The sequence below is a fragment of the Triticum urartu genome, chromosome 6, assembly GCF_003073215.2.
Source record: "Triticum urartu cultivar G1812 chromosome 6, Tu2.1, whole genome shotgun sequence".
NCBI classification, from domain to species: Eukaryota; Viridiplantae; Streptophyta; class Magnoliopsida; order Poales; family Poaceae; genus Triticum; species Triticum urartu.
This window is the reverse complement of record NC_053027.1, coordinates 570,321,234-570,465,412: the sequence shown is the minus strand read 5'-3', so window position 1 is coordinate 570,465,412 and position 144,179 is coordinate 570,321,234. Positions and strand designations below refer to the sequence as shown.

The window sequence follows — 144,179 nt, the reverse complement described above, 5'->3', positions numbered from 1 at the left end:
TCATGTTTTAAATTATTCTTTTTATTTGTACAGTTAACTGTCATAACTTTTGAATGGCTTGCTGCAAATAATTATAATCCTTAATATATTTCTCTTTCCTAAAATGTATTTTGATTCACTTTTCAGGTGAAGGTTCTCGTCTCATTTTGCTAAGTCTTTGCTGCAAGTTAAATGATCTTCCATGTGCCTAGCGAACATTCCTCTTGATTTTCGAACTCCTGTTGTGGTCTGTATAACGTCCGTCACCTTATACGCTATGTGCCACTTATGCTGAGATGTTAACGACTCTATGCTATGCCACTTGTGCTGAGATGCCACTTACGCTGAGATGTTAACTACTATGCTATGCCACTTCACTCGTTTATATGTCTTGTTATCCGAATGTGATGGAACAAAATGCTTTTTGTTTATGATAAAATCGTGGTTGAAAAGTAAGTGCTTATTTCCCTTGTTTTGCTTTTTGAAGTGCTGGAGTAGTGCAGCATACTGGTAAGGAGTAGATTGCAGTAGCTGTTTGTTTATTTGAGGCTTCACTTGAGCTATCATTTTGCTTCCGTTGGAATCTCACTTTTAGTATGGTCAATGTTTGTGGTGTTGGTGGATGAATGGGTAGATATGCTGTAGTCGGTAAGCTGAATTCTCTTTCTTAGTTAGTTTTTTGAAATCAGACGATGGTCGCGCCAACTGCGTTCTGTTTCCTCGGTTTGTTGCAAACAGAATATACTTTAGGGCTACAAAATGGGGATTGAAGTGGATTAAATTCTATACAAGTCAAAACCTCACTCCATCCCCTCCAAACCTCTTAAATCCCCTCCAGGAGAGGTTTAACCGATTAAGGCTTTAGTTGCCCCATCTGTGATGTTGCTTGCTCGGTTCATCACAAACACCAAACACAGGATAGTAAGGTTGAACTGTTCGCAATCAGCAAATGCCAACGCAAACAAATGTTTTTTTAATACATTGAGATTGGAAAGCTCCACTTTCCATGCAACGGGTGAACTATTCCAAGAAACAAACAGTGATCTATCATCTTGCACACCAAATAAGAAATTAAAAATGGACTTCAACCAGAGTTAGGACCATAAACAGATTGTGTTGTACAAGATTTTGCTATGAGCCATCAACGACCTGACTTGGTGCATTAAATCTTTTATTTTGCAGGAAAAAATATATTTAAATCTGATAATTTGTTTCAACGGCTTCCTACTTCATTTTACTAATCTTATGTTTTACAATGTTAGGAAGCTTAGTGGTGGAGATACATGTCTGATGAGTTCAAAGGCCTCTTTGCCCCCTACGCCATGAGATAACTACTGTAATTCTTGCAACCTTTTGTGGTGGTTAGAGAGAAAGAACAAATCACCAGCAAAACAGGGCGTCCGCACTGGCAGAGTTCATGTTGATTTACATGCCGAAGCATGTCGAAAACAACCTGCCGCACCCATGTTGGAACCTGCGTGTGCATGTAGGATGTTTTCTGGTTTGAAGTAAAAGAACGGATGGCAGTGGTATTTTGTTCGAGCTAGTCGTGTGGAAGTCCATTTATGTTGTTACTCAGATTTGACTGAGCAAAAGCCTTTATATGCATAGCTGTTTCTGAAGCACAAAGTAAAGTGCACATAAGCAGCTTTTGAAGAAAAGAAATGCAATCTACAATGATTTCCACCGGGCAAGACATGAACGTTCCAGATATACTAGATACACAACTAATACATTTGAACAAAAAATGCAATCTACAATGATTTCCATTGGGCAAGACATGAACGTTCCAGATATACTAGATACACAACTAATACATTTGAACAAAAAATGCAATCTACAATGATTTCCACTGGGCAAGACATGAACGTTCCAGATATACTAGATACACAACTAATACATTTGAACAAAAAATGCAATGTGATCTGACGGCCAAGATACGGCTTCCCAACGCTTTATCGCTTTTGATTTATCCAATTTATTTATTTGTTACTATCCTTCACCTACCAGTAACTCTCGTATTACCAATTACTAAAATTAATGTTACCACAATCAGAGAGAACTCGTATAATTTCTCTCGCTGGATTTGATAGAGAACACGATTATCTTGTCCTGACATCATAGGACTCCTTATGTTAATTTTTTGTCTGGCACATTACAAAGTAGCATCATCTGCCCCATTTCTTAGAAATCATAGTACGACAAAGAATGGTTAATGATAGATTTTCACATGAGTAACAGGTAGACGCAAATGTCATAATCCTGGAACCTTGCAAATTATCACCTAAATCGACAATCTGTGCATTGTAAATAAGACTGCAATGGAAACAGTATTTATAGTAACCTGACCTGAAATCAAAGTTTTTAAACCAATCCATTTTTCCAAGTGGTGTATCTAAACTTAGGAAAGTTTTACGGTTGAGGAACGAATGGATCCATAGCTGTTCTTCGAGCGAAAATTATTCTGGATAGATGAGCTAGTGCCTTGTATAAAACGCTCCTTCATGAACCCTGTTATCAAAGGTGTGCGTTCATCTTAAAAGAATTTATCATCAGTACAAAAAAAAGTGCAGCACCTAAATATATAAAACGAAATATGTAAGTGGCAATCGTGTGGCAGATTGCAAAACTGCCACACGCATCCAGCACCGTCAGTTCCGGTTGCCCTCCCGATCTCCTTCCTTTCAATCATCAGTTACGGCCCCACGCGCCTTCCCGATTTATGGGCAAAAATAATGCTTGGATTGAGATTTGATCTCTGGTCTGCATCAGCACCGTCAGTTCCGGTTGCCCTCCCGATCTCCTTCCTTTCAATCATCAGTTACGGCCCCACGCGCCTTCCCGATTTATGGGCAAAAATAATGCTTGAATTGAGATTTGATCTCTGGTCTGCAGGTAATCAACGAAGAGAGCTAACCACCTTGCCTATGACACTCGTTGTTGAACAAGCTAAGGAAAATACTGTTTTTGACATGTTTTGTATTTAATATTTTAGCACCGGAAAACTTTTGCTTCACTTATCAAATCTGGCACATAAACTTTTCCCGTGGTAAATTCTCCATCACCACCATGATAAATGACGCACCACCAATATGATAACTTTTGTATACCACGTGGTACATTATGTGTAAGTAGCACGGTCATAAGCATTGAAGGCGTGATAACTTTGGTGAAAACATCGTGGTAACTTTGATCATTGGGAAGAAATTTGTTGAACCCCGGCCCCCAGTAATTTCTGTAAATAACACGATAACATTCACACCATAGACCTGATAATTTAGATACAAACATTATGGTAACTTTAACCATTGGGGAAGAAAAATGTGAAAAGATACCAGATAATTTATATGTAAATAGATGGTAATATACGCAACGCACATATGATAACTGAGGTAGAAACACCATGGTAACTTTGACCATAAGGATTTTTTTTTGAAAAAGATACTCCGGTAAATAGCACGGTACTATACATCCCTCCCCTGATATTTTTATGTGTAAATAGCATGAAAACATATGCACCGCGATAACTAAACACCATTATAAGTTTTTGACCCGTGGGGGGAATTTTTTGCTGAAACATACCCCTGATAAATTTTGTGTAAATAGCACGATATTTTAAGCACTGCGGGCTTGATAGGTTACCTAGAACCACCATGATAGCCTTTTGTCCCGGGAAAAAGTTTTTCAAAACATTCCCTATATTTTTTGTGTGAATAACATGATAATATAAGCACCGCATAACCAATAACTTACAATATAAACATGATGGTAACTTTTTACCAAAGGAAAACAAGTTGTTAAAAACATACATTCGCTTCGCGGGGCCTCTTAGATGAACACACCACATATGTGCCACGGAAAAGCCACATAATGTTTAGTGTCATGAGGGGCACACGTGCTCGTGGGTTGGCCAAGAAAAACAGCCCACTTTGACCCGCTATAGGCGTGATAAATTACGCAAAAACATCATGGTAATTTTTGACCTACGAAAAAAGTTACCGAAACAGACCCAGGTTTTTAGGTATAAGTACCATGATAATATATGAACTGTAGACCCGATAACTCATGTACAATCCCCCATGGTAACTTTGACCAGGGGCGAGGTTGCTGTACACATATCTTGATAACTTATGTGTAAGTACCATGGCATTTTACACATGGAAGACCTTATAACTTGTGTACAAATATAGTGGTAACTTTAAAAGGGGTGTAGTTGTTGAAACATAGTACCTGGTAAGTTCTATGTAAATAGCACGGTAACTTACGCAACACAGGCTTGATAACTTGCATGCGAATACCATGGTGACTTTGTCCTGAGGGGAAATCGTGGTAATTTTCTGTACTTTTTTGTAGCAACACAATTGGAAAGAAAAGGGGTCAAAACGATTAGTTTCTTTAGTTTAACCAACAAACACCTAAGGGTGAGTTGGTTGTGGTGGCGCGCTTTGGTGCCAAGGAGGTGTGGGTTCGAATCCCACATGCACAATATTTTTTTTATCATGTGATAGACGTGAAGAAATGACAGTTTCTCGGGGGTGGACGCACGAGATGTGTAGGAGAAGCAGGTTTCTCGGGCGAGCCTGTGGGGTCGAAGGAAGGGGGGTCGTGTGGTACTTTAAAGTGAAAGAAGTAGAAGTGTGGCAATTTTGCTTATATAGCACACATATACCAAATATCACAGTCTTATATAAAAAACTGAAACTGGAAAAGGCACATCACAGAGACGCTTTGTCTTTCTTTTCAGTTTTTTTTCCTAGAGAAGCCAATCAACTAAAGAACCACTTATGTGAATCACCGATTTCTTGAATTGGGTTATCAACTTACTCACAGATTTAAATACCGAGTTTCCAAATTCTCTCGAGCCTGGACTCTGCAGTAAACATGTGGGAAAATGTTGTTAAATATAATGAAGAATGTGCTACCGTCAGCATTTATATGTTGATGATCGCAGGGCAACTCAACAATATGTTGGAATAAATTTAAGAAACTTAGCCAAAAAAGGTAAGCAGAGGGTGCTTTATGGCTGACATGAACACACATTATGCAACAAAACAGAGAAAGATATCATGTGAAGTGAATCGAGAGGAAAGGTCATCTCAGTGATGGCAATGGTCTGTCCATGGAAAGCAAATGTGCAGACTCTGTTAATTTGTGCTCTCTTATGTGCGGAAATCTAAATTTTGTAAGAAAGGTCGACGTTGTATCCACCGCTGAAAGTTGCAGTGTGTCGAATCCTGCTTCGCTTACTTTTGCTATGATACCCAGTAGGTGTCCTTGTGTCTTGCTGAGTTCTAGCCATACAGGTGAGTTCTGACAGATTGTTCGTTATAGGGTTGTTCGTTATAGCGTTTTGGTGGCTTGGAAAACAAATGAAAACTCTGCTTTCGCTTGCTGTATGAGTGATTGGTTGAACCCAAGCCCCCAAAATGACTTGTATATAAATTATAAAATGAGCTGAATGGAAGGCACATAGAGTGTTTAGTCTGCTGGTTAATAGTTCTTGTCTTGTATTTCAATATCCGACCTGGTTAATTTCATAGCAGAGAGAAAAGTACATGGACTGTTTAGCCTTCTGGTTTCTAAAGTAACAGATCAGCTGTTGATTTGATCATAAAGATCGGTCATAAGACATTCATACAGCTAGCTTTCTGAATAGAAGAATGTTTGATGGGCAAATGCTCTATATATATGCATGCCGTTCAAATTCAGTTGTGGCAAACAATTTTAGGCAGTTGGTATCTATGCGTGAAACTTGTATGATGACAGTATAACAATGCTGAGATGTTATTTTCTTTTCATGCATGAGCTGTCATTTAATTAGTACGAGTATAGTCTACAAATTTGTGGCATATATAGTATTTGTTGGAGTCAACCTGTTTCATTTAGAGTATCTGTCAAATTTGTGACTTGTACTACAAAACCATACAATTCGTGTAAGACCATGCCAGCAATTCAAAGTGCAGGTTCAGAAATAATCATCAGCCATATTTTCCATAGGTAATCATCAAACTTAAGTAGCATTTAATAAAAAAGAGTTTCACTAACAATTTTATAGCTTGAAAATCACCACCTAAATTAGAAACAGAATAAAATTCTGGCTGCAGGAAGAGGCTTGGCACGCAGAAATCCAGGTGAACACATGATCTGCTTTCTATCTATGACGTTCTACTTGAGAGACAATGTCCCAATATCCATTGGACATGCTGTTAGTCATGCCATGGCGACACACATGGTCGAGAATGCCGAATTCACTGTTAGGACAGCGAAGGATCGCATCACTGAAATCCACGCCGTCGGCCTGGGCCTGGAGCTTGTGCTGCTGGAAGAGCTACTGCAGCGTGTAACGGCGGTCGCGCTGCTGCTGCTGCTGGAGGGTGCAGGTGGAAGCGGAGCTGGAGTGCTGGACCACGGAGTCCATGGCGAACTCGACGGCGTCCACATGCGGGGGCAAGCGGAGGCCGGCGCCGGCGAGCAGCGAGTGGAGCACGTCGACGGAGCCGTGGTGGAGCACAGAGCTGGCGGCGAGCAGGAGCACGCATCGAACATCTTGACGATGCGCGCGCCGGGCTGGTGGATGCTGAGCACCACGGTGCGCCCGCGCGTCTCGGCCATGGCCCGGAGCGCGCCCACGATCTTGAGCGCGGACGCACTGTCGAGGCCCGAGCACCAGCACGGCGGGGTCGCGCACGGCCTCGACGCCGATGGACAAGCGCCGGCGCTCGCCGCCGGAGAGGTCCTTGACCCTGGCATCGGCGACGTGGGGCGAGCACAAGGTCGTCGACGAGCGCGTCAACCGTGGCGCGCGCTGAAGTGGAGCGTCTCGCGCACCGTCAGCAGCGGGAAGAGGATGTCGCGCTGGGTGACGTAGCCGCAGAGTCCGCGCAGGGCTGCGGCGTCCACAGGCGAGCCATTGACGCGGAGTTCAGTAGGAGGAGAGGAGCTGGGCTCAAGGTGGGCGGAGAGGATCTCGAGCAGCGTGGACTTGCCGGCGCCGACGATGGCGAGCAGCTCGCCGGGGGCGCGCGCGTCAGCTCACGTTGCGGAGCACTAGGCTGCTGCGGCTCACCGGCGGAGGTGTAGGCGCAGCAGGGTCGCCAGCGGCGTCGAGGAGGAGGTCGACTCGTCGGGCCTGCTCCATATCTTGAGCGGTTGAGGCCGGGCAGAGACAGTGATGTGGTAGTTGATGCCCGCGGCCTCCACCTCGCACCTGCTGCTTTCTACTCCTCCGCTCTTCATTTATTCGCTCGCTAGCTCGTCGTCTTCCTGGATGGTTGCTAGCTAGTTTAGCCTAGTGAAGGGGGTGCTTCACCTGCCGGATGCATGGTGGAAGACGATGAGCTTCGTGGTTGCTAGCTTTATCGTTTGCGTTGGCTGAAGCTCAGTGAAGCGTGGATGATTGGGCTTGGGTGAGCTTAGTTTGGCTTGCTCGGTGGGTGTACATGCATGGCCATGGGAGAGTGAGCTTGGAGTGGAGTGGCACATGATGATACCATGTAGTACGTGCTGGTCTTCTTGGAAGGTGGCGGGCGCCGTTGGGGCCGACGATGGCGGGCAGAGAGGTCCTTACCCTGGTGCCCACGATGCGGGTCAGGGCGAGGTCGTCGACCGCGGCGGAGGCGTGCGCTGAAGTGGAGCTCATCGTCTCGCGCACGGTGAGGAGCGGGAAGAGAAGGTGGCGCTGCCGCTGGGTCTGGGTGACGTAGCCGTAGAGGCTGTTAGGAATAAACGGTGTGTGCGGATGTGCGTCGCGTGTGTGTGTGCACGTTCGTGTCCGTGGTCACCAGCTAGCGTAGGTGTGCGCGTGTGTTTGGGTCGAGTCTAGCCGGTTTGTGGCGATCGAGATAGCGTACAGCAGGTGTAACAGGAGGAACCTGGCGTCCAGGTCGGGCGGACGAGCAAGCCGGGCTCACGATCGATGGAAGACCGGATCGTTAGAAGGCTCCGTTAGCGCTGCGTTTCTGTTAGCTACAAACCGATCTGAGTTTGGCAGAGCGTCCAGGTTGTTGTTATACGTAGGTTGTTAGGCCAGATACGATCTGGTGTGTCCGGCTTTATATAACAGGAGAAAGAGGGCGTTTGGCGCCGTGGCGTACGTTGCCAGAAACATGCGAGTCCCTGTTTGCTTTCATCTACCTCCGTCCTTGAAAACTAGTTCAAGCTAGCTAGGGTTAGACCCAACAGGGCGTCGACAGGGGAGCCATTAACGCGGAGGTCAGCAGGAGGGGAGGAGCTCGGCGGGAGACGGCCGGAGAGGATCTCGAGCAACGCCGACGATGGCCGGGGCGAGCGTGGCACGAGGCGGCACCGGCGGAGGTGCACGAGGCGTCGAGGAGAAAACGTGAACGCCGGCTGTTTGGCATGGTCGCCCGCTCCTCGTCCTGGACCGCGCCCGCCTTGCTGCACCCCCGCATCGTCGTGCTCCTGCTCCTACGCGCCGTACCGCTCTTGTACGTCTCCGCAGGTTGCAGCGTTGCGCCGCCCCGCCCCGCTGGCACAAACAGCTGGTCCGTTGCGTCCTCTTCTCTTCTCTTCTCTTCTCTTCTCTTCTCTTCTTCAGAGGACAGCGACAGCGAGGGGGAGCGGCGCGGTTCGACCAGGTCAGGTGCGACTGACGATTTTGAAAAGAAAAAAAAACCGTGCTTCACTGCATATTGAAGCAGCTGTGATCCGAGTTGACCTTCTCTTTTGTTTATTATTAAGGATAGTTTACCAGTACGATTGTTCAGAGTTCAAAATGTGCCATGGGTGCACAGGTTCATCCAGTTATGTATGGTTTCCTCTCACTTCTCTTTATTAGAAGATTATAGAGGCTCAACTAGGAGAGGGGCCCAGACGTGCCACTCTCGACATACTTGATGTACTCCCTTCATTTCTAAATATAAGTCTTTTTTAGACATTTCAAATGGACTATAACATAAGGAGAATGCTTGTAGATATATTTTAGAGTATAGATTCACTCATTTTGCTTCGTATGTAGTCACTTCTTGTAATATCTAAAAAGACTTGTATTTGGCGGAGGGAGTACAATATCGGAAGCAACATGTACCTCATCCTAGGATGTTGCAGCATTTGTAATCATAGAAATAACATCATATTTGATGGAGACACTATTGGTAATGAACTTGTTTCATGCTATTCAAGCTATTGTTTGATGTAGACGACAGAACCTTATCTTTTGATGTACAGAAATAAAATGATGATTTGAAGCTTATTTTTCATTGCTACGGACTGTTCTGCTTCAATGGGAGCTGCTCCCGATTTGCATTTTCATTGTAAATACACTTAGCTTACCAAAACAAGGCATGCTTATTCATGTTCCTTCTTTTGGAACAATTGACGACACATTAGCCAACATGTCACTTAAATTTATGCGAATAATAGTTCAGTATTCATCATCCTTCCATCATCATAAAATAAGAATACAGTTCATAAGGTCAAAACAAAATTAGAAGAACTCTTAGGGGTTGTTTGGATAGCGAGGATTAGTGGTGGGGTTGTAGAAAACAAGTTTTTAGCTCATTTTATGAATAACGTGTTTACAGGAATCTTTGTTTGGGTAGAGAATTAATAAACTAAGGTCCTTAAGAGTTTTTTGTTTGGATAACAAACATTAGCTTTATCCTACCTCGTCCATGACCTTCATCCTTGCTTTCCCATTGACGAGACATACAAGCTCGACAACATGCCGTACGAATCCCATGCTGCTGCCGTACTTCGTTCCGGCCTCCATGACTCTGCATGCGGCCTCCTGCTCGCACTTCCCATGGTCTCCGAGGTAGTCGCCCCAGGCTAATTCTCGCATCCCCTCCGACCTCCACTGACTCCGCGCGCGGCAGACGGCGAGGGCATCCGTTGGCCCCTGGGTGGTCGCCCCCCTGCACTGACTCTTCCTCAGGTTGCTTCTCGCTTCCCCTCAACCTCCGTTGATTCCACACTCGGCCGCAGGCGAGGGCATCTGCTGGTTCCCGAGGTCGTCGTCCGGTCGTCCCCACGCACTGACTCTGCCGTCAGCTGCTTCTCGCGTCCCCTCCGGCCTGCACGACTCCACACACAGCCGCCGGCGAGCGATTGCTCTGCTCCCCGAGGTCGTCGGACCAACCGCCTCGTCGCGTCCCCTCCATCTTGCACGACCCGGCGTGCAGCTGCCGGCAAACACTTGCTCTGCTCTCAGTTGGGATCCAGTTTATGTAAATCTCATTTATGAAAAAACGACTATTAGTCGTTTTTCTATATACCTGAAATCTGGGTTTTTGGAAAGCCAAGTTTTCTATATTCACGGATTGGTTAGAGTTGCCAAACAAGATTTTAGTTTGTTACACCGTTTCCCTGGTTTGTGGAGATCCGGTTTTGCATATACTGCCTATCCAAACAACACCTTAACAAAAGTAACCAACACTTCCAACAATGTTAAATCAAGGAGTTGAGGTGTTGGAAATCAGCTTGTCCTCACTATATGATTCTTTTTTCCTCTTCTCCTCATCCATCTCCATTGAGGAGTAACTAACACTTCCAACAGCTTCAATGTTAAATCAGCAACTTGTGTCAAACCGTGAGCACTCCGGGTACAGAATTTTTGCTTGATGATCATCCCTTACCATCTTGTTGGAGTGAATTATGGCAAAGGACTCAATCCCCACAGTTATTCTCTTCTTCAATGAAATCCTCTGCCTTTTAGTCCAGGGGAACCTGACCTGCTTTTCGTCTTTGCAGTTAGCACACAACAACCTACTATACAGGAACACATCCTCTAGATTCACGGCCGCTGCCATAACACGTCTGACATAATTCACAAAGTAATCTTCAGATTCAAAGCCACAGATGACAAGTGTAACCAAACTGCGGTGTTGGAAATCAGCTGTGGCCGAGTCCCACTCTACACCCTTGTCCTCACTATATAATTTTTTTTTCCTCTTCTCATCCATCTCCATTGAACACGCATGATCCCATACCTGCATGACATAAAAACAACAAAGATGAAAATAAATTCAATAGAGCAGACATTTGTACTCATATTAAGCCCATGTAGCAAAAAGAGATGTATAGGTAAGCACATACTGTGATGTATAGATCCTTCAGTAAGGGTGCAGCTTCAAGAATAAACATTGTCCAGGTGAGATCATACCCTTCAGGAAGATTAACCAGATTCACAAATCTTAGCTGGCAAAAGACAGATGCCAGACTTTGAGTTGGACATTCTGGCTGAACCCAAATCTGCAAGGAATAAAAACGCATGATGAGATGAGCAGAGTAAGTGAAGTACGGCTCACAAAGCTACAATCTCGACTTACCTTTTCGGATCTAAATCCCAACTTCAGATTTTGTACAGAGGTACTGCTAAGAAACTCACTTAACTTGAACATTTTGTTGAAACTAAGGGCAACGTTTGTGAGGCTTACAGACGTGAGCAATGGGACATGACCAATAAATAGTGGATCATCAAAATCTATCCAACCATCAAAGACCAACAGTGTGAGTTGAGGGAGCCAGCTCAGCTTAACATGTGTGAGACGACACTGGGTGATACAAAGCTCATTGAGATGAGCATGTTCAACTTGGAGTGTGCTGTGTTCACCAGAGTCACAATTGTACAAGTGCAGATGCTTCAACCGCTTGCAGGAGACTAGGATGCTGGATATGTCCGATTCACCAAATCTCAAATTCTGTAGTTCAAGGCTAGTGAGACCAACAAATGCATTTGAACAAGCATCAAAGAACACCATGAATTTTCTCCCACAGGTTACAAGTTCATCATTGTCTATTTCAGCAATGTCATCCGTCCCTGTCCTAACACTGAATTTGGCAACCTCAACCAAGTGCGTCGCCATGGCATGACCAACAGCACGTCCGATGGATAGGGGGGCATCATCTCTCAAGTAGAATGTCGTAGATAGTAGGCGGATGGTGTGTTCACCTGGATTTCTGCGTGCCAGTATGCTCTCTGTCGCTTGGACCACAGCCGCATTGGTCCGGACCAATTCATCAACAGAGACGTTGCTGTGTAACACACCCTCGGGGAGGAAGTCCTGCACGCTTATTATAAGCCGAGACAGCTTGCCGCAAAGCTGACCCCACCGTCTGGCCAGGATGCTGGTTCTTGCAGCCTCAGGGACATTGAGTCGGTCAAGAATGTTGACCAGAATGTCGTCAGGCAATGCGCTGAGCATATCATCTCTACTGCCTTTCTGCATTTGGCATGGAAACAAATAAGAGTTAATTTCACAAGTCGCAAATATTCTCAGATATGCAATTACAATCACAAAGACATAACTTTGATTTAGTATAAATATTACAAACTTGGCATATTTTTCTTGCAATATTAAAAAAGCAACTTTTATACAATCGCAAAGTTGCAAGTTTCTTAGAATAACAGGATGCTCCATTGCATAATTTTTAACTCCCACTAAAGGGTTCTCTCTGAAAACAAAATATCTTATGTAAAGGAAGGGCAATTCCAATGTAGTACAAGCCACACAGACTTGCATATTTTTTGGCACGCAAAAATTGCAATTATCAAATTTTGATTCAGTTTCGAAGATGTTAAATTTTATACAATTGCAGAGATGCGATTTGATGTAGTCCAAGAGCAAAAAAAAAAAACTACTCCCTGTAATAAGACTTCAAATAGATGCAATTTGGAGTACAATTTTTAGACAGAAGACCGAGAGGAGAAGAGGACAGTGAACTCACCCCCATGGCTCCTGCGTAGATCCGTCGAGGCCCGAGAAGAATTGGTCACCGTGAATTGGCTCACGAGTTGCCGTCTCCTCCGAAGATTGGCTGCGAGAAGCGCGGTGTCCGCCCGGCCAGATATGTATATATCTGCTGGGTTGCCGCCACCAATGGAGACTCGGAGACTGAATTCGAAAGAGGGCCTGTTTCTGATTGTAATCCGGAAAGGACTGCTTTGATTCCGGATTAGCCACTAAAGAAGGGAGCTGCTTCGATTGCGGACTGCGGCTCGGAGAGGAGCCGCTTGATTGCTTCGATTGCCGGTCGCAGCTCGGAAAGAGCCGCTTGATTGCGGACCGCCGCTCCCAAAAGAGCTGCTGCTCTTGCTGATTCGATTGGGGGCTGCAGCTCCCAAAGGGGGAGCTGCTTATTTGGTCGCCTGTTCGCAAGCAGCAGTGGATCCTCATTCGAGGCATCCGACGGCGATTGCGACGGCGAGAGGGGGGAGATCGGCGCAGGGCAGGCGGTGGCGCATAACTGACACCCGATCCCCTTTGCTCTCTGGTGGAACCCTAGTTTTTTTTCTTTTTCTTTTGACAAGATGGTGGAACCCTAGGTGGGAGGGGGCGGCGTGGAAAGGAGGATCGCCATTTATATACTGCGGCCTGCGATGGAGGAATGATGGGCTAAGGCCCATTGTTCCTGACGTGAGGCCGAGCTGGGCCGAGCGGTGGATGGCGGTGGGGGAGATGAGTAGTCCAGTCCAATGTTACTGACTTTGTATGTGTATGTAAAAGCTCATAGATTAGCCAGATTTGCTCTTAAATGTGAACGTTATCCCACTCTATGTGGTCTTTAATCAATAAAGATTAGGCCTTACCCCCAAAAAAATGCATCACACTTTGTTGATGCCAGCTTTTTGGCTGATTCTAATGAAGGTGCAACTGGGCCGATTCTAATCTACTCCTCCGTTCCTAAATATTTGTCTTTCTAGAGGTTTCAACAAGTGACTACATACGGAGCAAAATGAGTGAATCTACACTTTAAAATATGTCTATATACATCCGTATGTGGTAACCATTTGAAATCTCTAAAAAGACAAATATTTAGGAACAGAGGGAGTAATTGCGAGTATTAATAAAAAGAATCCTCATCTTACCCGCCTGAGATCAGAGAATCCATTGCATTCCGTAGAGTTGCATAGTGCGTAGCCATTCACTTTCATCTGCACACACAATCCAAGACTCAGAAATAGAGCTGAAATATTATTTCAGCATCATTGGAAAACAACGGTTCCTAAAATTCTGAATTCATCCAGGGCAGGAACTAGTTTAGCATGCCCACTCCATAAACAAGAAACAACATAGTAGTATTTAAACATATCAACAGCCTGTCACTGCCTAAGAGACAAATGACCACAGACAGAAAGGTTCGCTCGCAATTAATGCAAGAACAGCTAATTGGAAAGCAATAGTCATATTTCTAATCCTCCAAGCTACCATCAAATAAAGTTGACTACATATTTGATCCCTCACTTAACCAAAATTGTAAAAATATACAAGTTCTTTATTTATCAAGGAAATGGTTTCCTTGGGGCAAAATGCTGACTTACCAGAAGAATGATCGATCCACAAACTTCCTTGCTTGATCCTGCAAAAGAATATCATGTAGCTGACAGAGATCAAGAGGTATTACACTAGGAAAACTAAATTAGATCATAAACAGTGCTCACAGAAGTGGGAAGATTAGCAGTGTGAGAGTGCCCATCTCCTGATATCATTTCAACAGCTATTTGATGGCCATCTGGTGATTCAGACTCAAGAAGGCAAATTATGTAGTGGGATTGATCAACTATACCTGCCATGTGTGAAGTTTTAGAACAAGAGTTAGAACTAAGAGCATAATAAGATTATTATGCGTGCACAAGAAGAAACAAACCCACCTCTACAGAAATACTGCACGGTGAAAAACAAGTCTTCTAATGTTTCGACTATTTTTTGCATCCTCCTAGTCGAATAGCCTGTTCAAGGCCACTGTCACTATCTTCAGTCTCACAAGTCTAGCCACTGACACTATCTTCAAGGCCGCTGCCGAATCCCACTTTACAAAAATCAAACTTTACATCTTACCTAAGTCATCACCTAAACCACGTTCCTCCTACTCCGGCATGTGCACTACTCCGCACGAGCTTCACATTCTCCTCCGTGCGGCGGGAGCTGTTCATCAGGTCATCAGCGCTAATCTACCTCCTCCAATGAGTTTAGTTTGCAGACGCAAAATAAAGGTCATTCTCCTACTCTTCTAAAACTTGAAGTCCATCTTCTTGCTCTTCTTCTTCCAAGAAAACCGCGACGGCCAGCTCCCTTCCCTGCCGATCTCCCCCCTCCTCTTCCTCTTGCCCGCACCTCTCTCCCTCCTCCCATAACTCCCTGCACCTGTCAACCGAAACACATAGGTAGGTAACCAAAACATGTCGCACCATGCATAATATCCCTGCACTCTGCAGCAGAAAATGGCCGGTGAGACGGTCTTACTTTGCCACCAGAGTGTCGTGCACGGCGTCAAGCTGGTCCAGGTAGATGGTGACGTCCACTCTCTCCAGCCCCTGGTTCTTAAGCAGCAAAGACTCAATATCAGGCAAGGAACATGTTTAAATAACACGTGACAACAACTACACTGCACGTTTATCGTTTATCTTGTGCTCCCACCAGCACGTACCTGTGATTAACGCGAGAATGCGCATGCGGCAGCTTGTGAGTTGTGACTTTATGGCTGACAAGCTAAGCGTGAATCGAGGGAGGCGGCAGTGTACAGTGCCCCCGGCAGAGGCGGTCCTTTCTTCCTTCTGTTCAAGAACCTACAGAGGGAGGAAAGAGCAAACTGACGGCTATCAGCACCGACTAGCAAACTTAACAGGGAGCACTATGTTAATTACCAACAACTTGATGATCAATAGCACTTTTCTTTCTTGGACACAGAGAGCACATTACATCACCTGGTATAATGGCCTTTCTGCCTGGTTATTATCTGCTTCCTTCATCGATGGCTTCCGAAGGTCAATGACATCAGGTGTTTCCACGCCAGCTGGAGTGCTGTCACAGTAACAAGGACAAGTGAATACCTAGTATCTACTGCACTATTAAATTGGAAAATAAAATGGCAACTGACAGTAGAAGAACACACGTATAGATAATTACCTTAAGATGGTGTCAACAGAGTGAATGCCTTCTACCATTTCCCCATCTTCCAGCTCCTCCTCCTCTTCTTCCTTTTGCCTATGCCTTCCACTATTTCCCCAACTTCCAGTCCACCCCCCCCCCCCCCCCCCCCCCCCCCCCCCTCCTCTTCTTGCCAAAATACCTTGTACTATTTCCCATCTTCCGGCTCCTCTTCTTCCTCTTGCTGAGTAGCTTCTTCTATTTCCCCGTCTTCCTCCAGTTCCTCCTCCTCTTCTACGTCTTCCCGAATAGCTTCTTCTATTTAACCATCTTCCAGTTCATCCTCCTCATCTTCCTCTTCCTGAGTGCCTTCTTCTTCTTCTATTTCCCCATCTTCCAGTACCTCTTCCTCTTTTAGAATGCTTTTTTCTATTTTCCCATCTTCCGGCTTCGTCCAATTCCTCTCCCTACATAATTGCAGAAAGCAAATGTTAGTTCTGCTCAAGAGAAACCATACTGCAATGCGACTAACTTAATTTACAAGGTTCATCGTGATGCAGGAATCCAAAAACATTTTCATATACTGGGTTGGGTGCCTATGCGGTTGGGAAGAAACGATAGCAGGTTTACAAAGGAAATGTAGCAATTATTAGATGGTGTAAAACGAAACTTTTTAATAGGTAAGTTACCTGTCACTTGGAGGCTTTCCCAATTCCCCAGGTCCATCACCAATACTGCCGCCTGATGACACGGTTTATCTTGAGCTGCCACCAGCACGTACCTGCAAAGTGAGGCCATGCGGCGTGTGACTTTTATGGTTGACAAACTATATGGGAATCGAGGGAGAACTACGCGATAGGTTTGGCTAGGGAAGCATATGGGTGGCTCGACGCGAACAGCGCCCGTGGGGTGATCATTTCTTCTTTGTGTTCAAGAACTTTCAGAGGGAAGAAACAGCGTGTTGATGATTAACAGCAATGACTAGCCAAGCCAAGCGGTGCCATAACAGAATGATTTGTCAACCATCAAGACATTGATGATTAACACCACTTTGCTTTCTCGTACACAGAGAGCAGTTTACTAACCTGGCTGGTTATCTGGATCCTTCCTCTGCAGCTTTGAAGGTCGATAACATCAGGTGTTTCCACAGCAGCTGGAGTACTGTTACAGCAACAACGAAAATTAGAAACTAAGTGTCTACTGCACTATTTAATTGATATAAGAAAACTGGTAGCTGGAACTTAAAATAACTGGCAACAAAAGAACAGGAGTATAGAGAATTACCTTGAGATGGTGTCAACAGACCGAATGCCTTCTTCTATTTCCGAGTATTTGACAAAAAACTACCACATTAGGGGTTACCGTCCCACAGAACTACCACATTCAAAAAAGTGACTGATAACTACCAAAAATTTCTAATTTTGTGACTAAAAACTACCACTTTTGAAAAATGGTCAGTTTAGACGATTTAAGCACGTTTATGACATGCGGGACCCACCTGTCAGGGCTGATGTGGCGGCAAAGTCAACTCCATTTATTTTGACCGTTAAGCTGACCATTATGACAGGTGGGGCCCATACATCGGTCCCTTTAAAAAAATAAAAACAACCAGGTCCCTATAACTTTTAAAAAAGCAATCAGATCCTTGCAAGTTTTATAAAAAAGCAATCAAGTCCTTTTCAGTTTTTTAGTAAAAGCAATCGGGTCCCTGCGGACGAGCTCGTCGCCGGAGCCGGCTGTCGGTGTCGCGAGCTACTGCTCGATGGTAGATGCGGGCCTGGCCGACCGCCGAGCGTGGCCGTGTGTGGGCTGCAGGGGGCGGTGCGGCACTGGGAGGAGGAGGCGGGGCGAGTCGTGAGCGCGGGTCGGGGAGGGTTCGCACGGCGGCGGCAGAGGCGGGAGCCAAGCAGCAGCGGGGCTGCGGCGGGGCACGCAGGCCGGCGGGCAGCGCGGGCAGTTTGCGGTGGCCGGGCCGGCAAGCCGCAATGGCAGCAAGCCAGCAGGGGGCGCGGGGCAGGAGCTCCGCGGCAGCAAGCAGGGGAGGCCAAGGGCTCGCCGGCGCGGGAAGCAGAGGGCAACAGCAGGGACAACGGCGGTAGCGGCGGCGCCTAGGAGCAGGAGAGCAGCCGTAGGGCCGCGGCCACAGCGGCGAGACGAACGGCAGCGACTAGCTTCGGCAGCGAGATAGAGAGAGGAAGAAGAAGAATGACGTGTGGGCCCACCTGTCATAACGGTCAGCTCAATGGTCAAAATGAACGGAGTTGACTTTGCCGCCACGTCAGCCTTGACAGATGGGTCCCGCATGTCATAAACGTGCTCAAATCGTCTAAACTGACCATTTTTCAAAAGTGGTAGTTTTTAGTCACAAAATTAAAATTTTTTGGTAGTTATCAGTCACTTTTTTGAATGTGGTAGTTCTGTGGGATGGCAACCCCTAATGTGGTAGTTTTTTGTCAAATACTCTCTATTTCCGCATGAATAATTAGTTCCTCCTCTTCTTCCTCTTCATCCTCTTCGTCGTCTGAATCTACCCAGTGTTTGCTGCGACTGAGAGGTTCTTCCTAGATAATCGCAGAAAGCAAATGTTAGTGCTGCTCACGAAAACCACAATACACTGCAACTAACTTTATTGACAAGATTTGACTTGCTGCAGGAATCCAAAAAACATGTTCATATACTGGGATATGGTACAAAGAAATAATAGATTAATAGCAGGTTTGGTTTAGGTAAGGTACCATCCTCAAAACTACCTCCAGGAGAGATCGGGGCATTTAAACCTGGGATCTTCAGATAAGGATAAAAGGGTGGAGGACCGACGAACTGGCAAAATGAAGCGGGGTCAACTGGCTAATGATGAAAGCATTGCCAATAAGAAAACCTGATGAACATAGGTTAGTTAATACATACCTGCATCCTGGTAAGCCATGGGGGCAGGGCACCATCAGGCATACCAAGAGCTTTCTTAAGCTCCTGGGACAGCATACCTGGTTTCATTATCTTAAGCTTCAGCTGTAGAATGTGCAAGTAGAACTTAGCATCAGACCCATAAATGGACTCATGGATGGTCTCTGCCTTTTTTGCTGTGTAAATATTGTAGAGTACGTACCTCAAACTCTTTCCCTTCATAATGCAGATCACCATGACTAGTCAACTTGGGTTTTGTTGATATTTGAAGAATGCATCATGAAAAACCTGTGGAAAACAAAACATTATTAGCCTTGAATGACAACCATGGTACAAACTGATAACTGGGCAGATATAATATATTAAAGTTACATCAAATATCAATTACACACCAGAACTAGCATTATTAGTTGTGTAAGTTCCCTAAACATTAGAATGGCACTCAGGAAGTTACTCTCATGGGTTCATATTTGCAGATAACTCAGGGAGAATTTAGGTTTGCATCAAAAAGAGGGCCTAAAATACAAACACAGCAAGAAAACTAGAGAGGGCACTAAAAAGTAGCAATATATGTACTCATGGTTGTATGGAAGAAAGCAGAGGAAGCAAGACCCACAATCTGCTTCATATAGCTTTGGCAACATAACTAAACTAATATGATATGCAGGTGGAGATGTTGACCTGATAATCCATATTCATATTCCCCATCTTGGGCTGCATACGGTCGCGCTGCTTCTGTTCCAATGTCTTGCTGTTCTCATTCTCAATGTATGCTTGCATAAACATTTATCAATTAGGCTTTCCTTTTTGTGCAGGAAAGTTTATGAAATTTATCAGCTTGCGAATATAACACTAGATTTACCAGCCAGTGAACCAATAAACCCAAATAGTAGCTTCATTGACACCAACATAAACAGGTCATGTATGTTCCTCAGCTCCAAGAAAGTATGTTACCTGTCTTATTTTTTCAATTCCAGTTGCAGCAATGAAGTCAGGAAGCTGGAACGGTTGTTTTTCAATATCCATCTTTCCCTGAAAACGAATATAATGCATAAATCCAAACATATGAACAGAGCAATATGTTAAAATATGGCAGTGCCAGATGCTATCTTGAGTTTAGAATTTTTTTTAGTCTTCAAGGAAAAGATAACAGTTCAAGAAGTGCGATCTGATTCTAATGCATGGAATATCAAAAGCCATGGACTCTAGTTGGACTCTAATTTGTACAGCAGAACAGGCATCAAATGATACACAGTAGATTCACTATCCTATATACCCCTGCCAAAAAAAAAAACTATCCTATATACACTACAGAAACCATTCAAGTAGCGCAACACCATTTTCAGCTTCCTCGATTGTAACAGCAGTCTCTGCAAGAATTAAACATCCATATAAGAAGGGTGAAACATGTTGGACATTATGGGCATGTTTGGTTTGTTGCCCCAAATAGCCAAGCCACAATTTTTTGTAAAGCATAATCAAGAGTTCAATATGTCTCCAAAATGACAGTAAAGTTGAGATAATTGGAGTACAGACAATGACAACTCTAGTTGTTGCTGTGGCAAATGTGTCCCACATGTCATATATTAGTACTTTCCATCAAAATATAGTTAATGTAGGTCTTGGTTTACTGATTAAATCACAAGGTATATAGCTGTTCAAACGGATCGCAAATTGGATTGACATTTCAGAAGAATTAATGTTTAAAGTATGTTACTCAAATAAATAACTATTTAGTACAGCCAGCTATCTCTAGCCATGTCAGCAAACGGGGGCCTCAAATAAATAACTAATCAGTATAGCCAACTATCTCTATCCATGTCAGCAAAAAGGGCACAAGCAACAGGCGTGCCAATGAGTTGAGTTTTCCTACTTTGCACCAACAAAAGCCTTGGCACAACCAAAATATTGCAAAGCACACTAAATATTGGAATTAGGCCAAGCGACCAAATCTTAGGGACTCCCTGGCTGACTTGGAAGAAAATGCAACCATCTTCTGCATACCGACTTACCGAGCAACTAATTTGTTACCATACTAAAAAAATAGATGTTTCAAAACTCACCAACCTGCAAGAAATTCCGTTCCTGGCACCAGTGTCTTGGAACAGGGACGGTGTTCCAGTAGGACTTCGGATAAACCAGCAACTTCAGATCTAGCAAGGGAAACAAACAACAAGGCACATGTGAGATGATGCATCCATGTAAACATGCCATATGGATATCCAACAGCATCAATATGTCCAACAGCGTGGCAGTTCGACAAGTTTAGACATTGCACTGTTATGCACGAGTGATCCACGAGGAAAAGCACCTCAACAAGATCAGGCTTGTCGCACATCTGCTTCACCTCTGCAATCTTCATCCTCCGCAACTGCATCTGACCCCTTTCTTCTTCGTGGCATTTGGGGTGCGCCTGCATTCTCCTTCTCCTCGCCCTACCAGCAACAAAAGTTTAGTCCTTCAAGTCCCGATTCCAGTTCAACCAGAAAGCACATTTGCTGTTACCACGCACCAAACCCTCACGCCCAAATTAAATCACCGAAACCCCTTCATAAACCCTACACTATTTCTTAGAAATGAGCAAAAAGGGAGGAGGAAGACTGGGATACCTCGGCGGGAGGAGAGGAGGACCCGGAAACCGCGGGAGGTGCGGCGGCGGGGGCTCCTTGAAGCCGAATTTCTCGAAGACGGCAGCGGAGGGCGGAGGCGCCGAGGAGGGGGGGTCGCCGGCGTCGAGGCCGGGCTTCTCCGGCACGTACTCCGCCCCCATCTGCGGGAAACACAGGCGTTAGGCGCGGTCCAAGCAGACTATGGAGTGGCGGAGCCGGAACTGGCCTGGGGGCAGGGTCGGGGCCGGGGCTCTCCTTGGAGCCCTCGCCCGCCGCGGCATTGGCACCCGCGGCCCTGCTCTTCCCGGCCCTTCCGCGGCAGCGGCGGAGTTGGCGGCCGCTCCCGGCGTCCCTCGGCTTGGGGCGCGCGGCATCGGCCGCCGCGGCGACGGTGACGGCGGTGGCTGTTTGCTGTCGACGTCGGCAGAAGCAAGGCGACGAGAGCGAGAGGAGAGACGGCCTTTGCCAGTGGGCGCGACGAGTTGAGCTATGTGCCGCCCGCTGCACGAGTTGAGCCGGCCCGATAACCGCGGGCCATCTGACGTCATGTTCTTTTTGGTTTCTCTTCCTTTTTTACTAACATTTTCCCCCCTTTTTTGTTTTCTATTGCAAAATGTATATTTACAAATATTCTAAGTAGATATATTACAAAAATACTTCACATAAAATATTGAAAAATGTTAATCATCTGTACAAAAATGTTTGTGACGTTTTAAAAATGTGACATTGTTAAAAAACATGTACATGACATTTTAAGAAATGTTTATATCATGTACCAAAAATGTTTGCATAATTCAAAACCATGTTTTGAACATTCCAAAAAAATCACAACTTTCAAAATTGTATTTGTGACATTAAAAAAACTGTATGCAATATAAAAAATTGTGTTCAAATGTTACAAAATGTTTCATCCCATTAAAAAAATATACATGATATTTTAAGGAAAAATTCTACCGTGTCCAAAAAAGTTCATGACTTTTCTAAAAAAATGTTTATACAATGTAAAAAATTCTCCCCGTAGGTTCAAAAAATTGTTTATGTCCCTTAAAAAAAGGTAGGTAACATTTGAAAGAAAGATACACATGTTTCCAAAAAATGTCAATGGAAATTTCAAAAAACTTTATACATTGTAAAAAAGTTTGATGTAAAACGTGTATTTGGGAAATGTTACAGTGTATTCAGAAAAGTGTTCAAAACATGGCTGTCAACTGTTTGGAAAATGTTCGAAGTGTATTAACAAAATGTTTCGCATGTGCGCTATAAATGTACATTGTTTAATGAGAAAAAGAAGACATGTGTTAAAAAACAAGAAGAAATCCAAATAATACGAATAAAACCATGGAAAAAATTAAAAGTAAAGAAAAAACCATTGATAAAACACATGAAAGTAACGTATGACAAATGAAAAGAAAAAACCCGAAGAAAACCAGTGAAAAGAAAAAAAAAAGAAACCAAAGCACATCGAGCGACCTACAGTGACACGCGAGCAACAGCGGCCCTGCTCTTCCTAGACGTTCCACGGCAGTGGTGGAGGTGGTGGTCGTGCGAGACGTCCCGTGGCTTGGGGCTCGCGGCATCAGTTGCAACAGCGACGGTGACGCTGGTGGCAGTGGGCATGATCCTCGTCGGCTTATTTGCAATGGGCATTGTGAGTTTCCTTTTCTCAGTTTTTCCCCTCAATCTTTTCAATAGTTGTGTTGACCAGTATGCATATGGTTGACGTTTTCTCACATCTTCTTTCAGATACTTATCTTGACAGGTTTGGGTTTGACAATTGGTCTGAAACCAACCACGCAGTTCTTCGCAAAGCCTAAGAATTACTCTCTCCGTCTCATAATATAAGAACGTTATTGACACTAGTGTAGTGTCAAAAACGTTCTTATATTATGGGACGGAGGGAGTACAAGGTTAGGCAACCACAAAATCGCTACAGCTGTTCCGATTTTTAACATTTGTATTGCATAATAAACTGGCGCTGGCTTTTTCCTAGTTCTGATGGGGTGGCCTTTCTTCCGTATGCTCTTAGAGGCATATGGCTTTGTCACACTATTCAGGCTTGGTTTCTTTATTGTTTCTCTCTTGCCCATTTTATGTTTTGAGAAAACCTAGAAAATGTTGCTACGATTTTATCTCAAAAAAGAAAAACCAATGTGTTGATTAGAAAGAAGAATCTGTATGAACAACCATTTCACATCGGTATGGACATCACATCACAGGACAAAACATTCTCCTTTTTTGATCTCCCGGTTTCATATTCTGACTAGTCTTGTCACTAGGGCCCGAGTGTCATGATTTCATATCTGAACCTATTATATTTTCATCAATATATGAGTGTTCTTGATCCTATCTTGCAAGTCTATAGTCACCTATTATGTGTTATGATCCGTTAATCCCGAAGTGACAATAATCGGGATACTTACCGGTGATGACCGTAGTTTGAGGAGTTCATGTATTCACTATGTGTTAATGCTTTGTTCCGGTTCTCTATTAAAAGGAGGCCTTAATATCCCTTAGTTTCCATAAGGACCCCGCTGCCACGGGAGGGTAGGACAAAAGATGTCATGCAAGTTCTTTTCCATAAGCACGTATAACTATGTTCGGAATACATGCCTACATTATATCAATGAACTGGACCTAGTTCTGTGTCACCCTAGGTTATGACTGTTACATGATGAACCGCATCCGGCATAATTCTTCATCACCGATCCATTGCCTACGAGCTTTCCATATATTGTTCTTCGCTTATTTACTTTTCCGTTGCTATTGCTATCATCACTACAAAATACCAAAAACATTGCTTTTACTACTGTTACCTTTTGCTACCGTTACCACTACTATCATATTACTTTGCTACTAAACACTTTGCTGCAGATATTAAGTTTCCAGGTGTGGTTGAATTAACAACTCAATTGCTAATACTTGAGAATATTCTTTGGCTCCCCTTGTGTCGAATCAATAAATTTGGGTTGAATACTCTACTCTCGAAAACTGTTGCGATCCCCTATACTTGTGGGTTATCAATACCTCCTCTTATTGATCCTATATTGGAACAAAAAAGAGTATCCCACACCTATTTCCCGAGAGGTGACCCTGGATTATCGAACCCATGAGAAGAAGATTCCCTTGAAGTGGTGGTCTCTAGCAAGCTTTTGTCAAAGTGTCAAATCCAGCAGCACCATAATATAAGTACCACATGTACTGTAGCACCTTAATGTAAGTACCACAATAGTTATCATCCCAACAAAGAGAGGAGAGTTTAAATAAGTGGCGTTTCATTCACACACAAGTTGTCACAAATCACATGTGAAGTAACTGTTTGAGAACCTGCAAACGGTACTATTGTCCCAATATACCATAGTGGTAATAAGGATTGATTGTTGGAGTGAGCGTAATGATAACTTTAAAGTAAAGAATATAAATTAAAAGAATGGAAATGGCTTCCTACAGGAGAGAGATTAGGCGCGGAGAAACTTCGGATCATGGTATACATCAAGTGTGTCAGTGCGACGGTAATGCCAACTATCTTGTATCATGATTCTAATGTGTTGATTGTTTGTTCGGTAGGCGGGTCATCCTTGAGTTGTAGAACTCCTCCACGCGAGATTCCATTCTCCTCAATAGTCCTGTTTTGATGTTGTCACATCGTGGTCGTCTCCGCAATTGAGGTTGTTAGATCAGAACAATGCGTTAGGTTTGGTGGATCACCGTTATATCATACTATCTTAGATCCACGTAGATGTCTCCACCTATCAGCTGGATGTCATGAATTCGCTTTTTAACAGAGTACGAATGAAGTTGCTCACATACACGAATTCACTAAACAATATGTGTTACCTGTATAGGTCTTTGGATCATGTTGTCCGGGCCCTTAAATTGGACAATACGCATATGTTCATCACATATAAACAACACAAAACTGTAACCACGAATGACAACATATAGGATAGGCACTAATGAATCTTGCCGACCACCTAAATCTCCCATGCCTAGGGGAACTACTCACGCATTGGGGAAGAATCACCAAACGACATAGAGAATAATTCAAGAGAAATCATATCGATAATATTGTGGAGAGGTACAACGGTTATGTCAGACGAGGAGTGTGCATATGCAAAGCAAAGAGGGAGAAGGGCCGAAGTGAAAGAAAAGTGGACCAAAAAGAGATTTGAGTGGGTCGGGGTGTCAGAGTCCTATGTGTTGGTGGCCTGACCTTCCATAAAGCCTTCCTCTCTGTCCACCTCCGATTTGTGAGAAAACGAACTTCCGAACCGTTATCATGTTAGATCGCAAATTGCGTACAAACAACTTGGTTAGACGGGGCGTGCTTTTAGGGTTGGAGATGCCTTTAATTATTGCCAGAGTGTGTGTTGCCTATTGCCTAGTCTATCTTGCCATAGTTCAGCTTTCAGACTACCCGAGCATTTCTATCGGGACAAGAAAAATAGTATGAGACGAGGGTGACAGGCACGTGAGAGCACGAGGTCACGAGGCCCGGTTCTGTGCCCCATACTACTAGAAAAGTCGTCGACTCGCTCAAGACGAATCTAACCCCCTCAGGGCATCTTCAATAGATTGTATGTTAGTCTTGTTGGTAAAATGTCCATGTCATCAATCAACAAGCTATCATACAACTATTCCAATGGGTTGTATCTAAGGTATCCAATAAATGATGAGAAAATAAATGTGATTGCTCTCTATTTCACCTTTGAGCTTATGCAAAGGTTGTTGGTTATTCTACATACAACTTTGCTCTCTCTTCATATTTATTACATGCCACATCAACACTATGTCCTAGGTGGCAAATTTACCAACACCTATCTTACAGCTGTTGAAGATGCCCTGAGAGAGCTGGGCATCACTGTGGGCCTGGCTACGCCCACTGTTTTCTCGCAGGGCACCAGGGCATGCATGCACGCCTCTCCAACGCGTGGCTCGGTGCATGTTTGGCGCACGCACATACGCATGCATTTTGGCCATCGCCTCTCCAACCCGTGACACAAAATTTTATTCTTAACACGAACAAATCTCCTCTCCGATTAATAAAGGGTTAGAAGGTCCACGTATTTTCAACAGGCTCATGAAAAACCAAGCCTTCATAGAGAAGATATGGACCTGTCACCCACACCCGTGGCCAAATGCAGCTCGACACGTTAGCAAGCGTAACATGAGTGGCCATGTCAACACTAGCCGTGTATCCGCCATGTGTCCTCAACACCGGTCATCGAACCCTCAGGGGCTGGCCACCCGCCACCATGACCATCCATAAGCGGCCCGAGACCATCGGTAGAAGCGTGTAAATGGTCGACGACTATATCCTAACAAATATCCGCAAACGAAGGACAACAAGCCTTGAACATGGTCATCACGAGCGAAATATCCAATAAAACCCGTGAAAAGAATGAAAAAGAGATAGTGAAAAAAGAAAAACAGAAAACCAAAGGAAATTATGAAGAAGAAAAAATGAAAAAAAATATAAAAAGGAGAAGAAAACAAGCAAATAACTAGAATAAAATAAAGTACAGCAAGCGAGCGAGGAAAACTGGACCGAGCCATTAAAACACGATGCAAGAACACCTTCAGGAGAGTGAAACATAGGGCTTGCTATAAGCGAGATATAGTGGATGGATTTCTTATACACACTTTAAACATTTTCGAATGCTTGATTCAAAAAATTTAAATACAGGACTAAAAAAATTAACAAACGATCAACTTTTCTCCTATATATATTTTAAATACTTCCAAATGCTTTATTAACATTTTTCAAATAAAAGATTAATATTTTTCTAATATGTGGTCAACATTGTTTTCTATGCACATTTAACATTTTTTAAATTGCTTTGATGAACGTTTTTTATATGTAAAATTACCTTTTTTTAAAACATGATCAACATTTTTTATACACATTTATTTTTTTAAAATTGTTTTATAAACATTTTTGAAATTATGGTTCCACTTTTTTCAATTGCATTCAAATTTAACATTTTCAAATGCTTAATTAATATATATGATAAAAATTTCCATATTTTTAATACATTGTCAACACGTTTTATACATATTTAACATTTTCAAATGCTTAATTAATATTTTTCAAAAAAAAAAGGTCGAATGCCCACCGTCCCCACTGGCTTGGCTTGATGCAAGCGCTCGCTTCATCTCGCATGAAGCGAGACGGGACCTCCTATATTGCACTGTATGCATCGGAAGCCACGGTAGCGCGCATCCTTTGTGCTCCCATAATAATGCAAAAACAAAAACAAAAAAATTACCGAGGATGAATAAAGGACATGGTATTACCTAAAAGGAGATTTTTTAGAAATAAAATTTAAAGTAAATCATGAAAAAAATATGCATTCATATTTCACGAAACTTGCACTGTTCCGTAATATGAAAAGCATGCATATATTAGTGTAGATCTCTCCGTCGTGCCCTATTTTCAGTAAACGAAAACAAAAAATAAAAACACAAACAAAAAATAGAATTTGTTTTTCTAAAGAGTGAACTAAGTACATTGGTACTTCCCTGAAAAAAATGAATTTAAAAGAAATAATGACAAAATACTCTCACAAAAAATGAATATAACTTGTACTGTCCACAGTATGCAAAAACAATAATATAATAATATAAATCGCATATATACTTCCATGTTGTACTCTGTGTTCAAACAACAAAATAAGAATGTGTGAGATTAATCGTCTCTCGACCCATTAAAATTGGTTTACATCTCATGTCAATGGTGTCGCCTCTCCTATCTCTATCTGATCAACATGAACTGGATCCTCTAACATTAAGAAGGAAAGTTAGAGAAGTTACAATCCCCTAACTTACCTTCTTGCAATCCATATGATTAAAGCTAAAATGATTTAAATTAATATGCAAATAACAGATTTAATGTGTACATTCATAATTATTACATACAAACAATTTGATGGTGCAATAAAATTAATTTTGGATTATTTATATCAGCAGTAAATATCAATAGTAAGTAATCTGCTAAACGTCTCTAACATTACTTCTTCATTTTACACTAGGATTACACTGTAGCACTGTGACTTTGCTTCTCTAAGTTAGAGGATCCGGCTCCCAACACATGCACACACACACACACACTAACAACCACACACGTGCTTACGCGCGCATGCACACACACACACTTCTTAATACTCTCTCCGTTCCAAATTACTTGTCGCAGAAATGGTTGTATGTAGAACTAAAAATACGTCTAGATACATTCATTTCCATGAAAAGTAATTTGGGGAGGAGGGAGTATTTCCTTGTTCCAAAATAATTGAAGTTCTACTATTGTCATAAGTCAAACTTCGTAAAGTTTGACCAAGTATATATAGAAATATATTAACAGAGTACCAGTATCAAGGACCGGGGTGAAAACCCGGTCTGACCCCAATTGGCTCCCCCTCCCCCCTCGCGTCGCCCCTCTCGGGCGGCTCGAGGGCGACAACCCTAGCCCCCGCCGCCTCCCCCCTTCCTCCCCTCCCTCCTCGCCGCCGCCAGAGGCATCCGCCGGGCAAGCCCGGGGCGTGGCCAAGGAAGGTGGCGGCGGGGCCTCTGCTGCTCCGTTTCTCCAGCGGGGGGCGTCGGAATCCGGGGCGGCGGCCTCGTTCGGTGAGGCGCCACCGTCCCCTTGGCTGGTGGTGGTGCGGGTGTGGTCCGTTGGGCTTGGCTGCGCGGGCAGCAAGCTCTCCGGCGGACGAGATCTGCGACGCCGGCGGTGGGGCTTCTGGCCTCTTGCGGCTCCAGATCTGGTCGCCCCTTTCCTCTTCTGCTGCCCTGCGTGCTCCACCACGTCAGATCTAGACCGGATCCCTGCGTGCCAGTATGCTCTTTGTCACTTTGGCCACAGCTGTATTGGCCACAACTTTGGCTACAGCTGCTGCATCGGCCAAGGCTTTGGCCGCAGCTGCATTGATCCTCCGAACCAATTCAGCATTGGACACTGCTGCATTGGCCAAATCTTTGGCCACAGCTGCAGCGGTCGTCCGAACCAATTCAGCATTGCAAAAGCTGGTTTTATTTTCTGAAGGCAGGAGGTCCCAAGCACTGATTGTAAGCCGTGAGAGCATGGCAGGAAGCTGACTCCACCGTCTCGAGAGGACACTGGTTCTGGCAGCAGCACAGACATCGAGTCGGTCGAGAATGTTGACAAGGATGCCATTGGGCAAGCTGCTGATCCTATCATCTGGATTGCCTTTCTGCATTTGACACCAAAACAAATCAGAGTTGATATCACGGTACAGTCAAATATGCAATATTGATAAGTCTCAAAAAACTGCAAGTTTGATTGTCTCAGAGATACAATTTGGCCACTGTCGCAAAGATGCAGCTTTGATCTACTCAAAATGACACAGGTTTTATTTTATCTGCACCGAAAAAGGTAGGTTTTGATGCTGTCTGAAAGACTGAAATTTGACCCTGGTTGCTAAGATAAAATAAGACATTCAGAGGAAGGGGCCCATGGTCGAACCGGATGGCTTGGCCATCAATTTGGCAGCCCGTCGCCGGCGACAAGTCCTCGCCATCGCCCGAGCTGCCGCCGGTCAGTCTGAAAACTGATTGCCTAGAGTTTTTGTGCGTCTCCTCCGAAGATTGGCGGGTGCCGCGGTGCCGCCAATGGAAACTCGGAGACTGAACTCGAAAGAGTTGCTTCGATTGCCGGTTGCAACTCGGAAATGAGCAGCTTCGAAATGGAGCTGCCGCTGTCTCGATTGGGGAGTGCGGCTCCCAAAGGAGGAACTTATTCCCGATCCCCTTTGCTCTTTTTTTTTGAGACAACCCTTTGCTCTTTTTTTTGAGACAACCCTTTGCTCTCTGGTGAAACCCTAGGTGGGAGGGGCGGAAAACCCTATACGACCCTTACTGTGTCTAGTTGTCGTTCAAACGCACGGATAGAGCGAGGCGACCGATTAAATGGGCCGGCCCGTTGCGCGTTTCACTTATTTTTTCGGTTTTCTTCAGGTTTTCATTAATTTCTTTATTACTTTTGTTTTTCCTATCTGTTTATTTTCATTTTTATAAATAGAAATTTTAAAAAAATGTTCAAATGTTGAAAACATGTTGATAATATCAAAAATAATTCCTCTCCATTATAAAAATACACGAGAATTTCAAATTTTGTTGTGTTTCAAAAAATAGGATTCAAAAAATAATTTTCCAAAAAGTGTTCGGGAATTTTAAATTTTGTTCTTTCTATAAAGAATATTCGGAATTTTGAAAATTACTCACTTATTCAGAAATTGTTCGGGAATTTCAAATTTTGTTCGCGTTTTGAAACAATTATGGAATTTTGTTCTTTTTATTTTTTAAAAATGTCAAATCTTCAAATTTTGTTTAAACATTTTAAAATTTTATTTGGTTCAAATATTTGTTTCACTCTTTTTAAAAACATTCAGTATTTCAAAATTTGTTCACTTTTCTCAAAAAATGTTCAGATTTCAAAATTTGTTCGAAAAATGTTTGGAATTTAAAAATGTTCACGTTTACAACATTTGTTCTTTTTTTAGAAACTTTTTCTAATTCTAAATTATGTTTGTATAATTCAAAAACTATTTCGAAAAAATTGTTCCTGTTTTCTAAAATGTGTTTAGACAATTCAAAAATCTATACGCTACAGTATTTATGGTCCTGTAGTTAATATCCCGCTATATTGAGTTTTTAAATAACTTGCATGCTCTAAACTCATGAGCACCCATTTGGTGTGGTGGCTAGCAGTGCTCGTAGTGACCGCGTTTGTGCGAGTTTGATTCCTAGCGCTTCACATCTCTTTTACGATTTTTCTGCACTATACATGGGCCAAACCAGTCGGGGCACTCCGAGACCGATTGTTTGCCGCAATGTGCGGCGTATAGGAGTTCCCAGAGGGGCGGCCTGCTATGGAGAAATGATGGCACGGGTGGGCTAAGAGCAAACCTGGCCAGATAGGCCGACACGACATGGCCCGGCCCGAACTGGAGCCTTCAGCGATGCATTTGCTAGAGTCGGATCTCTATATCAGCAAGGGACATGTTGACGGTGCAAAAATTGGCAGATACCTGCATAAGGTTACTCATGGGGCGGAGCGCCCATTGAGGATTAGAATAAGATACACACGGGACCTGGATTTTACCCAGGTTCATGCCCTCGTGGTGAAGTAATACCCTACATCCAGCATGCCTTATTGTATTGATGTGTTTGTCTCGTGGAGAGATTGGAACTATTGGAGATCTATTGGCAGGGGCGGAGCTAGGATTTGGACATAGGGGGGGCCAAGCCAAGTTGACAGAAAAAATCTAGCGCAATTTTTTTCATAGTACTATAACAAGGTCGTGCTTTGATGCTATATAAACATGTACATTTGTTTTGGTTTAAATTTGACTCCATGATTCATAGTAAAAAGGAAGATATTGATAATTTCATCAGGAGGGATCTTAGCTGTTAATTTTCAATTTTTCTTTTTCAAAAAAGGGTTTCCCCACCACATTCTATTAGAAAAAGAGGCATCTGTTAATTATCTTTTAATGTAGATTATCAAGCAATAACAAAGCAAGCCGTCTCACATTTTACTTCTAATACATGTGTTCATAATTTTAAAATAAAAAAAGGTTTGCATTTGCCGTTGAGATAGCGAGAGTTATATATAACTAATTGCAGCAACATGCTTTGAAATGAATTAATCCTGATGATATTTGGTACTAGCGCTTTTCTCTTCATAGCGGCTGAACTGAAGTTTCAAAATTCACTATATTGTCTATAAGCTTGTCATATGAAAATTTTGCACCACATATAGAAACTAGTATATACGATAATTTCCATTACGGTGATTTCTAGAACAAATACAATATTGAGACTCTGACGGCATCACAGATCACCCAAACAAAATAAATAAATTCTGTTGTATAAGTTCAACACATACAAAATAAAGAATTGAGAAAGAATTGATACATACAAAATAAATCACAGATCACTAATAAGCTTAGAAAATATACTGCAGGGCCTTAACCTTGGCAAGTTTAGTACGTTGGCTCGAGCCTAAAGAATCGACGAGTGAGGCACCTGCATCGCCGTTTGAATCCAATCTGTTCCTGAGTTGAGCAGGGAGAGCAGAGGCAGAAAGGGGAAAGCAGATGGCGGCGCCGAAAGGGCTAATCCCACGCACTCACTAATCACGGGAGAGCGCAATCACCTAGGAAACTACTAGCGGACAAGGCCATCTGGCCGTTAGCGGGCTTTCTCATGGGCCCTTTGCCTTTCCCAGAATTTACGTTCACGTGATAGGGGGGCAGGTACAAGTGTTCACCGCTTGTTATCGCTAATTACCTTGAAGCTGATAACTGCCTGCTCGATCATTAGGGGGGGCCAGGCCCCTGCTCGCCCCCCCCCCCCCCCCCCCCCCCCCCCCCCCCCCCCCCCCCTCTGGCTCCGCCACTGGGAAGAAGATCAACTGGACCGGCTCAGTAATTTGCCTGATCGCGTGTTGCTCGATCTTGTAGGACGACTTGACATCGCAGGTGCTGCCAGAACCAGAATCCTCGCAGACGGTGGAAGGAGATTCCCACTATGCTCTCTAAAATTTTATTAACAGTTGGTCCCTTTGACGATGTGCGCAATAGAGGGTTGACCTCTGATGATGTAGCTCGGGCCAATGCCACCGTGCTTGGAGCGACCAGGAGCATGCTGGAAAGCAGGACTACAAGTCTATGCACCATTAACCTCCTGTGTGTGTGATTCTTCTTGGGCGATGGAACTCTCAGTATTGGCCAGACTGTTGCCAACACCATGGCGACGGAGAAGGTTGGGTCAGCGGAGCTAACTCTTTTTACAATGAGAGAAGGCAAACGATGCACAGATGATGATGTTCTCACTTAGGGGAAGCAGTTCAAGTCATTTCTTGACGCCTGTCCAAACGCATTCAGTGGTCTTGCACGACTCCAGCTAGAAAATTTGAGGCTAGTTGAATCACCGGGCATCCCTGAAATTTTCAGCATATGCAAGCGACTGGAGTGCACCGTCCCTTCAGGAGCTATGCATCAAGGTAAAGTTTTGTACAGCTAATCTCCAAACAATTTCCCTTTCTGCCGCCCGTTCAACTTGTAGTGGAAAATTCCCATCTCATGCTTCCTGAGCGCATTAAAATGTTTGAGTGATCACATAAGTTTTTTTCCCTTCATTTGTAAATTTTGCTTCCAAAATGCAGGTGTGGGATCATCTATGTGAAATGATAGTGGATGGGGAGCAGAGGAGGCAGTATGGGTTCAGCAAGGACAAGAAGGATGCGCACGTATTATGGAGAGCACCTGCATCTGATTTCAAGCACCGCAATTTGTCAGTGCTCGGGGTCTTTGGGTTTCAGTTGGAGGCGAAGATTGTGAATTGCGTCGAAAGTGTCATGAAAGCATCGGTCGCCCTGGAGGACATATACTTGTATGAGAAGCCTGTGTGCGAGTACTGTAAGCAGACGGCATGGAAGCGCATATTTCTGCGGAGAAACAGTCAGCCGGCCACGCCTGCGAACATATTGGACATGGGAATCAGCTTGCGTGTAAGGGTTCATTTGCCGGGTTTGCATTACTTTGGCTGAATTTGAGTATACACCTGGACAGTTTGTGTTTGCTGTGTAACTCCTATGTTATCAAGTGTGTTCTAGTATTTGGCAGTAGAGAAATGCCCTGCACACTCTTTTATATGGTCAACTGGGAATGTATCTATGGACCTTTGTTTGATGAACCTACTTTATTTAGTTGCTACTATCTGGCTGGTTGGAGTTGGTTTGCAAAATGATATTTGTTTTGCGTGTAATGTTTTAATCGCCTCTCATAAAATGGTTCCTTGTTTCACAAAATGATTTATGTTTTGTGTTAATTAGTTCGTCTCATGTACTGCTTTGGAAACTTGGATGTTTTTAAGCTAACACTGTAATCTTTGTGGCCGAAAGTAAAGCAAGAAATATCGCGGCAAAGCAGACTGCAAGTTTACTGTAGTCCATGAATAATCAAGTGTTATTGTAAACTGAAGAAACTGTAAGCGCTTGAACAGAAGTACAAATTGATGAAGATACTGCAGTAAAACTGCAAAAAAGCTGTGAGCAATTCACACAAGCAGATTGCACTTGCAGGCCAGATTGATGAACGTAAATTCCGCACAAAAATGCACTAGGCTAAAGTGAACATAAGAAAATGCACTACAACCTGCGACCACCCCTTAGCATAGGAGAAGAGCACAGCTGAGAACAGAGTTTCTTCCAGCAAAGATGAACATGCAGGCGGACACTAAAATAAGAGTCATACATCCCTACAATTAGAGTGGCTCCTGCAATTTGACATCCACTGTGAAGTCCTCAAACTGTATGAAGCCCCCAGATCGATGCAGCACAATGAAGGAAATAGACCCACTCAAATCTATTTCATAGCTCCTCTATAATAAGTCTGTGCGCTTCTTTCTCCATAACAGGTGCTGTAGAAGCAGAGTAACCAACCAAGGGACCCTACCTGCTTTAGTGTGGGTTTTCAGTGAATAACCCAACATATAGGACTATCGTGTGTTGCCACTAACATGTTTTCTGCTTAAAGGGCAACAGCGCCAAGCCAGCAGCCTGCTCGGTCAGCTATTTCTATCTTCGCATGACACGGAATTTTTCTCGCTTGCGGAAACGCTCGAGCAACAATTCATCTGTAGCAGCTTCTCTACGTCCTGCAGGTGGACCGCCTGGATTGTTACTATCTGTTGGTTCGCCTCCAGTTTCATTAGCTTGTGAATCTTGACCTTTGTACAACTCAGGATGTTCTGCATTGTAAACAATGGTTTAGTACCCTCAATGACAAGAAACATAGCAAAGATGTGATATCAATAACATGACAACATAATTGCATTAAAATGGCATCACTGCCACTAGACTTTCCATGGTATGTCAATTTACAGAAGCACAGATTGTTACGCAGGCAGATTTAACAAGTAGTGCATTTTTAAGGACAGTCACAGGTGGGGTCTGGGGAGGGGTTTAGGAACCTAGTCTTACCCTGTGAAGTGCAATGCAGAGTGGCTGGCTCGGACCCAGGACCTCTTGACACAAGTGGGTTCACCACTGCGCCAGGCCTGCCCTCAAGCTCCCACAAAAGGTGGGGTCTGAGGAGGGAAATACTCCCTCCGTCCCAAAATAAGTGTCTCAACTTTGTACTAACTTTAGTACAAAGTTATACTAGAGTTGAGACACTTATTTTGGGACGGACTAAAGTTAGTACAAAGTTGAGACACTTATTTTGGGACGGAGGGAGTATAAATTAAATCTTACATTCGACTTTCTAAACTAATCCTACCAGACTCAAAATACCAATAGCAGATACTCTCTGAAGAGTTCTGCTACAGGAACAAAACTGTCTTCTTGACACATAGCATGCCGAACAATATCATATAAATATTTCATGACAGTGATACATGTCCTCAATAAGAAAATAAAACCAAGGAAATGACCGTAAGTGTATACAAACCTCTTCGCAATTTTTCAGCATAATCTCTCCCACGATGGAAATAATCAGCACTGTAACTTGATGGAATGTTTGCATCTGATTTTGTTTTACCCGCAAGCCTTCTCTCTTGCAACAATTTTTTAGCTGCCTCGGTTTCTTCAATATTTCTCAATTTGTACCTATCATGTGACGATTGTTTCTGTTAGTGATGATATTCACAGAAAAATCTTTTGAGATCACCAAGACTAATTTTAGAAAGCAAGAAATATAATATTATCACCAATATCGAATTATTGTAAGCACGAAACCTTGTTATATGACTGAAAATCCTATATCCATGAGAAATTGTCATGGAGCAATTTATTACATTAAGCACACTACACTGTTAGGCCCCGAATATCAACAATAGCATTAGTGCAGCAGAGATATGTCTGTAGGTTTTCTGCATCCTTACACAACTTAATAGGTTCAGTTCCTATTTAGCATGCATCAATGACAAAGAAGATCAATAAACTAGCCATGATAGACCGAACTCATTGTAAAGCAATCTTGAATTGGCATTGTAGATATTACAGGGATAAAATGCATAGCACACTTAATAACACCGAACAAGATCCATATGCTTTCCTAGACTTCCGGCCGCGAGGATTTTGCTGATCATGAAAAACAAAAAAAGAAAACTCTAAATGAACTCTAAAATATAGGATGCTTGGAGTTCACACAAAATTAAACCTATCTAGCTGATTAAATGCCGCAAAACTGGAAGTAGAACTGCCAGCACCCAGCAAAGAAACTTTGTCGACAATGGACCATTGGACCGAATAGTTGGCACAGGTTATAACTGATCTGCACAAATGGGAATTAACCAGTAGGTTTCATGCACTTATGTAGAGATTTCTGAACAGTAGTAAATTGCTCTCCCTCACCGATCGATATAGCAACAATAACAAGTACACAACACTTGAGGCTTCTTTTAGGCACCTTCCCCTCTCGATCCAACATAATGATATAACTTTAGCAAGTTTTACTGTAAATAAAGACAGAAAAAGGGGGTGCAAGCACACACTCGATGGGCAGCTGAACTTCAGCTATGCCAGTGGTCCACTGGGTTGAGCTCTCCTCCATGTTCTTCTTCCTGACCTACAAGCAAACAATACAACACCAATATCATTGCAGTCCCACAACAATCTCACCCTGAGGAGTGAATCACAGAGCTGTTCAGCCACAAACAAACCTTCAGGTGGTCCGGCACGACATAGAGCTCATCCACCTCGTCCTTATCGTCCTTGTCGTTGACCTCGATCGTCTTGCCCCTCTTCTTCAACAGCTCGTTCTCCACATACCTCAACCTTGAACGATCAGACCCAGGTTTATGTCAGTTCTGGAAATCGGATTGGCAAGAATAAGCAGATGCAGATGCAACAACGCACATATTGGGGTCTTCGATGGTAACAGCGGTCTCCTGCGCAAAGGTGTCCTGAAGCACGAGGTCCTCTTCGCCCGCTGCCCCTGCCCCGCTGCCACCTCGGCCCCGAGCGGAGGACGCGTCAGTGGTGGCGGAGGCGGCGGCGCCGGTGGCCACGGACGCCGCGGGGATGCCGAGCTTCCTCTCCCGGAGCTTCTGCGTGTACCTGATCTCCTCCAGAGCAACGCTGCGAGGGGTGAAGGGCAGGAGGCATCAGCAAGAAACCCTAACGAGGCAAGAGAGGGGGAGCGGGAGAAGGGTACCGGCGGGTGTCCTCGTCGTCGGAGTTGTCGGCGGCGTCCGACTCGAGGCTTCGCTTGCGGAAGTTCTTCACCATGGTGAACCCGCGCTGTGCTCGGGCCGGTGCCGGAGGGATTTGTGAGGATTCCTTTGCCGGAGCGGGAGTCGCCGGCGGCGAGCGGTGGATATTTGGAATGCTGAAGCGAATTAGGTCGTCGTGTCGGAGTTTTTTTTTTTTGAGGGGTCGTCGTGTCGGAGTGAACAGTGAACCGGTGGATAGAAGGAAGTTGAGGCCCGTTCCTCCGCTGCTACCCAAAGCCCATAGACCAGGGTGGGCTTCCTCATTGTTGACAGTTTTCTAAAAGAAAAAGAGAGACAGTTTCTCTTCCGTGCACACGTCTAACAACCCAAGTTCATTTTTATCAAAAAAAAAACACAACCCAAGTTCATAGCTTAAAAAATAAACCCAAGTTCATGAAAGGAATGGACTTCCGAGATATTAGAATTGTTCAATCTGACGCCTCCTCCAGAAACCTGACTCTTTGAGTGCTTGCATTTTAAAGTCGTCAAAATAGAGGATAATTCGTACAAGATGCACACCCACTACGACCGAACAGGACGAGTCACGAAGGACTGTACCAGTAGTGTGGCTTTCTAGTGTTTTTTCTCGTGGCCGGTTTATTTTTTAAAATTCTTTTTTGGCTGTTTTTATGTTGATTTCTCTTTAGTTTTTCTTTTATACTTTATTTTCATTTTTATTTCATTTTAATTTCATGAAAAATTCTTTTTTACATATTTGCGGAAATTGCTAGTTCACAACCTTTTTAAAGAATGAACCTATTCAAAATTTTAACCTTTTAAAATACATGAATGCTGTCAAATTCATGTTTTTTAAATCTCTTGATGTTTTCAAAATCCATGGACTTTTTGAAAATGATGATTTTTTAAAAATCCATGATATTTTTTGAAATTTGTGAGCTTTTTTCAAATCCATGTAATTTTTAAAATTCTCGATTTTTTTTCAAATACACGATTACCTTTATCGAATTCATGAATTTTTTTGAATTTATAGTTTTTTTCCTCAAATTCATGTACATCGTTATGGCATTTCCTGTTTTTTTTCAAAAAATTGCAAATGTTTACATAAAAAATCAATGGTCGGCGGTTAGATATGAAAGGTTAAGCTATTAGCAGCCAGCGGGTCAAAAACAAATCCTTGCTCATGTGAGAGTCGGTTTGTTGGGCCGACCCACAAATCCTCTCATGTTAGCGATGGCTGCGTTACTTGCCGCAACAAGCGCTAACGAGGAGCTCTCCTTAAAGGCTTAAAGTCTGTGTATGACCATATACGAGATCTATTTTGGAAGCGAGCCTCGAGAAGCATACTGTCGGAATCGAGGCTCCGCGGACCCAAACAAGGTTTGAACTCTGGGGCGTGAACGAAGGATCCTGCCTTGCTACAGTCTGAAGGAAATATGCCCTAGAGGCAATAATAAAGTTATTATTTATTTCCTTATATCATGATAAAAGTTTATTATTCATGCTAGAATTGTATTAACCGGAAACATAATACATGTGTGAATACATAGACAAACTAAGTGTCACTAGTATACCTCTACTTGACTAGCTCGTTAATCAAAGATGGTTATGTTTCCTAACCATGGACAAAGAGTTGTCATTTGATTAAACGGGATCACATCATTAGTTGAATGATCTGATTGACATGACCCATTCCATTAGCTTAGCACCCGATCGTTTAGTATGTTGCTATTGCTTTCTTCATGACTTATACATGTTCCTATGACTATGAGATTATGTAACTCCCGTGTGCCGGAGGAACACTTTGTGTGCTACCAAACGTCACAACGTAACTGGGTGATTATAAAGGTGCTCTATAGGTGTCTCCAAAGGTACATGTTGGGTTGACGTATTCCGAGATTAGGATTTGTCACTCCGATCGTCGGAGAGGTATCTCTGGGCCCTCTCGGTAATGCACATCACTTAAGCCTTGCAAGCAATACAACTAATGAGTTAGTTGCGAGATGATGTATTATGGAACGAGTAAAGAGACTTGCCGGTAATGAGACTGAACTAGGTATTGGATACCGACGATCGAATCTCGGGCAAGTAACATACCGATGACAAAGGGAACAACGTATGTTGTTATGCGGTCTGACCGATAAAGATCTTCGTAGAATATGTAGGAGCCAATATGGGCATCCAGGTCCCTCTATTGGTTATTGACCGGAGACATGTCTCGGTCATGTCTACATTGTTCTCGAACCCGTAGGGTCCGCACGCTTAAGGTTTCGATGACAGTTATATTATGAGTTTATACGTTTTGATGTACCGAAGGTTGTTCGGAGTCCCAGATGTGATCACGGACATGACGAGGAGTCTCGAAATGGTCGAGACATAAAGATTGATATATTGGAAGCCTATGTTTGGATATCGGAAGTGTTCCGGGTGAAATCGGGATTTTATCAAAGTACCGGGAGGTTACCGGAACCCCCCGGGAGATATATGGGCCTTAGTGGGCCTTAGTGGAAAAGAGAAGAGGCAGCCAGAGATGGGCCGCGCGCCCCTCCCCTCCCTTGGTCCGAATAGGACAAGGAGAGGGGGCCGGCCCCCCTTCCTCTTTTCCCCCCTCCGCGAATCCTATTCCAACTAGGATTGGGGGGGGGGAATCCTACTCCCGGAGGGAGTAGGACTCCTCCTGGCGCGCCTCTCCTAGGCCGGCCGCACCCCCCCCCCTTGAGCCTTTATATACGGAGGCAGGGGCACCCCAGAGGAACACAAGTTGATCCACGTGATCATATTCTTAGCCGTGTGCGGCGCCCCCTGCCACCATAGTCCTCGATAATATTGTAGCGGTGCTTAGGCGAAGCCCTGCGACAGTAGTACATCAAGATCGTCACCACGCCGTCGTGCTGACGGTACTCTTCCCCGACACTTTGCTGGATCGGAGTCCGGGGATCGTCATCGAGCTGAACGTGTGCTAGAACTCGGAGGTGCCGTAGTTTCGGTGCTTGATCGGTCGGGCCGTGGAGACGTACGACTACATCAACCAAACGCTTCCGTTGTCGATCTACAAGGGTACGTAGATCACACTCTCCCCTCTCGTTGCTATGCATCACCATGATCTTGCGTGTGCGTAGGAATTTTTTTGAAATTACTACGTTCCCCAACAGTGGCATCCGAGCGTAGGTTTTATGTGTTGATGTTATATGCACGAGTAGAACACAAGTGAGTTGTGGGCGATATAAATCATACTGCTTACCAGCATGTCATACTTTGGTTCGGCGGTATTGTTGGATGAAGCGGCCCGGACCGACATTACGCGTACGCTTACGCGAGACCGGTTCTCCCGACGTGCTTTGCACATAGGTGGCTTGCGGGTGACAGTTTCTCCAACTTTAGTTGAACCGAGTGTGGCTACGCCCGGTCCTTGCGAAGGTTAAAACAGCACCAACTTGACAAACTATCATTGTGGTTTTGATGCGTAGGTAAGATTGGTTCTTGCTTAAGCCCGTAGCAGCCACGTAAAACTTGCAACAACAAAGTAGAGGACGTCTAACTTGTTTTTGCAGGGCATGTTGTGATGTGATATGGTCAAGACATGATGCTAAATTTTATTATATGAGATGATCATGTTTTGTAACCGAGTTATCGGCAACTGGCAGGAGCCATATGGTTGTCGCTTTATTGTATGCAATGCAATCGCGTTGTAATGCTTTACTTTATCACTAAGCGGTAGCGATAGTCGTGGAAGCATAAGATTGGCGAGACGACAACGATGCTATGATGGAGATCAAGGTGTCGCGCCGGTAATGATGGTGATCATGACGGTGCTTCGGAGATGGAGATCACAAGCACAAGATGATGATGGCCATATCATATCACTTATATTGATTGCATGTGATGTTTATCTTTTATGCATCTTATCTTGCTTTGATTGACGGTAGCATTATAAGATGATCTCTCACTAAATTATCAAGATAAAAGTGCTCTCCCTGAGCATGCACCGTTGCCAAAGTTCGTCGTGCCCAGACACCACGTGATGATCGGGTGTGATAAGCTCTACGTCCATCTACAACGGGTGCAAGCCAGTTTTGCACACGCAGAATACTCAGGTTAAACTTGACGAGCCTAGCATATGCAGATATGGCCTCGGAACACTGAGATCGAAAGATCGAGCGTGAGTCATATAGTAGATATAATCAACATAGTGATGTTCACCATTGAAAAGTACTCCATTTCACGTGATGATCGGTTATGGTTTAGTTGATTTGGATCACGTGATCACTTAGAGGATTAGAGGGATGTCTATCTAAGTGGGAGTTCTTAAGTAATATGATTAATTGAACTTAAATTTATCATGAACTTAGTACCTGATAGTATCTTGCTTATGTATGTTTGATTGTAGATAGATGGCCCGTGCTGTTGTTCCATTGAATTTTAATGCGTTCCTTGAGAAAGCAAAGTTGAAAGATGATGGTAGCAATTACACGGACTGGGTCCGTAACTTGAGGATTATCCTCATTGCTGCACAGAAGAATTACGTCCTGGAAGCACCGCTGGGTGCCAGGCCTGCTGCTGGAGCAACACCAGATGTTATGAACGTCCGGCAGAGCAAAGCTGATGACTACTCGATAGTTCAGTGTGCCATGCTTTACGGCTTAGAATCGGGACTTCAACGATGTTTTGAACGTCATGGAGCATATGAGATGTTCCAGGAGTTGAAGTTAATATTTCAAGCAAATGCCCGGATTGAGAGATATGAAGTCTCCAATAAGTTCTATAGCTGCAAGATGGAGGAGAACAATTCTGTCAGTGAGCATATACTCAAAATGTCTGGGTATAATAATCACTTGATTCAATTGGGAGTTAATGTTCCAGATGATTGCGTCATTGACAGAATTCTCCAATCACTGCCACCAAGCTACAAGAGCTTCGTGATGAACTATAATATGCAAGGGATGAATAAGACTATTCCCGAGCTCTTCGCAATGCTGAAAGCTGCGGAGGTAGAGATCAAAAAGGAGCATCAAGTGTTGATGGTCAACAAGACCACTAGTTTCAAGAAAAAAGGGCAAAGGGAAGAAGAAGGGGAACTTCAAGAAGAATAGCAAGCAAGTTGCTGCTCAAGAGAAGAAACCCAAGTCTGGACCTAAGCCTGAAACTGAGTGCTTCTACTGCAAGCAGACTGGTCACTGGAAGCGGAACTGCCCCAAGTATTTGGCGGATAAGAAGGATGGCAAGGTGAACAAAGGTATATGTGATATACATGTTATTGATGTGTACCTTACTAGAGCTCGCAGTAGCACCTGGGTATTTGATACTGGTTCTGTTGCTAATATTTGCAACTCGAAACAGGGACTACGGATTAAGAGAACACTGGGAAAGGACGAGGTGACGATGCGCGTGGGAAACGGTTCCAAAGTCGATGTGATCGCGGTCGGCACGCTACCTCTACATCTACCTTCGGGATTAATATTAGACCTAAATAATTGTTATTTGGTGCCAGCGTTGAGCATGAACATTATATATGGATCTTGTTTAATGCGAGACGGTTATTCATTTAAATCAGAGAATAATGGTTGTTCTATTTATATGAGTAATATCTTTTATGGTCATGAACCTTTAAAGAGTGGTCTATTTTTGATGAATCTCGATAATAGTAACACACATATTCATAATGTTGAAGCCAAAAGATGCAGAGTTGATAATGATAGTGCAACTTATTTGTGGCACTGCCGTTTAGGTCATATCGGTATAAAGCGCATGAAGAAACTACATACTGATGGACTTTTGGAACCACTTGATTATGAATCACTTGGTACTTGCGAACCGTGCCTCATGGGAAAGATGACTAAAACACCGTTCTCTGGCACTATGGAGAGAGCAACAAATCTGTTGGAAATCATACATATAGATGTATGTGGTCCGATGAATATTGAGGCTCGTGGCGGATATCGTTATTTTCTCACCTTCACAGATGACTTAAGCAAATATGGGTATATCTACTTAATGAAACATAAGTCTGAAACATTTGAAAAGTTCAAAGAATTTCAGAGTGAAGTTGAAAATCATCGTAACAAGAAAATAAAGTTTCTATGATCTGATCGTGGAGGAGAATATTTGAGTTACGAGTTTGGTATACATTTGAAGCAATGCGGAATAGTTTCGCAACTCACGCCACCCGGAACACCACAGCGTAATGGTGTGTCCGAACGTCGTAATCGTACTTTACTAGATATGGTGCGATCCATGATGACTCTTACTGAATTACCGCTATCGTTTTGGGGTTATGCTTTAGAGACGGCCGCATTCACGTTAAATAGGGCACCATCAAAATCCGTTGAGACGACGCCTTATGAACTATGGTTTGGTAAGAAACCAAAGTTGTCGTTTCTGAAAGTTTGGGGTTGCGATGCTTATGTGAAAAAGCTTCAACCTGATAAGCTCGAATCCAAATCGGAGAAATGTGTCTTCATAGGATACCCAAAGGAGACTGTTGGATACACCTTCTATCACAGATCTGAAGGTAAGATATTCGTTGCTAAGAATGGATCCTTTCTAGAGAAGGAGTTTCTCTCGAAAGAAGTGAGTGGGAGGAAAGTAGAACTTGACGAGGTAACTGTACCTGCTCCATTATTGGAAAGTAGTACATCACAGAAACCTGTTTCTGCGACACCTACACCAATTAGTGAGGAAGCTAATGATAATGATCATGAAACTTCAGAACAAGATACTACTGAACCTCGTAGATCAACCAGAGTAAGATCCGCGCCAGAGTGGTACGATAATCCTGTTCTGGAAATCATGCTACTAGATCATGATGAACCTACGAACTATGAAGAAGCGATGGTGAGCCCAGATTCCGAAAAATGGCTTGAAGCCATGAAATCTGAGATGGGATCCATGTATGAGAACAAAGTATGGACTTTGGTTGACTTGCCCGATGATCGGCAAGCAATTGAGAATAAATGGATCTTCAAGAAGAAGACTGACGCTGACGGTAATATTACTGTCTACAAATCTCGACTTGTCGCAAAAGGTTTTTGACAAGTTCAAGGGGTTGACTACGATGAGACCTTCTCACCCGTAGCGATGCTTAAGTCTGCCCGAATCATGTTAGCAATTGCCGCATTTTATAATTATGAAATTTGGCAGATGGATGTCAAAACTGCATTCCTGAATGGATTTCTGGAAGAAGAGTTGTATATGATGCAACCGGAAGGTTTTATCGATCCAAAGGGAGCTAACAAAGTGTGCAAGCTCCAGCGATCCATTTATGGACTGGTGCAAGCCTCTCGGAGTTGGAATAAACACTTTGATAGTGTGATCAAAGCATTTGGTTTTATACAGACTTTCGAAGAAGCCTGTATTTACAACAAAGTGAGTGGGAGCTCTGTAGCATTTCTGATATTATATGTGGATGACATATTACTGATTGGAAATGATATAGAATTTCTGGATAGCATAAAGGGATACTTGAATAAGAGTTTTTCAATGAAAGACCTCGGTGAAGCTATTTACATATTAGGCATAAAGATCTATAGAGATAGATCAAGACGCTTAATTGGACTTTCACAAAGCACATACCTTGACAAGATTTTGAAGAAGTTCAAAATGGATCAAGCAAAGAAAGGGTTCTTTCCTGTGTTACAAGGTGTGAAGTTGAGTCAGACTCAATGCCCGACCACTGCAGAAGATAGAGAGAAAATGAAAGATGTTCCCTATGCTTCAGCCATAGGCTCTATCATGTATGCAATGCTATGTACCAGACCTGATGTGTGCCTTGCTATAAGTTTAGCAGGGAGGTACCAAAGTAATCCAGGAGTGGATCACTGGACAGCGGTCAAGAACATCCTGAAATACCTGAAAAGGACTAAGGATATGTTTCTCGTATATGGAGGTGACAAAGAGCTCATCGTAAACGGTTACGTTGATGCAAGCTTTGACACTGATCCGGACGATTCTAAATCGCAAACCGGATACGTGTTTACATTAAACGGTGGAGCTGTCAGTTGGTGCAGTTCTAAACAAAGCGTCGTGGCGGGATCTACATGTGAAGCGGAGTACATAGCTGCTTCGGAAGCAGCAAATGAAGGAGTCTGGATGACGGAGTTCATATCCGATCTAGGTGTCATACCTAGTGCATCGGGTCTAATAAAAATCTTTTGTGACAATACTGGTGCAATTGCCTTGGCAAAGGAATCCAGATTTCACAAGAGGACCAAACACATCAAGACACGCTTCAATTTCATCCGGGATCTAGTCCAGGTGGGAGACATAGAGATTTGCAAGATACATACGGAGCTGAATGTAGCAGACCCGTTGACTAAGCCTCTTCCACGAGCAAAACATGATCAACACCAAAGCTCCATGGGTGTTAGAATCATTACTGTGTAATCTAGATTATTGACTCTAGTGCAAGTGGGAGACTGAAGGAAATATGCCCTAGAGGCAATAATAAAGTTATTATTTATTTCCTTATATCATGATAAATGTTTATTATTCATGCTAGAATTGTATTAACCGGAAACATAATACATGTGTGAATACATAGACAAACAGAGTGTCACTAGTATGCCTCTACTTGACTAGCTCGTTAATCAAAGATGGTTATGTTTCCTAACCATGGACAAAGAGTTGTTATTTGATTAACGGGATCACATCATTAGTTGAATGATCTGATTGACATGACCCATTCCATTAGCTTAGCACCCGATCGTTTAGTATGTTGCTATTGCTTTCTTCATGACTTATACATGTTCCTATGACTATGAGATTATGCAACTCCCGTTGCCGGAGGAACACTTTGTGTGCTACCAAACGTCACAACGTAACTGGGTGATTATAAAGGTGCTCTACAGGTGTCTCCAAAGGTACATGTTGGGTTGACGTATTTCGAGATTAGGATTTGTCACTCCGATCGTCGGAGAGGTATCTCTGGGCCCTCTCGGTAATGCACATCACTTAAGCCTTGCAAGCATTGCAACTAATGAGTTAGTTGCGGGATGATGTATTACGGAACGAGTAAAGAGACTTGCCGGTAACGAGATTGAACTAGGTATTGGATACCGACGATCGAATCTCGGGCAAGTAACATACCGATGACAAAGGGAACAACGTATGTTGTTATGCGGTCTGACCGATAAAGATCTTCGTAGAATATGTAGGAGCCAATATGGGCATCCAGGTCCCGCTATTGGTTATTGACCTGAGACGTGTCTCGTCATGTCTACATTGTTCTTCGAACCCGTGGTCCGCACGCTTAAGGTTACGATGACAGTTATATTATTGAGTTTAATACGTTTTTGATGTACTGAAGGTTGTTCGGAGTTCTCGGATGTGATCACGGACATGACGAGGAGTCTCGAAATGGTCGAGACATAAAGATTGATATATTGAAGCCTTATGTTTGGATATCGGAAAGTGTTCCCGTGTGAAATCGGGATTTTACCGGAGTACCGGGAAGTTACCGGAACCCCCCGGGAGATATATGGCCTTAGTGGGCCCTTAGTGGAAAAGGAGAAGAGGCAGCCAGAGATGGGCCGCGCCCCCCTCCTCCCTCCCTTGGTCCGAATAGGACAAGGAGAGGGGGCCGGCCCCCCTTCTCTTTTCCCCCCTCCGTGATCCTATTCCAAGGATTGGGGGGGGGAATCTACTCCCAGAGGAGTAGGGACTCTCCTGGCGCGTCTCTCCTAGGCCGGCCGCACCCCCCCTTGAGCCTTTATATACGGAGGCAGGGGCACCCCACAGAGGAACACAAGTTGATCCACGGTGATCATATTCTTAGTGCGTGTGCGGCACCCCTGCCACCATAGTCCTCGTATTGTAGCGGTGCTTAGGCGAAGCCCTGCAATAGTAGTACATCAAGATCGTCACCACGCCATCGTGCTGACGGAACTCTTCCCCGACACTTTGTTGGATCGGAGTTCGGGGAACGTCATCGAGCTGAACGTGTGCTAGAACTCGGAGGTGCCGTAGGTTCGGTGCTTGATCGGTCGGGCCATGAAGACGTACGACTACATCAACCAAACGCTTCCGTTGTCGATCTACAAGGGTACGTAGATCACACTCTCCCCTCTCGTTGCTATGCATCACCATGATCTTGCGTGTGCGTAGGAATTTTTTTGAAATTACTACGTTCCCCAACAGGGAGATTACAAACGGAATGCACAAACCATCATTTGCATCCCTAACGGTACTCCATTATTTTGCAGGGATCAGTCATCCCCCGATCAAAATAAGATCGCCGATCCTGGATGTGCATTTGCATCCGCGATTCGGTCTAACCTGGAACCTTGTAGATGACTTTGGCATATTGGGATCAACTATCTTAGCAGTCATTACCCATGGTACCACTGATGTGCAACATGGTCACATAATCTACCACGATCGGACCGTCACCATCTACCCAGGTATTCCATTTTTTTAACCCTCTCGCCTTCTCTTTCATTGTTGTACTAGTAGTATACTTTGTAGTACTAGTAGGAGTACTTTTTACCTTGGAGGACGCGTATAGCTAGCTAGGCCCTTGAAGACTTGAACCCACTAGCTGCCACCATTTTTGTTTTTCCATGTCTTACTATCTCATTAATGCAGCCAAGAGTGGCTATATATAATAAGCCGGTTATTTTACTTCCTCTATACTGGAGTAGTACAATTTGTTGCACAGTATTACTGACCGCCACATTTGAGCACAACATTATTATGCATGGACCTTGACTATGTACGTCACCATGTGTCCAGATCTGGGATGCCGCGTGTACCAGATGAACGGCGCTGAGTTCGACCCCCGTGATGCTACGTGGGTGCCGAGGAACACTCTTGGAGAGTACTCACTTTTCATCGGGGACAGCTACCCCATTGTGAAGCGGATGCCACCTTCCGTGCACGACATGGAAGGCCTGCCGTTCATGAAGCATGGTTGTGTCTTCAGTGCGCACCGCCGGATGAACGACATGCTGGGACACGCTATCCCTGATTTATGCCGCTTCAGCTTGGATGAGTCTCCATCGTGTGGAACCGGACTAGAAAGCTGCGACAATGATTCCCGTTGCCCACCGCTATGGATCGTGCCATCCACGAAGAACACCTGGGACTGGAACCTAGAGGAGGACATGTAGCCCATCTATAACGTGTAAGTGGAGTACGGTAATTGTGAATGGTAGCGCTGTGAATATATGTAGACTAGTCGTGCACAAATTTATCACATGAGTTGGAGATGAACTTGTGTGGCATACTGGCATTTGTCCTTTAGAATTTATTACTAGTAAATGTGTTATGTGTATGTGCAACTTGTGTGGTTGTTGCACGGGCTCCAACACGCTCTTTGAGAAAAAAGGTGGCACAGCTTTGGATATACGTGACGTGGCGGCATCATACAGTAGCATCGTTCGCTATAGTTGTACTAGTACACTCCTACTAGGACGACAACTCCTATAAAACCTTGCGCTTGGCTCTTTGCCTCTTCGGGAGGTTCAACAGTTCGTACTCATGTGAACCTTGCACTTGGCTCTTCGCCTCTTCGGAAGGTCCAACAATGATGATACTACAGTACAATATGCTTCTGGCAATCTGACACCGATTGAACTGCTGCACGTCCACCACGAGGGCGAGGGTGAGGGAGAGGAGAGGGAGAGGGCGCTATAGTCAAAACCCTCTCCTCGTCCTGCGAACCACCGCGCGTGTGGGCGAGGGAGAGGCATAGAAAGCAAGCTTCTCCTCGTTCGGCGAGTTGACGGGACACATCAAAGCAGTACTAGTACTAGTAGTAGTAGTCCATACTGTGTCCTTTCCGATTAATATGGCTTAATTTGAAATGAGAAAAATACACTCGCGGTCAACATATGTAACAGTACGCTCTTTACGGTCACTATATATAGTTTTGCGGCGATTATGCGATCACTAGCTCATCGTAGAGCACCGTATTGCACCCTACTGACCGGCCACATAGTCACGTGGCACTTTGTTGACTGGTTAAATTATTCATCATGTCCACAAATTGAATTGACGTGACAACACGCTGCGCGTGAGGTGACACAAGAATCCCGACGGCTTGTTTGGGTATTCTGGACTTCAGATTTGGAGTACCACTTATCTGTTGAAATCTTTCATCATTCACTTAAAACAGTCGATTGATCATACATTGAGTACCATATAACTGGAATTACCGATGCAAGTCGAAGAAGGATTGGTCCGTGCTGCCGGCTAGCGTCAAGTTTGATCCCACGGATCAGGAGCTGATCGAGCACCTTGAGGCCAAAGTGAGTGCTGACAGCGCGAGATTTCAGTCTCTCATCGATTTGTTCATACCAACCATCGACAGCGAGCACGGCATATGTTACACCCAACCTGAGAAACTTCCAGGTAAGACACCGATCGGCCGTCTACTTGCACAAACATATTCCTTTGTTTATAGCTCTATTTTTTTAGACGCAGACCTGGTGAAGCAATTACAATTTGACAGTTAATAAAAAGTGAAACAAGTGACTGCAACATGCCAAAGATGTTATGAAAATGCCAACTAGGCACACTAAAACCTGTATTCCACAATACTGCAGGTATCACACTGAGTGGCCTAAGGAAGCATTTCTTCCAGCGCAATTCCAGGGCGATCAAAAGGGGCGCATGGACGCGTCGCAAGATACAGTCGGAGTGTGGCATGCACGCGATGTGGCACAAGACCGGCAATACCTTGCCGGTGATGGTCAACGGCCGGCAGACGGGCAGCAAAAAAGGTTCTGGTGCTGCACACCAACAAGAACTTCGACCAGCATAGGACCAACTGGGTGATGCACCAGTACCACCTCGGGGACCTGGAGCAAGAGAAGGAGCGGGAGCTGGTCCTCTGCAAGATTTTCTACCAGAAGAACACTAGGGCCAGGAGTAAAAAGATTATAAGTTAGTTTGGTATTGGTAGTTGTACTACCTTGTCATCCGCAAGTTGGTATTGTTGTTAATGATCTTTTGGTATGAACTTGCATTTGCTTCCAACCATCATGCCGAGGGTCGACGTGGATATAAAACTGAATCATTTGTTTCGAAACGAATTTTCAGGCACCTGATTTTTATTTGATGGGTAGCATAAGCACCCGCCGTTCGAATTCCCAGTTCTCCAATTTTTTTGAAACAAGTGCATGCACTTATTATCACGATAAAAAAACAATATCCGTGCTGCATCCCAGTTATCAGTCTGTACTTGCAGAATTCTCTCGTTTATTGAGCACGTATATTGTTTTTTCAGGTCGAGCAAGTTTCAACTAGGCTGTAGATTGCCCAGGGTTGTTTTGTTTTTAACAGGCCCAGCCCATGACGACAACGTGGCACAAAGATCCAGCAGGTATCTACTGGCCTCTGGCCTGCCAGCGTTGGTTATATTTTGTCTTACAACATCTGTAGGCAATTTTTTTACCAAATCAAACACACAGCCCAGTTCTATTTTCCTCTTGAAATGCATGTCCTACATCCGTTTTCTAATCTCTACCTATAGTTTTACTAGTTCATATACACGTATCATTATATTGAAAACACATAAAATTCCCTTTTCATATTTACATCCTTATTTTTGTTGTTTTTCCCACCCAGCGCTGATTTTTTTACCACTGGTTTTCCCTTAAACCAACTAAATTGTCCCACGTCTTATTTGCTTACAAAAACAAAACGATTTTTTTGGCAAATCAATAAGTTCTTAAAAAATGTTTATCATTTCGGGATTACAACAGTTCGGACTCCACCGAAATATGCAAAATAAGGTTGGACTTTTTGACCGTGGTCCTGGGCAGAAAATGGGTTGTAATAAATTACTTCAGAATTAGCAAATGGGCTGCAAATTATAAAAAATAGCAAATGGGCTTTATGTTGTCTGCCACAGATTTGGTGGCTGACTTGTGGGCCTACTAAGTTCATGCGTACACAAGGTTTCACAAAAAAGAAACTTAGTCAACAATCGACTCTACCAGCGTCAGACCGTTAGATGTCAATCTAACGACAATCGTGCTTCTTCAGTCTCTGATCTTCCTGCCCCAGCCACCCAAACCAGCACCATCGGAACCGCCTGCTCCCGCCTCCCGTGGCCGGCAGTGCTACCGGGAAGGCCTCACGACCCCATCATACTCGCATCCCTGGCCTGTCTATCCCTCTACTCATCCACACCTCCTGTTATTTTCCGGCGACGACAGCCGAACTAGTCAACCCTCGTACTCTCCACCGCGTGGGCAGCCACTGCCGTGTCTTCCCCAGCTCCGTGTCGTTCCCTTCGTAGGCCTCACCGTCGTCCACCGCCCTGGTGCTCTCGGCGCGGCGTGGTCAACGATGTCCATCCAACGGCCGTAGTGCTTCTTCAACCTCTGGTCTTCTTGCCCCAGCCGCTCAAAGTAGCGCCGGTCGTGCCGCATGCTCCTGCCTCCCGTGGCCGGCTGTGCTGCCGCGGAGGCCTCACCGTCCCCATACTACTCCCACCGCTGGCCAGACCATCCCTCCACTCACCCACTCCCCCTGTTATTCTGCGGCGACGGTAGCCTCACATCACAGCCAAACCAGTGAACCCTCATACCCCTCTCCGCGTGGGCATCCACTGTCGCGTCTTCCCCCGGCTCCGCGTCGTCCCCTTCCTAGGCCTCGCTGTCGTCCACCGCCATGGTGTTCTCGGCACGGCGTGGTTAATGTGGTCAACGACCGACTTCCATTGGAAGAGTACTGTACGTGGAGAGGCTGACAGCTTGGTCCACGACAGCCGCAAGGAAGTGCCTCCTTATTATGCGTAAAATAATTATTTCTCCACCTGACAGCAGGGACCCACCGGACGGGCCACCAGTATTTCGCGGAAAAAACGTTTCCCCCTGACTGCTGGGACCCACCGGACGGGCCACCGTATTTCGTGAAAAAACGTTTGCCCCTAACTGCTGGGACCCACCGGACGGACCAGCGTATTTTGCGAAAAACGTTCCCCCCCGCAGTCAGTTCGAACCCACCGAAAGTGCCTCCTTATTACGCACAGTAAAATGAATACTCCTCCTGATAGCTGGGACCCAACCTGGTGGGAGGCTAACTTGTGGGCCTACTAAGTTGACGAGCATGGAGGGCTTTGTCAACTTAGTCAATATGAACGATTCTAGCTCCAGTGACCGTATGATGTCCATCCAACGGCCGTAGTGCTTCTTCAACCTCTGGTCTTCTTGCTCCAGCCGCCCAAAGCTGCGCCGGTCGTGCCGCGTGCCCCTGCCTCTCGTGGCCGGCTGTGATGCCGCGGAGGCCTCACCGCACCCTACTACTCCCACCGCTGGCCCATGCTATCCCTCTACTCACCCACACCCCCTGTTATTCTGCGGCGACGGCAGCCTCACGCCGCAGCCGAACCAGTGAACCATCGTACTCCTCTCCGTGTGGGCATCCACTGTCGCGTCTTCCCCGGCTCCGCGTTGTCCCCTTCCTAGGCCTCGCCGTCGTCCACCGCCTTGGTGCTCTCGGCGCGGCGTGGTCAATGTGGTCAATGACCGACTTTCATCGGAAGAGTACTGTACGTGGAGAGGCTGACGGCTGGGTCCACGGCCACAGCCCAATTTTTTGTGATTTGCCAAGTAAGTCGCTTTGTCAGGCCTGTTGGGCTGCAAATCTTTCAAGACGAGAGAGCTTCATTCGGCTGGCCAAGAAAATGGCCCATCAGTAATGAGAAATGAGCTGTACATTTCTAAAACACATCAAACCGGCAATTAGTTTAAAATATCTTTTTTTGTCATTTCGAGATTTTAAATTACATTAATTTTTATGCATGGAGAATTTGTTGGATTTTATATTGATATACATTTATTTTTAAAATCTGTTTGAATGTGAGTTGAAATTTCGGGATTAAAAACAGTTCGGACCACACCGAAATATGCAAAATTTCGTTAATTTTTTAACCGTGGCCACAATATGGGCTGTAATGCTAACAAAAAGAATATGAGATCCAAAAAAAACCTTAAGAATTAGCAAATGCGCTGTAAATTATTAGAAATAATGGCAGATGGGATGTATGCTATTTTCCACAGATTTTAGGCTTTCCTAAAAAAAGGTTGACACACAAGCAGTGATTGTTGGATGTCCATTGAACAGCCGTCGTGCTTCTTCAATCTATGCTCTTCCTGCTCCAGCCGCTCAAACAAGCGCCGGCGGGACTGCCTGCTCCCTCCTCCCCGCGGCCGGCTGTGCTGCCACGCAGGCCTCACCGCCCCACCGTACTCCCATCACTGGCCTAGCCATCCCTCTACTCACCCACACCTGCTGTTATTCTCCGGCGATGGCAGATGAACCAGTAAACCCTCGTACAGTCGTACTCCCCTCCACGTGGGAAACAACTGCCGAGTCTTCCCTGCCTCCGTGTCATTCCCTTCCTAGGCCTCGCCGTCGTCCACCGTCCTGGTGCTCTCGGCGTGGCCTGGTCAACGTGGTCAACGACCGACATGCATCTGAAGTGGACTGTACGTGGAGAGGCCGACAGCTAGGTCCACGGCCGCACGCAAGGAAATGCCTCCTTATTACGCGAAAAATAATGATTTCTCCACCTGACATCAGGGACCCACCGAAAGGGCCTCTGTATTTCGCGAAAAAAACGTTACCGCCGCTGACAGCTCAGACCCACCAGCTATATCTTCGCACGCAAGGAAGTGCCTCCTTATTACGCTCAAAAAAATGAATACCCCCCTGCTAGCTGGGACCCACCTTGGTGGGAGGCTAACTTGTGGGCCTACTAAGTTGACGGGGACGGAGGGCTTTATCAACTTAGTCAATATGCACGATTCTAGCTCCAGTGATCGAACGATGTCCATCCAACGGCCGTAGTGCTTCTTCAACCTCTGGTCTTCTTGCTCTAGCCGCCCAAACCAGCGCCGGTCATGCCTCGTGCTCCTGCCTCCCGTGGCCGGCTGCGATGCGGCGGAGGCCGCACCGCCCCCTACCACTCTCACCGCTGGCCAGGCCATCCCTCTACTCACCCACACCCCCTGTTATTCTGCGGCAACGACAACCTCACACCGCAGTGAACCAGTGAACCCTTGTACTCCTCTACGCATGGGCATCCACTGCCGCATCTTCCCTGGCTCCGCGTCGTCCCCTTCCTAGGCCTCGCCGTCCTCCACCGCCCTGGTGCTCTCGGCGCGGCGTGGTTAACGTGGTCAAGGAACGGCTTCCATCGGACAAGGACTGTACGTGGATAGGCTGACAGCTAGGTCCACGGCCGCAGCAAGGAAGTGCCTCCTTATTACGTGCAAAATAATTATTCCTCCACATGACAGCGGGGACCCACCGGACGGGCCACCGTATTTCGTCCCCCTGACTGCTGGGACCCACCAGCTACATCTTCGCACGCAAGGAAGTGCCTGACAGTCGGGACCCACCTGGTCAAAGCGTACGTAGCGTTGTCATTCTGGTCGCGAACGTGTACGTACATATATACTGGTCGATGTAGAGGCGCGCACGTGTCGTAGTAGAGGCGTGCACGTAGCATGTACACGTACGTACAGCGGCCAGGGTGCAAGAAAGAAAATACGGCCACGTATGTGTACATACGGGCGGGGTCTCGAACGTCTACTCGCGCATACGTACAGCCAGGGCTCGTGTACATGACTGGGTCGGAACGGAGAAACAGCGTTGTCGTCGTGTTCATGGGGAGGCAACGGAATGCGTCGTGTTCATGGGGAGGCAACGGAATGCGTCGTGTTCATCGGGAGGGCTTGGACGGAACAGGCGATGGAAACGAGGCCTGGCGTACCGCAGAACGGAGGAAACAGCCTTGTGTTCGACCGGCCACGTTCGAAACGGGATCCTGTTCATCGGGAGGGGTCTGGCATACCGCAAATGGAGGAAACGGACCTCCTACGGTCGAAACTGGGGTCCTGTTGATCAGGAGGGGTGTGGCGTACCACAAAACGGACGAAACGGACTTGTGTTGGAGCGCTACGGTCGAAATGGGGGTCCTGTTCATCGGAAGAGGTGTGGCGTACCGCAAAACAGGACTCCACGGGATACTGTTCATCTCCACCGTCGACCTCCTCCAGCCTCCACGGGCTCCTGTTCATCCAGCCTCCACCACGCGCTACTCCACCGGCTACTGTTCAACCACCCCTCCACCGTCTACTGTTCATCCAGCCCTCCACACCACAGGGTCCTGTTCAACCACCCCTCCACGGGCACTCCTCCACCGTCTACTGTTCATCCAGCCCTCCACACCACGGGGTCCTGTTAAACCACCCCTCCACCGTCTACTGTTCATCCAACCCTCCACACCACGGGGTCCTGTTCATCCACCCCTCCACGGGCACCCATCCACCGTCTACTGTTCATCCAGCCCTCCACCACACCACGGGGTCCTGTTCATCCAGAGGCAACGCCACCACTCACTGTTCATCCCCCCCCCCCCCCCCACCCCACCCCCCCGCAACGCTCACTGTTCATCCCATCGATCGGCTTCAGTTAGCAGCAGTAGCGAAGGAATCGCTCGATCGGGTTCAGTTAATAGCCATCGATCGATCGCTCGGGTTCAGTAATGCTTAACCTGCAGTGAAATCGCTCGGGTTCAGTTAGAGCCCAACGCCTCGCTCGGGTTCAGTTAGAGCCAACGCCTCGCACACACGCGCGTACGTGTACGAGAGAAACGCGCATCGCTCGCCCCCCGACCTCCCACCGTAACCGGGAACTCCCCGAAATTTTCCTCCCCCTCGCTTCTACCACGGTTTTTTCCGTCATGGACGGCCCAAAGAATGTCATGCAGCTGCGTCTCCGGCCCGCCCAGGACGAAAAGCCCATTTTCTGTCATGATTTTTGTCATAGAAGTAGGAGCCCACCACATCTATGATGATACCAGGTTTTGTCACAATTATCGTCATAGAAGTGTCATATGTATGACAGAAAAAAATTCGTTCGGCCCAAAATGTCACGGATGTGTCTTTTTTTGTAGTGTATGAAGTCTCCAACAAGTTCTATAGCTAAAAGATGGAGGAGAATAGCTCATGCAGTGAGTATGTGCTTAGATTGTCTGGGTACTACAATCGCTTGAATCAAGTGGGAGTTAATCTTCCAGATAAAATAGTGATTGACAGAATTCTCTAGTCACCATCACCAAGTTAGTAAAACTTCATGATGAACTATAATATGCAAGGGATAACAGAAACGATTCCCAAGCTCTTCATGATGCTGAAATCGACGAAGGTAGAAATCAAGAAAAACATCAAGTGTTGATGGTAAACAAAACCACTAGTTTCGAGTAAAGGGACAAAGGGAAGAAAGGGGAACTTCAAGAAGAACGGCAAGCAAGTTGCTGCTCAAGTGAAAAAACCCAAGTCTGGACCTAAGCCTGAAACTGAGTGCTTCTACTACAAAGGAACTGGTCACTGGAAGCGGAACTACCCAAGTAATTGGCGGATAAGAAGGATGGCAAAGTGAACATAGGTATATTTGATATACATGTTATTGATGTGTACTTCACTAGTGTTTATAGCAACCCCTCAGTATTTGATACTAGTTCAGTTGCTAAGAGTAGTAACTCGAAACGGGAGTTGCAGAATGAACAGAGACTAGTTAAGGGTGAAGTGACGATGTGTGTTGGAAGTGGTTCCAAGATTGATATGATCATCATCGCACACTCCTTATACTTTCGGGATTAGTGTTAAACCAAAATAAATGTTATTTGGTGTTTGCGTTGAGCATGAATATGATTTGATCATGTTTATTGCAAAACGGTTATTTAATTAAGTTAGAGAATAATTGTTGTTCTATTTACATGAATAAAACCTTCTATGGTCATGCACCCAATGAAAATGGTTCATTGGATCTCGATCGTAGTGATACACATATTCATAATATTGAAGCCAAAAGATGCAAAGTTAATAATGATAGTGCAACTTATTTGTGGCACTGCCGTTTAGGTCATATTGGTGTAAAGTGCACGAAGAAACTCCATGCTAATGGGCTTTTGGAATCACTTGATTATGAATCAATTGATGCTTGCGAACCATGCCTTATGGGCAAGATGACTAAGACTCCATTCTCCGGAACAATGGAGCGAGCAACTAACTTATTGGAAATAATACATACTGATGTATGCAGTCTAATGAGTGTTGAGGCTCGCGGCGGGTATCGTTATTTTCTGACCTTTACAGATGATTTGAGCAGATATGGGTACATCTACTTGATGAAACACAAGTCTGAAACATTTGAAAAGTTCAAAGAATTTCAGAGTGAAGTGGAGAATCATCGTAACAAAAATAAAAGTTTCTATGATATAATCGCAGAAGTAAAATATTTGAGTTACGAGTTTGGCCTTCAGTTAAAACAATGTGAAATAGTTTCACTACTCATGCCACCTGGAACACCACAGCATAATGGTGTGCCTGAATGTCATAACCGTACTATTATTGGATATAGTGCAATCTATGATGTTTCTTACCGATTAACCACTATATTTTTGGGGTTATGCATTAGAGACAGCTGCATTCACGTTAAAAGGGCACCATCTAAATCCGTTGAGACGACACCGTAGTGGTTTGGCAAGAAACCAAAGTTGTCGTTTCTCAAAATTTGGGGTTACGATGCTTATAAGAAAAAGTTTCATCCTGATAAGTTCAAACCCAAATCGGAGAAATGTGTCTTCATAGGATACCCAAAGGAGACAGTTGGGTACACCTTCTATCATAGATCCGAAGACAAGACATTCGTTGCTGAGGATGGATCCTTTCTAGAGAAGGAGTTTCTCTCGAAAGAAGTGAGTGGGAGGAAAGTAGAACTTGATGAGGTAACTATACCTGCTCCCTTATTGGAAAGTAGATCATCACAGAAATCTGTTTTTGTGACTCCTACACCAATTAGTGAGGAAGCTAATGATGATGATCATGTAACTTCAGATCAAGTTACTACCGAACCTCGTAGGTCAACCAGAGTAAGATCCGCGCTAGAGTGGTACGGTAATCCTGTTCTGGAGGTCATGTTAATTGACCATGACGAACCTACGAACTATGAGGAAACGATGATGAGCCCAGATTCTGTGAAATGGCTTGAGGCCATGAAATCTGAGATTGGATCCATGTATAAGAACAAAGTATGGACTTTGATTGACTTGTCCGATGATCGGTGAGTCATTAAGAATAAATGGATCTTCAAGAGGAAGACGGACGCTGATAGTAGTGTTACTATCTACAAAGCTAGAATTGTCGCAAAAGGTTTTTCGACAAGTTCAAGGTGTTGACTACGATGAGAGTTTCTCACTCATATCTATGCTTAAGTCTGTCCGAATCATGTTAGCAATTGTCGCATTTTATGAAATCTGGCAAATGGATAAACAAAACTACATTCCTTAATGGATTTATTTAAGTAGAGTTGTATATGATGCAACCAGAAGGTTTTTTCAATCCTAAAGGTGCTAACAAAATATGCAAGCTCCAGCGATCCATCTATGGACTAGTGCAAGCATCTCGAAGTTGGAATATACGCTTTGATAAGTTGATCAAAGCATATAGTTTTATATAGACTTGCGGTGAAGGCTGTATTTACAAAAAGGTGAGTGGGAGCACTACAACATTTCTGATAAGTATATGTGAATGACATATTGTTGATCGGAGATAATGTAGAATTATTCTACAAAGCATAAAGGAGTGTTTGAAAGGATTTTTTCAAAGAAATACCTCGATGAAGCTGCTTACACATTGAGCATCAAGATCTATAGAGATAGATCAAGACGCTTGATAAGTTATTTCAATGAATACATACCTTTACAAGATTTTGAAGTAGTTCAAAATGGAACAGTCAAAGAAGGAGTTCTTGCCTGTGTTGCCAGGTGTGAAGTTGAGTAAAGACTCAAAACCCGACCACAGCAGAAAATAGAAAGAGAATGATAAGTCATTCCCTATGCCTCAGTCATAGGTTCTATAAAGTATGCTATGTAGTTTACCAGTCCTATTGTATACCTTAGCATTGCTACGTCTTGAGCTTGCGTTGGTTTTCCCCGAAGAGGAAGGGATGATGCAGCAGAGTAGCGTAAGTATTTCCCTCAGTTTTTGAGAACCAAGGTATCAATCCAGTAGGAGGCCATGCTCAAGTCCCTCGTACCTGCACAAAACGATAGCTACTCGCAACCAACGCGATTAGGGGTTGTCAATCCCTTCATGGTCACTTACGAGAGTGAGATCTGATAGATATAATATTTTTGGTATTTTTGATATAAAGATGCAAAGTAAAAAAGTAAAGGCAAAGTAAAAAAGCAAAACAAGATTAAAGTGATGGAGATTGATATGATGAGAATAGACCCGGGGGCCATAGGTTTCACTAGTGGCTTCTCTCAAGAGCATAAGTATTCTATGGTGGGTGAACAAATTACTGTTGAGCAATTGACAGAATTGAGCATAGTTATGAGAATATCTAGGCATGATCATGTATATAGGCATCACGTCCGTGACAAGTAGACCGAAACGATTCTGCATCTACTACTATTACTCCACTCATCGACCGCTATCCAGCATGCATCTAGAGTATTAAGTTAAAAACAGAGTAACGCCTTAAGCAAGATGACATGATGTAGAGAGATAAATTCATGCAATATGAAATAAACCCCATCTTGTTATCCTCGATGGCAATGATGCAATACGCGCCTTGCTGCCCCTTCTGTCACTGGGAAAGGACACCGCAAGATCGAACCCAAAGCTAAGCACTTCTCCCATGGCAAGAACTACCAATCTAGTTGGCCAAACCAAACGGATAATTCGAAGAGACTTGCAAAGATAACCAATCATACATAAAAGAATTCAGAGAAGATTCAAATATTATTCATAGATAGACTTGATCATAAACCCACAATTCATCGGTCTCAACAAACACACCGCAAAAAGAAGATTACATCGAATAGATCTCCACAAGAGAGGGGGAGAACTTTGTATTGAGATTCAAAGAGAGAGAAGAAGCCATCTAGCTACTAACTATGGACCCGAAGGTCTGAGGTAAACTACTCACACTTCATCGGAGGGGCTAGGATGATGTAGAAGCCCTCCGTGATGACGGCCCTCTTCCGGCGGAGCTCCGGAACAGGCCCCAAGATGGGATCTCGTGGATACAGAAAGTTGCGGCGGTGGAATTAGGTTTTTGGCTCCTGTTCTAATCGTTTGGGGGTACGTAGGTATATATAGGAGGAAGGAGTATGTCGGTGGAAGCCTAGGGTTCATATATAGTGTAAGTCCCCTCAACAATATTGACATAATTGGATCACATAACTATCCCTCAACATGCAACAAAGAGTCACTCCAAAGTCACTAATAGCGGAGAACGAACGAAGAGATTATGGTAGGGTACGAAACCACCTCAAAGTTACTCTTTCCAATCAATCCGTTGGGCTATTCCTATAAGTGTCACAAACAGCCCTAGAGTTCGTACTAGAATAACACCTTAAGACACAAATCAACCAAAACCCTAATGTCACCTAGATACTCCAATGTCACCTCAAGTATCCGTGGGTATGATTATATGATATGCATCACACAATCTCAGATTCATCTATTCAACCAACACAAAGGACCTCAAAGAGTGCCCCAAAGTTCCTACCGGAGAATCACGACGAAAACGTGTGCCAACTCCTATGCATAGGTTCATGGGCGGAACCCGCAAGTTGATCACCAAAACATACATCAAGTGAATCACGTGATATCCCATTGTCACCACAGATATCCACGGCAAGACATACATCAAGTGTTCTCAAATCTTTAAAGACTCAATCCGATAAGATTACTTCAAAGGGGAAACTCAATTCATTACAAGAGAGAAGAGGGGGAGGAGAAACATAGGATCCAACTATAATAGCAAAGCTCGCGATACATCAAGATCGTATCATCTCAAGAACACGAGAGAGAGAGAGAGAGAGAGAGATCAAACACATAGCTATTGGTACATACCCTCAGCCCCGAGGGAGAACTACTCCCTCCTTGTCATGGAGAGCGCCGGGATGATATGAAGATGGCCACCGGAGAAGGATTGCCCCCTCCGGCAGGGTGCCGGAACGGGTCTAGATTGGTTTTCGGTGGCTACGGAGGCTTCTGGCGGCGGAACTCCCGATCTAATCTCCATTCTGGAAGTTTTAGGGTACGACGATATATATGGGTGCAGGAAGTACGTCGGAGGAACCACGGGGGCCCCACGAGGCAGGGGGGCGCCCCCCACCCTCGTGACCTCCTCTTTGACTCCTTGGAGTAGGGTCCAAGTCTCCTGGATCACGTTCGGTGAGAAAATCACGTTCCCGAAGATTTTATTCCGTTTGGACTACGTTTGATATTCCGCTTCTTCGAAACACTGAAATAGGCAAAAAAACAGCAATTCTGGGCTGGGCCTCCAGTTAATAGGTTAGTCCCAAATATAATATAAAAGTGAAAAATAAAGCCCAATATAGTCCAAAACAGTAGATAATATAGCATGGAGCAATCAAAAATTGTAGATACGTTGGAGACGTATCAAGCATCTTTCTAGCAAGGGAGTACAATAGTGATCTAGGAGTAGATCACTGGACAGCGGTCAAAATTATCCTTAGAGGACTAAGGAAATATTTCTCGATTATGGAGGTGATAAAAGAGTTCGTCGTAAAGAGTTACATCGATGCAAGCTTTGACACCGATCTGGATGACTCTAAGTCTCGATCTAGATACATATTGAAAGTGTGAGCTATTAGCTAGAGTAGCTCCGTGCAGAGCTTTGTAGACATAGAACTTTGCAAAATACTTACGGATCTGAATGTGACAGACCCATTGACTAAAATTATCTCACAAGCAAAACATGATCACACCTTAGTACTCTTTGGGTGTTAATCACATAGCGATGTGAACTAGATTACTGACTCCAGTAAACCCTTTGGGTTTTGGTCACATGTCGATGTGAACTATGGGTGTTAACCACATAAAGATGTGAACTATTGATGTTAAATCACATGGCGATGTGATCTAGATTATTGACTCTAGTGCAAGTGGGAGACTGAAGGAAATATGCCCTAGAGGCAATAATAAAGTTATTATTTATTTTCTTATATCATGATAAATGTTTATTATTCATGCTAGAATTGTATTAACCGGAAACATAATACATGTGTGAATACATAGACAAACAGTGTGTCACTAGTATGCCTCTACTTGACTAGCTCGTTGATCAAAGATGGTTAAGTTTCCTAACCATAGACATGAGTTGTCATTTGATTAACGGGATCACATCATTAGGAGAATGATGTGATTGACTTGACCCATTTCGTTAGCTTATCACTTGATCGTTTAGTTTGTTGCTATTGTTTTCTTCATGACTTATACATGTTCCTATGACTATGAGATTATGCAACTCCCGTTTACCGGAGGAACACTTTGTGTGCCACCAAACGTCACAATGTAACTGGGTGATTATAAAGGTGCTCTACAGGTGTCTCCGAAGGTACTTGTTGGGTTGGCGTGTTTCGAGATTAGGATTTGTCACTCCGATTGTCGGAGAGGTATCTCTGGGCCCACTCGGTAATGCACATCACTATAAGCCTTGCAAGCATTGCAACTAATGAGTTAGTTGCGGGATGATGTATTACGGAACGAGTGAAGAGACTTGCCGGTAACGAGATTGAACTAGGTATTGAGATACCGACGATCGAATCTCGGGCAAGTAACATACCGATGACAAAGGGAACAACGTATGTTGTTATGCGGTCTGACCGATAAAGATCTTCGTAGAATATGTAGGAGCCAATATGGGCATCCAGGTCCCGCTATTGGTTATTGACCAGAGAGGTGTCTCGGTCATGTCTATATAGTTCTCGAACCCATAGGGTCCGCACGCTTAACGTTCGTTGACGATATAGTACTATGAGTTATGTATGTTGGTGACCGAATGTTGTTCGGAGTTTCGGATGAGATCACGGATATGACGAGGAACTCCGGAATGGTCCGGAAGTAAATATTGATATGTGGATAGTAGTGTTTGATCTCCTGAAGGGTTCCGGAATTCACCGGAAGGGGTTTCAGATGTTTCCCGAAATGTTTGGGCACGAGAACATTTTGTCTGGACTAAAGGGGAAAGCCCACGAGGTTTTTGGAAAGCGCAAAAGGAAGTTTTGCGGAGTCCAGGGGCCAGACGCCAGGGTCCCTGGCGTCTGGGGCCAGACGCCGGGAACCCTGGCGTCTGGCCCTGGAGTCCGAGAAGGACTCTTGCCTTTCGGGTGAAACCGACTTTGTGGAGGCTTTTACTCCAAGTTTCGACCCCAAGGCTCAACATATAAATAGAGGGGCAGGGCTAGCACCCAAGACACATCAAGAAACACCAAGCCGTGTGCCGGCAACCCCGTCCCCTCTAGTTTATCCTCCGTCATAGTTTTCGTAGTGCTTAGGCGAAGCCCTGTGGAAATTATTCTTCACCAACACTGTCACCATGCCGTCGTGCTGCCGGAACTCATTTACTACTTCGCCCCTCTTGCTGGATCGAGAAGGCGAGGACGTCACCGAGCCGAACGTGTGCAGAACTCGGAGGTGTCGTGCTTTCGGTACTTGGATCGGTCGGATCGTGAAGACGTACGACTACATCAACCGCGTTGATATTATGCTTCCGCGAATGGTCCACGAGGGTACGTAGACAACACTCTCCCCTCTCGTTGCTATGCATCACCATTGATCTTGCGTGTGCGTAGGAATTTTTTAAAATTACTACGTTCCCCAACACAACTGCCATGTGGGGACGCATGTGGAGCTGCGGACGCGGCTCCGCGAGCAGATCCGGCGGCGGCAGCGACCCCAAGCGCGAGCGGCGCGTCCGGTCAGATGGCGCGAGGAAGTGGACCAACCGTGGCCTCTCGCTGCCGCCGAGCTCCGCGTCAGCGAGACAGACGAGTACGACCATCGGCACGGCCGTACCCCGTCCTCTGTCGTGGGCTCGTCCTCCGCGGCGAGATCTTCGTACGCCGGGAGCTCCTCCTCTTCCGACGCTGGCCTTCTCCCTGTGAAGAGGGAGTGGTCGGAGGAGCCGGATGAGATCGAGTTCCTCCCCGTCAAGTAGGAACCCGGGGAGTCCGAGGAGCTCGGCCGCCGTGGAGTTGTCGGGCCAGAGGACTACGTCGCCGATGTCGACGCGGTCCCGGCCGCCATTGCCGAGCGGAGCTTGCTCGAGGAGGCAGAGCGCCAACGCCACCATGAGGAGCTCGAAGATCTCGTGTTCCGGCAGGCGGTCGCGGCCAACCTCGCCGCCAAGGAGAAGGACGACGAGTGGCGGCGCATCCACGAGGAACAGCGGGAGAAGTACATCGACCTCGGCAGCTCCAGCGAGGAGGATTGAGCTCGTCCACGGCGTCGTCCATGGCCGCGAGCTCGCCGCCGTGAGATCCCCACCCCCTCTAGTACTAGTACTGATGTAGTATGTAGTATGAGCTAGTGTTTGTAGTGTTTGATCATGTAAATATATGTAGGATGTGATGAACTAGTATGGTGCAATTTCTTCCGCGAAACTGTTTTTTTTAATTATGCAGTTTCATCTACGGTTTCTGTTCGGCCGGGCTCGTTGTTGACCCGCAAGCGGGATCTTCGTCAAACCGCAAACGCGTTTTGCGGGTCAGGATTTTGCAGGGTCTGCTAAAGTTGCTCTTGTGAAGCAATGCTCCTTTTCGGGCTACAATCAGAAACATGCCTTCTTTCGAATTCAGTCTTCGAGTTGCCATCGGTACCCGCCAGTTTTAAGAGAAAGACGATCAATAGGTCCATCGACATCAAGTTTAGAGTGACCGCCATCAGCAACTCGGGCAATGTCGAGATCTCTTCGCCGGCGACCAGCTGCCGGACCATCCATCAAGGCCCTCGGCAGCTAGAGAAAAGTCCATATTTCAACCCCGAACTAACTAATCGGTTCGATTTACAACTCTTATCTTTGAAACCGAACATATTGCACCCTCAACTTACAACAAAGTTTAAATGACAAACCTAGTCTTTGTTTTTGGTTTAGTCAACCGGTTTTGACCAAAGTCAAAACTTACTCCACGATGACTGAGGGGGTGTTTGTTTCCAGGGACTTTTTGGTGTAGGGACTAGAAAAAGTTCCTCTTAGAGACCTTTTAACCAAACAGGATGGACTACTAGGGACTAAAAGTTGCTTTTTAGGACTAAATGAAGAAGACTTTCAAGAAGAGTCTTTTTTGAGACCTTTTGAGACTTTTTCATCAATGCCCCTCTATGCACCCATTGGCCCATCACCTCATGGTGTTATTTGGTTATTATTTTTTTATATACTAGAGGTAACATGGTCATTTAATAACCTCTAGAGAGGGACTAGGGACTTTTTTGTCCCTGAAAACAAACAGAAAGGGATTTTTTAGAGATTAAAGACTTTTTAGTTGGAACTAGAAAAAATCCACTTATGAACTAAACAGGGTCTGAGTAGCCAACTCACGCATGCAGTATCTCTCAACTTACCCCTCTCTCCCTCCATTCAGTCCCGAGTCCCGACCGCAGTCCCCGCCCCCGTCGCTGGGACGCTCCAACCGCCAACCAGCTCCGCCCCCGGCAGCACCGCCGACGCCGGCTACCAGCGACCGGTGACTCCGCCACACCACCCCCACGCGCAGCGCCCTGCATCGCCGTCCTCTGGGCCCGCGCTGGACGAGCTCTCTCTCACTCTCACCTGGGCTGAGATACGGCGCTCACCTTCCCCTGTGTCGAGCGGCACCAGCTGCGTGGCAGCGGCCCATGCGGCCTCAAAGTCAGCTCGTGAGCAAGTGCAAAGACCGTGGGCAGTTCCACCAGCTCCAACGAAACAACAGCGAGGTACATACATGCATGCGTGCAGTGTGTGCCGCTGGGTGCTATGCTTGATTCTTGGAGGTTGGACTTGGAACCATCCCTGGCCTAGCGCCGCCGGTCTGCTCCGCCGTGAGTCCTCACCGGCGCAGCTGCCGCAACACTAGCATCCCGTGCTTGCTTCCTCGGACGCGCCCGCTCTAGCATGCTCTCCCGCGGCATACTCCTGCAACTCTCTCGAGGGTGCGTCGGCTCTGGTGGTGTGGAGCGGCTCGGGGCTTGAGATGGCTTGCTGGTAAAACGTGTGGGGGCGGTGTAGCAGCGTCGCCGGTCTCTGGTCGCCGGCAGCGGAGGTGGTGGTGGCGATGGCAGTGGAGACGTGGAGGCGTCCGCGGCGGCGGCGACAGGGACTGTAGGGGTTCGGGGTGGACTAATCGAGACAGAGGAGGGGATAGGTTTAGATGCTGCATGTGTGAGTTGGCTGCTGACTCGGCGCTGACTAAGCTTTGACTTGGTCAAAACCGCTTGGCCACACAAAAACAACCTCTCCCTCTCTCACTCAAAACTAGATGTAAAAGTCCCTCTCTCACTCAAAACTAGAGGTAGAAGAAGGTATATAGGATACACTGGAATTTTCACCCGGCTGAACACAGCCCCGTTTTTACTATTCCCGAGCACCAAACTCTCAAACTGGATACATGGCTAACCAACGCATCCGAACCAGTTTACAGTGGGAGGGATTTATACGCGCATGCATACGCAACACCACGCCCTCCACTCTGGCCGGCACGCCCGATCCGCATGCCCTCGCCTGCCTGCACCCACGACGCGCTCGTACGTGCGCTGCGTGGCCGGCTCCAACGGATCACAACGGCCTCTACTGCATGCAGCTCGTCTACGCTACGTACGCGGCAGGCTGGAGATCGACTCCGATGCATGCACGCCCTACAACTCGGATCACTACACGATCAACCCACACACCTACATGCACCCACGCCACCGAGCCGGCCGCGTCCGACTCGCCCGATGCGCGCCCGTGCACGCCCCTGGTGCACCTGACGCGAACGCTGCCATCACAGGCACGGCTTGCTACTAACAAACAAGACCAGGGTTGTCTTTTAAACTTTGTTGCAAGTTGAGGATGCAATACGTCCGGTTTCAAAGATGAGAGTTGTAAATCAAACCGAGCGGTTAGTTCGGGGTTGAAAGGTGGACTTTTCTTCAGCAGCTATAACCGATGGTTCCCTCTAGCCAATCTGGTGATTTACTTATCCTGTTGATATTTTATTTTCCCCTGAGACAGTTCTTCATCTAAATCCTCTTGCAGATACAAAGTAGGAATGGTTCAGAAACGAGTGGTAAAAATTGCATCTTGTGTGAGCGGAAAATAGCATAATTGCAGTTTTGTTGTTGGAAATCAGCAAAAAATACTACATATTTTTTGGTAACATGTATAAACATAGCATCCAGGAGACTATAAGAAATCAAACTCCGATTTTATTCCATGCTAAATGCAGGCAGAGGAAGAAGATCAATTGGACCGGCTCAGTATTTTTGCCTGATGGCGTGTTGCTCGATATTGTAGGGCGAATTGACATCACAGATGCTGCCAGAACCAGAATCCTCGCCAGACGTATCATGCTGGAAAGCAGGACTACAAGTCTATGCACCATTAACCTCCTGTGTGTGTGATTCTGCTTGGGCGATGGAACTCTCAGTATTGGCCAGACTGTTGCCAACATCATGGTAACGGAGAAGGTTGGGTCAGCGGAGTTATCTCTCTTTACAACGAAGGAAGGCAAACGATGCACAAATGATGATGTTCTCACTTAAGGGAAACAGTTCAAGTCATTTCTTGACGCCTGTCCAAACGCATTCAGTGGTCTTGCACGACTCCAGCTAGAAAATTTTCAGCATATGCAAGCGACTGGAGTTCCTACGCCTGTTTAACTGCGACATGGGGTTCCTGTCTTTGCTACAAGTGTCACACCCACTACTCCGTGAACTCGAGCTAGTCAGGTGTAATTTTGAGAGGGTTGATTTTAAGTGGCTGCCAAAGCTAACAATGCTGACTTTTTCTTGGTGGGTCAGTGAGCATGATCCTTTGTCTTTAGATTATGTCCCACTGCTCCAGACACTGAGCATCACTCATATGGCTCGTCTACGGGATAAGGTGCTCAGGTTAAGTGAGTTCCTTGGCAAAGCCACCATAAGCCAACTGAATTTAAACTTTCTGTGTGAAAATGTTAGTGAAGGCGATAGTAGTCTTGTAGTCATCTATAAGTTTCCCTCTTCGCGCCAGCGTTACGTTCTGTTCTTTAGGTTAACAACCATATTTTTGTCTTCTGCAGATCTGGATTAAGCCAGAAGAACCAACTCAATTGTTGCATGTGTTCGACAAATTAAGGCATGTGACTTTGACCCACATTTCTGAAGAATGTGATCTGACTTGGACATTGTTCATTCTCCAAGGTGCACCGTCCCTTCAGGAGCTATGCATCAAGGCAAAGTTTTGTACATCTAATCTCCAAACAATTCCCCTTTCCGCCGCCCGTTCAACTTGTAGTGGAAAATTCTCATCTCAAGCTTCCTGAGCGCATTAAAATGTTTGAGTAATCACATAAGTTTTTTTTTTCTTTCATTTGTAAATTTTGCTTCCAAAATGCAGGTGTGGGATCATCGATGTGAAATGATAGTGGATGGGGAGCAGAGGAGGCAGTATGGGTTCAGCGAGGACAAGAAGGATGCGCACGTATTATGGAGAGCACCTGCATCTGATTTCAAGCACCACAATTTGTCTGTGCTCAGGGTATTTGGGTTTCAGTGCGAGGAGAAGATTGTGAATTGCGTTGAAAGTGTCATGAAAGCATCGGCAGCCCTGGAGGACGTATACATGTATGAGAAGCCAGTGTGCGAGTACTGTAAGCACACGGCACGGAAGGGCATATATGTGCAGAGAAAGAGTCAGCTGGCCTTGCTTAAGAACATATTGGGCATGGGGATTCATTTGCCGGGTTCATCAACGGCCTGAAGGTCTCCCAAATTGCATTGCTGACTGTATTTGCGCATGCCATGTTTTGTGCTAATCAAGAGTATACATACACCTCGACAGTTTGTGTTAGCTGTGTAACTCCTATGTTATCAAGTGTGTTCTATTTGGCAGTCGAGAAATGCTGCACACACATTTTATGGTCAACTGGAACTGTATTGCCAGTAGACTAAAGTATTAATGTATCTATGGACCTTTGTTTGATGAACCTACTTATTTAGTTGCTACTGTCTGGCTGGTTGGAGTTGGTTTGCTAAATGATCTTTGTTTTGCGTGTTCTGTTTTAATCGCCCCTTCTCATAAAATGAATTCCTTGTTTCACAAAATGATTTACTCCCTCTGTCCCATAATATAAGATGTTTTTTGACACTACACTAGTGCCAAAAAGCGTCTTACAGTATGGGACGGAGGCAGTATGTTTTATGTGTTAATTAGTTCGTATCATGTACTGCCTTGGAAATTTGGGTGTTTTTAAGATGACACTTTAACCTTGTGGCCAAAAGCAAAGCAAGAAACATCGCCGGCAAAGCAGACTGCAAGTTTACTCATCCATGAACCATCAAGTGTTATTGTTAACTGAAGAAACTGTAAAGGGTTGAACAAAAGCAGAAATTGATGGAGATACTACAGCAGAACTGCAAAAAAGCCATGAACAATTAACAGAACTTAGATTGCGCTTGCAGGCTAGATTGACGAACGTATATTCTGTGGACAAATGCACTAGGGTAAAGCGAACATAAGAAAATGCACTACACCTGCGACTACCCCTTGAATGCCGCTCATGCATAGCATATCAGAAGAGCACAGCTGAGAACAGAGTTTCTTCCAGCAAAGATGAACATGCAGGCGGATAATTTGTGAGTCACACATCCCTAGAATAAAAGTGGCTCCTGCAATTTGACATCTGCTGTGAAGTCCTCGAACTGCATGAAGCCCCAGATTGATGCAACACGTTGAGGCAAACAGACCCACTCAAATCTGTTTCATAGCTCTTCTGTAAAAAGTTTGTGTGCTTCTTTCTCCATAACAGGAGCTGCAGAAGCAGAGTAACCAACCAAGGGAGTGATAGGTGTTCACCGGATAACCCAACACATATATGGAGGACTACCGTGTGTTGCCACTAACATGTTTTCTGCTTAAAGGGCAACAACACCAAGCCAGCAATCAGCGTACTCGGTCAGCTATTGCTATCTTCGCATGACACGGAATTTTTCTCGCTTGCGGAAACGCTCGAGCAACAATTCATCGGTAGCAGCTTCTCTACGTCCTGGAGGTGGACCACCTGGATTGTTACTATCTGTTGGTTTGCCTCCAGTTTCATTAGCTTGTGAATCTTGACCTTTGTACGACTCAGGATGTTCTGCATTGTAAACAATGGTTTAGTATGCTTATTAAATGACAAGAAACATAGCAAAGATGTGATATCAATAACATGACAACATAATAGCATTAAAATGGCATCACTGCCACTAGATTTTCCGTGGGACGTCAATTTGCAGAAGCACAGATTGTTACGCAGTCGGATTTAACCAACGGTGCATTTTTAATGATACGGAAATATGAATTAAAATCTTACGTTCGACTTTCTAAACTAATCCTACCACAGACTCAAAATACCAATAGCAGATACTCTCTGAAGAGTTCTGCTACAGGAACAAAACTGTCTTTTTGACACATACCATGCCAAACAATATCATATAAATATTTCGTGTAATAGTGATACATGTCCTCACTAAGAAAATAAAATTAAGGAAATGACCTTAAGCGTATACAAACCTCTTCGCAATTTTTCAGCATAATCTCTCCCACGATGGAAATAATCAGCACTGTAACTTGATGGAATGTTTGCATCTGATTTTGTTTTACCCGCAAGCCTTCTCTCTTGCAACATTTTTTTAGCTGCCTCGGTTTCTTCAATATTTCTCAATTTGTACCTATCATGCGACGATAGTTTCTGTTAGTGATGATATTCACAGAAAAATCTTTTGAGATCACCAAGATTAATTTCAGAAAGCAAGAAATATAATATATCACCAACATCGAATTATTGTAAGCACGAAACCTGGTTACTGAAAATCCTATATCCATGAGAAATTGTCTTGGAGAAATTTATTAACCTAGACATTAACCACACTGTTAGGTTACTGAAAATCCTATATCCATGAGAAATTGTCATGGACAAATTTATTAACCTAGACATTAACCACACTGTCAGGCCTTGAATATCAACAATAGCATTAGTGCAGCAGAGATATGTCTGTAGGTTTTCTGCATCCTTACACAACTTAATAGCTTCAGTTCCTATTTACTAGCATGCATCAATGACAAAGAAGATCAATAAACTAGCCATGATAGGCTGAACTCATTGCAAAGCAATCTTGAATTGGCACTGTATATATTACAGGGATAAAATGCATAAGCACACTTAATAACACCAAACGAGATCAGTATGCTTTCCTAGGCTTCGGGCCGCAAGGATTTTGCTGATCATGAAAAACAAAAAATAAAATTCTAAATGAACTCTAAAAAATAGGATGTTTGGAGTTCACACAAAATTAAACCTATCTAGCTGATTAAATGCAGCAAACACTGGAATAGAACTGCTAGCACCCAGCAAAGAAACTTTGTCGACAATGGACCATTGGATCGAATAGTTGGCACAGGTTATAACTGATGTGCACAAATGGGAATTAACTAGTAGGTTTCATGCACTTATCTAGAGATTTATGAACAGTAGTAAATTGCTCTCCCTCACTGGTCGATATAGGCAATAATAAGAAGTACACAACACTTGAGACTTCTTTTAGGCTAGTCATAGTGGGAGTAACATAGCGCACTCCAAGAAATTTTTGCTTATGTGGCAAGTAGTTAATGAGAGGTGGTAACATAATATGTTACTGTAACATAGCACTTCCCAAGATAGAATGAGTCTACAAGCTAATAAATGAAACCATATATGACACTACTACCATGTTATTTTGCACTATGAAGGTAGTAACTTAGACTAGTGTCATATGCATGACACTAGTATAAGTTACTCCCCACTATGACCAGCCGTAGGCACCTTCCCCTCTCAATCCAACATAATGACACAACTTTAGCAAGTTTTACTCTAAATGAAGACAGAAAAAGAGGGGTGCAAGCACACACTCGATGGGCAGCTGAACTTCAGCGATGCCGGTGGTCCACTGGGTCGAGCTCTCCTCCATGTTCTTCTTCCTCACCTGCAAGCAAACGATACAACATCAATATCATTGCAGACTCACGAACAATCTCACCCTGAGGAGTGAATCACAGGGCTGTTCAGCCACAAACAAACCTTCAGGTGGTCCGGCACAACATAGAGCTCATCCACCTCGTCCTTATCGTCCTTGTCGTTGACCTCAATCGTCTTGCCCCTCTTCTTCAACAGCTCGTTCTCCACATACCTCAACCTTGAACGATCAGACCCAGGCTTATGTCAGTTCTGGAAATCGGATTGGCGAGAATAATCAGAGTCAGATGCAACAACGCACATATTGGGGTCTTCGATGGTAACAGCGGTCTCCTGCGCAAAGGTGTCCTGAAGCACGAGGTCCTCCTCGCCCGCTGCCCCTGCCCCGCTGCCACCTCGGCCGCGAGCGGAGGACGCGTCAGTGGTGGCGGAGGCGGCGGCGCCGGTGGCTACGGACGCCGCGGGGATCCCCAGCTTCCTCTCCCGGAGCTTCTGCATGTACCTGACCTCCTCCAGAGCAACGCTGCGAGGGGTGAAGGGCAGGAGGCATCAGCAAGAAACCCTAACGAGGCAAGAGAGGGGGAGCGGGAGAAGGGTACCGGCGGGTGTCCTCGTCGTCGGAGTTGTCGGCGGCGTCCGACTCGAGGCTTCGCTTGCGGAAGTTCTTCACCATGGTGAACCCGCGCCGGTGCCGGAGGGATTTGTGAGGATTCCTTGCCGGAGCGGGAGTCGCCGGCGGCGAGCGGTGGAGATTTGTGGAATGCTGAAGCGGATTAGGGTCGTCGTGTCGGAGTTTATTTTTATTTTGAGGGGTCGTCGTGTCGGAGTGAACCGGTGGATAGAAGGAATCCTCACAAAAAAAGTCCGGGCCCGTTGCTACCCAAAGCCCATAGACCGGGGTGGGCTTCCTCATTGTTGACAGTTTTCTCCGCCGTGCACACGTCTAACAACACAAGTTCACAGCTCAAAAATAAAACTCAAGTTCATGAAATCACTAATTGAGAAATACTCGTTGTAAAGACCACTCTCACCTTCTTAGGTTGTGACAAGTGGCGTGTTTCATGTGCATCACTTGTCGCAACCTGAGAGTTTTCTTTTTTTCGTAGATCCGTTTATTTAAAATGTTTTATCTCTTAAACCGTGTGTTCAAATTTTAAACCGTTTTCACTGTTTGATTCCTCGCATCAAGATCCTCAAAACTATATCCCATGTTGATAGATTTTGACAAGCTTCTTTTTCACGAAAAGATCAAACAAAAAACCAAACTAAGAGCATGTTTTTTTCGTTTCCGAGAGGCACAACCATGCCTCTCGCGAAAAAGCACAACCGTGCCTCTCGCGAAAAGAAAAAAAATAAAAACATGTCTTTTTTCATTTCTGAGAGGCATAATCATACCTCTCGCGAAAGGAAAAAAATAAACACGTCTTTTTTCATTTCTGAGAGGCACAACCATACCTCTCGCGGAAGAAAAAAAAAACAAAAAACACATTCTTTTTTCTGTTTCCGATAGGCACGGCCATGCCTCTCGCGAAAGTACAACCGTGCCTCTTACGGAAGCAAAACCGTGCCTCTCGCAGATGAAAAAAAAAACAGAAAACGCATTTTTTTTTGTTTCCAAGAGGCACGGTCGCGCCTCTCGCGAAAGCAAAATCGTGCCTCTCGAAAGAGAACGCATTTTTTGTGCAATTTTTTCAAGAATTCCTTTTTGTTCCAAAAGCTAAGGAATATGGTTGAAAAACCAAAAAACAACACTAAAAAAGCTGAAAACGCGTGTGCAAAAATTAAAAAAAAATCTAGAGAGAGCGCCCAGAGCGCACACAATGTCCAGAGCTCTACTCTAGAAACCTGACTCTTTGAATGCTTGCATCTTAAAGTCTCCAAAATAGAGGATAATTCGTCCAGGGTGCACACCCACTACGACCGAACAAGCCGGCTCACTAAGGACTGTACCAGTAGTGTGGGTTTCTAGCTATTTTTTCTCAAGGTTGGTTCATTTTTAATTCTTTTTGTCTATTTTTTGGCTGATTTTTGTTCACTATTATTTTTCTTTTCTTATCCCTTTTCATTTTAATTTCATGAACTTCTATTTTTATAAAATTGTGAAAATTATAAATTCATAGTTTTTTTAAAAAATGGAAATTTTCAAATTTGTAACCTTTCTTCAAATACGTAAATATTTTTCATGATTTTTTAAAAGTTCTTGATTATTTCAAAATGAACGAAAGTTTTCCAAATCTGTGAACTCTTTCAAAATCCATAGAATTTTTTGGAAATCATGAACAATTTTCAAATTCACAAACAATTTTTAAAAATTGTAAACTTTTTGCCAATCCGCGTAATTTTAAAAATTCATGAACTTTTTTACCAATTACATGATTTTTAAATCAAATTCATAAACTTTTTGAATGTGTGATGTTTTTTTTCAAATTCATGTACACTGTTATGGCAATCCCTAGTTGTTGTTTTTTTGCAAATGTTTCAGAAAAAATCAAATGGTCAAGGATCAAATGATGTATGGACAATGGGCAGCAGTTAGAGGTCAAAGGTTAAGCTATTAGCCGTCAGCCGGTCAAAGGAGTCAGCGGTCAAAAACAAATCCTCGCTCATGTGAGAGTCAGTTTGTTGGGCCAGCCCACAAAAATCCTCTCATGTTAGCGTTGGTTACGTTACCTGCCGCAATGAGCACTAACAAGGAGCTCTCCTTAAAGTCTGTGTATGACCCTACGCGATCTATTTTGGAAGCGAGCCTCGAGAAGCACACTTTGCAAGTTTGGTGGTCCATTTTTTAGGGAAGGGATACCCTCAAGTTGGGCCTCATTAACAAGATTGGCATTGTTGAAAACACGAAATTTGAAGGTGCGTCCGGTTTGCCAAGAATCTTTACATCTGTCGTAGCTGGTTAATGAGTCTATTGACCATACTTTGGCTCATGGAAGGTGGAAGCAATTGAAGAACATTTTTATGATATGGACAATGGCAGTTTCTCGGCCCAGGGCTACCTCGCTACGTTAGTTCCTGGCCCGATGGATTAGGCTACATACCCCTAGGTCGGTTCCGTCCTAGATCATATTGGGCAGCCCATGATATTTATACGAAAGGCTATAAAAGACTTGTCGTACAAGACGATGATTCTAGAGCCGAGGAGAACTCTACCTCCACTAAGATAGTTGACTGGGACCTCTAACCCTAGAACTCCTGGTGTGCTATATAAGCCATGTGAAGGCTTGTCAATATATCATTATACAATTCCTTTGGTTCTGTACATGTACTTTATACACCCCTGTCGCAATATACATGAGCAGGGTTAGGTTAATACCTCGATCCGAGAGGGCCCGGACCTATGTCAATCTTGCTCCTTGTTTCCCTTCTGACCTAATCGCTACGCTTTGGCACTTAATTGAACTATATTAGTTCTTTATGTTTTGGGCGCATAATTATAACTTTAGTGTACATAAAATGAAAGTTTAGATCACGTGCTAGATGTAGTTTTTATATGATGTAAAATTGTTTATGAAGTCAAAATTCTGATTGTCAGTTGTTCATAATAACATTGAGAGTAAACGTCAGACTGTATTTCTATATCCGATGCTAAATTGATTTGAAGATCTATCTTTCTCAGGCCTATTAACTAAGAATGTTTTTATGTTGGACTTATAGCTCAATTCTCTTTTGTTGTTGATCATGTGCTTTTAGTACATTATGTCATGAATATATTTGAGGCGTATATATTTTCATATGTGGATCGACGTCTAAATAGTCAGACAACATTATATGAATATATTTTTATGGTGCTTCTAGAACCATTTGATGGTATTTATGAATGAAAAAGGGAATAAATTGCTTAATGAACTCAATACAAATATATTCTCGCAAAAAGATTAATACATATATTGACATCTTACTATCTTGGTAGGTAATGCTTTTATTGTTGTGTGTCTTCACCCACATAAAATTTTCAATCCCATGGCACCGCCGATATCTTTATGAGCTGGCCACAAGTATCCTACGATATAATTTAAGGAAGTATGCACCAGACATGTGATTGGGCAGTTTTATGTGTGTGAGAATGACGATGATATTTTCTATCTCGACCATAAACTCTTTAATATATAATAATAATATATTAATATTTATTACTCCCTCCAAACAGGTGCATAGGGCATGCATGTGTTCCTAGGTCATCAATTTGACTAACAAAATACATGTTATATACCACCAAAAATATATGTTTAGAAACTTTGTTCAATTACAAATCCAGTGATGTGCTTTTTATGGTATATAATACATGTTTTGTTAGTCAAACTAAGGACGTAAAACCCGCACCAACCTTATAAATTTGACAAAGGGGGTACTTGCTTAGCTGCAATACAATGGTCTGTTTATTGTGATCTCGTTAGGTACATTTGGTAAGATGAACCATTTGGGTGAATGCCTACCTTCTCTAATCCATTTGACCTAGGCTCCGTAGGAGCAATTGATATATCAGTAAAAAAAAAGTCTACCACGTGCCGATAGCTGGATGTGTTTTTTGCGGTTGATTCGTAGTATATCCCTCATTTGTTGTACTATGTCTTTGTATCGAATAATAGATCCAAGAATTCCTAGACCATGTTAGATCGACATGAAATTAGTAGCTATTTTCTCTTACTATTAGAATGGGTGTGCTTCATATAGTAGTCCAGAACAACTGGGTAGCCGCCTATATGTGCCTTGTGTAGTTTGCCTCTATTTAATTGTTTGTTGTCAAGAACATAGAATCAAGTAAATCTATCATACGTATTTCAGAATAACCATGAATAAATGAATATGGTGAGATGTTGACCATCTGGACCAAACAACTAATATAATCAATAATAGAATCTTCATATTTTTCATTAACATCGAAGTTTGTAAAAGCTTTATTTTCTTGCATCAATATGGAAATTTCAATTCTCGAATGAAAATAACAGATGTGAAATTGAGGAGTAATGCTACACCTACGTATGGATTCTTACGTACCTACGTGATCGCCAATTTGTCAGTTTTTAATTCTTCATTAGTTGGGGGCACAGGCCCACCCTAGAAATCAGGGGGGTGGGGGGGGGGGTTGATTAGTGGTTACGGTAATTACGTTTGTTAAGTAAGACATGTTCATAGGTGTAGCATTTTTGGAACTTGAGTGCATCATCTAAAAAAAGTTATATAAATAATATTGGTTAATACAAATCAACTTGTGGATTACTTATTTTCCAACTCCTTAAGAAGTATGGACTGTTACCACTTATACAACTTTGGGATTATTTAGTCCTAACCGCAAATTCTACCAATCCATTTTTTATGCCACGTGCTTAGTTTTTTTTAGATAATGCCACGTGCTTAGGTAGTTTTTTTTTTAAACGCGTGTCTGTGTACGAAAAATAATAAAGAAATAGACGGAAGAAAAAGAAAGCGTTGAAGGTCTGGAGTCCACTGGGCCGGCCCATTCTGGTGCGCTTCAGGCAAGAGCTCGTTCAGGATTCCATCGTCTTCTCATCAAGAAAGAAAAAAACATAGGGTTCCATCGAGAGAGGAAAGAGGGGATCGGGAGTCCGTTATGCGCCGCCGCCTGCCTTCCGCCGGCGACGGCGGAGGCCTCGAATAAGCAGCTCCTCCTTCCCCGAGCGGCTCCACTCCGGAACCTAGCAGCTAATCTTCCGAGGAGACGCACGGCAACAGCAACTCTAGACAACAGTTTTCAGAAGACAATGGCGAGGACCAGTCGCCGGCGAGAGGCTGCCAAATTGATGGCCAAACCATCGGTCAAGGCCGGATCCTCCCTCGACAAGCTGGTGAGTTGCTCCTCCAAATCCCTTTTCTTATATAATAATAATAACATTACACGCAAAAAATACTATTTCTCACAACAAGGAATGGTAAAAAGTAGGAACCATGACCAGATTTGCGCCCTTCTGTTGGTAAGTATAATAAATTGTCATCAGCAGATCTACGAGGGAGCCATGGGGGGCGTCCTTAGCAAACCAGGGGGTCAAATTTCAGTCTTTCACACAGCATTCAAATTGCATCTTTTGTCAACAACTTTGTGTTATCTTATATCCAAATCAAAGCCGCATCTTTGCGACAGTAGACAAATTTCATCTCTGATATTGCGTATTTTTTCTGTAATGTGATACCAACTCTGATTTGTTCCAAATGCCAAATGCAGAAAGTCGATCCAGATGATAGGATCAGCAAGTTGCCCAATGACATCCTGCTCAACATTCTTGACCGTCTCGATTTCCGTGACGTTACAAGAACCAGTGTCCTCTCCAGATGTTGGAGTCAGCTTCCTGCCAGTCTCTCACGGCTTAAAATAAGTGCTCTCAGTTTCATGCCCTCACAAACTAGCATATCTGATGATGAATCGGGTGGAACATTGCTTCGGATCAATGCAGTTAATGCAGCCAATGCAGCCATGGTCAAAGCAACAAAGAGTATGCTGGCACACAGGGATCCAGGTGGATGCACCATCCGCCTCTTGAGCACGGTGTTCTACTTGAGAGGTGATGCCCCCATATCCATTGGGCATACTGTGGGCAATGCCATGGCGACACACAGGGTTGAGAAAGCTGAACTCATAGTTCTGACAGAGAAGAAGGGACACATGTGCAGTATTGCTGATCTGGCGAACTATGGGACACGGTTTGTGTCATTTTTTAATGAATGCCACAATGCATTTGCTGGTCTCACACGCCTCTACCTGGAGAATTTGAGTTTCCGTGAATCTGACTTTGTCTCCAACATCCTTGTCACTTGCAAGCAATTGAATTATTTAGGTTTTTTCAATTGTGACACAGAGGATTGGAAACCGCTCCAAGTTGAACACGCACAGCTCAGTGACCTCAGTATTGTCGATTGCTGTTTTGACATGGTCGAACTCACCTGGGTTCCGAAACTCACATGGCTGGCGTTGGAGATACTGGGATCTCCGGAAGAACCACCACTGGTGCTGGGCTATGTCCCATTGCTTCGGGTTCTGAGACTTTCAACTATTGCTCGCAAAATGGTCAAGTTGAGTTCATTTCTTCATGAGACCTCTGTTCGAGACCTGACATTGGGGTTTAAATGCGAAAAGGTAAGTTGCGGGTTGATTGCTTTGTTCTGGCTTCACTTGTTCTCTACTCACCCTATCACGTGCTTATTGTTGCAGATTTGGGTTCAACCAGAGAGTTTGACCAGAAGGCAGGCATATGTGTTCCAGCAACTAAGGATTCTCAATCTAGTTAAAATTCCTGAAGGGTATGATCTCACCTGGACAATGTTCTTCTTGGAAGCGGCGCCGTCCCTGGAGGAGCTCTACATGATGGTATGTTCTTAGCTAATAAATCTTGTTCTATTCTTACTTTTTTTTTGAGGAGTTGCTCTACTACGTGGCTGTATGTTCTCTCCTCCAGTCTTTTGTTTGAGGGGTTGCTCTATTATCTCTGCTTTCACTTGGAGTGCAAAAATTAACCTGTTTCATTTACCTTGTCCTATGGGTGGCATACATGTAGGTATGGGAGCATCGATGTGAAATGGAAATGAATCAGGAGTTTAGCGAGAACAAGGGCGTTGAGTGGGAATCGCGTACATCAAATTTCAAGCACCACCGTCTGGCCAAGTTCATCCTTGTCGGCTTTCAAGCTAATGACTACATGGTGAGTCATGCCAGGCGTGTCTTGAAAGCAGCGGTGAATCTACAAGATGTGTACCTGTATGATAGACTAGTATGTGCCAAGTGCCAAAACAAAGTAGAGGTTGCGCGCATGTATGATGCAGTGGTACGTGGCATGTGCCTAGGCGTGAATCTGCCTATAAAGTTCCCATATACAAATGAGGACCAGCGTGCAGTGCAGAAGCGAATGCCTCGGGGCATTGGGTCACTTGCCAAAATCCACTTCCTGACATCTAAGGAAATAAGGGCCGAACATCTTCCAAGGATAATTGGAGGCTGTTGAGGCAGATTGTTTTACTTGGAGTATTTGTCAGGTGCTTTTGTGGTTGCAACGCGTTATATAACTAAATTCAGTTGAATGTAATTTGCAGCACTAGTGTCCGTGAATTCAAGAATTCGATGATACAGTCAAATTTCATACCAAGTGCGTTGAGTTGTATTGATCCGGTGATCTGTGATGGTGGTGAGTGCATCTGTTGATGTGGTTCTTTGAGAGCATATGTTTTTGTTTTTATTTATATTTATATAGAAGATGAAACATGTAATGATCATGTGCCCCTTTTGTCAACAATATAATTGCTGCAGCACGTAACTTGGGTGGCATTTGAAACAATATAAACCATTTGGTGAAACAGGGAACTCATTTTATGAGAGGAGGCGATTAAAACATTACACACAACACCAAGATCATTTTGCAAACTGACTCCAGCCAGCTAGAAAGTAGTAAGTAAATAAAGTAGGTTCATCAAACAAAGGTCCATAGATACAATAATATCGTCTACTAGCAATACAGTTTCTGTTGACCACATAAAAGAGTATGCAGGGCATTTCTCGACTGCCATATAAAACACACTTGCTAACACAAACTGTCAAAAGGGTGTATGTATACTCTTGCCCAGACCTTCAGATGACATAGCAAAATTCAGCCAAAGTAATGCAAACCCGGCAAATGAATCCTTACACGCAAACTGACTCCCATGTCCAATATGTTCGCAAGCCGGCTGACTGTTTCTCCGCAGAAATATGCGCTTCCATGCCGTGTGTTTACAGTACTCACACATAGGCTTCTCATACATGTATACGTCCTCCAGGGCTGCCGATGTTTTCATGACACTTTTGATGCAATTCACGATCTCCGCCTCACACTGAAACCCAAAGACCCTGAGCATAGACAAATTGTGGTGCTTGAAATCAGATGAAGAAGGTGCTTTCCATAGTACGTGTGCATCCTTCTGCTCGTTGCTAAACCCATACTTAGTCCTCTCTTGCTCATCCACTGTCATTTCACATAGATGATCCCACACCTGCATTCTGGCAAGCAAAATTTAGAAATGTAAGAAAAAAAACTACTTATGTGATTACTCAAAAAAGTTAATGCGCTTGGGAAGCTTGAGATGGGAAAATTCCGCTGTAAGTTGAATGGGCAGCAGAAAGGGGAATTGTTTGGAGATTAGGTACAAAACTTTATTATGACCGGCTCAGGGGCACGGCTGGTGCTGTTTTGAGAGATGATAAAGGAAAATTCATTGCAGGGGGGAATTGGAGAATTGATTGGTGCACGGATGTTCTGACGGCTGAAGCTATGGCGCTTAGATATGGTCTATCTATTGCTCAAAGGGCGGGCTGCAACCGCTTAGTTATTAACTCAGATAACATGGAGGTTATCGAAACCATGAACAATGGAGGACGGTCATCTAGTATAGCGGCGGCAGTGTTTGACGATTGTTATTTTTTAGCATGTGACTTTCCCATTACTAAATTTGAGCATTGTAATAGAGAAGCAAATAGGGTCGCACATGAACTTGCTAAGTTAGCTAGATTTTCTTCATCTTTGAACTGGTTTGAGGAGCCCTTGAGTGAAATTGTATCCCTCCTCATAAACGATGTACTTGTTATCGCAAATGAATAAAGTTTCTATGTTTCTTTTTAAAAAAAAGGTACAAAACTTTACCTTGATGCATAGCTCGTGAAGGGACGGTGCACCTTGGAGAATGAACATTGTCCAATTCAGATCACATTCTTCAGAAATGTGGGTCAAAGTCACATGCCTTAATTTGTGGAACACCTGCAACAATTGATTTGGTTCTTCTGGTTTAACCCAGATCTGCAGAAGACAAAATATGTTTGTGTTAACCTAAAGAACAGAACATAATGCTGGCGCGAAGAAGGAAACTTATAGATGACGACAAGATTATCACATTCACTAACCTTTTCACACAGAAAGTTCAAATTCAGGTCGCTGATGGTGGTTTTCCCAAGGAAGTCACTTAACTTGAGCACCTTCTGCCGGAAGCGAGCCCTATTAGTGATGCTCGGGGTCTGGAGCAGTGGCATATAATCTTTTCCCAAGGAAGATTATCATGCTCACAGGACCACTGAGCATAATTCTTTATCGCATAATGACCATGGGTGGCCCCTGTAGGAAAAATACTCAATTGCACTGGGCCGGAGAGCCGGACCCATTGCCTATGTGCAAGGCATGTGACCGATGAGCCAAATAATGTCAGGGCCTAGCTATAAATGATCGGAATGCAACCGGCAGCCACCTAATAAAAAACGAATCGTTTTTTGTCACTAACGGGTAGCATTGGTGGGCAATTTCTATCAACTTTAGGGGTAATTTTTGTGACGTACGACCAGAAGCAGTAGACACTTTATTATTAGGAAAAGATTTGTCTGAAGTCAAACTTTGTAAAGTTTGACTATATTTATATACAAAAATATCAACATCTACAATACTGGGCTTCTTTGATTCGTAGGATTTTAAAAACATAGGAATAGGAAAAGTATAGGGTTGGAGTGGCATGCCCACTTGAACCCTATAGAATCATCAATGAGTGTTTGATGGCACGGAAATAACAGAGGAATTGTAAAAAGAGGTTGGAGTGGATGTTAAATTTCCTATGAAATGTAGTACAAAAGATTACATAGGAAAAAATCCCATGTGATTCAATCCTATGAATCAAAGGACCAACATAGGAAAAAATCTTAAGGATTTTAATCCTCCAGAATCCTATAAAATTCCTTTGAATCAGAGGAGCCCTAAATGTATACAATATGAGAATTAAATTCCTAGCAAATCTTTTTTTTAGGGAATGCCATCATGGCTGATTATTATATTGATTTGGGGAATAAAGATGCATCCTCAGCCAGTACATCAACTAAGAAATCATGTGGGTCTGCCGTCCACACAATCGTTTGGGCATCAACCACTATACTAGCTACCACATGAGCTGCCATATTTTCTTTTCTAGGACAATAAGCAAAAAATAAGAAAAATAAAACTGCGACACAGAAAGCTACACTCTTCAGAGGTCGTCGCCGCAGGTCCAATAAAGTTTCCCCCTTGCTGCATAGCCTCTACCACTTCCATGCAATCTGACTCAACAAGCAGTTTAGAGCATCCCATTTGACCAGTAAGAATCAAACTTTATTATTTTCTAAGTTCATAAAGATTTCGTATTGTGAATGTTGATACTCCCTCTATTCACTTTTATAAGACCTTGAAGACATTTCAGATAATGTACAAAACAACCCATTTTAAGTTGTCTGAAATGACTTACAAAAGTGAACGGAGGGAGTATTATTTTCTATAAAGTTGATCAAGCTTTATGAAGTTTGACTTGACAAATATTATATTCGAGCTAAAAACATCAGTAGAACACCACAGACAACAGAGAAGCGAGCCACATCCAATGGCGAGATGCAGAACAGAGAGCTAGGGTACCAAAACGCACGCCTACAAGCCTGTAGAAGACTCTCTCCTTTCTCTCGCGGACGTGCAGTTTGCTTGCCATGACAAAAAGAAAATGCTAGCTATGTTCCTTGTCAAAACTTTTATGGGAAGAATTCAGTCAAATGGAACCCCAGTTACGTGCTGCAGCAATTATACGGTTGACAAAGGGAACCATATATATCAACTGATGCACACTCACCACCATCATAGATCAATATAACCCTACACACTTGGTCTCAAATTTTAACTGGTTGTATCGACTTCTTCAATTCAGCTACAAATTACTTCAACTGAATTTAGTTTACACAAGCGTTGCAAGCACAAAAGAAGAGCAAACAAGAAAAGCTGGCACCTCCAACCGACTAGTATTAAATACGTTGTCCTAGCCTCGACAACATCCAGTCATCTTCTATGGCACCCATAGAGTATCCATCTATCCTTGGACCATGTTCAGCCCTTGTTTCCTTAGATGCCATGAAGTGGATTTTGGCAAGTGACCCAATGCCCCGGGGCATTCGCTTCTGCACTGAACGCCGGTCCTCATTTGTATACGGGAACTTTATTGGCAGATTCACGCCTGGGCACATACCACGTACCAGTGCATCAAACTTGAGCATATTCTCTACTTTCTTGTGACACTTGGCACATGCCAGTCTATCATACAGGTACACATCCTGTAGATTCACCGCTGCTTTCAGGACACGCCTGACATGAGTCACCATGTAGTCTTTAGCTTGAAAGCCGACGAGGATGAACTTGGCCAGACAGTGGTGCTTGAAATTTGATGTATGTGATTCCCACTCAACGCCCTTGTTCTCGCTAATGTCCTGATCCATTTCCATTTCACATGGATGGTCCCATACCTGCACCCATAGGACAAAGGTAAATGAAACAGGTTAATTTTGCACTCCAAATGACAGCACATGTGTGTGCAATCATGCAACCGACATAATAGAGCAACCCCTCAAACAAAAGACTGGAGGAGAGAACATACAGCCACATGGTAAAACAACTCCTCAAAAAAAAAGTAAGAATAGAACAAGATTTATTAGCTAAGAACATACCTTCATGTAGAGCTCCTCCAGGGACGGCGCCGCTTCCAAGAAGAACATTGTCCAGGTGAGATCATACCCTTCAGGAATTTTAACTAGATTGAGAATCCTTAGTTGCTGGAACACATATGCCTGCCTTCTGGTCAAACACTCTGGTTGAACCCAAACCTGCAACAATAAGCAAGTGATAGGATGAATAGGGAACAAGTGAAGCCAGAACAAAGCAATCAACCCACAACTTACCTTTTCGCATTTAAACCCCAACGTCAGGTCTCGAACAGAGGTCTCATGGAGAAACGTACTCAACTTGACATTTTTGTGGAAACTACGAGCAGCATTTGAAAGTCTCAGAACCCTGAGCAATGGGACATAGCCCAGTGACAGTGGTAGTTCTGCGTGATATAACCAAAACAAAAACGCCAGCCAGGTGAGTTTCGGAACCCAGGTGAGTTCGACCATGTCAAAACGGCAATCAACAATACTAAGCTCACTGAGCTGTGCGTGTTCAACTCGGAGCGTTACCGAATCCTCTGTGTCACAATTGTAAAAACCTAAATAATATAATTGCTTGCAAGTGACAAGGATGTTAGAGACAAAGTTGGATTCACGGAATCTCAAATTCTCCAGGTAGAGGCGTGTGAGACCAGCAAATGCATTGTGGCATTCATTAAAAAATGACACAAACCGTGTCCCAAACTTCACCATCTCATCAATACTACACCCGCATCCTTTCTGCTGTGTCAAAACTGTGAATTCGGCTTTCTCGACCTTGAGTGTCACAATGGCATTGCCAACAGTATGCCCAACGGATATGGGGGTATCACCTCTCAAGTAGAATGTCGTGCTCAAGAGGCGGATGGTGCATCCACCTGGATCCCTGTGTGCCAGCATGCTCTTTGTCGCTTTGACCACAGCTGCATTGGCTGCATTTACTGCATTGATCCTAAGCAATGCATTGATCCGAAGAAATTTTCCATCCAATTCATCATCAGATATTCTAGTTTGTGGGGACAGAAAATCACGAGCACTTATTTTAAGCAGTGAGAGATTGGCAGGAAGCTGACTCCAACATCTGGAGAGGACACTGGTTCTTGTAACGTCATGGAAATCGAGACGGTCAAGAATGTTGACCAGTATGTCATTGGGCAACTTGCTGATCCTATCACGTTCATTAGCTTTCTGCATTTGGCATTGGAACAAATCAGAGTTGGTATCACATTACAGAAAAATACGCAATATCAGAGATGCAATTTGTCTGCTGTCGCAAAGACGCAGCTTTGATTTAGCTAAGATAACGCAAATCTGTTAACAAAAATGTACCAAAAACTTTTTTCTATAGACTGAAAAGATGCAATTCGAATGCTGTGTGAAAGACTGAAATTTGACCCCTGGTTTGCTAAGGACACCCCCTCGTAGATCTGTTGATGACAATTTATTATACTTTCCCACAGAAGGGCGCAAATCTGATCATGGTTCCTAGTTTTTACTATTCTTTGCTGTGAGAAATAGTATTTTTTGCGTGTAATGTTGTTATTATAAGAAAAGGGATTTTGTAGGGCCAACTCACCAGCTTGTCGAGGGAGGATTTGGCCTTGACCGATGGTTTGGCCATCAATTTGGCAGCCTCTCGCCGGCGACTGGTCCTCGCCATTGCCGCGCTGCTGGCCAGTCTTCGGAAAACTGATGTCTAGGTTCCCGCCACCGATGGAAACTCGGAGACAGAATTTGAAACAGGGCCTGTTTCTGATTGCTTCGATTGCCGGTTGTAGCTCGGGAAGGAGGAGTTGCTGCTTGGATTGGGGAGCTGCTTGGATAACTGACTCCCGATCCCCTCTTTCCTCTCTCGATGGCACCTTAGGGTTTTTTTTTTTTTTTGAGGGGTTCGACGGAGGGGCGATCCTGTACGTACGGGTACCTTCAACGCTTTCTTTTCCTTTCGTTTATTTCTTTGTTTTCCGTACACAGACACGCGTTTAAAAAAAACTACCTAAGCACGTGCCATTATCTCAAAAAAAAAAGTAAGCACGTGCCAGAAAAAAAATGCATTGGTAGAATTCTAATTTGCGGTTAGGAGTAAATAATCCCAAAAGTTGTATCAGTGGTAACAGTCCATACTTCTTAAAGAGTTGGAAAATAATCCACAAGTTGATTTGTATTAACCAATAGTAATAAAAAGTCATAACCATCCTAGATTAGGCGTTCAAAAGTTTTATATAACTTCTATTTTAGACGATGCACTCAAGTTCACATGTGTTATTTTTCATTCAAGAATTATTGAATTTCCCATATTGATTTAAGAAAATAAAGCTTTTACAAACTTCGATATTAATGAAAAATATGAACATTCTATTATTTTTAAATTATTAGGTGTTTGCTCATATGGCCAACATCTCACCATATTCATTTATTCATGACGGCAAACAATTAAATAGAGGCAAACTACACAAAGCACATATAGACGGCTATCCACTTGTTCTAGACTACTACTCCTTCAGTTCCAAATTACTTGACCCATATTTATCTAGATACGGATGTATCTACACATTAAATAAGTAGAGATACATCCGTTTTTAGACAAATTCAAGTCAATTAATTTGGAACGGAGGGAGTATATAAACCACACCCATTCTTATAGTTAGAGACAATAGCTACAAGTTTCACGTTGATCTAACATAGCCTAGGAATTCTTGGATCTATTTATTTGATACAAAGACATAATACAACAAATGAGGGATATACTACGAATCGATCGCAAAAAAAAACATCCAGCTATCGGCATGTGGTAGACTTTTTTTTACTGGTGTATCACTTGCTCCTACGGAGCCTATGTCAAATAGATTAGAGAAGGTAGGCATTCACCCAAATGGTTTGTCTTACCAAGTGTATCTAAAAGATCACAATAAACAGATCATTGTATTGCAGCTCAAGAAGTACCCCCTTTTGTAAAATTTATAAGGTTTGGCGCGGGTTTTACGTCCTTAGTTTGACTAACAGAACATGTATCGTATACCATAAAAAGCATGTAATTGGATTTGTAATTGAACAAAGTTTCTAAACATATAATTTTGGTGGCATATAACATGTATTTTGTTAGTAAAATTGATGACCTAGGAACACGTGCATGCCATATGCGCCCGTTTGGAGGTAGTAATAAATATTAATATATTATTATTATATACTAAAGAGTTTATGGTCGAAACAGAAAAATATCACCGTAATTCTCGCACACAAAAAAACGCCCAATCACATGTCTGGTGCATACTTCTTTTAATAATATCATAGGATATGTGTGGCCAGCTCATAAAGATATCGGCGGTGCCATGGGATTGAAAATTTTATGTGGATGAAGATACACAACGATAAAAGCATTACCTACTAAGATGTCAATATATGCATTAATCTTTTTACGAGAATATATTTGTATTGAGTTCATTAAGCAATTTATTCTCTTTCATTTGTAAATACCATCAAAATTCAAATGGTTCTAGAAGCACCATAACAAATATTCATATAAAGTTGTGTGATTATTTAGCCATTGATCCACGCCTCAAATATATTCATGGCATAATGTATTAAAAGCACATAATCAACAACAAAAGAGAATTGAGCTATAAGTCCAGCATAAAAATATTCTTAGTTAATAGGCCCGAGAAAGATAGATCTTCAAATCAATTTAGCATCGGATATAGAAAACACTCTGAATTTACTCTCATTGTTATTATGAACAATCGACAATCGAAATTGGACTTCATAAACCAATTTAACATCAAATAAACACTCTATCTAGCGCGTGATCTAAACTTTCATTATATGTATACTAATTTATGGTCACACACATGGTTATAGATATTTTATCCTTTTGGAAATGAAATGTTATAATTATGCGCCCAAAAAATAAAGAATAAATATAGTTCAATTAAGTACCACGGAGTAGCGATTAGGTCGGAAGGGAAACAAGGAAAAATATTTACCTAGGTCCGGGCCCTCTCAGTCGAGGTATTAACCTACTCCTGATCATGTATACTGCGATAGGGGTGTATAAAGTACATGTATACAACCGAAGGAATTGTATGATGATTTATTGACGAGCTGTCAGATTGCTTATATAGCAGACCGATGGTTCTAGGGTTATAGGTCCTGGCCAACTATGTCAGTGGAGGTAGAGTCCTCTTGGCCCCGACATCCTCTTCTTGTATGACAACTCTTCTGTAGCCTTTCGTATAAACGTTATGGGCTGCCCAACATGATTTAGGATGGAACCGGCCAAGTGGTACGCAACCGATCCACCAAGTTGGGAACTAATGTGGCGGGATACCCTTGGGCCAGATAATGTCATTGTCCATATCATAAAAATGTTCTTCAATTGCTTTGACCTCCCATGAGTCGAAGTATGGTCAATAAACTCATTGACTAGCTACAACGGATGTAAAGGTTCTTGGCAAACCGGTACCTTAAAATACCGTGGGGTGCAATTATCATGCCAAAATCTTCGTGTTTTCACCAGTGCCAATCATGTTAATGAGGCCCAACTTGAGGGTATCTCTTCCCTAAAAAATGGACCACCAAACTTGCGAGGTATGTGTCGGTGTTCTGAGACCGGGGGTACCCAGACCCGTCTGCCTGCGGCCCAGCGCGTGGCTTCACCAATGGCCCGGCATGGCCCAGCAGTAGGACCTCACGAGCAAGACCCTCGCGAGGCGAACAACATCAAGACCCCCCCTCCCCGAGTAGCGGCCACCTGAGGCTGCCTCCCAAGGAGCGGATATCTCTAGGCAAGCACCTCGCCACGCGAGGCGCGCGGTGACGTGAGCCATGACGACCAAGGCTAGTAGGGCGCTAGCGGGCGCAATCTAGGACAATTTCTTCTTTAGTTCTAAGGAGGCAAAGATGTACGCGGGTTCCCAAGGAATCCCCAAAGGTTTCCATTCTAGTGCAGCAAGACCAAGACCACGGGCTCGGCAGGACGAAGGTCATCACCAAGCCCACCACTGTGTCACGACCAGAAGCTTTGCAGGCGAAGACCACGCCTTTAGTCAGGATAGGGTGTACTCCCGTCCCCCTTCAAAATTTGCCATTGTGGTATTCCTTCCCGCCTAAGCTATGATGGAAGAGGACCAAGGCCACTATAAATATAGATTAGTCTCCACCTTGGAGGGGGGATCGGATCCTTCTGCCATTGAGCCCCCCGAGACAGCTCACACTTGTACTAGTTCATACTCATCCTTCTCGTGAGGCAATCCACCACAAAGCAAAAGTAGGGTTTTACACCGCAAATTGGCCTGAACGTGGGTAAATCACCGTGTCCACTTCCTCTTCCCGATGGCCCAAACTCGACGAAGCCAAGCTGTGGGCTAGTGAGCAGCGACTGTGTTGGGGAACGTAGTAATTTCAAAAAAATTCCTACGCACACGCAAGATCATGGTGATGCATAGCAACGAGAGGGGAGAGTGTGATCTACGTACCCTTGTAGATCGACAACGGAAGCGTTTGGTTGATGTAGTCGTACGTCTCCACGGCCCGACCGATCAAGCACCGAAACTACGACACCTCCGAGTTCTAGCACACGTTCAGCTCGATGACGATCCCCGGACTCCGATCCAGCAAAGTGTCGGGGAAGAGTACCGTCAGCACGACGGCGTGGTGACGATCTTGATGTACTACTGCCGCAGGGCTTCGCATAAGCACCGCTACAATATTATCGAGGACTATGGTGGCAGGGGGCGCCGCACACGGCTAAGAATATGATCACGTGGATCAACTTGTGTTCCTCTGGGGTGCCCCTGCCTCCGTATATAAAGGATCAAGGGGGGGGTGCGGCCGTCCTAGGAGAGGCGCGCCAGGAGGAGTCCTACTCCCTCCGGGAGTAGGATTCCCCCCCCCCAATCCTAGTTGGAATAGGATTCGCGGAGGGGGGAAAAGAGGAAGGGGGGCCGGCCCCCTCTCCTTGTCCTATTCGGACCAAGGGAGGGGAGGGGCACGCGGCCCATCTCTGGCTGCCTCTTCTCTTTTCCACTAAGGCCCACTAAGGCCCATATATCTCCCGGGGGTTCCGGTAACCTCCCGGTACTCCGGTAAAATCCCGATTTCACCCGGAACACTTCCGATATCCAAACATAGGCTTCCAATATATCAATCTTTATGTCTCGACCATTTCGAGACTCCTCGTCATGTCTGTGATCACATCCGGGACTCCAAACAACCTTCGGTACATCAAAACGTATAAACTCATAATATAACTGTTATCGAAACCTTAAGCGTGCGGACCCTACGGGTTCGAGAACAATGTAGACATGACCGAGACATGTCTCCGGTCAATAACCAATAGCGGGACCTGGATGCCCATATTGGCTCCTACATATTCTACGAAGATCTTTATCGGTCAGACCGCATAACAACATACGTTGTTCCCTTTGTCATCGGTATGTTACTTGCCCGAGATTCGATCGTCGGTATCCAATACCTAGTTCAGTCTCATTACCGGCAAGTCTCTTTACTCGTTCCATAATACATCATCTCGCAACTAACTCATTAGTTGTATTGCTTGCAAGGCTTAAGTGATGTGCATTACCGAGAGGGCCCAGAGATACCTCTCCGACGATCGGAGTGACAAATCCTAATCTCGAAATACGTCAACCCAACATGTACCTTTGGAGACACCTGTAGAGCACCTTTATAATCACCCAGTTACGTTGTGACGTTTGGTAGCACACAAAGTGTTCCTCCGGCACACGGGAGTTACATAATCTCATAGTCATAGGAACATGTATAAGTCATGAAGAAAGCAATAGCAACATACTAAATGATCGGGTGCTAAGCTAATGGAATGGGTCATGCCAATCAGATCATTCAACTAATGATGTGATCCCGTTTAATCAAATGACAACTCTTTGTCCATGGTTAGGAAACATAACCATCTTTGATTAACGAGCTAGTCAAGTAGAGGCATACTAGTGACACTTAGTTTGTCTATGTATTCACACATGTATTATGTTTCCGGTTAATACAATTCTAGCATGAATAATAAACTTTTATCATGATATAAGGAAAGAAATAATAACTTTATTATTGCCTCTAGGGCATATTTCCTTCAAGTCTCTCACTTGCACTAGAGTCAATAATCTAGATTACACAGTAATGATTCTAACACCCATGGAGCTTTGGTGTTGATCATGTTTTGCTCGTGGAAGAGGCTTAGTCAACGGGTCTGCTACATTCAGCTCCGTATGTATCTTGCAAATCTCTATGTCTCCCACCTGGACTAGATCCCGGATGAAATTGAAGCGTGTCTTGATGTGTTTGGTCCTCTTGTGAAATCTGGATTCCTTTGCCAAGGCAATTGCACCAGTATTGTCACAAAAGATTTTTATTAGACCCGATGCACTAGGTATGACACCTAGATCGGATATGAACTCCGTCATCCAGACTCCTTCATTTGCTGCTTCCGAAGCAGCTATGTACTCCGCTTCACATGTAGATCCCGCCACGACGCTTTGTTTAGAACTGCACCAACTGACAGCTCCACCGTTTAATGTAAACACGTATCCGGTTTGCGATTTAGAATCGTCCGGATCAGTGTCAAAGCTTGCATCAACGTAACCGTTTACGATGAGCTCTTTGTCACCTCCATATACGAGAAACATATCCTTAGTCCTTTTCAGGTATTTCAGGATGTTCTTGACCGCTGTCCAGTGATCCACTCCTGGATTACTTTGGTACCTCCCTGCTAAACTTATAGCAAGGCACACATCAGGTCTGGTACATAGCATTGCATACATGATAGAGCCTATGGCTGAAGCATAGGGAACATCTTTCATTTTCTCTCTATCTTCTGCAGTGGTCGGGCATTGAGTCTGACTCAACTTCACACCTTGTAACACAGGAAAGAACCCTTTCTTTGCTTGATCCATTTTGAACTTCTTCAAAATCTTGTCAAGGTATGTGCTTTGTGAAAGTCCAATTAAGCGTCTTGATCTATCTCTATAGATCTTTATGCCTAATATGTAAATAGCTTCACCGAGGTCTTTCATTGAAAAACTCTTATTCAAGTATCCCTTTATGCTATCCAGAAATTCTATATCATTTCCAATCAGTAATATGTCATCCACATATAATATCAGAAATGCTACAGAGCTCCCACTCACTTTGTTGTAAATACAGGCTTCTTCGAAAGTCTGTATAAAACCAAATGCTTTGATCACACTATCAAAGTGTTTATTCCAACTCCGAGAGGCTTGCACCAGTCCATAAATGGATCGCTGGAGCTTGCACACTTTGTTAGCTCCCTTTGGATCGATAAAACCTTCCGGTTGCATCATATACAACTCTTCTTCCAGAAATCCATTCAGGAATGCAGTTTTGACATCCATCTGCCAAATTTCATAATTATAAAATGCGGCAATTGCTAACATGATTCGGGCAGACTTAAGCATCGCTACGGGTGAGAAGGTCTCATCGTAGTCAACCCCTTGAACTTGTCAAAAACCTTTTGCGACAAGTCGAGATTTGTAGACAGTAATATTACCGTCAGCGTCAGTCTTCTTCTTGAAGATCCATTTATTCTCAATTGCTTGCCGATCATCGGGCAAGTCAACCAAAGTCCATACTTTGTTCTCATACATGGATCCCATCTCAGATTTCATGGCTTCAAGCCATTTTTCGGAATCTGGGCTCACCATCGCTTCTTCATAGTTCGTAGGTTCATCATGATCTAGTAGCATGATTTCCAGAACAGGATTATCGTACCACTCTGGCGCGGATCTTACTCTGGTTGATCTACGAGGTTCAGTAGTATCTTGTTCTGAAGTTTCATGATCATTATCATTAGCTTCCTCACTAATTGGTGTAGGTGTCGCAGAAACAGGTTTCTGTGATGTACTACTTTCCAATAATGGAGCAGGTACAGTTACCTCGTCAAGTTCTACTTTCCTCCCACTCACTTCTTTCGAGAGAAACTCCTTCTCTAGAAAGGATCCATTCTTAGCAACGAATATCTTACCTTCAGATCTGTGATAGAAGGTGTATCCAACAGTCTCCTTTGGGTATCCTATGAAGACACATTTCTCCGATTTGGATTCGAGCTTATCAGGTTGAAGCTTTTTCACATAAGCATCGCAACCCCAAACTTTCAGAAACGACAACTTTGGTTTCTTACCAAACCATAGTTCATAAGGCGTCGTCTCAACGGATTTTGATGGTGCCCTATTTAACGTGAATGCGGCCGTCTCTAAAGCATAACCCCAAAACGATAGCGGTAATTCAGTAAGAGTCATCATGGATCGCACCATATCTAGTAAAGTACGATTACGACGTTCGGACACACCATTACGCTGTGGTGTTCCGGGTGGCGTGAGTTGCGAAACTATTCCGCATTGCTTCAAATGTATACCAAACTCGTAACTCAAATATTCTCCTCCACGATCAGATCATAGAAACTTTATTTTCTTGTTACGATGATTTTCAACTTCACTCTGAAATTCTTTGAACTTTTCAAATGTTTCAGACTTATGTTTCATTAAGTAGATATACCCATATTTGCTTAAGTCATCTGTGAAGGTGAGAAAATAACGATATCCGCCACGAGCCTCAATATTCATCGGACCACATACATCTATATGTATGATTTCCAACAGATTTGTTGCTCTCTCCATAGTGCCAGAGAACGGTGTTTTAGTCATCTTTCCCATGAGGCACGGTTCGCAAGTACCAAGTGATTCATAATCAAGTGGTTCCAAAAGTCCATCAGTATGTAGTTTCTTCATGCGCTTTATACCGATATGACCTAAACGGCAGTGCCACAAATAAGTTGCACTATCATTATCAACTCTGCATCTTTTGGCTTCAACATTATGAATATGTGTGTTACTATTATCGAGATTCATCAAAAATAGACCACTCTTTAAAGGTTCATGACCATAAAAGATATTACTCATATAAATAGAACAACCATTATTCTCTGATTTAAATGAATAACCGTCTCGCATTAAACAAGATCCATATATAATGTTCATGCTCAACGCTGGCACCAAATAACAATTATTTAGGTCTAATATTAATCCCGAAGGTAGATGTAGAGGTAGCGTGCCGACCGCGATCACATCGACTTTGGAACCGTTTCCCACGCGCATCGTCACCTCGTCCTTTCCCAGTGTTCTCTTAATCCGTAGTCCCTGTTTCGAGTTGCAAATATTAGCAACAGAACCAGTATCAAATACCCAGGTGCTACTGCGAGCTCTAGTAAGGTACACATCAATAACATGTATATCACATATACCTTTGTTCACCTTGCCATCCTTCTTATCCGCCAAATACTTGGGGCAGTTCCGCTTCCAGTGACCAGTCTGCTTGCAGTAGAAGCACTCAGTTTCAGGCTTAGGTCCAGACTTGGGTTTCTTCTCTTGAGCAGCAACTTGCTTGCTATTCTTCTTGAAGTTCCCCTTCTTCTTCCCTTTGCCCTTTTTTCTTGAAACTAGTGGTCTTGTTGACCATCAACACTTGATGCTCCTTTTTGATCTCTACCTCCGCAGCTTTCAGCATTGCGAAGAGCTCGGGAATAGTCTTATTCATCCCTTGCATATTATAGTTCATCATCGAAGCTCTTGTAGCTTGGTGGCAGTGATTGGAGAATTCTGTCAATGACGCAATCATCTCGAAGATTAACTCCCATCTGAATCAAGTGATTATTATACCCAGACATTTTGAGTATATGCTCACTGACAGAACTGTTCTCCTCCCTCTTGCAGCTATAGAACTTATTGGAGACTTCATATCTCTCAATCCGGGCATTTGCTTGAAATATTAACTTCAACTCCTGGAACATCTCATATGCTCCATGACGTTCAAAACATCGTTGAAGTCCCAATTCTAAGCCGTAAAGCATGGCACACTGAACTATCGAGTAGTCATCAGCTTTGCTCTGCCAGACGTTCATAACATCTAGTGTTGCTCCTGTAGCAGGCCTGGCACCCAGCGGTGCTTCCAGGACGTAATTCTTTTGTGCAGCAATGAGGATAATCCTCAAGTTGCGGACCCAGTCCGTGTAATTGCTACCATCATCTTTCAACTTTGCTTTCTCAAGGAACGCATTAAAATTCAACGGAACAACAGCACGGGCCATCTATCTACAATCAAACATACATAAGCAAGATACTATCAGGTACTAAGTTCATGATAAATTTAAGTTCAATTAATCAAATTACTTAAAGAACTCCCACTTAGATAGACATCCCTCTAATCCTCTAAGTGATCACGTGATCCAAATCAACTAAACCATGTCCGATCATCACGTGAGATGGAGTAGTTTCATTGGTGAACATCACTATGTTGATCATATCCACTATATGATTCACGCTCGACCTTTCGGTCTCCGTGTTCTGAGGCCATATCTGCATATGCTTGGCTCGTCAAGTATAACCTGAGTATTCCGCGTGTGCAACTGTTTTGCACCCGTTGTATTTGAACATAGAGCCTATCACACCCGATCATCACGTGGTGTCTCAGCACGAAGAACTTTCGCAATGGTGCATACTCAGGGAGAACACTTCTTGATAATTTTAGTGAGAGATCATCTTATAATGCTACCGTCAATCAAAGCAAGATAAGATACACAAAAGATAAACATCACATGCAATCAATATAAGTGATATGATATGGCCATCATCATCTTGTGCCAGTGATCTCCATCTCCGAAGCACCGTCATGATCACCATCGTCACCGGCGCGACACCTTGATCTCCATCGTAGCATCGTTGTCGTCTCGCCAATCTTATGCTTCCACGACTATCGCTACCGCTTAGTGATAAAGTAAAGCATTACAGCGCGATTGCATTGCATACAATAAAGCGACAACCATATGGCTCCTGCCAGTTGCCGATAACTCGGTTACAAAACATGATCATCTCATACAATAAAATTCGGCATCATGTCTTGACCATATCACATCACAACATGCCCTGCAAAAACAAGTTAGACGTCTTCTACTTTGTTGTTGCAAGTTTTACGTGGCTGCTATGGCTTAAGCAAGAACCAATCTTACCTACGCATCAAAACCACAATGATAGTTTGTCAAGTTGGTGTTGTTTTAACCTTCGCAAGGACCGGGCGTAGCTACACTCAGTTCAACTAAAGTTGGAGAAACTGTCACCCGCAAGCCACCTATGTGCAAAGCACATCGGGAGAACCGGTCTCGCGTAAGCGTACGCGTAATGTCAGTCCGGGCCGCTTCGTCCAACAATACCGCCGAACCAAAGTATGACATGCTGGTAAGCAGTATGACTTATATCGCCCACAACTCACTTGTGTTCTACTCGTGCATATAACATCAACACATAAAACCTGGCTCTGATACCACTGTTGGGGAACGTAGTAATTTCAAAAAAATTCCTACGCACATGCAAGATCATGGTGATGCATAGCAACGAGAGGGGAGAGTGTGATCTACGTACCCTTGTAGATCGACAATGGAAGCGTTTGGTTGATGTAGTCGTACGTCTCCACGGCCCGACCGATCAAGCACCGAAACTACGGCACCTCCGAGTTCTAGCACACGTTCAGCTTGATGACGATCCCTGGACTCCGATCCAGCAAAGTGTCGGGGAAGAGTTCCGTCAGCACGACGGCGTGGTGACGATCTTGATGTACTACTGTCGCAGGGCTTCGCCTAAGCACCGCTACAATCGAGGACTATGGTGGCAGGGGGCGCCGCACACGGCTAAGAATATGATCACGTGGATCAACTTGTGTTCCTCTGGGGTGCCCCTGCCTCCGTATATAAAGGCTCAAGGGGGGGTGCGGCCGGCCTAGGAGAGGCGCGCCAGGAGGAGTCCTACTCCCTCCAGGAGTAGGATTCCCCCACAATCCTAGTTGGAATAGGATTCGCGGAGGGGGGAAAAGAGAAAGGGGGGTCGGCCCCCTCTCCTTGTCCTATTCGGACCAAGGGAGGGGAGGGGCACGCGGCCCATCTTAGGCTGCCTCTTCTCTTTTCCACTAAGGCCCACTAAGGCCCATATAGCTCCCGGGGGGTTCCGGTAACCTCCCGGTACTCCGGTAAAATCCCGATTTCACCCGGAACACTTCCGATATCCAAACATAGGATTCCAATATATCGATCTTTATGTCTCGATCATTTCGAGACTCCTCGTCATGTCCGTGATCACATCCGGGACTCCGAACAACCATCGGTACAACAAAACGTATAAACTCATAATATAACTGTCATCGAAACCTTAAGCGTGCGGACCCTACGGGTTCGAGAACAATGTAGACATGACCGAGACATGTCTCCGGTCAATAACCAATAGCAGGACCTGGATGCCCATATTGGCTCCTACATATTCTAAGAAGATCTTTATCGGTCAGACCGCATAACAACATACGTTGTTCCCTTTGTCATCGGTATGTTACTTGCCCGAGATTTGATCGTCAGTATCCAATACCTAGTTCAATCTCGTTACCGGCAAGTCTCTTTACTCGTTCCGTAATACATCATCTCGCAACTAACTCATTAGTTGCATTGCTTGCAAGGCTTAAGTGATGTGCATTACCGAGAGGGCCCAGAGATACCTCTCCGACGATCGGAGTGACAAATCCTAATCTCGAAATATGTCAACCCAACATGTACCTTTGGAGACACCTGTAGAGCACCTTTATAATCACCCAGTTACGTTGTGACGTTTGCTAGCACACAAAGTGTTCCTCCGGCACATGGGAGTTACATAATCTCAAAGTCATAGGAACATGTATAAGTCATGAAGAAAGCAATAGCAACATACTAAACGATCGGGTGCTAAGCTAATGGAATGGGCCATGTCAATCAGATCATTCAACCAATGATGTGATCCCGTTTAATCAAATGACAACTCTTTGTCCATGGTTAGGAAACATAACCATCTTTGATTAACGAGCTAGTCAAGTAGAGGCATACTAGTGACACTTTGTTTGTCTATGTATTCACACATGTATTATGTTTCCGGTTAATACAATTCTAGCATGAATAATAAACTTTTATCATGATATAAGGAAATAAATAATAACTTTATTATTGCCTCTAGGGCATATTTCCTTCACCCGAGTACAGCCACATCGGATGATCACGGCCTTGAAGCGGCTGGACGCGACGTTTGAGAAAGACCTCTAGCAAATCCATGCCAGTCACGCCGTCACGAACAAGCTGGACTACTCGCTCGACCAACATCTTCACCTCCACTTTCTCCGCCGGAGTCACTTTCAAGGAAGAAGGCTTCTTGACTCGAGCCATGGAAAAGGGGGGAGTTGCTACGTCTTGAGCTTGCGTTGGTTTTCCCCGAAGAGGAAGGGATGATGCAGCAGAGTAGCGTAAGTATTTCCCTCAATTTTTGAGAACCAAGGTATCAATCTAGTAGGAGGCCACGCTCAAGTCCCTCGTACCTGCACAAGACGATAGCTACTCGCAACCAACGCGATTAGGGGTTGTCAATCCCTTCACGGTCACTTACGAGAGTGAGATCTGATAGATATAATATTTTTGGTATTTTTATATAAAGATGCAAAGTAAAAAGTAAAGGCAAAGTAAAAAAGCAAAACAAGATTAAAGTGATGGAGATTGATATGATGAGAATAGACCCGGGGGCCATAGGTTTCACTAGTGGCTTCTCTCAAGAGCATAAGTATTCTACGGTGGGTGAACAAATTACTGTTGAGCAATTGACAGAATTGAGCATAATTATGAGAATATCTAGGCATGATCATGTATATAGGCATCACGTCCGTGACAAGTAGACCGAAACGATTCTGCATCTACTACTATTACTCCACTCATCGACCGCCATCCAGCATGCATCTAGAGTATTAAGTTAAAAACAGAGTAACGCCTTAAGCAAGATGACATGATGTAGAGAGATAAATTCATGCAATATGAAATAAACCCCATCTTGTTATCCTCGATGGCAACGATGCAATACGTGCCTTGCTGCCCCTTCTGTCACTGGGAAAGGACACCGCAAGATCGAACCCAAAGCTAAGCACTTCTCCCATGGCAAGAACTACCAATCTAGTTGGCCAAACCAAACGGATAATTCGAAGAGACTTGCAAAGATAACCAATCATACATAAAAAATTCAGAGAAGATTCAAATATTATTCATAGATAGACTTGATCATAAACCCACAATTCATCGATCTCAACAAACACACCGCAAAAAGAAGATTATATCGAATAGATCTCCACAAGAGAGGGGGAGAACTTTGTATTGAGATTCAAAGAGAGAGAAGAAGCCATCTAGCTAGCTACTAACTATGGACCCGAAGGTCTGAGGTAAACTACTCACACTTCATCGAAGGGGCTAGGATGATGTAGAAGCCCTCCGTGATGACGGCCCTCTTCTGGCGGAGCTCCGGAACAGGCCCCAAGATGGGATCTCGTGGATACAGAAAGTTGCGGTGGTGGAATTAGGTTTTTGGCTCCTCTTCTGATCGTTTGGGGGTACGTGTGTATATATAGGAGGAAGAAGTACGCCGGAGGAACAACGAGGGGCCCACGAGGCAGGGGGCGCACCCTAGGGGGCGCCCCCCACCATCGTGACCACCTCTTTTGTTCCTTGGAGCAGGGTCCAAGTCTCCTGGATCACGTTCAGTGAGAAAATCACGTTCCCGAAGATTTTATTCCGTTTGGACTCCGTTTGATATTCCGTTTCTTCGAAACACTGAAATAGGCAAAAAACAGCAATTCTGGGCTGGGCCTCCGGTTAATAGGTTAGTCCCAAAAATAATATAGAAGTGGAAAATAAAGCCCATTATAGTCCAAAACAATAGATAATATAGCATGGAGCAATCAAAAATTATAGATACGTTGGAGACGTATCAGGAGTCCAGCGACTGACCAAGAGTCGGCTGGTCTTTGCAATAGAACCAGGTCGACTGCCACCCTCTGACTGACTCAGGAAGAATCATGGCTGGTAAGGTGCTCTTACTCCTCATTTGGATCCCAAGACCCCCACACATCTGGATCACGTGCGTACTCTCATCACTCGGATTGGCCTTTTTGACCAACTAAGAACGACAGGTGAAAATGTGTTTGAAGAGACCCCAGTGCGGTCGACACCCCAGAAAATTTTCACACATGGACACGAATGCGGCAAGGTACGTGATGGTGTTGGGAGAAAAGTGGTGAAGTTGGGCTCCAAAGAAGTTGAAGAAACCTCGGAAGAAAGGATGGAGAGTGAGGGAGTCCTGGATTAGGGGGTGTTCGGATAGCCGGACTATACCTTCAGCCGGACTCCTGGACTATGAAGATACATGATTGAAGACTTCGTCCCGTGTCCGGATGGGACTTTCCTTGGCGTGGAAGGCAAGCTTGGCGATGCGGATATTCAAGATCTCCTACCATTGTAACCGACTCTATGTAACCCTAACCCTATCCAGTGTCTATATAAACCGGAGGGTTGTAGTCCGTAGGACAGAATCAACTCCATACACAACAATCATACCATAGGCTAGCTTATAGGGTTTAGCCTCCTTGATCTCGTGGTAGATCTACTCTTGTACTACCCATGTCATCAATATTAATCAAGCAGGAGTAGGGTTTTACCTCCATCGAGAGGGCCCGGACCTGGGTAAAACAAAGTGTCCCCAGTCTCCTGTTACCATCCGGCCTAGATGCATAGTTCGGGACCCCCTACCCGAGATCCGCCGGTTTTGACACCGACATTGGTGCTTTCATTGAGAGTTCCTCTGTGTCGTCGCCTTTAGGCCCGATGGCTCCTTCGATCGTTAACAACGATACGGTCCAGGGTGAGACTTTCCTCCCCGGACAGATCTTCGTCTTCAGCGGCTTCGCACTACGGGCCAATTTGCTTGGCCACCTTGAGCAGATCGAAAGCTACGCCCCTGGCCATCAGGTCAGGTTTGGAAGCCTAAACTACACGGCTGACATCCGCGGGGACTTGATCTTTGACGGATTCGAGCCACAGCCAAGCGTGCCACACTGTCTCGATGGGCATGATATAGCTCTGCCGCCGAACAGCGCCTTGGAGGCCGCACACGCATCGGTTTCGGCCATTGATTCGGAACCTACTGCGCCGATTGAGGATCAGCGGTTGGACGCTGCCTCAGGGGCTGCAATCTCAGAGGCGATCGAGCCAAACTCCAGCCCTGCACTCCGCATGGCCCGAGACTCCAAGGAGCCGGATTCCTCTCCGAACTCCGAGCCCCCCACACCCCTGCCAATCGAATCCGATTGGGCGCCGGTAATGGAGTTCACCGCCGCGGACATCTTTCAGCCTTCGCCTTTTGGCGACATCCTGAATTCCCTTAAGTCTCTCTCTTTATCAGGAGAGCCCTGGCCGAACTACGGTCAGCAAGGGTGGGATACGGACGGTGAGGAAATTAAAAACCCACCCACCACCCACTTTGTAGCCACTGTCGACGATTTAACCGACATATTGGACTTCGGCTCCGAAGACATCGACGGCATGGACGACGATATAGGAGACGAACAGGAACCAGCACCTGTAGGGCGCTGGAACGCCACCTCGTCATATGACATATACATGGTGGATACTCCAAAAGACGGAGATGGCAATGGAACAATGGGGGATGACGCCCCCAAGAAACAGCCGAAGCGCCGGCGTCAGCGGCGCCGCTCTAAATCCCGCCAAAGCAAAAACGATGATTCCGGCACGGGAGATAATACTACCCCGGATAGCGCCGAAGAACACCCACCCCAGCAAGATTCGGCACAGGAAGATGGAGAAGCCAGCCCTCATGAGAGAGCGGCAGACCGAGAGGTCGAGGATGATAACTATACGCCTCCCTTCGAAGACGAGGCAAGCCTCGATGACGACGAATTCGTCATACCATCAGACCCCGCCGAACAAGAGCGTTTTAGACGAAGGCTTTTAGCCACGGCAAGTAGCCTCAAGAAAAAGCAGCAACAGCTTAAAGCTGCCCAAGATTTGCTAGCTGACAGATGGACTGAAGTCCTTGCGGCCGAAGAGTATGAACTCGAATGCCCCTCCAAGAGTTACCCGAAGCGCAGGCCGCTACCTCGATTAGAGGAGGAAGCACCTACATCACCTATGCACGACATGGCAGACCGGCCACCTCGTGGCCGCGACAGAGAGGCCTATCAGCCCTCCACCCAAGCCATGCCCCGACGCCGCACAACTAAGGCACGGGAAAATGCGCCCGACCTGCGAGACATACTGGAGGACAAGGCAAGACAGACAAGATAGATCTACGGATTGCACAGGCGCCCTACGGCATGTGACAATGATCCTCACGCCGGATACAACAAATCCGGCCGGGCCAAACACAACAGACATAGCTCTTCCGAGTTGCGTCGTGATATAGCCCAGTATAGAGGCGCCGCACACCCGCTATGCTTCACGAATGAAGTAATGGATCATAAAATCCCAGAGGGCTTTAAACCCGTAAACATCGAATCATATGATGGCACCACAGACCCGGCGGTATGGATTGAGGATTATCTCCTTCACATCCACATGGCACGCGGCGATGATCTACACGCCATCAAGTACCTCCCGCTCAAACTTAAAGGACCGGCCCGGCATTGGCTTAACAGCTTGCCAGCAGACTCAATCAGTTCTTGGGAGGACCGGGAAGCCACATTCCTCGACAACTTCCAGGGCACTTACGTGCGACCGCCGGATGCCGACGACTTAAGCCACATAATTCAGAAGCCAGAAGAATCAGCCAGACAATTCTAGACACGGTTCCTAACAAAGAAAAACCAGATAGTCGACTGTCTGGACGCAGAGGCCCTAGCAGCCTTCAAGCATAACATCCGCGACGAGTGGCTTGCCCGGCACCTGGGACAGGAAAAGCCGAAATCCATGGCAGCCCTCATGACACTCATGACCCGCTTTTGCGCGGGTGAAGATAGCTGGCTAGCTCACAGTAACAACTTATCAAAGAACCCTGGTAATTCGGATACCAAGGACAAAAGTGGCAGGACACGTCGGAACAACCAAAAACGCCGCGTTAACAGCGACAGCAATGAAGACACGGCAGTCAATGCCGAATTCAGAGGCTATAAATCCGGTCAGCGGAAAAAGCCATTCAAAAAGAATACTCAGGGCCCGTCCAGTTTGGACCGAATACTTGATCGCTTCTGCCAGATACATGGCACCCCCGAAAAGCCAGCCAACCACACCAACAGGGATTGTTGGGTGTTCAAGCAGGCAGGCAAGTTAAGGGCCGAAAACAGAAACAAGGGGCTGCACAGCGACGATGAGGAGCCCAACCGCCGAACAACAATGGACAGAAGGGCTTTCCCCCACAAGTGCGGACGGTGAACATGATATACGCAACCCACATTCCCAAGCGGGAGCGGAAGCGTGCGCTACGGGACGTATACGCGATGGAGCCAGTCGCCCCAAAGTTCAACCCATGGTCCTCCTGCCCGATCACTTTTGATCGGAGGGACCATCCCACTAGCATCCGCCATGGCGGCTTCGCCGCATTGGTTCTCGACCCAATCATCGATGGATTTCACCTCACAAGAGTCCTCATGGACGGCGGCAGTAGCCTGAACCTGCTTTATCAGGACACAATGCGGAAAATGGGCATAGATCCTTCAAGGATCAAACCCACAAGAACGACCTTTAAAGGCGGCATACCAGGTGTAGAAGCCAACTGTACAGGCTCAGTAACACCTGACGTGGTCTTCGGATCCCTGGATAATTTCTGAAGCGAAGAGTTAATCTTCGATATAGTGCCGTTTCGCAGTGGCTATCACGCCCTGCTCGGACGAACCGCATTCGCAAAATTCAATGCGGTGCCGCACTACGCATATCTCAAACTCAAGATGCCAGGCCCTCGAGGAGTGATCACGGTCAACGGAAACACCGAACGCTCCCTCCGTACGGAGGAGCATACGGCGGCTCTCGCAGCGGAGGTACAAAGTAGCCTTCTTAGGCAATTCTCCAGTCCGGCCATTAAAAAGCCAGACACCGCCAAGCGCGCCCGGAGTAACCTACAGCAGGACCGCCTGGCACACTCTGAGCAAGCGTAGCAATGCGGCCCCAACCCCAGCTTTCGCGACCTAGCGAAACCAGTACCTCGCGTACATAACTACGCCCTCGAAATACCATGGGCACAGGGGAAGGAGCACAATAACGGCACGCCCAAAATACGGCTTAAAACGTACCAAGGGTTGCCGGATTCTTTTTTTAATTTTTTCTTACTTTCAGGACTCCATACTTCGGACGACCTGTTCGGCAATTCGATTGCCGCACAAACGATGCAAGATCCAGGGAGGCAGATAAGCAATGCCGCATTATGGAACTCCCAGGTGGTCTCTGTTACGAGCGATATACCTACGTTATATATAATTCCGCGGCCTGCCCCTAGTCAGGACATACTAAATAGTCCAATATCTTTTGCTTACCGCACCATTTGTATCGTTCGGCTTTGATAAATAGCCTCTCCATAAATAATGCTTAGCTTTTTGTCTATTTTTTGCATTACTCTTTTCATATATATGTTCATTAATGACATGTCGCACCCGTACATGGTGGTACGGCAAAGTACGCCAGGGGCTTCAGTACCCTTTAATATGGCGTGAGAAGTCCGTACACTTTCACAAGTGCGGCACCCCAAACTTATAGCACTATATGTGTCGGATTTCGGGTTCCGGCAGACCCTTAAGGTTTGAACACTGGGGTGCGCACGGAGATTATGCCTTCTACCTCCCCGCCTCTCAAAGATCTAAACTACTAAAAGAACTGCACAAGGGACACAAGATTTATACTGGTTCAGGCCACCGTTGTGGTGTAATACCCTACTCCAGTGTGTGGTTGGTGGATTGCCTCCTCGGGCTGGTGATGATGAACAATACAAGGAAGAACAGCCTCGCGAGGGTCTGTTCTTGGCTGGGGCGATGAACTACTAGGAGAAGCTCAGTCACCCTTCTCTCTCTCTCACTCACTCTCTCTCTCTCTGCTTGCGAACCGAACGAATGACCCTCTGACCGAACCCCCTTGCTGTGTGGGTGGCTGGTCCTATTTATAGAGGCCCTGGTCCTCTTCCCAAATATCGAGCGGGAAGGGAGCCAACAATGGCGGGCTAATTTAAAGGGGGACAGCAAGCATCAACTATCCTGACAAAAGCAGTCTTCGCCTGCGCAAAGCTCTGGTGATGACGCCGTCCTGGGCTCCATGGTGACCTCCGTCTCGTAGTCCTCCTGGTCTTGGTCTCGTTGCACCGAAATGGCAACCTTTGCCTGATGCCTCAGTACTCCGCGGTTGCACTTGCCCCCTTTGCACCAAAGAGGAAAGAAGGACGCTGCGCACGCTGGCGCCCGCCTGGTGCCCTGAGTCGTCATGGCTTGCGTCACGGGCACCTCGCGAGGTACCCCGCCTTGATCTCTCCGCCTCCTCGCGAGCCAGCCTGACGAGGTCGTGCCTGAGAAAGCTCCGTGTCGTCCGCCGCGCGAGGCTTGGCCCCTCGCGAGGGTCTTGAGTCTTGCATTGATGAAGTTGGGCCATGCTGGGCCTCCTTTGAGCCACGCTGCAGGCCGCAGGCAGGAAAGTCTGGGGACCCCCGTTCCCAGAACGCCGACAATATGCATCGGCTCCGAATCATGATTTGGGTCAATAGTTGGGTTTACCCGGCTCCTATGTTTTGGTGCCTTACGTTCCGCTATATCGGCTAAGGTAGCACTAGGAGAACCACTGCGATTGTGCCCCGGTTGAGCTGGGTTAAGCACCTCAGTGGAGAAAGCTAAAACTGACTGTCATGATGAGGCAAGAGACCGGTCGTTGTTCGAGAGGTTTTTCGAGTCCCTAAAGGCTTATGCCGCTTCGAGCGAGGAGCTAGATAACCCCAGCCAAGGCGTGGATAGCGCCCCAAACTCAGTCTTCCGAACTAGGGGCTTCGCCGAAATTTAAAATTATAAAGTTCTATGGCTAAGTGAGAGTGTTCAAGCATTATAGTCCGATTGCCTGGTTCGTTGTGCTGAGCGCCTCCCTCGAAGGACCCAAGCATGGGAACAAGAGCGCCCAGGTTTATCACCGAACACCCCAGCACTAGTGGCATGGGGGCAGAAGCCGACGACTGGCCATCTCTCAATTTTCGATAAACGGCCGCACAGAAAATAATATTTTAAATTCAATAAGCTTTGCTTAGCGCATATGAACAAGTTTTCAGTGCACAGGATAAACACGAGCGAATTCATTCAAAAATTACATCCTTGGTGCACTCATCCGCCACAAGGCGGGCACCCGCAAGAACATCCTTATAGTAGTTCTCCGGCTTGCTATGCTCCTTCCCCGGCGGCGGCCCGTCCGTCACAAGCTTCTCACCGTCCAGCTTACCCCAGTGCACCCTTACACGGGCAAGGGCCCAACGGGCACTCGATGCAGACGGAGCGCTTGATGACCTCGAGCCTTGGACAGGCCTCCACCAGCCGCCGCACCAGCCCGAAGTAGCTCCCAGGCAGGGCCTCTCCGGGCCACGGCCGAACTATGAAGCCCTTCATGGCCTGTTTGGCCGCCTTGTGGAGTTCGACCAGCTGTTTCAGCTGGTCGCTCAAGGGCACAGGGTGTCCGGCCTCAGCATACTGAGACCAGAACACCTTCTCCGTCGAGCTGCCCTCTTCAGCTCGGTAGAATGCGGCGGCATCGGATACACTGCGGGGAAGATCTATGAAGGCCCCTGGAGAACTCCAGATTCGGGTAAGTAACAAGTAGTTTACTGTTATGTTTCTTCTTTGCATAAAGAAAGCCTTACCCGCTGCTATCTTCTTCATATCCTCCAACTCTTGGAGGGCCTTTTGGGCTTCGGCCTTGGCAAACTTGGCAGTCTCAAGGGCCGTCGCGAGCTCGGATGCTTGGGTCTTCGACTCAAGCTCCAAACTCTCATGTTTTTTCATGAGAGCCTGAAGCTCTTGCTGCACCTCGCCGACCTGAGACCCAAGTTTCTCTCGCTCGGTGCGCTCCGCGACCGTTTTCTTTTCGGCCTCGGACAGTGCCTGCTTGAGGGTCGCCACCTCAGTCGTGGCCCCTACAATAAGCAGTACAATCCTATTATCTTTTGCAATCACGCCTCTCTATAGGCACTTTTTATAAGGTATCTCTTACCTTCTTTCTCCTCGAGCTGCTGCTTGGCAAGGCCGAGCTCTTGCTCGGACCGCTTGAGTCCCCGTTTCAGGGAATCCACCTCCATAGTCAGTGCGGCAGTGGCTAGCAGCGACGCCTGCATACGCATATTGACCCTTCATTATTAGACTCCTGCGAAATTTAATAGATCCTCTATTCGCTTTTCTTTCCGAACGCCAAACAGAGCATCAAGGGCTACTGTCTATGCGGTAATATTTTTACATATTTTTACTTACCTCAAAGCCTATTAGGAGGCTAGCGCAAGCTTCACTCAGCCCGCTCTTGGCGGACTGAACCTTCTGGATCACCGTACTCATAATAGTACGGTGCTCCTCGTCGATGGAAGCGCCTTCAAGCACCTCCAGCAGATTGTCCGGCGCCTCCGGTTGGACGGAGGCTGCCGGCTCAGAAGGCTTGCTCCTCTTGGAAGGAGTTCGCCTGCCGCAGTCCGGAATTGTTGAAGATTCCGGCACGGTGTCCGGCTTAAAGCCGGACTTAGAGCCCTAGGGGGTCTTGTCCCCTTCACTCCGGGGTCCGGAAGGTCGCCTTGCGGCTTCTCCAGGACCACCTCCTCTTGCCCCGGAGCTCGTTGCGACGCCAGTTCGGCGTCGTCCGCAGTGCGGGGGGAGACAGCGGACGGAACAAAGTTCACGTCCGATGAATCCAGGGAGCCGCTCGACGACTCGTTGAGTGCGGCCCGGGGCGGGCTGCATGATTACATTCGACATTAGGGAAAGCTGCGCAATAAAGGAACATCATGAGTTACACTGATACCCGAACTTATGATTTCGCCGAACACTTGGCCCTGTCCGGCCACTCCTCTTCGCCCTCTTCGGCATCAGGGGCGTAGTCTGGCGGAGGGGTCTTCCTTTTTCCTAGACCCCTCGGCCTCTCCCGCTGGGGCGGCCTTCCTCTTCTCTCCTCCCTCCACTAGAGAGGGAGAGTTTTCTTCTTCCTCCTCCTCGTTCTCGCGGGAGGAGGGCGCCTCGGACTCGTCAGATGATGAGTCCGACACCACCACGTTGCGGGCACTCTTTCGAGTCCCCGTGGTCTTCTTCTTCTTGGCCTTCTTCTCCGGCACCACATAAGGCGCCGGGGCCAGCAGCTTCACCAGTAAAGCTGGGGCTGGATCTTCGGGCAGCGGAGCCAGACAGTTAATCGGCTCGGCTCTCGCCCGCCAAGCCTGTCAAAGGTAGGGGAGTTCAGATCCCGCATAGTGTCAAACTATGAAAAAAGGCTTAACATCCTGTGAAGGGTGTAGATGGCATACCTTGCTAGCGTGACGCTGCGAGCTGTATCCGCGGTCCTCGGAAGAGGATGCGAGAGCCTCGGCGCCCTTGAATAGCACCTTCCAGGCGTCTTCATATGTCGTGTCTAAAAGCCTGTTGAGGGTTTGGTGCTGCGCCGGGTCGAACTCCCACGGATTAAAATCCCGTTGTTGGCACGGGAGGATCCGGCGGATGAGCATAACCTGGATTATATTAACAAGCCAGACTGGCTTGTTCACCAGGGAATGGATGCATGTTTGCAATCCGGTCACCTCTTTTTCGTCACCCCACGACAGGCCCGTCTCTTTCCAGGACATAAGCCGCATGGGGGGTCCGGATCGGAACTCGGGGGCTGCGGTCCATTCCGGATCGCGTGGCTCGGTGATATAAAACCACCCAGCTTGCCATCCCTTTAGGGTCTCCACGAAAGAGCCCTCGAACCATAGGACGTTGGCCATCTTGCCTGCCATAGCGCCTCCGCACTCCGCCTGGCTGCCGCGCACCACCTTGGGCTTGACGTTGAAGGTCTTGAGCCAGAGGCCGAAATGGGGGCGGACGCGGAGAAAGGCCTCGCACACAACGATAAACGCCGAGATGTTGAGGATGAAGTTCGGAGCCAGATCGTGGAAATCCAGGCAGTAGTAGAACATGAGACCCCGGACAAATGGGTGGAGTGGAAAACCCAGTCTGCGGAGGAAGTGGCGGAGAAACACGACCCTCTCATGGGGCCTTGGGGTGGGGATAAGCTGCCCCTCTTCGGGAAGCCGGTGCGCGATGTCCTTGGACAGGTATCCGGCCTTCCTTAGCTTTTTTACTTTACCCTCTGTGACGGAGGAGACCATCCACTTGCCTCCCGCTCCGGACATTGCTGGAGAAGGTTGAGGTGGGAAGTGCGGGCTGGGGCGCTGGAGCTCGGGTGCGCAGGAGATGGGTAGGCAGAGGAGGAAGAAGGCGTAGGTAAAGAGGTGGATCCTTGTCCCCTTATATAGGCGGACGCGTTTGTGCGTCCCACCTGCCTAGTAAAACTCGCTTGCCTCCCAAGAGCCGTGATAAGTGCTGCGGTTGGGTTACCCACGTCCGTATTGATGAGAATCCCGTAAAAAGGGGGTACACGATCTCTGCTTTGACAAGACGTGCCAAGGAAACCGCCTCGCAAAACATGCTGAGATGAAAAAGTAAAAACGATTCGAAGGACTTGGTTGTAGTGTGTTGGCGCACTGTGGAATACGTCAGCGGATTTGATTTGTGTTAATATTATTCTCTCTACGGCAATATGTGGAAGCTTATTTTGCAGAGCCGGACACTACTCTTGGTGATTACAATCTTCTATGAAGGACTTGGAGGAGGAACCCGCCTTGCAATGCCGAAGACAATTTTGCGCGCCGGACTCGTCGTCATTGAAGCCTGGTTCAGGGGCTACTGAGGGAGTCTTGGATTAGGGGGTGTTCGGATAGCCGGACTATACCTTCAGCCGGACTCCTGGACTATGAAGATACAAGATTGAAGACTTCGTCCCGTGTCCGGATGGGACTTTCCTTGGCGTGGAAGGCAAGCTTGGCGATGCGGATATTCAAGATCTCCTACCATTTTAACCGACTCTATGTAACCCTAACCCTATCCAGTGTCTATATAAACCGGAGGGTTGTAGTCCGTAGGACAGAATCAACTCCATACACAACAATCATACCATAGGCTAGCTTCTAGGGTTTAGCCTCCTTGATCTCGTGGTAGATCTACTCTTGTACTACCCATATCATCAATATTAATCAAGCAGGAGTAGGGTTTTACCTCCATCGGGAGGGCCCGAACCTGGGTAAAACAAAGTGTCCCCAGTATCCTGTTACCATCCGGCCTAGACGCACAGTTCGGGACCCCCTACCCGAGATCCGCCGGTTTTGACACCGACAGAGAGGCAAAGAAAAACCGCAGTCAACATGGGTGGAGAGAAGGACGCACTCACCCTCCTGTGGCCGCGGCCCGGTCTCGTCTTCCGGAAGCCGCCAAGACCCGTGGGGGATCAGTCCGCCCTCAACGAAATCCTCCATGTCCTCCGTCTGGATTGTCGACCGGAACCAGTCGCCCTGGATCCAGCTGGGCGGCAGGCCAGATCTCCACGAAGATCCACCCCGGCTGGTCTTCTTCCCCTATTAACATGGCCAAAGAAAGTTATCCTTACAAAATCATATAGTCTGGCTATGCTCTATCTTCACCACACAAAGTATTTAAATCATGCACAACCCCGATGACAAGCCAAGCAATTGTTTCATACTCTAACTTTTTCAAAACTTTTTCAATCTTCACGCAATACATGAGCGTGAGCCATGGATATGGCACTATAGGTGGAATAGAATGGTGGTTGTGGAGAAGACAAAAAGGAGAAGATAGTCTCACATCAACTAGGCGTATCAACGGGCTATGGAGATGCCCATCAATAGATATCAATGTGAGTGAGTAGGGATTGCCATGCAACGGATGCACTAGAGCTATAAGTATATGAAAGCTCAAAAAGAAACTAAGTGGGTGTGCATCCAACTTGCTTGCTCATGAATACCTAGGGCAATTTGAGGAAGCCCATCATTGGAATATACAAGCCAAGTTCTATAATGAAAGATTCCCACTAGTATATGAAAGTAATAACATGAGAGACTCTCTACTATGAGGATCATGGTGCTACTTTGAAGCACAAGTGTGGTAAAAGGATAGTAACATTGTCCCTTCTCTCTTTTTCTCTCATTTTTTTATTTTTTTATTATTTTTTTGATGGCCTTTCTCTTTTTTTATGGCATTTCTCTTTTTTTATTTGGGCTTCTTTGGCCTCTCTTTTTTCGTCCGGAGTCTCATCCCGACTTGTGGGGGAATCATAGTCTCCATCATCCTTTCCTCACTGGGACAATGCTCTAATAATGATGATCATCACACTTTTATTTTTCTTACAACTAAATAATTACAACTCGGTACTTAGAACAAAATATGACTCTATATGAATGCCTCCGGTGGTGTACCAGGATATGCAATATGACAATGAAGGAGTGTGTCATAATAAATGGAACAGTGGAAAGTTGCATGGCAATATATCTCGGAATGGCTATGGAAATGCCATAATAGGTAGGTATGGTGTCTGTTTTGAGGAAGGTATATGGTAGGTGTATGATACCGGCGAAAGGTGCGCAGTATTAGAGAGGCTAGCAAAGGTGGAAGGGTGAGAGTGCGTATAATCCATGGACTCAACATTAGTCATGAAGAACTCATATACTTATTGCAAAAATCTAGAAGTTATCAAAGCAAAGTACTATGTGCATGCTCCTAGGGGGATAGATTGGTAGGAAAAGACAATCGCTCGTCCCCGACCGCCACTCATAAGGAAGACAATCAATAAATAAATCATGCTCCGACTTCATCACATAACGGTTCACCATACGTGCATGCTACGGGAATCACAAACTTCAACACAAGTATTCTTTAAATTCACAACTACTCAACTCGCATGACTTTAATATTATCACCTCCATATCTCAAAACAATTATCATGCTTCAATCTTTCCTTAGTATTCAACACACTCAAAAGAAAGTTTCACAAATCTTGAATACCAAGCATATTATTATTAAGCAAATTACCATGCTATTAAGAGACTCTCAAAATAATTTAAGTGAAGCATGAGAGATCAATAGTTTCTTTTAAAAAATCCACCACCATGCTCTAAAAGATCTAAGTGAAGCACATAGAGCAAAATTATAATGCTTAAAAGATATAAGTGAAGCACATAGAGCAAAACTACTTAGCTCAAAAGATATAAGTGAGGCACATAGAGTATTATATCAAATTTTAATTCATGTATGGCTCTCTCAAAATGTGTGTACAGCAAGGATGATTGTGGCATACTAACAAACAAAGACACAAATAATACAAGACTCTCCAAGCAAAACACATATCATGTTGGTGAATAAAAATATAGCTCCAAGTAAATTACCGATGGAAGTGGACGAAAAGAGGGGATGACTTCCGGCGCATCCCCAAGCTTTGACTTTTTGGTGTCCTTGGATTATCTTGGGGGTGACATGTGAATCCCCAAGCTTAGGCTCTTGCCACTCCTTGTTCCATAATCCATCACAAGAATTCACCCAAAACTTGAAAACTTCACAACACAAAACTCAAAATAGAAAACCCGTGAGCTCCGTTAGCGAAAGAAAACAAAAGACCACTTCAAGGTACTGTAATGAAATCATTCTTTATTTATATTGGTGTTAAACCTACTGTATTCCAACTTCTCTATGGATTATAAACTATTTTACTAGCCATAGATTCATCAAAATAAGCAAACAACACACGAAAAACAGAATCTGTTAAAAACAGAACAGTCTGTAGTAATCTATAGCTAGCGCAAGATCTAGAACCCCAAAAATTCTAAAATAAATTTATGGACGTGAGAAATTTATATATTAATCATCTTAAAAAAGAATTAACTAAATAGCACTCTTTAAATAAAAATGACAGCAGTTCTCGTGAGCGCTAAAGTTTCTGTTTTTTACAGCAAGTTCAACAAGACTTTCCCCAAGTCTTCCCAACGGTTCTACTTGGCACAAACACTAATTAAACACAAAAAACAAAACCAAAACAGAGGCTACAGAATTTATTTATTGAATAACAGCAAGGATAAATATTGGGTTGTCTCCCAACAAGCGCTTTTCTTTAAATCCTTGAAGCTAGGCATTGATAATTTTAATGATGCTCACATGAAAGACAAGAATTGAAGCACAAAGAGAGCATAATAAAAGACGTGACAAACACATCTAAGTCTAACATACTTCCTATGCATATGCATCTTATAGGCAAACAAATTGTCAAGGCAATCAAAAACTAGCATATGCAAGGAAGCGGAAAGAAACAAGAGCAATCTCAACATAACGAGAGGTAATTTAGTAACATGAAAATTTCTAAAACCATATTTTCCTCTCTCATAGTAATTACATGTAGGATCATAAGCAAATTCAACAATATAGGTATCACAAAACATATTCTTAACAGGATCCACATGTATGCAAAGTTGACACTCTTCCAAAATAGTGGGATTAACATTAACTAAAGTCATGACCTTTCCAAACCCACTTTTATCAAAAAATTCATAAGATTGAACATTCTCCAAATATGTGGGATCTAAAGTCGACACTCTTCCAAACCCACTTTCAATAATATCGCAAACACTATTATCAATCTCATATTCATCATGGGGCTTAAATAAATTTTCAATATCATAAGAAGAATCACCCCAATCATGATCATTACAACAAGTAGTAGACATAGCAAAACTAGCATCCCCAAGCTTAGGGTTTTGCAAATTATTAGCACAATTGACATCAAGAGAGTTTATAGTAAAATCATTGCCGTCATGCTTTTTATTCAAAGATCTATCGTGAATCGCTTCATAAAGTAATTCATCACACTTTTCAGATTCACGAATTTCAAGCAAAACTTCGTAAAGATAATCTAGTTCACAAAACTCACTAGCAATTGGTTCATCATAAATGGATCCCTTAAAAAGATTAGCAAGTGGATGAGGATCCATAGATCTTAGGTTCTCTATTTAGTAATAAATAAACAACTATTCCAACCATACGAGCAAACAAGAAACGGGCAAAAAGAGGCAAACAGAGAGGGAGGATAGAGAGAGAGAGAGGGCAAATAAAATGGCAAGGGTGAAGTGGGGGAGAGGAAAACAAGAGGCAAATGGCAAATAATGTAATGTGAGAGATAGGGATTGTGATGGGTACTTGGTATATTGACTTTTTGCGTAGACTCCCCGGCAACGGCGCCAGAAATCCTTCTTGCTACGTCTTGAGCTTGTGTTGGTTTTCCCCGAAGAGGAAGGGATGATGCAGCAGAGTAGCGTAAGTATTTCCCTCAGTTTTTGAGAACCAAGGTATCAATCCAGTAGGAGGCCACACTCAAGTCCCTCGTACCTGCACAAAACGATAGCTACTTGCAACCAACGCGATTAGGGGTTGTCAATCCCTTCACGATCACCTACGAGAGTGAGATCTGATAGATATAATATTTTTGGTATTTTTGATATAAAGATGCAAAGCAAAAAAGCAAAACAAGATTAAAGTGATGGAGATTGATATGATGAGAATAGACCCGGGGGCCATAGGTTTCACTAGTGGCTTCTCTCAAGAGCATAAGTATTCTACGGTGGGTGAACAAATTACTGTTGAGCAATTGATAGAATTGAGCATAATTATGAGAATATCTAGGCATGATCATGTATATAGGCATCACGTCCGTGACAAATAGACCGAAACGATTCTGCATCTACTACTATTACTCCACTCATCGACCGCTATCCAGCATGCATCTAGAGTATTAAGTTAAAAACAGAGTAACGCCTTAAGCAAGATGACATGATGTAGAGAGATAAATTCATGCAATATCAAATAAACCCCATCTTGTTATCCTCGATGGCAACGATGCAATACGTGCCTTGCTGCCCCTTCTGTCACTGGGAAAGGGCACCGCAAGATCGAACCCAAAGCTAAGCACTTCTCCCATGGCAAGAACTACCAATCTAGTTGGCCAAACCAAACGGATAAATCGAAGAGACTTGCAAAGATAACCAATCATACATAAAAGAATTCAGAGAAGATTCAAATATTATTCATAGATAGACTTGATCATAAACCCACAATTCATCGATCTCAACAAACACACCGCAAAAAGAAGATTACATTGAATAGATCTCCACAAGAGAGGGGGGACTTTGTATTGAGATTCAAAGAGAGAGAAGAAGCCACCTAGCTACTAACTATGGACCCGAAGGTCTGAGGTAAACTACTCACACTTCATCGGAGGGGCTAGGATGATGTAGAAGCCCTCCGTGATGACGGCCCTCTTCCGGCGGAGCTCTGGAACAGGCCCCAAGATGGGATCTCATGGATACAGAAAGTTGCAGCGGTGGAATTAGGTTTTTGGCTCCTCTTCTGATCGTTTGGAGGTACGTGTGTATATATAGGAGGAAGAAGTATGCCGGAGGAGCAACGAGGGGCCCATGAGGTAGGGGGCGCGCCCTAGGGGGGTGCCCCCCACCCTCGTGACTGCCTCTTTTGTTCCTTGGAGCAAGGTCCAAGTCTCCTGGATCACGTTCGGTGAGAAAATCACATTCCCGAAGATTTTATTCCGTTTGGACTCCGTTTGATATTCCGTTTCTTCGAAACACTGAAGCAAAAAAACAGCAATTCTGGGCTGGGCTTCCGGTTAATAGGTTAGTCCCAAAAATAATATAAAAGTGGAAAATAAAGCCCAATATAGTCCAAAACAATAGATAATATAGCTTGGAGCAATCAAAAATTATAGATACGTTGGAGACATATCAGGAGTCCGGCCGACTGACCAAGAGTCGGCTGGTCTTTGCAATAGAACCAGGTCGACTGCCACCCTCTGACTGACTCAGGAAGAATCATGGCTGGTAAGGTTCTCTTACTCCTCTTTTGGATCCCAAGACCCCCGCACATCTGGATCACGTGCGTCCTCTCATCACTCGGATTGGCCTTTTTGACCGACTAAGAACGACAGGTGAAAATGTGTTTGAAGAGACCCTAGTGCGGTCGACACCCCAGAAAATTTTCACACATGGACACAAATGCGGCAAGGTACGTGATGGTGTTGGGAGAAAAGTGGTGAAGTTGGGCTCCAAAGAAGTTGAAGAAACCTCGGAAGAAAGGATGGAGAGGCAAAGAAAAACCGCGGTCAACATGGGTGGCGAGAAGGACGCACTCACCCTCCTGTGGCTGCGGTCCGGTCTCGTCTTCCGGAAGCCACCAAGACCCGTGGGGGATCAGTCCGCCCTCAACGAAATCCTCCACGTCCTCCGTCTAGATCATTGACCGGATCCAGTCGCCCTGGATCTAGCTGGGCGGCAGGCCAGATCTCGATGAAGATCCACCCCGGCTGGTCTTCTTCCCCTTCGCCTTTGCCGCCGCCTTCTTCGCGCACTCTAAGGCCACCGTCTTCTCCTTCCCCATTGCGGCGGATGGAGCTCAAGCAGGGCGCCGGCGCCGAGAGCGGAGGTGGATGCGATGGAGAAATAGAGGAGAAAAGGAGAGAATGGGGCACACTACAGAAAACCCCAGCCATGGCGCTTTATATAAGGCCTTCTCCCGAGTGGCTGTCTCGTGGGCCCAGGTAATCCTGTCAAATCCCGCAACAGTCGCGTGTGCAGTATGTGACGAAAAAGGTGGCATGGGGATCGAGGCGCCCCTGCCTAATCCACTCCGATTACTGCGGCCTCCTCCATCCCGCGCGCTTCCCAAAATTTTGAATCCCGCAAGATCCGGGAGCAGTAGAGCAATCTGTCAGGCCGAAGATTTTATACCATATCAAACACTCGAAGCTTATTGACGTAAGTTCACTCGACAACTTCTGAATGGCTCAAGGCGACTGAAAATGAAGTCAAGACTTTTTGTGTGGTTCGTCAATCCAAAGTAAAGTGCTTCTGAAGCAGGAAAGTTGAGTCGAAACCACCTTCAACTTCAATTCCACTCGGACCCAGAACCATTCGGGGGCTAATGACGATGACATGTACCTAGGGTAGGGCAATAGACCTGATCTAAGTACCCTACCCAAGGACACTGCCCTGCAATCAAATACATTTAAAAGACAGCAGATTCAACCGACTGAAATCACTACATAGTCCAACTCACTCGACTGAGAGTTCCACTCGGACAACCCAATTCCATTCGACAAGAGTACGCTCACTTAACCATATCAGAAACCACTCGCAGTATGGAAGATCTAAGGTCACTCTGAATGACAACGGTTAGGCGTTCACTCCGTAGTTTTAATGATCATTTATATGACTTTAATGCTGGCGTTACCAGTAACATCCTATCTTTATATACATTGAACCCTGTGTAACTGAGGGCCGGAGGGGTCTGGCGAACTCTATATAAGTGGTAACCAACAAGTATAGAGTGTCGAACCCAACGAGGAGCTAAAGGTAGAACAAATATTCCCTCAAGTTCTATCGACCACCGATACAACTCTACGCAAGCTTGACGTTCGCTTTACCTAGAACAAGTATGAAACTAGAACTAGAAGTACTTTGTAGGTGTTGTTGGATAGGTTTGCAAGATAATAAAGATTACGTAAATAAAAAGTAGGGGTTGTTTAGATTAAGAAACAATAAAGTAAATATAGCGAGTGTGGAAAAGTGGTGGTAGGAGTTGCGAAATTGTCCCTAAGCAATTGACTACTTTACTAGACCGATAGCAAGTATTATGTGGGCGAGGCCACTGCTAGCATGTCATCCCTTACTTGGAATTCTATGCACTTATGATTGGAACTATTAGCAAGCATCTGCAACTACTAAAGTTCATTAAGGTAAAACCCAACCATAGCATTAAGATATATTGGTCCCCCTTCAATCCCGTATGCATCAATTTCTATGCTAGGCTGAAGTTTCTGTCACTCTTGCCCTCCAATACATAGTCCTATCAACATAAAACTAACCCTATGGTGTGATCCACGCGCGCGCTCATATGATGGGCACCAAAGGACAGCAACATAACCACAAGCAAATTAAATCAATCATAGCAATTCATCAACCACCGATAGGACAACGAAAATCTACTCAGACATCACAGGATGGCAACACATCATTGGATAATAATATGAAGCATAAAGCACCATGTTCAAGTAGAGGGTACAGTGGGTTGCGGGAGAGTGGACCACTGTAGATAGATGGGGGAAGGTGATGGAGATGTTGGTGAATATGGTGGAGGTGTTGGTGAAGATCGTGGTGATGATGATGGCCCCCAGCGGCGTTCCGGCGCCACCGGAAGCGAGGGGGAGAGAGCCCCCCTCCTTCTTCTTCCTTGACCTTCTCCCTAGATGGGAGAAGGGTTTCCCCTCTGGTCCATGGCCTCCATGGCATGGGAGGGGCGAGAGCCCCTCCGAGATTTGATCTGTCTCTCTGTCTCTCTCTGTTTCTGCGTTCTGTTCTGCTGCTCTTTCACCGTTTCTTTTATATCCGGAGATCCGTGACTCCGATTGGATTGAAACCTTCGCCCAAATCTTTTTCCAAAAGTTAGCTTTCTTGCGGCCAAAGTAGAGCATCAACCGCCTTACAAGGGGCCCACGAGGGTGGGGGCGCGCCTGCCTGTAGTGGCCGTGGGCCCCACCCTCATGGCCACCTCAGGCACCATCTTGCGTTGATTTTCTTCCCAAAAATCACAAATATTCCAAAATAATTCTCCGTACGTTTTTTATCCCATTTGGATTCCGTTTGATATGGATATTCTACGAAACCTAAAACATGCAACAGACAGGAACTGGCACTGGGCACTGGATCAATATGTTAGTCCCAAAAATAGTATAAAAAGTTGCCAAAAAGTATATGGAAGTTGTAGAATATTGGCATGGAACAATCAAAAATTATAGATACAACGGAGACGTATCAGCATCCCTAAGCTTAATTCCTGCTCGTCCTCGAGTAGGTAAATGATAAAAAAATTGATGTGTAATGCTACCTAGCATAATCTTGATCATATGTCTAATCATGGCATGAATATTAAGACACGAGTGATTCAAAGCAATAGTCTGTCATTTGACATAAAAACAATAATACTTCAAGCCCACTAATAAATCAATCATGTATTTTCAAAATAACAAGGCCAAAGAAAGTTATCCCTACAAAATCATATGGTCTGGCTATGCTCCATATTCACCACACAAAATATTTACATCATGCACAACCCCAATGACAAGCCAAGCAATTGTTTCATACTTTTGACGTTCTAAAACCTTTTCAACTTTCACGCAATACATGAGCGTGAGCCATGGACATAGCACTATGGGTGGAATAGAATGGTGGTTGTGGAGAAGACAAAAAGGAGAAGATAGTCTCACATCAACTAGGCGTATCAACGGGCTATGGAGATGCCCATCAATAGATATCAATGTGAGTGAGTAGGGATTGCCATGCAACGGATGCACTAGAGCTATAAGTGTAGGAAACCTAGACTGAAAACTAAGTGGGTGTGCATCCAACTTGCTTGCTCATGAAGACCTCGGGCGTTTGAGGAAGCCCATCATCGGAATATACAAGCCAAGTTCTATAATGAAAATTCCCACTAGTATGTGAAAGTGATAACTCAGGAGTCTCTCTATATGAAGAACATGGTGCTACTTTGAAGCACAAGTGTGGTAAAAGGATAGTAACATTGCCCCTTCTCTCTTTTTCTCTCATTTTTTATTTTTTTATATATTTTTTGGTGGGATTCTTTGGCCTCTTTTTTTATTTGGGCTTCTTTGGCCTCTTTTATTTATTTTTAAAGTCCGGAGTCTCATCCCGACTTATGGGGGAATCATAGTCTCCATCATCCTTTCCTCACTGGGGCAATGCTCTAATAATGATGATCATCACACTTTTATTTACTTACAACTCAATATTACAACTCGATATCTAGAACAAAGATATGACTCTATATGAATGCCTCCGGCGGTGTACCGGGATGTGCAATGATCTAGCGTAGCAATGACATCAAAAAACGGACAAGCCATGAAAACATCATGCTAGCTATCTTACGATCATGCAAAGCAATATGACAATGAATGCTCAAGTCATGTATATGATGATGATGGAAGTTGCATGGCAATATATCTCAGAATGGCTATGGGAATGCCATGATAGGTAGGTATGGTGGCTGTTTTGAGGAAGGTATATGGTGGGTTTATGGTACCGGCGAAAGTTGCGCGGTACTAGAGAGGCTAGCAATGGTGGAAGAGTGAGAGTGCTTATAATCCATGGACTCAACATTAGTCATAAAGAACTCACATACTTATTGCAAAAATCTATTTGTCATCGAAACAAAGTACTACGCGCATGCTCCTAGGGGGATATATTGGTAGGAAAAGACCATCGCTTGTCCCCGACCGCCACTCATAAGGAAGACAATCAATAAATAAATCATGCTCCGACTTCGTTACATAACGGTTCACCATACGTGCATGCTACGGGAATCACAAACCTCAACACAAGTATTTCTACTAATCCACAACTACCCACTAGCATGAATCTAATATCACCATCTTTATATCGCAAAACTATTGCAAGGAATCAAACATATCATATTCAGCGATCTACAAGTTTATGTAGGATTTTATGACTAACCATGTGAATGACCAGTTCCTGTCATCTCTCTAAATAGATATAAGTGAAGCAAGAGAGTTCAATTATTTCTACAAAAGATATGCCCACGCTCTAACAAATATAAGTGAAGCAAAAGAGCATTCTACAAATGGCGGTTGTATATGTACAGAGAAACAGGCAATCAAAACTTCAAATGATATAAGTGAAGCACATGAAGCATTCTATAAAGCCATACTCAAAAGATATAAGTGAAGTGCAATAAGCATTCTATAAATCAACCAAGGACTATCACATACCAGCATGATGCATAAAATAAAAATGAAAACTAAAAGCAAAAGACGCTCCAAGATTGCACATATCGTATGAACGAAACGAATCCGAAAACATACCGATACTTGTTGAAGAAAGAGGGGATGCCTTTCGGGGCATCCCCAAGCTTAGACGCTTGAGTCTCCTTGAATATTTACTTGGGGTGCCTCGGGCATCCCCAAGCTTGAGCTCTTGTCTCTCTTCCTTCTTCTCACATCGAGACCTTCTCGATCATCGAACACTTCATCCACACAAAACTTCAACAGAAAACTCTGTAAGATTCGTTAGTATAATAAAGAAAATCACTACTTTAAGTACTGTTGAAAACAAATTCATATTTTGTTTTTGCATTGTGTCTACTGTAATATAGCTTTTCCAAGGCTTAATCCACCGATATAAATCGATAGTTTCATCAAAACAAGCAAACTATGCATCAAAAACAGAATCTGTCTAAAACAGAACAGTCTGTAATAATCTGAACATTCACCATACTTTTGATACTTGAAAAATTCTGCCAAACTTAGGACAAATAAACGATTTGCATGGAAATACAGTGCAAAAAGAATCAGAACCATTTGACGTTCCAGCTAAAAATGTAAAATCGCGCACTACAGCCAAAGTTTCTATCCTGCACCGTACAAACCATCAAGCAAATGTAAACATCCTAAAGGCAAACCTTGGCACATTATTTTTATAATACAATGGAATTGTACAAGTGGATAATTATTTTTATTGAAAAGTCTATGTAATCAAGATTGACAAAGTTTCCATGAGCATGAACAAAGTTCAAGGCTAGCTCCCACTTCAACAATGCTTGTCTTTCTCACTTTCGCTTTCCTTTTTGAAAAAGTTTTGGGTTCCCCTCTTTATTTTTGTTATTTTTAAACTATATAAAAGCAATCAACAGAAATAAATGACTCTCTAAAACTTCCGGGTTGTCTCCCTGGCAGCGCTTTCTTTAAAGTCATTAAGCTAGGCATGTAGTGCTCAAGTAATGGATCCACCCGGATCCCAAGGTATATCAAACCCAATTTTAATTAATAATGATTTGTAATTTAGTGGTGAGCACAAGGTAACATATATCATGTAATGACGAAGTCTAACTCTCTTCCTATGCATCGGCATGTCATAAAAGAACAATTCATGCACACAAAGTAAAGGCCAATGCATAGTATAAACAGTTTCTTGCAATTTTATCATATTGGAAACATAGAGAGGTGGAGATATAGTTCCTCTCTCATAATAATTTCAAGTAGGAGCAGCAAGCACATGCATATTATATTCATCAAAATCATCATGTGCAACGGTAAAAGGCAACCCATCAATATATTCCTTAATAAGAGCAAACTTCTCCGATATAGTGTAGTTTGGAGAATTCAAAAGGATAATAGGACTATCATGTGTGGGTGCAATAGCAACAATTTCATGTTTAACATAAGGAACTATAGCAAGTTCATCTCCATAAGCATAATTCATATTGGCATCTTGGCCACAAGCATAGCAAGAATCATCAAAAAGGGATATTTCAGAAGAATCAACGAGATCATAACAATCATCATAGCAATCATCCTCCGGTAAGCAGGAAGGAAAATTAAAAAATGTATGAGTTGAAGAGTTACTCTCATTAGAAGGTGGGCACGGGTAGCTAATCCGCTCTTTCTCCTTTTGTTCTTCGCTCTCCTCATCATCTTTTTCATCCAATGAGCTCACAGTTTCATCAATTTCTTCTTCCATAGACTCCTGCAAAATATTAGTCTCTTCTTGGACAATGGAGTAGTCCTTAATATATGGTTCAACATAGGCATTAGAAGCATAATTATCATAGCAATATTTAAGTATGGCAAAAAAATTAGATTTGTAAAGAGTAGCATCATACTTTTCAATCAAAGAAGCAATTTCGTAAGCACCTTTAAGAGCAACAAATTCTTCAATTTGTTGAACATCATAGTAACTATAAACACCTTTAGCATACGAAGATACGATTCCATTGACTAAACTCACATTGATAGGGAAGGTGTTTAGTAGGGTTTTCAGAACAACAAGTAAAATAATATATTTCACATAAATTCCAAGCATAGCGTTGCAAACGATGAATTTGACCCAGTAAAATTTTCCCTTTTTCAGATATTCGGTGTCGCACATAACAAGCATGCTCATCTAAGGATTTGCCCTCAAATAAGCTAGTTGGGGTTTCAGCACGAGCACATAGGGATCAAAGATGATCCAAGTAATAGGCTTCAGCAGTGTGATAGATTTTGAGTGGTTCTTCAACCATTGGTTCAGTAGGTACAACTATTTTTTTGGTATTTTGCGTTTCCTACCCATAACTAAAGATAGAAAACAACTAAGAACAGCAAATAAAAATTACTTAGTGATAAATCAAACAAGCACACACGAGAATATTCACCCCACGCTATGACTCCCCGGCAACGGCGCCATAAAAAGGTCTTGATAACCCACAAGTATAGGGGATCGCAACAGTTTTCGAGAAGTAAGAGTGTCGAACCCAACGAGGAGCTAAAGGTAGAACAAATATTCCCTCAAGTTCTATCGACCACCGATACAAATCTACGCAAGCTTGACGTTCACTTTACCTAGAACAAGTATGAAACTAGAAGTACTTTGTAGGTGTTGTTGGATAGGTTTGCAAGATAATAAAGATTATGTAAATAAAAAGTAGGGGCTGTTTACATTAAGAAACAATAAAGTAAATATAGCGAGTGTGGAAAAGTGGTGGTAGGAGTTGCGAAATTGTCCCTAAGCAATTGACTACTTTACTAGACCGATAGCAAGTATTATGTGGGAGAGGCCACTGCTAGCATGTCATCCCTTACTTGGAATTCTATGCACTTATGATTGGAACTATTAGCAAGCATCGGCAACTACTAACGTTCATTAAGGTAAAACCCAACCATAGCATTAAGATATATTAGTCCCCCTTCAATCCCGTATGCATCAATTTCTATGCTAGGCTGAAGTTTATGTCACTCTTGCCCTCCAATACATAGTCCTATCAACATACAACTAACCCTATGGTGTGATCCACACGTGCGCTCATATGATGGGCACCAAAGGACAGCAACATAACCACAAGCAAATTAAATCAATCATAACAATTCATCAGCCATCGATAGGACAATGAAAAACTACTCAGACATCATAGGATGGCAACACATCATTGGATAATAATATGAAGCATAAGGCGCCATGTTCAAGTAGAGGGTACAGTGGGTTGCGGGAGAGTGGACCGCTGTAGATAGATGGGAAGGTGATGGAGATGTTGGTGAAGATGGCGGACATGTTAGTGAAGATCGTGGTGATGATGATGGCCCCCAGCGGCGTTCCGGCGCCACCGGAAGCGAGGGGAAGAGAGCCCCCCTCCTTCTTCTTCTTCCTTGACCTTCTCCCTAGATGGGAGAAGGGTTTCCCCTCTGGTCCATGGCCTCCATGGCATGGGAGGGGAGAGAGCCCCTCCGAGATTGGATCTGTCTCTCTATCTCTCTCTGTTTCTGCGTTCTGTTTGTTGGGTTTCGTAGTAATTTCAAAAAATTTCCTACGCACATGCAAGATCATGTGATGCATAGCAACGAGGGGGGAGAGCGTTGTCTACGTACCCAACGCAGACCGACTGCGGAAGCGCTGACACGACGTAGAGGAAGTAGTCGTACGTCTTCACGATCCAACCGATCAAGCACCGAAACTACGGCACCTCCGAGTTCGAGCACACGTTCAGCTCGATGACGATCCCCGGACTCCGATCCAGCAAAGTGTCGGGGAAGAGTTCCGTCAGCACGACGGCGTGGTGACGATCTTGATGAACTACAGCAGCAGGGCTTCGCCTAAACTCCGCTACAGTATTATCGAGGAATATGGTGGCAAGGGGCACCGCACACGGCTAAGGAATAGATCACGTGGATCAACTTGTGTGTTCTAGGGTGCCTCTACCTTAGTATATAAAGGAGCCAAGGGGGGAGGGGGGCGCCGGCCAAGGAGGAGGGCGCAGGAGGAGTCCTACTCCTTCCGGGAGTAGGACTCCCCCCCAATCCTATTCCAACTAGGATTCCCCAAAGGGGGAAAGAGGGAGAGGGGGGCCGGCCACCTTCTCCTAGTCCTAATAGGACTAGGGAAGGGGGGAGGTGCGCAGACACCTTTGGGCTGCCCCTTTCTCCTTTCCACTAAGGCCCATGAGGGCCCATATGACTCCCGGGGGGTTCCGGTAACCTCCCGGTAACCCGGTAAAATCCCGATTTCACCCGGAACACTTCCGATGTCCAAACATAGGCTTCCAATATATCAATCTTTACGTCTCGACCATTTCGAGACTCCTCGTCATGTCCGTGATCACATCCGGGACTCCGAACAACCTTCGGTACATCAAAATGCATAAACTCATAATACAACTGTCATCGTAACCTTAAGCGTGCGGACCCTACGGGTTCGAGAACAATGTAGACATGACCGAGACACGTCTCCGGTCAATAACCAATAGCGGGACCTGGATGCCCATATTGGCTCCTACATATTCTACGAAGATCTTTATCGGTCAGACCGCATAACAACATACGTTGTTCCCTTTGTCATCGGTATGTTACTTGCCCGAGATTCGATCGTCGGTATCCAATACCTAGTTCAATCTCGTTACCGGCAAGTCTCTTTACTCGTTCCGTAATACATCATCTCACAACTACCATATTAGTTGTAATGCTTGCAAGGCTTATGTGATGTGTATTACTAAGAGGGCCCAGAGAGACCTCTCCGACAATCGGAGTGACAAATCCTAATCTCGAAATATGCCAACCCAACATCTACCTTTGGAGACACCTGTAATGCTCCTTTATAATCACCCAGTAACGTTGTGACGTTTGGTAGCACCCAAAGTGTTCCTCCGGCAAACGGGAGTTGCATAATCTCATAGTCATAGGAACATGTATAAGTCATGAAGAAAGCAGTAGCAACATACTAAATGATCGGGTGCTAAGCTAATGGAATGGGTCATGTCAATCAGATCATTCAACTAATGATGTGACCTCGTTAATCAAATAACAACTCATTGTTCATGGTCAGGAAACATAACCATCTTTGATTAACGAGCTAGTCGAGTAGAGGCATACTAGTGACACTTTGTTTGTCTATGTATTCACACATGTATTATGTTTCCGGTTAATACAATTCTAGCATGAATAATAAACATTTATCATGATTATAAGGAAATAAATAATAACTTTAGTATTGCCTCTAGGGCATATTTCCTTCAGTCTCCCACTTGCACTAGAGTCAATAATCTAGATTACACTGTAATGATTCTAACACCCATGGAGCCTTGGTGCTGATCATGTTTTGCTCGTGGAAGAGGTTTAGTCAATGGGTCTGCAACATTCAGATCTGTATGTATCTTGCAAATTTCTATGTCTCCCACCTGGACTAGATCCCGGATGGAGTTGAAGTGTCTCTTGATGTGTTTGGTCCTTTTGTGAAATCTGGATTCCTTTGCTAAGGCAATTGCACCAGTATTGTCACAAAAGATTTTCATTGGACCCGATGCGTTAGGTATGACACCTAGATCGGATATGAACTCCTTCATCCAGACTCCTTCGTTCGCTGCTTCCGAAGCAGCTATGTACTCCGCTTCACATGTAGATCCCGCTATGACGCTTTGTTTAGAACTGCACCAACTGACAGCTCCACCGTTTAATGTAAACACGTATTCGGTTTGCGATTTAGAATCGTCCGGATCAGTGTCAAAGCTTGCATCAACGTAACCTTTTACGATGAGCTCTTTGTCACCTCCATATACGAGAAACATATCCTTAGTCCTTTTCAGGTATCTCAGGATGTTCTTGACCGCTGTCCAGTGATCCACTCCTGGATTACTTTGGTACCTCCCTGCTAAACTTATAGCAAGGCACACATCAGGTCTGGTACACAGCATTGCATACATGATAGATCCTATGGCTGATGCATAGGGAACATCTTTCATATTCTCTCTATCTTCTGCAGTGGTCGGGCATTGAGTCTTACTCAACTTCACACCTTGTAACACAGGCAAGAACCCTTTCTTTGCTTGATCCATTTTGAACTTCTTCAAAATTTTGTCAAGGTATGTGCTTTGTGAAAGTCCAATTAAGCGTCTTGATCTATCTCTATAGATCTTAATGCCTAATATGTAAGCAGCTTCACCGAGGTCTTTCATTGAAAAACTTTTATTCAAGTATCCCTTTATGCTATCCAGAAATTCTATATCATTTCCAATCAGTAATATGTCATCCACATATAATATCAGAAATGCTACAGAGCTCCCACTCACTTTCTTGTAAATACAGGCTTCTCCGAAAGTCTGTATAAAACCAAATGCTTTGATCACACTATCAAAACGTTTATTCCAACTCTGAGAGGCTTGCACCAGTCCATAAATGGATCGCTGGAGCTTGCACACTTTCTTAGCTCCCTTTGGATCGACAAAACCTTCCGGTTGCATCATATACAACTCTTCTTCCAGAAATCCATTCAGGAATGCAGTTTTGACATCCATCTGCAAACTTTCATAATCATAAAATGCGGCAATCGCTAACATGATTCGGACGGACTTAAGCATCGCTACGGGTGAGAAGGTCTCATCGTAGTCAATCCCTTGAACTTGCCGAAAACCTTTTGCGACAAGTCGAGCTTTGTAGACAGTAACATTACCATCAGCGTCAGTCTTCTTCTTAAAAATCCATTTATTCTCAATTGCTTGCCGATCATCGGGCAAGTCAACCAAAGTCCATACTTTGTTCTCATACATGGATCCCATCTCAGATTTCATGGCTTCAAGCCACTTTGCGGAATCTGGGCTCACCATCGCTTCTTCATAGTTCGTAGGTTCATCATGATCTAGCAGCATGACTTCCAGAACAGGATTACCGTACCACTCTGGCGCGGATCTTACTCTGGTTGATCTACGAGGTTCAGTAGTATCTTGATCTGAAGTTTCATGATCATTATCATTGGCTTCCTCACTAACTGGTGTAGGTGTCACTGAAACAGTTTTCTGTGACGAACTACTTTCCAGTAAGGGAGCAGGTATAGTTACCTCGTCAAGTTCTACTTTCCTCCCACTCACTTCTTTCGAGAGAAACTCCTTCTCTAGAAAGGATCCATTCTTAGCAACGAATGTCTTGCCTTCGGATCTGTGATAGAAGGTGTACCCAATAGTTTCCTTTGGGTATCCTATGAAGACACATTTCTCCGATTTGGGTTCGAGCTTATCAGGTTGAAGCTTTTTCACATAAGCATCGCAGCCCCAAACTTTAAGAAACGACAACTTTGGTTTCTTGCCAAACCACAGTTCATAAGGCGCCGTCTCAACGGATTTTGATGGTGCCCTATTTAACGTGAATGCAGCCGTCTCTAGAGCATAACCCCAAAACGATAGCGGTAAATCAGTAAGAGACATCATAGATCGCACCATATCTAGTAAAGTACGATTACGACGTTCGGACACACCATTACGCTGTGGTGTTCCGGGTGGCATGAGTTGCGAAACTATTCCACAGTTTTTCAAATGTACACCAAACTCGTAACTCAAATATTCTCCACCATGATCAGATCGTAGAAACTTTATTTTCTTGTTACGATGATTTTCAACTTCACTCTGAAATTCTTTGAACTTTTCAAATGTTTCAAATTTATGTTTCATTAAGTAGATATACCCATACCTGCTTAAATCATCTGTGAAGGTGAGAAAATAACGATATCCGCCACGAGCCTCAATATTCATCGGACCACACACATCGGTATGTATGATTTCCAACAAATCTGTTGCTCTCTCCATAGTACCGGAGAACGGTGTTTTAGTCATCTTGCCCATGAGGCACGGTTCGCAAGTACCAAGTGATTCATAATCAAGTGGTTCCAAAAGTCCATCAGTATGGAGTTTCTTCATGCGCTTTATACCGATATGACCTAAACGACAGTGCCACAAATAAGTTGCACTTTCATTATCAACTCTGCATCTTTTGGGTTCAACATTATGAATATGTGTATTACTACTATCGAGATTCAATAAGAATAGACCACTCTTCAAGGGTGCATGACCATAAAAGATATTACTCATATAAATAGAACAACCATTATTCTCTGATTTAAATGAATAACCGTCTCGCATTAAACAAGATCCAGATATAATGTTCATGCTCAACGCTGGCACCAAATAACAATTATTTAGGTCTAATATTAATCCCGAAGGTAGATGTAGAGGTAGCGTGCCGACCGCGATCACATCGACTTTGGAACCGTTTCCCACGCGCATCGTCACCTCGTCCTTTGCCAGTGCCCGCTTATTCCGTAGTCCCTGTTTCGAGTTGCAAATATTAGCAACAGAACCAGTATCAAATACCCAGGTGCTACTGCGAGCTCTAGTAAGGTACACATCAATAACATGTATATCACATATACCTTTGTTCACCTTGCCATCCTTCTTTATCCGCCAAATACTTGGGGCAGTTCCGCTTCCAGTGACCAGTCTGCTTGCAGTACAAGCACTCAGTTTCAGGCTTAGGTCCAGGTTTGGGTTTCTTCTCTTGAGTAGCAACTTGCTTGCTGTTCTTTTGAAGTTCCCCTTCTTTTCCCTTTGCCCTTTTTCTTGAAACTAGTGGTCTTGTTGACCATCAACACTTGATGCTCCTTCTTGATTTCTACCTCCGCAGCTTTCAGCATTGCGAAGAGCTCGGGAATAGTCTTATTCATCCCTTGCATATTATAGTTCATCACGAAGCTCTTGTAGCTTGGTGGCAGTGATTGGAGAATTCTGTCAATGACGCAATCATTTGGAAGATTAACTCCTAATTGAATCAAGTGATTATTATACCCAGACATTTTGAGTATATGCTCACTGACAGAACTGTTCTCCTCCATCTTGCAGCTATAGAACTTATTGGAGACTTCATATCTCTCAATCGGGCATTTGCTTGAAATATTAACTTCAACTCCTGGAACATCTCATATGCTCCATGACGTTCAAAACGTCGTTGAAGTCCCGATTCTAAGCCGTAAAGCATGGCACACTGAACTATCGAGTAGTCATCAGCTTTGCTCTGCCAGACGTTCATAACATCTGGTGTTGCTCTAGCAGCAGGCCTGGCACCCAGCTGTGCTTCCAGGACGTAATTCTTCTGTGCAGCAATGAGGATAATCCTCAAGTTACGGACCCAGTCCGTGTAATTGCTACCATCATCTTTCAACTTTGCTTTCTCAAGGAACGCATTAAAATTCAACGGAACAACAGCACGGGCCATCTATCTACAATCAAATAAACAAGCAAGATACTATCAGGTACTAAGTTCATGATAAATTTAAGTTCAATTAATCATATTACTTAAAGAACTCCCACTTAGATAGACATCCCTCTAATCCTCTAAGTGATTACGTGATCCAAATCAACTAAACCATGTCCGATCATCACGTGAGATGGAGTAGTTTCATTGGTGAACATCACTATGTTGATCATATCTACTATATGATTCACGCTCGACCTTTCGGTCTCCGTGTTCCGAGGCCATATCTGTATATGCTTGGCTCGTCAAGTATAACCTGAGTATTCCGCGTGTGCAACTGTTTTGCACCCGTTGTATTTGAACGTAGAGCCTATCACACCCGATCATCACGTGGTGTCTCAGCACGAAGAACTTTCGCAACGGTGCATACTCAGGGAGAACACTTCTTGATAATTAGTGAGAGATCATCTTAAAATGCTACCGTCAATCAAAGCAAGATAAGATGCATAAAAGATAAACATCACATGCAATCAATATAAGTGATATGATATGGCCATCATCATCTTGTGCTTGTGATCTCCATCTTCGAAGCACCGTCATGATCACCATCGTCACCGGCGCGACACCTTGATCACCATCGTAGCATCGTTGTCGTCTCGCCAATCTTATGCTTCCACGACTATCGCTACCGCTTAGTGATAAAGTAAAGCATTACAGCGATTGCATTGCATACAATAAAGCGACAACCATATGGCTCCTGCCAGTTGCCGATAACTCGGTTACAAAACATGATCATCTCATACAATAAAATTTAGCATCATGTCTTGACCATATCACATCACAACATGCCCTGCAAAAACAAGTTAGACGTCCTCTACTTTGTTGTTGCAAGTTTTACGTGGCTGCTATGGGCTTAAGCAAGAACCAATCTTACCTACGCATCAAAACCACAACGATAGTTTGTCAAGTTGGTGCTGTTTTAACCTTCGCAAGGACCGGGCGTAGCCACACTCGGTTCAACTAAAGTTGGAGAAACTGTCACCCGCAGCCACCTTTGTGCAAAGCACGTCGGGAGAACCGGTCTCGCGTAAGCGTACGCGTAATGTCGGTCCGGGCCACTTCGTCCAACAATACCGCCGAACCAAAGTATGACATGCTGGTAAGCAGTATGACTTATATCGCCCACAACTCACTTGTGTTCTACTCGTGCATATAACATCAACACATAAAACCTAGGCTCGGATGCCACTGTTGGGGAACGTAGTAATTTCAAAAAATATTCCTACGCACACGCAAGATCATGGTGATGCATAGCAACGAGAGGGGAGAGTGTGATCTACGTACCCTTGTAGATCGACAACGGGCATTAGCGCGGTTGATGTAGTCGTACGTCTCCACGGCCGACCGATCAAGCCAAAACTACGACACTCCGAGTTCTAGCACACGTTCAGCTCGATGACGATCCCCGGACTCCGATCCAGCAAAGTGTCGGGGAAGAGTTCCGTCAGCACGGCGGCGTTGGTGACGATCTTGTTCTACCGTCGCAGGGCTTCGCCTAAGCACCGCTACAATATTATCGAGGATTATGGTGGAAGGGGGCACCGCACACGGCTAAGAATAAGATCACGTGGATCAACTTGTGTGTCTAGGGGTGCCCCCTGCCCCCGTATATAAAGGATCAAGGGGAGGAGGCCGGCCGGCCACTATAGGCGCGCCAAGGAGGAGTCCTCCTCCTAGTAGGAGTAGGACTCCTACTAGGAGGGGGAAAGAAGTGGGGAGGGAGAAGGAAAGGGGGGCGCCGCCCCCCTCTCCTAGTCCAATTCGGACCAGGGGGGAGGAGGCGCGCAGCCCACCTCTGGCTGCCCCTCTCTCTCTCCACTAAGGCCCATATGGCCCATTACTTCTCCCGGGGGGGTTCCGGTAACCCTCCGGCTCTCCGGTTTTCTCCGAAATCACCCGGAACACTTCCGGTGTCCGAATATAGCCGTCCAATATATCAATCTTTATGTCTCGACCATTTCGAGACTCCTCGTCATGTCCGTGATCACATCCGGGACTCCGAACTAACTTCGGTACATCAAAACTCATAAACTCATAATATAACTGTCATCGAAACCTTAAGCGTGCGGACCCTACGGGTTCGAGAACAATGTAGACATGACCGAGACACGTCTCCGGTCAATAACCAATAGCGGAACCTGGATGCTCATATTGGCTCCTACATATTCTACGAAGATCTTTATCGGTCAGACCGCATAACAACATACGTTGTTCCCTTTGTCATCGGTATGTTACTTGCCCGAGATTCGATCGTCGGTATCTCAATACCTAGTTCAATCTCGTTACCGGCAAGTCTCTTTACTCGTTCCGTAATACATCATCTCGCAACTAACTCATTAGTTGCAATGCTTGCAAGGCTTATGTGATGTGCATTACCGAGAGGGCCCAGAGATACCTCTCCGACAATCGGAGTGACAAATCCTAATCTCGAAATACGCCAACCAACATTTACCTTTGGAGACACCTGTAGAGCTCCTTTATAATCACCCAGTTACGTTGTGACGTTTGGTAGCACACAAAGTGTTCCTCCGGCAAACGGGAGTTGCATAATCTCATAGTTATAGGAACATGTATAAGTCATGAAGAAAGCAATAGCAACACACTAAACGATCGGGTGCTAAGCTAATGGAATGGGTCATGTCAATCACATCATTCTCCTAATAATGTGATCCCGTTAATCAAATGACAACACATGTCTATGGTTAGGAAACATAACCATCTTTGATTAACGAGCTAGGTCAAGTAGAGGCACACTAGTGACGTTTAGTTTGTCTATGTATTCACACAAGTATTATGTTTCCGGATAATACAATTCTAGCATGAATAATAAACATTTATCATGATATAAGGAAATAAAATAATAACTTTATTATTGCCTCTAGGGCATATTTCCTTCAAAGGAGTAACGCATTAAGAAGATGACATGATGTAGAGACTTAACTCAAGCAATATGATAAAACCCCATCTTTTTATCCTTGATGGCAATAATACAATATGTGCCTTGTTGCCCCTATTGTCACTGGGAAAGGACACCGCAAGATTGAACCCAAAGCTAAGCACTTCTCCCATTGCAAGAAAGATCAATCTAGTAGGCCAAACTAAACCGATAATTCGAAGAGACTTGCAAAGATATCAAATCATGCATATAAGAATTCAGAGAAGAACCAAATAATATGCATAGATAATCTAATCATAAATCCACAATTTATCGGATCTCGGCAAACACACCGCAAAAGAATATTACATCGAATAGATCTCCAAGAACATCGAGGAGAATATGGTATTGAGAATCAAAGAGAGAGAAGGAGCCATCTAGCTAATAACTATGGACTCGAAGGTCTGTGGTAAACTACTCACGCTTCATCAGAGAGGTAATGGTGTTGATGTAGAAGCCCTCCTTGATCGAATCCCCCTCCGGCAGGACGCAAGAAAAGGTCCCTAGATGGGATCTCACGGGTACAAAAGGTTGCGGTGGTGGAAAAGTGGTTTCATGGCTCTCCTGAATATTTTCAGGATATAAGAGTATATATAGACGAAGGAACTAGGTCAGGGGAGCTACGAGGGGCCCACGAGGGTGGGGGCGCGCCCTCCTGCCTCATGTCCGCCTCGTTGTGTCTCCGACTTCATGTCCAAGTCTCCTGGTTTGCTTTCGGTCCAAGAAAGATCACGATGAAGGTTTCATTCTGTTTGGACTCCATTTGGTATTCCTTTTCTGCGAAACTCTAAAATAGGCAAAAAAACAGAAACTGGCATTGGGCCCTCGGTTAATAGGTTAGTCCCAAAAATAATATAAAATAGCATATAAATACCTATTAAACATCCAAAATAGATAATATAATAGCATCGAAGATATGATAAGTTTGATTCCTTGCAATAGTTTTGCGATATGGAGATAATAATATGTGAGTCATATTGGTGAGTAATTGTGCTTTAGTAGGAATATTGGTGTTAAGGTTTGTGATTCCCTATGCAAGCACGCAAGTCAATAGTTATGCAATGAGGTTATATCCTACTGATAACCCACAAGTATAGGGGATCGCAACAGTTTTCGAGGGTAGAGTATTCAACCCAAATTTATAGATTTGACACAAGGGGAGCCAAAGAATATTTGCAAGTATTAGCAGTTGAGTTGTCAATTCAACCACACCTGGATATTAAATATCTGCAGCAGATTGATCAGTAGCATAGTAATATGATGATTTGATAGTAGTGGTAACAGTAACAGTGGTAACGGTAACAGTAGTAACAATTTTGTAGCAGTTGGAACAGTAGCAATAGTAATAGTAACTTATAGAAAGAACAATATGTGGAAAACTCGTAGGCATTGGATAGGTGAATTTTTTGGATGATATTCATCATATAATAGTCATAACCTAGGGCGACACAGAACTAGCTCCAGTTCATAAATATAATGTAGGCATGTATTCCGTAAATAGTCATACGTGCTTATGGAAAAGAACTTGCATGTCATATTTTGTCCTACCCTCCCATGGCAGCAGGGTCCATAAGGACACTAAGGGATATTAAGGCCTCCTTTTAATAGAGAACCGAAACAAAGCATTAACACATAGTGAATACATGAACTCCTCAAACTACGGTCATCACCGGAAAGTATGCCAATTACTGTCACCCTGGGGTTTACGGGTCATAACACGTAGCAGGTGTATATGACTTGCAAGATCGGATCTAGAACATAGATATAATGGTGAAAACATAAACGGTTCTGATCTAAAATCATGGCACTTGGGCCCTAGTGACAAGCATTAAGCATAACAAAGTCGTAACAACATCAATCTCACAACATAGTGGATACTAGGGATCAAGCCCTAACAAAACTAACTCGATTACATGATGAATCTCATCCAACTCCTCATCGACCAATGAGCCTACAAAGGAATTTCTCACTCCCGGTGGGGAGCATCATGGAATTTGTGATGAAGGAGGGTTGGTGATGACGAAGACCAAAATTCCCCTCTCCGGAGCCCCGAACGGGCTCCAGATCTGGCCTCCTGATGAAGAACAAGAGGTGGCGGCAGCTCCGTATCATAAAACGCGATGAAACTTCCTCTCTTATTTTTTCTGGAAAAATAGGGTTTTATAGCGCTGGAATTAGGGTCAACGGAGCCTCGAGGGCCCCATAACCCACCAGGGTGCGCCACTGGTGGTGCGCCCTGGTGTCTTGTGGGTAGCCACGGCCGCCCTCCGGTGGTTCTTGGTTCCAGTATTTTTTATTTATTCTAAAATAAATCTCCAGAAAGTTTTGTCCAATTCCAAAAACTTATATTTCTACACAAAAACAACACCATGGTAGTTATGCTGAAAACAACGTCAGGCAGGGTTAGTTTCATTCAAATCATGCAAATTAGTGTCCAAAACAAGAGCAAAAGCGTTAGAAAAAGTAGATACGATGGAGGCGTATCACCTACTTGTGTTGCATTATTCGGTGTTAGTTATGTTTAATTAATGCTCGTTTATGATCGTTTTTGTTTCTTGGTTGGTAGCTTCTCAATATTTGCTAGCCTTCGTTTGTACTAAGCAGGAATACTGCTTGTGCATCCAAACTCCTTAAACCAAGTTGTGCCAAATAAGTCCACCATGCCTACCTATATGCGGTATTTCCATGTCGTTTGAAGTAAGTTTATATGTGACAACTCTAATATTCAAAATGAATTCCTTTTTGTGTGCCCATACCACTCATGAAGCGGCAGGGGGTGGCCAATATTTTCCATGCCAGATGTGTTATTCTGAAGATGAGTGTTTATTCACTTGTCATTGCACGAGAGTGTGGCAGGTAATAGGGATGCCCAGTCCCGAAATGAAAAGAAATTCTGTTTATGTTGTCAATAATAAATTCCTTGGAAAGTGCTGGTATGGAAGGCACTCGTGGATACGGCTAGCCATGGATTGTGAAAGAATGGTGGAAAAAGGAATAAACTTTATTTTATGTTTGTGAACCGCCTACGATGTATCTATGTAACACCCCGGATATGATTTACCTAATATGTAATCCAACTCTTGCCGTTTCCGGCGCTAAGTTATTTTATTTTCTTGGGTTTGGGTTTTTGTCTCCGTTTGTTGTTGTCGTTGTCATGCATCTCATATCATGTCATCATGTGCATTGCATTTGCATACGTGTTCATCTCATGCATCCAAGCATTTGTCCCGTTGTCCGTTTTGCATTCCGGCGCTCCTATCTCCTCCGGTGGTCATTTCTACCTTCTTTTCATGTGTGGGGGTTAAACATTTCCGGATTGGACCAAGACTTGCCAAGCGGCCTTGGTTTACCACCGGTAGACCGCCTGTCAAGTTTCGTACCATTTGGACTTCGTTTGATGCTTCAACGGTTAACCGAGGGACCGAGAAGGCCTCGTGTGTGTTGTAGCCCAACACCCTTCCAATTTGGCCCAAAACCCACCTTAACCCTCTCCATCATCTAGAGCGTTCGATCACGGTCGCGTGGCCGAAAACCGTACCTCATTTGGACACTCCTAGCTCCCTCTATGCCTATAAATAGCCTCCTTCGAAATTCACGTCTCCTTCTTCCCCCGAAACCCTAGATCCGTCTTCCCCGCGCTGCCGGACACGTCCGAACCAGCCGCCGCCGCCACGTGTCTGCCTCCCACTCGCCGCCGCCCGCGCCCACATCAACCGCGACGCCACCCGGGCGGGCCCGCCGGGGCCCAAGGCCGGCCCCCGCGGCCCGAGCTCTCCCGTGGCCGCGCCCGAGCGCCCCGCGCCCTTCTTCCCCGGCGCCGTTCGCCGGCCGAGCTCCGGCGAGCTCCGGCGCCGCTCCGCCGCGCCGCCCCATCCCGCCGGACGCCACCCCTCGCCGCTGCGGCCATCGCCGGCGCCGCCCGCGGCCACCCTGGCCCGCGTCTCCTCCTCGACCTCCCTCACCGGTCGGCCCCTTCCAATTCTGGCGAACTCTTGCTACAGTAACTCCGGCGAGGTGCATCGGGAACCGTGCCAGATCCTTATCTGGAACTTTGCCTCGGTTGACTTTCTCCCGAAACCCTAATTATTTTGCATACTTTGACCTGCTATATCTCCGCATCCGTAGCTCCGTTTTGGGCGTGTAGCATATCAAAATGTTCGTCTCCGAGAGCACATCATTTCATCTCATTGCATAATTTTCATTTGAGTTCATCTTGATGCCCGAAATGCTGTTGGGAGAGTGCTATTTGAGTTAATTGTCAGATCTGCTGCTCCAAATAGCTATTTGTTATATTTGCCATGATTATTGTGTGCATGATATGGTCCTGAGATCTACATGTGTTTTGTCATATGCTTTGCCATCTTTACAGAGGTGCAATCCATGTATTTTTGTGATGTGTGTGGTGACTAGCACAAGCTTGCAAAGTGGTGCATTCGTTATTGCTGTTTTTAGGGACTTAGGAATTCCACGAAGTCCTTGATCTGTTCTTATCAATATGCCATATGTTCATGTTGTTTCCTAGTGATCCATGCTTTTTTTGAGGACGACCAGTAAGGATGTTTTGTTAATCTTGTAGTGCTCTATCCATCCATGTCTTTGTTTGCAATTATGGAGCACCCTAGCTTGAGTCAATCGAGCTCTACTTTTGCTATTCTGTGAATCTGGGCAGATTGTCTACTTGTTAGCGATTTTGCCAAGGATGTTGTAGTTGATCCGTGCATGATATGTTGTTGTTCTTATCATGTATAGCTTGTATAATGTGTATTCTTGATGGGTGTATGCTTAGATTGTCATGCCTTGCTCTGTAGTGAGTGGATCGAGCTCGTAAACATGCCTACTTGATATCTGTTTTGCATTCTCCAGTTTTTCTCTAAGTCTGTAATCTGATTATGTTTTTGCCATGTTCACATGCTTGCAATTGTATTTTCTGATCCCTTTTGGCTCAAGGTCACTAAGGGACTTTTGTTAAGCTCTTTGAGTATCTCCATGCCATGCCTTACTTTGCCATGTTAAGTTCCTGTAGCATATAGTTTTCTTACTCCAAAGTGTGCTACCTGATCTGAAATTCTAGATAAGTGTTAATTTCACTAAGTCTGAAACCTGTTTATCAATTGCACTTTTGCCATGCTTGTTTGAACCTGTTAATGGATGAATTGGCCGTAGCTCAGTGTTCATCTTTTGTTAAGCATCATGAATGGATCCCTTCCATGTATTTTGTTGCCATGTTTGAGTGCTGTAGCATGTTTAACTTGTTGCATTTAGATGGCTACTTGCTGTTTATCACAGACCGGTGCCATATTTGTATTGATTGCCATTTCCAAACCGTGCATCCGATTCCGGTGATCTTTATATCAATTTCAATCGAAATCACCCCATCTTTCTAGTGGAACTCTTGGAATTCCATGTTGAGGCCAGGTTCATTCATCCCTTGTCAAATCTTGCATATGCATCACATATCGCATCCTGCATAGCATACCATGTTTGCATCATGTTGTTTGAGTTGTGCACGTGGTTGATTGTGTTCCTTTTGCTTGTTTGTCTTGTTTGGGTAGAGCCGGGAGACGAGTTCGCTAACGAGGAGCCCGTTGAGTTTGCTTTCGAGGATCCAGTCAACTCTGACAACTTTGCAGGCAAGATGATCATACCCTCGAAATCACTTCTATCTTTGCTTTGCTAGATGCTCGCTCTTTTGCTATGCCTATGATTCGATGCCTACCACTTGCTTATCATGCCTCCCAAATTGCCATGTCAAACCTCTAACCCACCATGTCCTAGCAAACCGTTGATTGGCTATGTTACCGCTTTGCTCAGCCCCTCTTATAGCGTTGCTAGTTGCAGGTGAAGATTGGACACCGTTCCTTGTTGGAACATTGTTTACTTGTTGGGATATCATTATATTATCTTGTTATCTTAATGCATCTATATACTTGGTAAAGGGTGGAAGGCTCGGCCTCTCGCCTAGTGTTTTGTTCCACTCTTGCCGCCCTAGTTTCCGTCATATCGGTGTTATGTTCCCGGATTTTGCGTTCCTTACGCGGTTGGGTGATAATGGGAACCCCTTGACAGTTCGCCTTGAATAAAACTCTTCCAGCAATGCCCAACATTGATTTTACCATTTGCCACCTAGCCTTTTTTCCCTTGGGTTTCGCGGACTCAAGGGTCATCTTTGTTTTAACCCCGCCGGGCCAGTGCTTCTCTAAGTGTTGGTCCAACCGAGCGATGTCCGGGGCTACCAGGGGCAACTTTGGGATGGCCTACCCGACGTCTTGCTCATCCGGTGTGCCCTGAGAACGAGATATGTGCAGCTCCTATCGGGATTTGTCGGCACATCTGGGTGGTGTTGCTGGATTTGTTTTAACTTGTCGAAGTGTCTTGTAGAACCGGGATACCGGGTCTGATCGGAATGTCTCGGGAGAAGGTATATCCTTCGTTGACTGTGAGAGCTTGTCATGGGCTAAGTTGGGACTCCCCTGCAGGGATTTGAACTTTCGAAAGCCGTGCCCGCGGTTATGGGCAGATGGGAATTTGTTAATGTCCGGTTGTAGATAACTTGAACCTTTAACTTAATTAAAATGAATCAACCGTGTGTGTAACCGTGATGGTCTCTTCTCGGCGGAGTCTGGGAAGTGAACACGGTGTTGGAGTAATGTTTGGCATAGGTTGTTCTTTAGTTCTTCGATCGTGCTTTGCCTTCTCTTCTCGCTCTCTTTTGCGAATAGGTTAGCCACCATATATGCTAGTCGCTTGCTGCAGCTCCACATATTACCTTGCCTTACCTATAAGCTTAAATAGTCTTGATCGCGAGGGTGCGAGATTGTTGAGTCCCTGTGGCTCACAGATTACTTCCAAACCAGATGCAGGGCCTGATGACTCCGTTCCAGATGATGCGCTTGAGCTCAAGTGGGAGTTTGATGAAGCTTCCCGTCGTTACTATGTGTCTTTCCCTGATGATCAGTAGTGGTGCCCAGTTGGGGCGATCGGGACCGTGTCGCATGTTGGGTTGATCTTTTATTTTGGCACCGTAGTCGGGCCATGAGTGATTGGTTGATGTAATGCTATTTATGTACTTTGTTTGACGTGGCGAGTGTAAGCCAACTATGTACCTTCCCCTTTTATTATCTATTTACATGGGATGTTGTGAAGATTGCCTTACTTGCGACATTGCTTTCAATGCAGTTATGCCTCTAAGTCGTGCTTCGACACGTAGGAGATATAGCCGCATCGAGGGCGTTACAATCTAGCATGGAGAGTATTGGGAATTCTAGGCAGTTTTCGTTGACAGGAAAAGCATGCCTCCCAAAACAATTTTATCGCGCAATTTAAGCTTTGAGCTCTGGCGCCTCTACAAATCTCTGCTTCCCTCTGCGAAGGGCATATCTATTTACTTAATGCAATTTTTATTTTTATTTGAGTCTCCATATTCTCTTATAAAGCACCAACTAGGAGCACTATGATCATACTTGTGCATTGGGCATAGTTAATATTTGAGTGTGTTTCATGAATGGATCAATGATTGAGCATAATGGGCTAGGGATAGCTTTCTTTAGTGTTAATATTTTGAAAGACATGGTTGCTTGTTGATATGCTTGAGTATTGATGTCCTCATGTCAAATTATAGACTATTGCTTTGAATCATTCAAGTCCAAATGTCTATGCTATAAAAGAAAAGAGTATATGAGGAATATGATAGGTAGCATTCCACATCAAAAATTACGTTTTCAATTGCTACTTTATCATGATGAGTTTTATGAGAAAGAGTTGTTGTTGTGATCCTAGGAAAAGTGATTGAAATTATCATTGATCAAGCTTATGCATTATGCTAGCATTCCACACTTCATAAATTATTTCTTTTATCATTTACCTACTTGAGGACGAGTAGGAATTAAGCTTGGGGATGTTGATACGTCTCCAACATATCTATAATTTATGAAGTATCCATGCCATGTTTACAACAATTCTATATCGTTTTGGTATGATTTGCATGGAACTAACCCGGACTGACGCTGTTTTTAGCAGAACTACCGTGGTGTTGTTTTTGGTGCAGAATTAAAAGTTCTCGGAATCGGCCGAAACTTTTTGATGATTTTTTTGGAAGAAAAGAGAAATAATGGAGCAAAGAACCACTAGAGGGGGGGGCTGTTGCCCAAAAGACACCAGGGCATGCCACACCCGTCTGGTGTGCCCTGGTGGGTGGTAGGCCTCGTGAGGCCCATCTTCGCGTGATTCCAGCGCTGAAAAATCCTATATATATATAGAAACCCCTAGAAATAACCCTAAATCAGAAGTTCCGCCTCCGCAAGCCTCTGTAGCCATGAAAAACCAACCGGGAGCCCGTTCTGGCACCCTGTCGGAGGGGAAAATCATCACTAGAGGCCATCTTCATGATCCCTATGGTCTCTATGATGAGGAGGGAGTAGTCCACCCTCGGGGCCGAGGGTTTGTACCAGTAGCTATGTGTTTAATATCTCTCTCTCTCTCTATCGTGTTCTTGATTTGGCACGATCTTGATGTATCGCGGGCTTTGTTAATATAGTTGGATCATATGGTGTTTTCCCCTCTCTATCTTGTTGTGATGACTTGAGTTTTTCCCTTTGAGATTTCACTTTTATCAGATTGAATATTTTTATGGACTTGAGAGCACTTGATGTATGTCTTGGCACTCAACTCACGGATTCCCGAGGTGACATTGGGTAATCTATGCATATGGTTGATGCATGTTTTTGTCCTACTTTCTCCGGTAGAAATCTTGGGGCACTCTTTGAGGTTCTTTGTGTTGGATTGAGTATTATGAATCTGAAATTGTTTGATGCGTATCGTACATTTAACTCATGGATACTTGTGGTGACATTGCAGTATCTAGGTGACATTAGAGTTGGTTGATGCGTATCATATGGTGTTATTTTAGTACGAACTCTTAGATAGATCGATTGGAAAGGATAACCTGGTGTTATTTTAGTAGGAACTCTTGGATAGATCGATCGGAAAGTATAACTTTAAGGTGGTTTTGTATCCTAGAAACAACTTCTTCTTATGTTCTTCGCTAGATAAGAACTTGTGAGTGATTCTTCATCGCACGTTGAGGGATGGTTATGGGATCCAATGATATTAGCATTGTTGAGAGATTGCACTAGCGAAAGTACGGACCATAGGCCTCATTTTCAAGCATTTCAATACCTTTTGTGCTCATTTTGTAACTTGCTACCTTGCTGTTTTTTATTGTTACTATTACAGAAATCAATATCTACTATCATTACTACACATGTATCACCATCTCTTCGCTGAACTAGTGCACCTCTACAAATTACCATTGTATTTGGTGTCTTGGGGACACAAGAGAGTCTTTGTTATTCGGTTGCAGGGTCATTTGAAAGAGACCATCTTCATCCTATGTCTCCCACAGATTGATAAACCTTAGGTCATCCACTTGAGGGAAATTTGCTATTGTCCTACAAAACTCTACGCTTGGAAGCCCAACACGAATCTACAAGAACAAGTTGTGTAGTAGACATCAGTCCTGCTTGTATTGTATTGATTGTGGATGGGGTACAAAGTTATGAGCGAGTTCTAACCTCTAAAAATCTTGTCCCTATGGACCAAAACCCCTCAGCTTATATAGGCATCGGGGTTGGGGTTACAAGTAGGTCGGCGACAACTAGGGATAACATGTCGACTATTCAAGCACAAATTGAAGTGTACGCCAAGTCTTCAAAAGATTCCATCTTAAGTACGGTGTGGGCCAGGACATATGCGCGACGCATTCTTCAGTTGTTGGTGGGTCCTCGGCCCATCCCATGACTGGCTAGCCGACGTGGTGTGCAACCCGTCATGGGGTTAACACGGCAGATGTCCCCATATGAGAACTAAGTTGTGAGGTCATAGCTGCTAGGTGAAGCTTTGGATGGGGTTGATCGAAAATGAGAGATGCAAGTTTACCCAGGTTTGACCCCTCTGATGAGGTAAAAACCTACTCCTAATGGTTTTGCTTCTTGTGTATGAATATCTCAATTACAAGGGTGTTGTTTCACTACTTAGACTCGGGAATTATCAAACTTGTCCCCTTGGACGACCTAGGGACACCTTTATATACTAGCTGGGTCCCTAGGTCGCTACATACCCTTGCGATTTGCGGCCCAACAACATGAACAAGATGACAATACAAAATTTCATGGCGGAGAC

The 144,179-nt window shown here is 44.6% G+C and overlaps 7 protein-coding genes and 3 pseudogenes across 10 annotated transcripts in view; 4 read left to right on the top strand and 6 right to left on the bottom strand.

The window, feature by feature from the left end:
* The window catches only part of LOC125515580, a 4,782-nt gene extending 3,271 nt beyond the window's left edge, over positions 1 to 1,511 (top strand). For 2 of the 3 annotated variants that reach the window (XM_048681076.1, XM_048681074.1), the window contains one exon: positions 127 to 435. The gene's annotated coding sequence lies outside the window, so the exon portion shown is untranslated. Of the gene's footprint in view, positions 1 to 126; positions 436 to 1,241 lie in introns of those variants that run through there. The other variant, XM_048681075.1, reaches the window with a different exon arrangement.
* Positions 1,512 to 6,136: 4,625 nt separating this feature from the next.
* On the top strand, positions 6,137 to 7,257 carry LOC125517082 (annotated as a pseudogene).
* Positions 7,258 to 10,355: 3,098 nt separating this feature from the next.
* Positions 10,356 to 13,720, bottom strand: LOC125515578 (F-box/FBD/LRR-repeat protein At3g52680-like). The gene is made up of 4 exons (XM_048681073.1): positions 12,667 to 13,720; positions 11,268 to 12,161; positions 11,035 to 11,190; positions 10,356 to 10,928 (listed from the first exon to the last, which is right to left on the bottom strand). The coding sequence occupies exons 1-4, from the start codon at positions 12,670 to 12,672 to the stop codon at positions 10,509 to 10,511; spliced, it is 1,476 nt and encodes a 491-aa protein (XP_048537030.1). The 5' UTR covers positions 12,673 to 13,720; the 3' UTR covers positions 10,356 to 10,508.
* A 928-nt stretch (positions 13,721 to 14,648) lies between these two features.
* On the bottom strand, positions 14,649 to 21,480 carry LOC125515579 (annotated as a pseudogene).
* An 11,290-nt stretch (positions 21,481 to 32,770) lies between these two features.
* On the top strand, positions 32,771 to 69,262 carry LOC125517080 (annotated as a pseudogene).
* LOC125515577 (protein COP1 SUPPRESSOR 2-like) lies at positions 34,342 to 37,722 on the bottom strand. Its single transcript, XM_048681072.1, has 6 exons — positions 37,498 to 37,722; positions 37,200 to 37,421; positions 37,004 to 37,118; positions 36,836 to 36,909; positions 35,791 to 35,948; positions 34,342 to 35,089 (listed from the first exon to the last, which is right to left on the bottom strand). The coding sequence occupies exons 1-6, from the start codon at positions 37,569 to 37,571 to the stop codon at positions 34,917 to 34,919; spliced, it is 816 nt and encodes a 271-aa protein (XP_048537029.1). The 5' UTR covers positions 37,572 to 37,722; the 3' UTR covers positions 34,342 to 34,916.
* Positions 69,263 to 69,929: 667 nt separating the features above from the next.
* Positions 69,930 to 73,316, bottom strand: LOC125515576 (protein COP1 SUPPRESSOR 2-like). Its single transcript, XM_048681071.1, has 6 exons — positions 73,094 to 73,316; positions 72,796 to 73,017; positions 72,600 to 72,714; positions 72,431 to 72,504; positions 71,057 to 71,214; positions 69,930 to 70,640 (listed from the first exon to the last, which is right to left on the bottom strand). The coding sequence occupies exons 1-6, from the start codon at positions 73,165 to 73,167 to the stop codon at positions 70,468 to 70,470; spliced, it is 816 nt and encodes a 271-aa protein (XP_048537028.1). The 5' UTR covers positions 73,168 to 73,316; the 3' UTR covers positions 69,930 to 70,467.
* Positions 73,317 to 77,994: 4,678 nt separating this feature from the next.
* LOC125515574 lies at positions 77,995 to 80,602 on the top strand. Its single transcript, XM_048681067.1, has 4 exons — positions 77,995 to 78,301; positions 78,676 to 79,584; positions 79,660 to 79,815; positions 80,003 to 80,602. The coding sequence occupies exons 1-4, from the start codon at positions 78,218 to 78,220 to the stop codon at positions 80,444 to 80,446; spliced, it is 1,593 nt and encodes a 530-aa protein (XP_048537024.1). The 5' UTR covers positions 77,995 to 78,217; the 3' UTR covers positions 80,447 to 80,602.
* A 123-nt stretch (positions 80,603 to 80,725) lies between these two features.
* LOC125515575 lies at positions 80,726 to 82,526 on the bottom strand. 2 transcript variants are annotated; one of them, XM_048681069.1, is made up of 3 exons: positions 82,372 to 82,526; positions 82,115 to 82,267; positions 80,726 to 81,474 (listed from the first exon to the last, which is right to left on the bottom strand). In XM_048681069.1, exons 1-3 carry the CDS (start codon positions 82,495 to 82,497, stop codon positions 81,448 to 81,450), a joined length of 306 nt encoding a protein of 101 aa, XP_048537026.1. In that variant the 5' UTR covers positions 82,498 to 82,526; the 3' UTR covers positions 80,726 to 81,447. The 2 variants fall into 2 exon arrangements, with proteins under 2 accessions (XP_048537026.1, XP_048537025.1); XM_048681068.1 differs by having other exon boundaries at positions 80,726 to 81,467.
* A 1,741-nt stretch (positions 82,527 to 84,267) lies between these two features.
* LOC125517079 lies at positions 84,268 to 86,602 on the bottom strand. Its single transcript, XM_048682287.1, has 4 exons — positions 86,519 to 86,602; positions 85,195 to 86,130; positions 84,964 to 85,119; positions 84,268 to 84,762 (listed from the first exon to the last, which is right to left on the bottom strand). Exons 1-4 carry the CDS (start codon positions 86,600 to 86,602, stop codon positions 84,268 to 84,270), a joined length of 1,671 nt encoding a protein of 556 aa, XP_048538244.1.
* Positions 86,603 to 144,179: the final 57,577 nt, after the last annotated feature.

Excerpts from the sequence above, each read along its gene's own strand:
- LOC125515578 (XM_048681073.1), bottom strand. Across the intron at positions 11,191-11,267 it reads TGGGATTTAGATCCGAAAAG|ATTTGGGTTCAGCCAGAATG; the intron begins GTAAGTCGAGAT and ends TATTCCTTGCAG. Across the intron at positions 10,929-11,034 it reads TGAAGGATCTATACATCACA|GTATGGGATCATGCGTGTTC; the intron begins GTATGTGCTTAC and ends TATGTCATGCAG.
- LOC125515577 (XM_048681072.1), bottom strand. The coding sequence starts at position 37,571 with ATGGTGAAGAACTTCCGCAAGCGAAGCCTCGAGTCGGACGCCGCCGAC. Across the intron at positions 37,119-37,199 it reads ACCATCGAAGACCCCAATAT|GTTGAGGTATGTGGAGAACG; the intron begins GTGCGTTGTTGC and ends TGATCGTTCAAG. Across the intron at positions 35,090-35,790 it reads TGCTGAAAAATTGCGAAGAG|AACATCCTGAGTTGTACAAA; the intron begins GTTTGTATACAC and ends TTTACAATGCAG.
- LOC125515576 (XM_048681071.1), bottom strand. The coding sequence starts at position 73,167 with ATGGTGAAGAACTTCCGCAAGCGAAGCCTCGAGTCGGACGCCGCCGAC. Across the intron at positions 72,715-72,795 it reads ACCATCGAAGACCCCAATAT|GTTGAGGTATGTGGAGAACG; the intron begins GTGCGTTGTTGC and ends TGATCGTTCAAG. Across the intron at positions 72,505-72,599 it reads TTGTGCCGGACCACCTGAAG|GTGAGGAAGAAGAACATGGA; the intron begins GTTTGTTTGTGG and ends GTTTGCTTGCAG.
- LOC125515574 (XM_048681067.1), top strand. The coding sequence starts at position 78,218 with ATGGCGAGGACCAGTCGCCGGCGAGAGGCTGCCAAATTGATGGCCAAA. Across the intron at positions 78,302-78,675 it reads GATCCTCCCTCGACAAGCTG|AAAGTCGATCCAGATGATAG; the intron begins GTGAGTTGCTCC and ends TGCCAAATGCAG. Across the intron at positions 79,816-80,002 it reads TGGAGGAGCTCTACATGATG|GTATGGGAGCATCGATGTGA; the intron begins GTATGTTCTTAG and ends GCATACATGTAG.
- LOC125515575 (XM_048681068.1), bottom strand. The coding sequence starts at position 82,497 with ATGCCACTGCTCCAGACCCCGAGCATCACTAATAGGGCTCGCTTCCGG. Across the intron at positions 82,268-82,371 it reads TGAACTTTCTGTGTGAAAAG|ATCTGGGTTAAACCAGAAGA; the intron begins GTTAGTGAATGT and ends TGTCTTCTGCAG. Across the intron at positions 81,468-82,114 it reads TTCACGAGCTATGCATCAAG|GTGTGGGATCATCTATGTGA; the intron begins GTAAAGTTTTGT and ends GCCAGAATGCAG.
- LOC125517079 (XM_048682287.1), bottom strand. The coding sequence starts at position 86,602 with ATGGCGAGGACCAGTCGCCGGCGAGAGGCTGCCAAATTGATGGCCAAA. Across the intron at positions 86,131-86,518 it reads AATCCTCCCTCGACAAGCTG|AAAGCTAATGAACGTGATAG; the intron begins GTGAGTTGGCCC and ends TGCCAAATGCAG. Across the intron at positions 84,763-84,963 it reads TGGAGGAGCTCTACATGAAG|GTATGGGACCATCCATGTGA; the intron begins GTATGTTCTTAG and ends CTATGGGTGCAG.